The sequence below is a fragment of the Eulemur rufifrons genome, chromosome 2 (assembly GCF_041146395.1).
Source record: "Eulemur rufifrons isolate Redbay chromosome 2, OSU_ERuf_1, whole genome shotgun sequence".
Classification (NCBI taxonomy): domain Eukaryota; kingdom Metazoa; phylum Chordata; class Mammalia; order Primates; family Lemuridae; genus Eulemur; species Eulemur rufifrons.
In genome coordinates, this window is record NC_090984.1 from 87,112,144 (window position 1) to 87,256,322 (window position 144,179).

The 144,179-nt window shown below is 35.3% G+C and overlaps 2 protein-coding genes and 1 non-coding gene across 3 annotated transcripts; 1 reads left to right on the plus strand and 2 right to left on the minus strand.

Annotated features, from left to right (window-relative positions):
• Positions 1 to 12,294: 12,294 nt before the first annotated feature.
• EXOC5 (exocyst complex component 5) lies at positions 12,295 to 70,763 on the minus strand. Its single transcript, XM_069464976.1, has 18 exons — positions 70,531 to 70,763; positions 43,558 to 43,652; positions 42,651 to 42,798; positions 40,766 to 40,960; positions 37,144 to 37,208; positions 34,675 to 34,703; positions 33,379 to 33,488; positions 32,072 to 32,116; positions 31,830 to 31,970; positions 30,344 to 30,426; positions 29,114 to 29,323; positions 27,674 to 27,821; positions 24,358 to 24,466; positions 19,848 to 19,968; positions 18,547 to 18,633; positions 13,788 to 13,896; positions 13,385 to 13,600; positions 12,295 to 12,761 (listed from the first exon to the last, which is right to left on the minus strand). The coding sequence occupies exons 1-18, from the start codon at positions 70,555 to 70,557 to the stop codon at positions 12,573 to 12,575; spliced, it is 2,127 nt and encodes a 708-aa protein (XP_069321077.1). The 5' UTR covers positions 70,558 to 70,763; the 3' UTR covers positions 12,295 to 12,572.
• A 148-nt stretch (positions 70,764 to 70,911) lies between these two features.
• On the plus strand, positions 70,912 to 89,927 carry AP5M1 (adaptor related protein complex 5 subunit mu 1). Its single transcript, XM_069487254.1, has 8 exons — positions 70,912 to 71,295; positions 75,781 to 76,426; positions 80,954 to 81,181; positions 82,543 to 82,682; positions 83,390 to 83,475; positions 83,569 to 83,687; positions 86,522 to 86,618; positions 89,280 to 89,927. Exons 1-8 carry the CDS (start codon positions 71,222 to 71,224, stop codon positions 89,348 to 89,350), a joined length of 1,461 nt encoding a protein of 486 aa, XP_069343355.1. The 5' UTR covers positions 70,912 to 71,221; the 3' UTR covers positions 89,351 to 89,927.
• A 39,191-nt stretch (positions 89,928 to 129,118) lies between these two features.
• On the minus strand, positions 129,119 to 129,221 carry LOC138381052 (U6 spliceosomal RNA). Its single transcript, XR_011233002.1, has one exon. It is a non-coding gene; the product is annotated as a U6 spliceosomal RNA (small nuclear RNA).
• Positions 129,222 to 144,179: the final 14,958 nt, after the last annotated feature.

Sequence of the window (144,179 nt, forward strand, 5' to 3'; positions counted from 1 at the left end):
CAAGCCAAAACATGCATTTGAAAGAATGAGGATGTACCTTCACAAAAAAAAAAAAAGAAGTGTCAAAGTCAAATGTCAGAGATACCAACTGTCAAACTGAGTACTTAAGGAAATCGGACATTCCATACTTAATAACCTGCTTTACATTTACCAACATAAGGAATTGTTAGAGCTTCTTAATTTTTGCCATTCTGGGGTATGCATGATGGTATCTCATTGTGGCTTTAATTTGCAATTCTCTGATGACCAAGGAGGTTGAGCACCTTTTTATACTTCTACTGGGAATTGGATATCCTCTTTTATGGATCATGTTTCAAATTTTTTGCCCATTTGTCTATTGGATTGTCAGTAGAATTCTATTTCTTAAAGCTTAGGTGAGTCCACAAATTGAACTAAGCAGAAGTTTCTAATTTCAATGCAGTTTAATTTAGGGTTTTTTTTTGGTAACCTGTAAAGCTATCTTTGCCTACACTAACATGAAGATACTTCCCTATGTTATCTTCTAGAAGCTTTATTGTTTTATCTTTCACATTCAGGTTCATAATTCACCTAGAATTCATTTTTGTGTATGGTATTAGCTGGGAGGAGTCAAGATTTGTTGATATATATGTGTACTTATACATATACATATATATAGAGAGAGAGAGAGAGAAAGAGAGAGAGAGACCATGTTTTAAAAACTGCCTTTCTCTCACTCCTCTGCAGCACCAATTTTGCCATAATTCATAAATCAAGTATCCACATGTGGGTCTATTTCTGGACTCTCTATTCTGCTCTATTATTTCTCTGTCCTTGCTCAACATTAAACTGTCTTAATTACTGTAACTTTGTAATAAGTGATGGTATCTAGCGGTGAAAATTCTCCAACTTTATTTTCTTCAAGAATATCTTGGCTATTATGGGGACTTTGCATTTCTATATGAATTTTAGAATCAGCTTGTCAATTTCCACAGCAATTTCCACCTGCTGATTTTTATTAAGATTTTATTAAATGTATAGATCACCTTGTGGAGAATCAATTTATAATATTGAATCTTCCCATTCATGAATATGCCCTTTCACTCAATGTTTTTCTAGTCTTATGCATAGATGTCTTACATGTCTTTCATTAGCTTTATTGTTACATATTTAATGTTTTTGATGCTTTTGTAATTGGTATTTTTAAAATTTTTATTTTCAAATTGCTTACTGCTGGTGTAAAGAAATACAGCTAATATCTTGTATATTGATTTTGTATACAGCAAGCTTATTAATTTATTATGATAGTTTATCTTATGTGGACTTTCTATGTACCAACCAGATCTGCAAATAATGAGTTTCATTTCTTGCTTTCTGCTTATTGCACTGGTGAGGATCTCCAGTACAATATTAGGATAGAAGGTATTTTTCCTTCATTACTGATTTCAGGAAGAAAACTTTCAATATTTTCAATATTTCAAAATTATTAAAATGTTTGCTATATATATTTTTGTAGATACTCTGTCAGATTAAGAAAATTCCTTTTGTTTCCTAATTTGCTAAGTTTTTTTTATAGGTATTTAATTTCATTAACTATTTTTTTCCTGCTTCTATTGGTATATTTTTTCCCTACTTCTGAAAATATGGTAAATTTCGTTGATTTTTCAAATACTTAACCTTCCGTTTTTGAAATAAATCTGATACGGTTTTGATGTATTTTCTTTTTTATATATTACTGAGTTTGGGTTGCTAATATTTTGTTTAGGATTTTTGCATGTTTGTTCATGAGAGAGATTGTTTTGTAATTTTCCTTTCTTGCAATGTTGTCTTTGTTTTTCACATCAAGGTTATGTTGGCATCATAAAATGTGTTGGGACTTCTCCCTCCTTTACTATTCTCTGAAAGAGTTTGTACAAAATTGGTATTATGTCTCCCTTTAACGTTCAGAGGAATTTATCAAGAAAGTCATCTGAGCCTAAGTTTTCTTCACAGGAAAGCCTTTAATTATGGATTCACCATTTTCAATAAATACAGGACTGTTAATATTTTCTATTTTACCTTCTATCAGTATTGGTAAGTTTAAAAAATTTTTTTGAAATAAAGTAACCACCTAATCTAATTTTTAAGTGTATTGGCAAGAGTTGACCGTAATAGCCTTTTTTTTTTTTTTTTTTTTCAGGCAGAGTCTCACTCTTGCCCGGGCAGCTACAGTGCTGTGGTGTCAGCTTGGCTCACAGCAACCTCAAACTCCGGGGCTCAAGTGATCCTCTTGCCTCAGCCTCACTAGTAGCTAGGACTACAGGAATGCACCACCATGCCTGGCTAATTTTTTCTATATATTTTTAGTTGTCCAGATAATTTCTTTCTATTTTTAGTAGAGATGGGGGTCTCACTCTTGCTCAGGCTGGTCTCGAACTCCTGACCTCAAGCAATCCTCCCACCTCAGCCTCCCAGAGGCTAGGATTACAGGTGTGAGCCACCACGCCAAGCCCCATAATAGCCTTTTGTTTTCTTTTTAATGTCTGTAGAACTTGTATGGAAGTTTCCCTTGTCATTCCTGGTATCAGTTGATTGTGCTTTCTCTTTTCTTCTTGATCAGTCTCTGCCAGAGTTCATCAGTTTTATTAGTCTTAAAAAAATCAACTTTTGTTTATCCTTTCTCGTTTGTTTGTATTTCATTATTTTCTGCTCCAGTTTTTATTATTTCCTTCTTTCTTTCCTTTCTTGGTGTTTAATTTGAAGCTTCATCTTAACTTTTGGAAATGTATATTTAACTGTTTTCAGCTTTTCTCCCCCAATATATGCATTTAAGGTTTTAAATTTTTTCTATGCATCGCTTTAGCTGTATCCCAAAAGTTTTATTAAGTTGCATTTTTACAATTCAAATATTTTCCATTTCTATTGTAATTTTTCTGACTCCTGGGTTAGAGTTGCATTAATTTCCAAATGTATGGACACTTTTTAGCTATTTTCAGCTTAATTACACTGTAGTCACTGGACATACTCTGAATAATTTCAAATTTTTGAAAATCTTTAGAACACTATGGTCTAGCACATAGTCAATTTTATAAATTTCCATGTACATTTGAAAGTGTATTCTATGGTTGTTTTGGGTGATCTTCATTTTGTTTTATATAATCTCCTATATAGAAAAATTAAAAATTAAAAATTTTTAGACACATTTGTCTTTACTAATGAAAGTTAAATATGCATTACAATCAGGATATTTGCTAAATACAATTTCAGAGTTAATCAAATTCATAGTTATAATTTTATTAAAATATTCAATATTCTGTAAATGCTTTCTTTTGGTCAGTCATTAGTAACCACAATGAAAATTATTTCATTTCACTGTGTTAATATAATTCCTAAAGCAGAATAGAAAGCATCTGCAATGTAAGGATGACAACATGTAGGGTTTTTTACTACCAGATTTGGAAATAAAATTACCTCCACAGGATTTGCTAATCCTTTGGTTATCTAGTAGCCTGCTTTAACTAACCTGGTTATGTCAAACTTCCAAATTATCAAAACAATATGCTTTCAAAACACCTGTCTGAAATCCATCAAAAAAATTAGTTTGTAGTATATGCATAATTTGTAATTACACTTTCCACATATTATTGCCAAGAAGTCATTTTATTGACCTTGCTGAGATAAACATCCAATTTTTGGGATTACTGTTAAAATACAATGGCTAAGAATTACGTTATAGAGCTGCAGTATCTTCCCAGAAGAGACTACTTGATGTCCTAAGTGTTAAGGTGGAAGATTTGGCTTAGGATTGGGAATCAGGGTGTGAAGCACTCCAGCACGTGAACAGTCCAACTAGAGGACGTTGCAGTCAGACCTTCCAATTCACACTTCCTCAAGGACTGACATCAGGGTAACTGGTGTCATTCCCTTTGAGTCTACCCATTACTAAAATGACAGAAAATTATTTTGCTTTAAGTAAAAATTCAAACAACCATTTATCAAATTATATATTAAAATTTCAAAATCATTCCATGTTTCAAAGCCCTAGAAGAATAGATTTTTTTCTCCTGCCATAATTTCTAGCAGATTAAGATGTTTAAATTTTAAACATGACCTGAACTAAGTTCTCCTGGTGAAAGAGTAGATGTCCTTTCAGTACTTGTTGACATTCCTCCTAGACTTCTTTTCCTAATGTATATTAAGTGCATGGTGTTAGTATTCACCCAGACATGTAAGCCAGAAATGCTAGAATCATTTTTGATTCCTTCTCTTGCTCACCCTTCACAACTAATAAAGCAACAACTGATAAGTCCTATAGGTTTAATCTTCCAAATGTTTCCTGAATCCATCACCTCTTCTTCATTTCTGTGCTACTCCCCTAGTTCAGGCCCTCACCATCCAAGGTGATGCACTAGCCTGGCTTCTGCTCTTTTCTCTCTTGTAGCCCACTGCACAGATTCTTACCAGTTATGTTTTTCTAAAACACAGAATTGCTCATGACATTCATTTGCTTAATCTCCAATGGTTTTCTCTTGTCTTTATGATAAAGCCTAAATCAACTGCCATAACATTTAAGACTCGTAATATGCTAACTCCAACCCAACTATTCGTTTTACTTGACTTTTTTGATGAAACACACTCTGAGCTCTACTCGCATAGCACTCTTCCCATTCACGTCTTTGCAAGTGTGAGTTACTTTGTCTAGAATGCACCTTCCCTCGTCTCACTTCATGAAATGCTACTTATCTTTTAAAAATCCAGCTGAAATGTAACCTTCTTTGTGAAATCTTCCTAGAGGTAATAGAACAAAATGGTTAAAACAATGGCTCTGGAAGCCTGAGTTTGAATTGACTCTATTACTTTTTAGATACATAATTTTGGTCAAGTTATTTAACTTCTCCGTGCCACAATTTGACTATTTGATGTGAAGTTTATCTTAACGTGTGTTAGATCCAGCCCAGACAGACTCCTTTTTCACATGAAGTCTATCTTACTCAACATGCATTTTTGTAAAGGCCTACAAAAACAACAATTGTATCCTCCTTTTTCCTTTGAATTTTATTAGAAAAAATATCCTATTGGTATTCAGTGCTTAATGGTCATATGTTCATTCACACAGTTTCTCTAATGTATCGTTATTAAATAGCAATTACAGTAGCAAGGAGATATATTACAGAAAAACATGGTATACATTTCACATTTAATTCCTTCAAAATTTAAGTTGCATGTCTTTGGCATAACACTTTACCCTCTTCAATTTAGCTTTATCAATTTGCTCACTACAATTAAAAAAAAAAAAACAAAAAACTCACCAAAATATAGTTGTTTCTGAGTGATGAAATTATGAGTAATTTTTTAAATTTAGAATTTAAAAATATTTACATGATTCCTGTAATGACCATTCTTATTCTCCCAGTTGGGTCCTACAGCCAAAACTTCAGTAGCTGAACGGTGTGAGGATGCCCTCCTCTTGAGTGGGGTAGGGGGAAATCCAGTATGGGGTACTGAAGCTCAAGTGGGGTGAAGGGAGTGTCACACAGAAGGGAGTGTGTGTGTGTGTGTGTATACATATAAAATGTTTATGTGTGTGTACACACATAAAGCTCCCTAGCACTATCCATTAGGAAGGAGTAGGGGCAGTGATATCTCAATCATAATAAACACATCTCATGTCCAAATCTTGGCTTCTGATTATCAATTTCACTAACAGGTGGAGGAATGGTTGATTCCAGAGCTGGGGCTAGGCAAGTACAAGATGAACTGGGAAAAATCCTGTTGTGCCCAGCAGTAAGAAAGTGCTTTAAAAATGGTGGGAACATGTCAAAAGAGCCAACTCGAAGAGGTTCCTATTGACTACACTTGGGACAATTTGAGATTTGGTAAAATAATAGATTATAATCCATTAAACAGAAAACCATGAATCTGACACTGATTAGGAGCAGGATCTAGATAACTTCAAAGTACCTCCCCACAGAATATTTACATTGGGAAAACTATTATAATAGCTTTGCAGTAGAGAAGCCTGATAGGCAGTACCTTAAGCAAGCGATCAAAATGAACGTCATCAGAAATGAGCAAAGAGAAATTGTACACCACCTGATAGGATGCAATGAGAACACAGAATCTGTAACACTGCCCAAAAAGTACAACTGGAATCTAATCATGAAGAAACAGAAATCTATATGTAAACATTTTACAAAATAACTTGCCTACAATCTACAAAAGTGCCAGGGTTCACAAAAGTCAAGGACAGACTGGGGAACTGTGTCAGAGTCAATGAGACTACAAACGCTACAACCTGAAGCAACACGTGATTTTGAACTGGATCCTAATAAGGCATTATTGGAACAATTGTTAAAACTTGAATGGGGGTCTGAGGATCAGACGGAAGTAATATGTCAATATTAACTTCCTAATTTTGATGTTGTATTGTGGTTATACAGAATTCTTTCTAGAAATACAAAAGTATTAGAGGGCGATACAGCACCATGACAGCAACTTACTCCTAAAGGCAAAAAAATTTATTTGTACAGTATTTACAATCCTTCTGTAAGTTTGAGATTTTAAAAATTTTTCTTTAAAAAAAGCATAATGCAGAAAACTAATCAATAGATTTTTTTACTTAACGAGTTGATAAAGGAATTCAATGTGATATATAACTCTAAAAAACATAATTTTATTGATGTTGAACTTTGTCCAATTCCTGTGTCCATTGTGCACATACATGTTTTTCAAAACTGTTTTGGTTTTGTATTATTAATTCCCCCATAAACTTTTCTCAGGACTTTCAGAATCTTGTTTAAACACAAACACACACTCACACACCCTATTAGGATAGTGAAATGTTCATAGATGCTGTGCAGTAAAGTTATGTGAATTCTTTTTTTGAAATCAAACAAAAATGTAGAGATTATTATAAAAATAACTTCTCCCCCTTGTGGTAAAAATTGAAAATACATTTCACTGGAGAATCCTAATAGAGAGGCACTTAGTATTATTCCTTATAAAGTATTTTTACATAATTCAGTGAATCCCCATGTTATCTTCTAAATGGTACATAGTATTTAAAAAATATATATACTTAAGAGGTAGCTTCACAGTGTTCTTTAGGTCAGCATTGTCCAGATTCTATTTGGATAACATTCTCTGCAGCAAAAATCTGCAAGTTTGATAGAAATGCCACAACAAAAGGCTAGAGTTCAAAGGAACCAAAGTTACTCACAGTATAAAGATTAAAATGATAGACAGGAAAAAAGGGATGGTCTCATTCAAAGGCACCTGCCAATTTAAGATTACAGGGGCATCAGGAAGGCTTCCCACCTCTCAAAACTTAATCTCAAAAATCTGAAAGTACACCACTGGAGATTAATTCCTTTGAGTTAGTTCTATTCAATCTTTACTTAGTTTATTAATATAAAGATATGCTGAAAGGGATAAGACATTTTCTTCACTTAAGATTCCCAATGGTGAAAACAAAGAAACTCACTTATCTGAGCTATAAATGAAACTTAACCCTCCACATTTCTTCCTATTAAGTCACCAGGCACTGATAATTCTATGTTTCACTGACCTTTCACTGATTATAAAGTAATTTAAGTGGTTTTTGAAAGTAAACTTAATTCCAGTTTCAGACTTTTAAATTAAAAGTGGCTCAGTTGGATACTGTCTCTTAAACACAGTAATATAAATATTAGTATCTTGGCTAAAATGAATTATTGACAATTTTAATACATGTTGCACAGTACATATTAATATAGAAAAATACATGTTATCAGCAGCATAATGTTGACCGTGTTCTAATCCATTCCACCTGCTCAAATATTAGTGCAAATAATTATATATTTGTAATGCATCACTGCTGTCTAGCACAAATCTATGCCTTCTGAATAAATGACTTTCCTCTGAAGCTGTTTGCTATTTGAAGTATGATGTGATATATTCTTATTTAAACTGGCTTTTTACAGTGAGGCAGACTACAACCTTCTAAAACCACTTAGAAAATGAGCAAGTATGTTTAATTACTTGTCTTTCCCCTCGAAGTGACATTTAATCACAAAAACTAAAGTTTACCGGCACCTATCAAATAATAGTGATAAAATATATCAGGCCTAGTTTAAAAATATGAATTTTGTTAAGCCCAAGGTTATCAGCCTAGCTGTTTCAATTAACCAATTAAAATCCCTATTCTCTAAGTATCAGGTCTCTCTCCAGTATACACTTCAAAGGTTGTTTCCGCCCTAAATTTGGAAAGAGAAATGATTGATCAGTGGTAGAAATAAAAGGTAAGAGTTATGGCAGTTTTTAAAACCCTTAACATGCAATTTTGATTACATAAAATGACTATTGCTAATATAGTAAATATTTTTTGCCCTATATTCACTACAGCATTAGCCATTTAAAAACTACCAATGCACTAAACGCTTAACAGAATTGGCAAGCTTATGACATTTTAAAACAATTTCCTTTTGAACTTAAAAATACTGATTTCCTCATCTTTCAAAGAAGAGTTGTCATTTACTCCTGTATTACAAAATATGGTACAAAATACCTGGACTCTTTCTATAGTGAAAATTATTAAGCAGAAAAAGTATGATTATATAAACTAATAATAAAAAGAACTCTGTGATGGATAGATTTCTATTTGGTATAATATAAACTTAATATACAATTAAAATTTCATGACTATACTTAATACAATTTTAAAAACCAAACTTTAAAAAAAGCATGACCACACATTGAACACATTAAAAAAAATATAATAGTAAATTATATTGACCCTGTATACCAACTTCATAATCTATTAGTAAATGCTACAGTGAGACCCAAACATTGGATGAAAAGAAAGATTAAGCAAAACTAACGAGCCTATCAAACTAAAGGACCTATTTAATGTTACATAACAAGAATAGTATATAGATGAAAGTAAATGAGAAAGATTTAGATTTCAATCTGAGCCTTTTATCAGCTGTAGACCTTGACTGGTCTACTTACCTTTTTGTGCCTTAGGTTTTTCATCTGTCAAATGGAAATAATAGTACCCAAATCCTAGGGTTGCTCTGGAATCAAATAATATATGCAAAGGACTTAGCACAGGGTGTGCGACTTAATTTTTAAAAATGCAGCTATAATTTATTATGCAGTAAATTTTTTAGATTGCTAACTGTTTTTACTTCATGTAGAACTATTTAGTCTAACAATATGGACTGGTCTTTTCTTCCAAAGTATATAATATATTACAGGATAGATCTTCTCAAGCAGAGAGAGGTAATATAGAAACTGAAAACAGTTAGACTAATTGGATGAAAGCACAGAATGCTTTGTATGTCAAATTCTCCATTAGAAATCAGGAGAATTCAGTATGCCTCTGGAAAACATGTCACACTTCTGAGAAATCAAGAAACAATATGTGGGTAATGTGCAGAATATTTTTGCATCAAAAGAATGTTAATCTCCCAGATGTGAGTTTTTGTAGTCACCAAAAACTATGTACTGAGTGAACTTGCTATCTCTCACAAAGAGTACAAGCATGCCTTAGCCACTACCCTACAAACACGACCAACTTAAGGGGTTTTGTGGCATTTTAGGAACCAAAGTCTCTTTAACCAGATACTTGTAAATATTTACCTGCATAAGTGAGAAAAAAGTATTTTCAGGAAGCAGTAAATTCTCCATTTGGAATCAATCTACTGGTTGATATTTAAATTATTTCACTGTGAACCAGAAGGCTGGTATTTAGAAAGTGAAATATTAAAAAAAAAAAAGCAAGCAAGCAAGAAAAAAAAAAAAAACAGTGAAATATTTAGAAGTGAAAGGGGAAATAGAATGGTCTAAAATATAACATAAATTAACCTACTTTAGCAGCTCTTTTTGAAAAAAGGAAGATCCTAAGGACTTGCAACTATGGCAATCCTCCAAATGAGACCAATAATTATCTTGGAATGGTTAGATAGATGGTCATCTGTCTAAGGATTCATCCAGCTGTTATTTAATAATTCTTCATAAGGGCTCTTCATCTGCTCTGGTTGACTGTCATTTTCAACATCATAATTTACAGAAGTAAACTACCTTCCTTAAGCCTGTGTTCTGTATTTCACATAATACACTCAAGTTTTAGAAAAACAATTTGTATTGTTTTACAGCATATATTCAACTTTGATACATTATCTAAATATTGCATGTTAGCTCATGTGGAACTGTGGAATACTGCAAAGATTCCCGTTATTTAAACGTTAGTTAAAGTTAATATATACAAAGTTCCATTATCTCTACCTAAAATTTTACCATTGTGCATATGAAAAACATTTTACTTATTGATCATCTCTTTCAAGTCATAAATTTTGGGTATAATTTTGTGATAGCTATAAATATGAAAATACTTTAAAAATCAGAATACAAAGAATGCACATTCCTTCACACAACACTTTTTTTTTTTCTTAGAGAAAGACCATCTGTTTAGGCTAAATTTCTTATCTTGGTTATACAGTCAAGTATTTTTCTGCTAAAAAAGGAAGTGAGAAGATCTATGCTATGAGAAATAAAAAACATCTTAAAATTTTAAATAAAAAAATCATTTATAAAATCCAGGATGGATGGTCTTAAAATGTAAAAAGAGTGAAATAAAAAAACAATTGCAGGGAATTTGTTTATTGAACATTGATAGTAACACTTCTAAATTATGTATTCATTTATGAGTTTTCTTTGTCACTGTCTTGTCAACGGACATAATGAAAACTATTGCACAGAACTCAAGCATGGAAATAATAATTAACAGAATATCTAAGCAACAAGTATATGCTTTACATTTTAAAAATTAACCCAAACAAAAAATTTGAAGAGCTTCTCTGATTGGAAGTCTTAAAATGTTATCTCATGTTTTATTTGAGATTATTATTTTTTTATTTTTTTTATTTTTTTTTACAAATTGACACTGTACAAAGAACTCAAATGGCCAGTAAAACTACTGCCTTAAAATTGTTGGCTTTAAGTAACAGAGGTATAATTTGAATTCACATCAGAGCTTTCTAAAATGGCAATAGTACAAGCATGACTTTCTCTAGTATCCAAAACCTGTTCTGGCTCTCCCTTGGCTAAAGAATAGAAAATCAGACAGCCTTCTAAAGCTGCCACAATGTCCTAAAATGCTTTGACAAAGTTGGCATTCTTCATTTCCCTTGCTTACCTTGATAACACTGGGCTAAACATAAAATGGAGTAAATTCGGTAAATAAAACAGTAGTTAGCTCTGGACCTAGAAGGTTTGGTAAAGTTGATTACCATTCAGAATAACGTTATCAGAAGAAAAGCAGTTTTCCAAAATTAAGCCAAAAAGCCTACATTAAAAGAAAAATGCCAAGAATGAACATTAAAGTTTATCTGTTTCTAGAAGACTATGAACCACACAATGGAAGCTGAAACACTACATATAATTTAGAATACATTCTTGCAGAGCAAGTTTATAGGGTTTATAGAATAATGGTCTTTCTAAATTTTCACTTGATGTTTAAAATTTTATAAGTGATTTATTATGTCACCAAATTAAGTTAAGCCAATTAGCTATATCCAAGTAGGAATAACTTCACAAATGCCTTGAAAAAGAATAACAGACCTACAGATACGAAAAGCAACCAGTCTTTGAAAAGCTTATCTCCAGACTTAGAATATACAATGATAGCTATCAATTCTCAATTCCTTTTAAAATAGAAGACTACCTGCATGTTCAGCCATCCCATCTTATTCAAGTTTAGCACGAAAAGAGAAATCTTAAAGGACTGCATTGTTGCCAACCACTGTCAATATTTCTCATATATATCTTTTAGACTATACCTCACTTTTTTTTACTTCCCTTATAATATTAAAATAATGAATAAATACGGTTCTTTAGTTAAGGTCTGCTACCTTATCTAAAAGTGAAATATAAAATAAGGTAGTTTTATTAATTCCTTGCTAGACTTGGCTTAAAATCTATTAACCAAATAAGAAATAGTAAACTTTAAGTCTCACCCAGAAAGCAGACATATTATGAACCACTCCTAATATCTACATAAAACATTTCACCATTTTAATTTAGTTTATGACATTTTTCTTGGAATTGTATCATTGTTATACCTCAGAAAAAATCCAATCAACCAACTGCAGAAGTTATGCTGTTATCTTTTGAAAGAGGCAAAAATTCTTCAGGAAAACTTAAAATAACTTGATTAACAATTACCAGTGCTAAAAAGGACATTAAGAATTGGTGAACAATAAACTTGGTTTTGCTGTATTTCACCTATTATTAATGCAAAACAGAAAGGTAAAATTTCCAAATGGAATATGTTAAAGAATAAGAACCAGAATACTGGTAATATTTCATTTGCCTTCCGATACCAACATTTTCCAGAATGAAAACAGTCACATGTAGTTTTACAGAATTTGAAATTTGTAAGTTCAAGAATGGAATTAAAATTCAACTTAGGGGGGAAAAGCAAAATATAGCTAGTGGTGTCCAAACATCAAATAAAACCTCAAAGGTAACTATGGCTGCTGTTTTCTTCCAGTCATTTTTTCCATAAAATGTTGGCTGTGTCATAAGAAGTCTCCTGTGCTTTCTATCAACCAAGGCCTGCTGAAGTACAACACATTCCCTTTGTAAATTCAACCTCAGCTGAAGTGTCGAGCAAGGCGGGCAGATCTATAGTCAGCACGAAGTTGTACGAAGGAGTGAAGTATGTTCTTGTCCAGATTAGCAAGTTGTTCTCCTGAGCAGACTTGCTTTAAATTGTCTGGGGCAACTACCAGAAGATTGCAAAGTGCATGCAGAGTATCAAAAAGATGTAATACCAATGGAATCTGAATTGAGAGAAGGAAAAAAATAACATTGAAACAAAATAATTTCCAGTTTTACAATAGTTTGTAACTTCTCACATACAGTCAGTCAGGACTTATTGGTACGGGAGGAGTTCTATATATTAGAAATTTTTTAAAGCACCTAAAGGGTTAAAACTCAAAGATTTCAGTAGTTACATAAACTCTATAATCTTTTAAAAAGGTTTTATATCAATTTCCTTCAATAGTAACAATCATTTTATACTTCGGTGGACCAGAACTAGTTATCATTAATATAGGACTTTTCTTAAATAATTTAAACCTTAGGAAAAAATGATTTCAGAGAGACATACATGAAGAAAGAGTATTATTTTTCCTAATGTGTGACATATACAGCACTAGCCATGGATATCAATAATGCCAGGACTGTGGAACTGAAAATAAAACATGAGGCAAAATGTGTTAATATTGAAAACATGATTGGAACAACACTTTTTCAGGTAAAGATGTGTTAGATCTCTCTCATACAATATCAACAAAAGTTACAAACTTTTCACTAGTTATTACATATAAGTAAATATAGATTTTTAACAGGCTGACTTATGTTCCTGAGCCTATTTACAAGTTTGATATTTATGTATACATACCTTGAAGTCTTTGGCACATTTTCTATATTCAGCTACATCACAAATTGCTAACATGCCACCCATACAACTGTAGGAATATTGTTGAAGATGCTCATAAATAAGTCGATGAAAACGTACTCCAAGTTCCATTAAAACTGTGTCTACATTCTTCCCATCCATGGAGTTTTTAATCTTCTCCACTTGTTTTCGTACATAAGCACAGACTTTTACACAGGCCTGTAAGAGTTTTTCTACACTTATTATGTAGAAATGTATATTAGCTTAGCTAAAGAGAAAATAGAGTTTCTCATTAATCTCTAAGTATAAAAAAAAACTTAGGGCGTAGTTAGATACACCAATGAAAATGTTAACAAAGTATTAACAAAACAGATATTCTTTTAGCAAACTGAATCATATTACTCACATTAGTATATTGAATTAAAACATTGTTTTCATCTTCTGGCTTAAAATCTGTTTTCTTTTGTTCTGCAGCCAAGATATGCTTCATTTGTCCAATCATACAATTTAATGTCCTAGAGAATTAAGAACACAATATATTTTATCCATTTAATTTATTATACATTTACTTTTATATTACTTGTGCTAAATTAAACTAAAATTATTTAATTTCATGACACTATAAAACTATTTTGCTATTGGTAAATTCTAAATTTTAGAAAAAGTCAGTCCTAGGTCTTAATATCAAAGAGCTCTTGATTTTATCATCTTCCTGCTCAAAACAGAGGGCAGATTCTTTGAACAATACTTTATTTAAGAAAATCTTAAAAATCTTAGAAGCCTGTTACTAATTCATTTCCTTAACAACTAAGGATCTTCAAAGGCAAAACAATACACAAGTTGAGTACCCCTTATCTGAAATACTTGGAATTAGAAATGTTTTGGATTTTTGGATTTTTCAGATTTTGGAATATTTGCATATACATAATGAGATATCTTGGGGATGGGACCCAAATCTAAATATAAAATTCATTTATATTTCATATATACCTTATACACAAAGCCTGAAGGTAATTTTATGCATTTTTCATAATTTTGTGCATGAAACGGAAGCATCAGAAAGCAAAGGTGTCACTATCTCAGCCACCCATGTGGACAATCTGTGGTTGTTTGGCATCACCATCATGCCTGACTCTGAATTTATATGATACCGGAGAACAATCATTTTTTTACATTTATTCACATGTAAATACTTAACAGTAAAAAATATGACATGCCATTAGTACAGTGAAAAAATAATGTGTTCAGTGTAACTAAGCACAGTGGCAACACCATAATACTTGTATTGGCTATTAAACAGCAGCAACAACAAATGGCAGGCTTTCAGTCTCCACCTATGATGCTGTATTTTGATTAAAAGGTTACTGTGCACTGTATTTTTTTTTTTTCTTTTTTTAGGTGAAAAGAAACATCCAAAGCAATTGAGGGACCAGGAAGTAGGTCCTCTAGGGATGAGGAGGCATTCTGCTGAATGGCTTTTTAAATGTTTCCTCCAGTCATCTGTCACATTAACAAGAGTTTTTATCTTAGAAGTCTCACTTTAATTTTTACAAACTGACATGATTCTTTGTTTTGGTATGAATGCATGCTGCCCTAATCCTTTACTAAGCCTATAGCACGTTTTCTTGTCCATGTCGTCCATAGGCACTTTTCTGGCAGTGCTGGCAACATCATCTTAATCATCGCTATTATCACACAGTCACCTTGATTCAGAACCATTTTGGCTATTTCATTATCAATCAATGAATGAATAACTGGACTCTCAATATTGATGTTAAACCTCTTCAATTTCCACTTTGTTCAGCTTACTGATGGACTCTGAAGGTATATTTTTTGCATATGTAAACAGGTCAGACATTTTTTCCTCACTTCACATACAGAAAGAATCCTTCGAAGTCATTGCTTTGTTCATCATCATCACTGAACATAGTCATAGGCCAGGCATGCACAACTATGTCTTTAGTCATTGTGTTCCAAGCGTTGGCAACAGCACATAAGGCATCCTTCATGCTAAATAAACTCCTTTTGAAAACCTTCCACACCCATACCTCTAATCACTGCTGCTAGCATGCTGCTGCTAGCATGCTGCACAAGAAAGTGTTTTTATAATTATTCTTCATTGATCTAAGAAGATCCTGGTCATGAAGCTGAATTAATGAAGCTACATTTGAGAAAAAGTACAAACATTACTTTTAATGAGAATTTCACCTGGAGGATGAGCAGAACTGCTGTCAAATGACAAATCTTGCAGTTGTCATCCAGTCCATCTTCCCTGCAGTAAAAGCAAGCCACTAGTACAAAATGTTTATGAAACCAATCAGAAAAAATGTTGCTGATAATGCATGCATTTTTGTTAGCATAATAATGGACTGGCAAGAAATTCACTCCTTGAAAATTGTGTGGATGCAAGATTTTGCCTAACACAGCAAGTTTACACTTATGCATGCCTGCTACATTAGTACATCCCAGTATAGTTATGCTGTCCTTGGCATCCTTAATTCCTAAGGGGCTGCCTCATCAGCTGTAGTCTGTCAGGGTCCTTCTGGAGCAATAATGCCAAAACAGTGATGTTTCATCAGCATTATAGACTTGTTCTGGCATCAGATTTTCATCAGTGATGACCTTGGCAAACTTGTCAATGAATTTCTCCACTGCTTCATGATCAACAGATGCTTTTTCACCACAAATATTTAAAATGCAACTAGCCTGTTGAATATCCACAGTTCCCTTCAATTTTCAGTCCATCCAGGATACATCTTTGTTTCATGATCAGCATACCATTAAATGGCATGTGTTCACTGCAATGCTGATGAATCCATTCTTTCGGTACATGATTCAGACCTTCATTTTTAGCCTTATGTAGTATTTTTCTATTTTTCATTAACTTCTGTTTATCACTTTCAGCACAGAACTTCAATAGTTTTTCCTTCTGTTTCTTTAGGTCATATATAGTGGTCATTCTAACACCATACTCTTCTGTAAGATGTTTCACACTTATGATACCATCCAGTTTCTCCAACAGCTTGACTGTGCTATAGAGAAACATAAGGGCTTCCTCTTTTTTGTTTCTTTCTTTTAGCTCTGTTGCCCAGGCAGGTGTACAGTGGTGTGGTCATAGTTCACTGCGGCCTCTAACTCATAGCCTAAAGTAATCCTCCTGCCTCAGCCTCCCAAGTAGCTGGGACTACAGGCACACGCCACCATGCCTGGCTAATTTTTTTTAATTTTTTGTAGAGACAGGGTCCTGCTATGTTGCCCAAGCTATGCTTGGCCTCAAGAAATCCTCCTGCCTCAGCCTCCCAAAAAACTAAAAGACTTACATACTGAAAACTATAAAACATTGCTGAAAGAAATTAAAGAAGACATAAATAAATGGAAACACATCCCATATTTGTAGATTGGAAGAATTAATATTGTTAACATGTCCATGGTACACAAAGTGATCTGCAGATTCAATGCATTCCCTATCAAAAGTCCAATAGCATTTTTCACAGAAATAGAAAAAACAAACCTGAAATTCAAGTGGAACCACAAAAGACCCTAAATAGCCAAAGTAATCTTGAGTAAGAACAACAAAAACAACAAAACATGTGGAAACATCATACTTATTGGTTTCAAAATATATTACAGGGCCATAGTAATTAAAACAGTATGGTACTGGCATAAAAGACAAACAGACCAATGAACAGAATTCAGAACCCAGAAATAAATCCATGCATTTATGGTCAACTCATCTTCAGCAAGGGTACCAAGGACACAATACAGGGAAAGGACAGTCTCTTCAATAAATGGAGCTGGGAAAACTGGACATATTCACACATAAAAATGCAATTTCACCCTTTCACAAAAAAATCAACTCAGATTAGAGATTTTAATATAAGACCTAGAACTGTAAAACTACTAGAAGAAAACATAGGAAAACATTTTTTTTCTTTCTTTTTTTTTTTTTGAGACAAAGTCTCATTCTATCACCCAGGCTAGAGTGTAGCTGTGTCATCATAGCTTACTGCAACCACAAACTCCTGGGCTCAGGTGATCCTTCTGCCTTGGTCTCTCAAGTAGCTGGGACTACAGGCATGTACCACTATGCCAGCTAATTTTTTCATACTTTTGTAGAGATGAAGTCTCACTATGTTGCTTAGGCTGGTCTCCAACTGCTGGCCTCAAGAGATCCTCTGGCCTCAGCCTCCCAAAGTGCTAGGATTACAGGCGTCAGCTACCATGCCCAGCAAAAAAATGCTTCTTGACATTGGTGTTGGCAAAGATTTTTTTGGATATGACCCCAAAAGCACAAGCAATAAAAGCAAAACTATACAAAAGTGAGATTGTATCAAACTAGAGAGTTTCTGCACAGTAATGAAAACAACCAATAAAGTGAAGAGACAATCTATGGAATAGGAGAAAATATTTGCAAACCATACATCCCACAGGGGGTTAATATCCAAAACATATAAGGAACTCAAGCAATTCAATAGCAAAAAAACAGATAACCCAATTTTAAAAAGGGCAAAGGACCTGCATAGATGTTTCTGAAAGGATGACATATTATACAAATGGCCAACAGGTATATGAAAAGGTGTTCAACAGCACTAGTCATCAGGGAAATGAAATAGCACTTCACACCTATTAGGATGGCTATTTTCAAAAAAGGCAAGAGATAACAAGTGTTGGTGAGAATGTGAAGAAAAGAGAGTACTTGTACACTGTTGGTAGGAATGTAAATTGGTACAGTCATTATGGAAAACAGTAGAGATTCCTGAAAAAATTAAAAATATAACTACTATATGATCCAGAACCCCACTTCTGGATATATAGACATATCTGGTTTTACTGTGTTTTTGCTTTATTGTGCTTTGTAGATATCGTGTTTTTTATAAATTGAAGGTCTGTGGCAACCGACCTTCACTGTAAATCAATGATTAAGCTTAGTGAGGAAAGCACGTCAAAAGCTGAGATAGTCTGAAATAAAAAAACTCTCAGGATCCAACAAAAATAACATTCTAATAAGGATGAAGGCAATATGCAAAATTAAAATCAAAAAATCAAATCAAAATGGTGGAATTAAGATAGATTTCTTTTCTTTAAAAATCATTTTCACGCTGCTATGATATAGTGTTTTTCCAATTTAGGAATTGTAAGAGAAAAAAATAAAACCAGCAACTTGCCTATCAATGCCAGTATCCAATTTCATCTCCATTTGTTCAATTATTTCTTTTTTCTTCTGAAGGCATTCAGATAACTTCGGAGAAGAGCTATTATATATTTAAAGGGGGAAAAAAATCACATTAGTAGCCTTATAATTTCTAAAACTTTTCACATGCATATTACATTATGTACCTTTATAAATACATACACACACATATTATTTTAATTTGTTCACAAATCCAAGGAGCACATAAGAAGGAATTATTCAGCATTCACTATGCCTAATGTATTATAATAGTCACACTAGAAACAATTAACCAATTAAAAGGGAAGAAAGAGGACAATTTAAATTTGTTACTGTGATCCTTGAAGAGACATTTCCTAAGAATGTGATTTTGAAATTTTGGAATTATTTGGTTTGCTTTATAAATAAGTATCTAGTATGGTAATAAGAAAAGTCATAGGGTATCACTAGAGCATTAAGAACACGGTAAATCATACTATTACAATTTGGAGGCTAACAGCCAATCCAGTTGTATTTAGCTTTCTTAAGTTTAAAAAACTTGACAATCACATTTGTCTTCTGAATGCTACCAAAAATGTCAAAAATATCAAGGAATGTGTAATCCTAAGAATTGTGTGAATTCTCTGCTATGTGGCCTAACAGTTCTTTAAAAATAAATTCCCTTCCAAAGAATCATAAGTGATCTCTGAGACTGTTTCTGGACTAGTCTTGGCATATCGATATTTGTAACAAAATGCCAAAAATTTTATATGAATATTTTTCCTCTTTAATAATAGTGCTTAAAAGACAATTTTGCAAAGCATGTTCACATATACACTATCTTATTTCTCAAATGCTTTAAAAAGTTCACATAAATTGATACAAAGATATAAGCTGAACCTTACTTAATGCTTCACCAAAATCTGTCCTATTGATCTCATAAATTTTTTTGTAAGTCTTTATATTACAACAACTGAATACAAGTGGACTGTGTCTGTTGGATTTTTTGAAGGATGTCAAATTCCACTAAGCTGGAGGTCTTCTTTCCATCAGATTTCAGTTCTAGGTTTATGACACATTAACTCTTTTCAAATATACCAAAATTAGTAACATAGTAGAAAAAGAAAACAGGAGAGCAGGGATGAAGCAAAGGACTTTTACATTTTATTTCATAAGGACTTTTATGTTTTATTTCATATCATCTATCCTGTTAGACATTTTTATGAACATGTCCTACTTTTAAAATTTAATAAACATATATGTAGAATATTTTAATATTCATTAAAATGTCAATGAAAATCAGAAAATTTGACTAACCTTATTAGTGGCATAAGGTGATCATTAAACTGCTTGTCAAAAAGATGAAAAATAGTATTGGCCTGTTGCACAACATCCAAAAAATAGAGATTTGCATTCCTAGAATCTGAAGAAGGAATTCCTAAAATTGGAAAACATATATATGTTAGAATTACCCTTGAAGAAATTCATCTTGGCTGTAGAAAAAAAGAATGTGGTTCTATATACACATAAATAAAAGTAACTTCTGTTTTAACAAATCAGCAATGATTTTTATGGACAGAAGAGGAAATATATAAACAAGCTTAAGCTTATTATTAATAACACTCACCCTAAGTTATTTTGGTGCTTAAATTTTCACCATCTACTTAGCCTTCATGATTTGCTCAAATAAATCAAAAAACAGATCAACAAATCATCTTGGGCTCTACCTTCTTCCCTTTCCCAACTCTCTGGTGCCCAAGGATTCACATGAGACAGGAATACAGTTCAACATTTTTCTTATAACCAGGCCTCTCATCTCTGATAATACTTAAAATAATTTTCTTTCCTCCCCCCCCCCCCCAGAGATGGAGCCCCACTCTGCTGCCCAGGCGTGTGGTGGCGTGATCATAGCTCACTGCAGCCTGGAACTCCTGGGCTCAAGTGATTCTCCTGCCTCAACCTCCCGAGTAGCTAGGATTACAGGCTCGCACCACTGTGCTAATTTTTTTTTATTTTTTGTAGAGACAATTTCTTGCTATATTGCCCAGACTGGTCTTGAACTTCTAGCCTCAAGTAATACTCCTGCCTCTGCCTCTCAAAGTGAAAATAATTTTCTTATTGGTCTTCCTTGTATTTTATCCTATACACCACTGTCACAGCAATGTGCCTAAACTTACACATTTCATTCACCACTACTAGTGCTCTCCATTATTTCCTCAAAAATTCTCAAAATCTCCTTACCCTCTACAGAACAAATTCCTGATTTTCAGTATGGTAATCAAGACACTCCACATTCTGACCCCAAAATGTCAGGTGAAATCTCTGGATTTCAGTTTCCTTTTTTTTGTAAAGAATAACAGAAGACCTCTAAGGTCTCCTTTAGCTCTAGATGTTTATGTTTCTAGCAAAAATTAAAAGATGTAAGAGACTAAGAAAAATATTGATAGCTAATGAGAAAACACAGGCTTAACATCTAGAGTCCTTTATAGCCGAGGTCCCCAACCCCACTGGTCCGCAGCCTATTAGGGACTGAGCCACAGAGCTCCATGTCCCCCCTCTTCCCATACCTGCAACCCCCACCCCCCCCAACCCCAGCCACCCCGTGTGAAAAACTGTCTTCCCTGAAACTTAGGAAGGGGGAGAGGGTGATGAGCGGCCAGGAAGTGTTTTTATAGCTGCTGCTCCCCACTGCTCACATCACCACCAGCCCCACCCCAGTCCATGGAAAAATTGTCTTCCATGAGACCTGTCCCTGGTGCCAAAAAGGTTGGGGACCACTGTTAGGATGATGATTTTTTTTCAAAGTCTTAAACATGCAAAACAAAGGTAATTTTTTTTCCCACAAAAGACAAAATTACCAATTGATAAGAAAATTAAAGTTACAAGAGAAAAGAATTTATACATGTAAAAAATACTAACCTTTGCTATTAATGAAAAACATGAAAATTAAGGCAATATTGATATATGTTTTTAACCACTAAACTATTAAAGTTTTTGTGGAATACTCAATGATTACAGAAAAACTAGTACACACATACAGGCCAGCAGCAGCATAAACTGGTGGAGAAAGAAAACTTTTAGGAAAATAGTTTATATTGAAATGAAAAAATAAAAAAATTATATATCAACAATTTTAAATTTTATATATAAAAATCTATCTCACACTTTCACTCTGGGATTTTATCCAAAGAAAATTAATCAAAATAAGAAAAATAATTTTAAGCTCTACAATATTCAATGCAGCATTATTTATATTACCAAAAAATTAAAAAGATGTAAGATGTCTAATAACAGAGTGTACTAACTTTATATGTGCATGACAGAATTTTATAAAATCATTAGAAATAACAGCAGTGAATAATAACTAAATAGCTGTTCGGATTGGCAGGGCACGGTGGCTCATGTCTGTAATCCTAGGACTCTGGGAGGCCCAGATGGGTGGATCGTTTGAGCTCAAGGAGTTCAAGACCAGCCTGAGCAAGGGCAAGACCCCGTCTCTACTAAAAATAGAAAGAAATTATATAGACAACTAAAAACATACATAGAAAAATTAGACGGGTATGGCGGCACATGCCTGTAGTCCCAGCTACTTGGGAGGCTGAGGCAGGAGGATTGCTTGAGCCCAGGAATTTGAGGTTGCAGTGAGCGAGGCTGACGCCACGGCACTCTAGCCTGGGCAACAGAGTGAGACTCTGTCTCAAATAAAACAAAAAAATAGCTGCTTGGAAAATACTTATGAATATGAGGAATCTTTCTATCCTACAAGGAAATTTCCTAAATCTTTCCAAATTGAGAATAGTGCCTGGAGATGCTAGATTTCCATACTAGCTAAATTATAAATCCTTCATATCACACAGATATAAATTCATGTACTTTTTTATTATCTTCTTTATCTTCACATCTTTGAGGTATTACCAATACAAATTGCCATATTAAGTCATTTGCAAATGGCAAACATTAAATACTTGATATCAAGGGTTTGCTGTAATTAAGTTTTAAAAAATGCTTGTCTATGTCATAAGAGCAACAGTGTGAAAAAAATGGGTAAGAAAAACTACAGTTAAGCCAAAATGACTGAATTATGGCTAATTTTGGTTCAATATTAGAAACATTATGGAATGTTATATATAGTCCACAAAAATTCTATCTACTATGTACTTTCTAGATGCTAGAGTACAACAATGAATAAAACAGACAAAATTCCTACCCCTAAGAGAGCTTACATGCTATTGTTTCTACACTCTCTCTCCAAACACTCAATTTACTCTTTCACTTCATTCAGCTCTCTGGTTCATGTCTCCTCAGAGAAGCCTTCTCTGACAATCCTTTCAAAAAAAAAAAGCCTTCTGTCCTTGAATCTTCTATCCTAACTCCCCAATACTATTCTCTATCCCTTACCTAGTTTTACTTTTTTTCATTGCACTGCCTAAGCATTTATCTATCTTTTCCATAAGAATGTAAACTCTACTTAATAAGTATGTGTTAAATGAATGATTTCTGGTGAGTGGAGGCAGACATTAATAGATGAAAATGTCATTGTGATAACTGCTATAAAAAAAGTTAATTCAATGATGAGATAGTGAGCAACTGGGCTGCAAGAGGAGGACTACTTTGGTTAGGATAACCAGGAAGGGCCTCTCTGAGAAGGTGACATCTTAGTTGAGATCAGTTAGTTGAAAAGCCAGCCATGAGAAGAGCTAAGGCAAGAGGATTTGAGGGATGGGGAAAATTAATTGCAAATAGCCTAAGTGAGGAAAAAGAACAAAAGTCAGAGTGACTCAAGCAGTGAGGGGAAATGAAATATCAGTCAGGAAGAATATATAAGAGGCTAGATCAAAAACCATGCTTTTCTAAAGAGTTTGTTGTTGGTTTCCCTCTAAGAGTAATAGGAAGCCACTAAAGGTTCTTAAACAGAAAATGATAATTAAACTGGCCATTACACAAAGCCAGTAATACAGGGAAACCAGTTATAAGTAGACAGATAAGATGTTGTTTAAACTAGCATGGCATCTATGGAGATAGAGAAAAGTAGATGAATTTGAGTTATGGTTGGAAGTATTAATATACTGACAGGATTTGTCAATGGGTTGGCTGTTAGGGTTGATGAAAAGGAAGAATTAAGGTAACTCCTGGGTTTGGGTGAAGCTTGTTTGAACAACTAGTAAATAGTAATGTCATTTTTTTTAATTGACATATAATAATTGTACATTTTGATAATGCCTTTTAATGGCATGGGGAAGAATAGAGAGGAACAGGTTTAGAAAGAAGATAAAGAGTTTCATTTTGGATATGTTAAATTTGAGATGCCTACTGATCAAGTGGAGAGATCAAGTGGGCAACTGGATTAATAAGACCAGAACGCAGGTCATTATTACACTACTAATACTATGTAGTAAGCCCAAAGGACCAAAAGCAAAAGAAAAATTTTAATATGAATCTATTCCTTTCCAGACTTATTTTTTAATATTTTCCTTTCTAAACCTTACAATACTCAATTCCCCAACCAATTGTTTTCACCTTCACTTCTGTTCCTTGACATTTTGTAACTCATAGCATTGTAATATGTTGTGCCTATATTGTGGCACATATTGTAGTGACTTATATAGCTTATTACTTTACTATGCTGGATATAAACAATATAAGAGAACCATTTTGTACAGCTTTCAGCATCTGGCAAATCTTTTCATGATAGAAGCTCAAAATTCTTTGCCCAGATCCGAATTTGACATGCAAAGGTGATTATATATAAAATAAACAACATTACGCGTATAGTTTAACCAAGCAGGATGAAAGGAATTTAACACAAGTGTAACACACATATACTTACCAGCAAGTCCTGTTTCCAAAGCATAATCAATATGCTCAATACATAAAAATTCCACAAGAATGGTAAAAATTCTAAAGGCATTCCTTGGTAAATCAGAAGGATCAGAGAGCTTTAAAAACAAGCAAACAAACAATCATTCCTCAAGTCAATGGTCTTTTTAAAAAGCCAACTTTTTTTAGCAATCAGTTTTGTATAAGACATAGTATTTTTCAGGTATCAAAATAACTCATATCCCACTCACTCCCAACACACACACACACACTTGTAATACTCCACATTTTTCTAGAATTCTCCTGACTTGCAACGGTATTTCTCAAACTTCGATTGCAATCCATTAGTGAAATCCAAGTATACTTTCATAAAATACATACACGCACATACACATATAATTTGCACACTGGGCTACTACGTAAAATGCATTTCTTATTGCAAGTCAAAGAGGTTTGACAGCCATTGATTGAACAAGGGCTATTCTATTAAAACTCAGAACGAAAAGAATTTTCTATTTTATTGAGGAGTGAAGATGGGGAAATTAATAACAGATGCACTATAAAATATGACAGGCTCAAATCAATTTCATCATTTCCTGGTTGAATGAACCTTTGAGATGTTATTTAACCCCACCAAATCTCAATTTCTCCATTTGTAAGATGGGAATAATATTAACAGTACTTGATTCTAGCCTTGAGAGTATTTTATTCTCTTGAGGTGAGAATAAAATAAGAAAACAAATATAAAGTTTTTTTAGCACAGTATTTGGCACATGGTGAGCTCACGATGTTCATTTTGGTGCTGCTGCTTCTAAATTATTTAGTATAAGAATTATTAGTTAGTTATGCTAAGAAAATGAAATCCCTCTGAAAAATTTAGAAAACTACTCATGACTTGTTCTAACTGCTTTCTGTATGTATTATTTATAAATTGATTTCTCCCTTTGTCAAAGCTCTATTTGTAGCCTCCATTCATGTACCCTCTCAGGGTTAACACTTGTTAGCTGATGTATAAAGTTGGGAGTTGATGAAGAATTCTATAACCAACTTTAAATCCCCACTGATTATAAATACTGGTTTAGTATCACTCAATTCCATTCTTGGTCTTCTTAATAACTACCCCAACCTTCACCCTTCTTCAGTCTCTCTACCCCAAAAGACAAGCCACAGACTGAAAGAAAACATTTGCAAATCACATATTTGATAAATAAATTGTAACCAGAATATAAAATTCTCAAATAAGAAAACAGACAACCTAACTAAAAAAACGCATGAAAGATCCGAACAAATACCTCACCAAAAAGTATTTATGGATGTCAAATAAGCACTTGGCTCAACATCAATCATCATTTCCTTAGGAAAATGAAAAATAAATCCATAATGAGATAATCACTACATACTCTATTAGTTTGGCAGTTTCTTAAAAAGAAATACTGTAAGTTCTAGTCATATCGCTACTAAGTATTTTTGAAATTTATTCATGTTGATACATGTAACTCTACTCATTTAAATTATTGTAGTTTTCTAGTGTATGAACAATATCAGTTTATCAATTCTCTTTTTGACAGACATTGAGTTTGCTTCTAAATTTTCACTGTAATACTATATGATGTTAGATATTATGTGAACATATGAGCTTCTTTAAGAAACTGCCAAATTACTCTTCAAAGTAACTGTACCAGTGTTCAATTCCATTGGCAGTATGTGAGAATCCCTATTGCTCTACTTCATTACCAGCACTTAGTCTCATCAGACTTCTTAATTTATGCCAATCCAATGAAAATGACATGGTATTTCTAAGTTTCATTTCTCTATTGGTGAGATTTAATATTGCATTGATAATTTACATTTCCTTTTTTATAAATTGCTTATATGCAGTCTTTGTCTTCCATTGATTTATATTTGTATATATAATTTATATTGATATACTGTCCCTCAATATAAACAGATTATATACATCAACATAAATAAAAAATGAAGACTGCTTCAACTCTTACTTCCACTACTTAAAAGCTTAGGATCTCAGTTCTTCATCTGTAAAACAAGAATAACAACCTCACAGGGTTGTTATAATGATTAAATGAGTTGATGTATATACTTAAAGTACTTAGAATAATGCCTGGAACACAGTATGTGCTCTAAAATTATCAGCTCCTATTATCTGTTTCAGATAATCTTTTGCTAGTAGTATTGGTTACAAATACTTTCTCACAGGCTGTAACTTATCTGTATACTTTGTTTAAAGCGTGTTTCAAAAAAAAAAAAAAAAAGGAAAAAAAAGTGTGTAGAAGAAGAGAAATTCTAAATTTTCATTCTTTCCTTGTGACGTCTATGTTCTTAAAACACTGTTCTTTCCCTAAAGCTCCATCTGTTTGTGAGAAAGGTCTAACTTTCCCTTTCATATCTTCATTTAGTCTTACAGAAGAAAATGTGGGCCGGGCGCGGTGGCTCACACCTGTAATCCTAGCACTCTGGGAGGCCGAGGTGGGCGGATCGTTTGAGCTCAGGAGTTCGAGACCAGCCTGAGCAAGAGCGAGACCCCATCTCTACTAAAAATAGAAAGAAATTATATGGACAGCTAAAAATATATATAGAAAAAATTAGCCGGGCATGGTGGTGCATGCCTGTAGTCCCAGCTACCGGGAGGCTGAGACAGGAGGATCGCTTGAGCTCAGGAGTTTGAGGTTGCTGTGAGCTAGGCTGACGCCACGGCACTCACTCTAGCCCGGGCAACAGAGTGAGACTCTGTCTCAAAAAAAAAAAAAAAAAAAAGAAAATGTGATCTGTTCAACTTAAATAATTCTGTTCTCCAACAAAAATCTCACATATAACAGAATATTAAGAATAAATTTTAATCACAAAAATTTTTTATTATAAAAAACATTTGTTCTTAACCAGCTAGATTTATATCTTAATATAAACAAGATAAAACTTAAAATACACAACTATATATAGTCAACTCTCTGTATCTGTTGGTTCTGCATCCATAGATTCAATCAAATGCAGATCAAAAATATTTGAAAATGAAAAGGATAGTTCCATCCGTGCTGAACATGTACAGACTTTTTTTCTTGTCATTATTCCCTACACAATACAGTTATAACTATTTACACAGCATATACATCATGCTAGGTATTATACGTAATCTAGAGATGATTTAAAGTATACAGGAGGATGTGCGTAGATTCTATGCAAACACTACACATTTTATGTAAGAGATTTGAGCATCCGGGAATTTTGGTATCCACAGGTGGGTCCTGGAACCAAATCCCCACAGACACCAAGGGACAACTGTATAAACAGAATAAATTTACAATCACTCTTACCCTATGGCATCTTTCAAAGGCTTGTTTGGTTTCTTGTAAAAGATTAACCACCACTTCTTGGGATAGAAAAGTTTCCCCATGAGTATCAATACTTGGCCCCAGTGGTAAGTTGGTGCGTTGTCTAATTCTCTCTTTCAAATCTTGAATACTAGTACATCATACAGACAAATGAAAAAAGAACACTTTACACAGATTTCAACTTCAAGTACTCTCAAACTTAGTATATATCAACAACAAAATTAAACCAATAGCCAAGAAAACTAAATTCAAATTTCAATAACTACTTTTGTGAAGTGAAGCAAGCCTTGATCTCTAAACAGAAGATTTTCATTTGACAAATGAATAGATTTGGACTTATGATTTCTAAAGTCCCTTTCAGCTTTACAATTCTGACTCAACAGCCAAAAACTCATTGGGTTTCCTCAGGAAGTAAGCTATTCCAAATAAGTAAATATTTCAAATAGCTAAATAGTCCTGTTTAAAACTAAAACTTTAAAATGTTAATTAATATTTAAATGTATTTAATCATATCGCACATTTCTTTTACTATATTAAACAAAATATATTAAACATAATTTAGCTTTTCTTAATGATGGTCACCTGGAACACTTATCGTATGGGGTATCGTCAGAAGGTTAGATTTTTTTTCTGCTAGAATACATAGCTCCTGACTACTGGCAACTCATTTTTTTAAAATTCTCACGATTGCTCTTTTGTTTTTCTCTTCCCTTTCTTGCTACTACCTTTCAGATATTACCTCTTACTCCTAATAATAACTTCTGATCATTATTCAATTCACAACAAACTGGAAAACAAGAAACTGCTTTGGGTGTGTATGTGATGTGTGTAGACTTTGGACTCTGATGGTATGGCTCCACAGAAGTCATTCTACCTCCTCCTTGCATCAACCAGGTTCTAGGGAGTTAAGCTCTGGTAACTGAGATGCCAGCAATTCTTATAGCAAGTCATTTTCTTCCAGTACATGAATAATTGTAGGCTTTAAGGTATTAATTTAATAGTTTTATGCCGAAGTCATTGAAAAGACTCATCAGTTCGAGGTACCTAAAGTGTGAACTACTTGCTATTTTTTTCACACTTGCAATAATAACAAAAAATGATATGCTTCCTAGTCAATAACCTGTAATAATTTACTTCAACTAGGAAAAAAACTATAGAACTCTTTATATTACTGGTATTCTGCTTTACAGTTTTTAAAATTAGTTTATTTTTTAATTGACAAATATCTGCTTTACATTTTAATCATGTTATGTTAGATCATTTTAGCATGTGGTTTAAGAGCAAGATTTGATCAATAACCTGGGTTAAATGAATTCCTCATAGACAATTCTAATGACAGTCAATATTTGGTAAGTTTGCCCAAATATAATAAGGTTCTTAATATTTTCAGTTTTAACTATAATATTTAAGAAAAATACTTACCCTCCTGTGCCAATAGATCTCTTCTGATGGTTTTTTGAATCATAATAGCGCTGAAGGATCATAGCACTTCTGCTTTTCAAATATCCAGTCTCCACCTCAATATAGTTCTCCAAATAGGAAATGAAAATGGATTTGATAAGCTTAGACAAGAAAGTCTGTTTATCAGTACCTAAATTAAACTCCATCAACTTGCTGGAAAGATTGGTGGTTCTTTTCATGGAAAGGGGGGAGAAAAAGATTAATATATATTTTAGGTGTAGTAATAATACTAAGGAATATATATTTTTACAATGTGACTTTAATGACTTATGCTAAACCACCATTTCATAAACCTTGGAAGAGTACTTAGGATGCAAACAGCAGCTATACAGGGTTATATAAAACTAGAGTAGAACATTACAAACAAGATTATGGTTTTGAAAACTGTCACAAACTCATAGGAGAAGAAACTGTGAAGCAATGAACTAGTCCAGAAATGGCAATAGCAGCAGATTGACCTCAAGTATGCTTTAATGCCATTCATCACATGGTACACAAAACAGCGTACTGAGAGGTCTACTCTCTGTTCACCCTCTTTTGTTTTTGCCCATGTGGACTTTCCTCTAATTTTCTATTTCCCATTGTTGAAGACAGTGTCACAATAATGTTGTTGAGATGGACTTCCTCATTATGGAAACTTTAGAAATAACTTCTCCAAAAATGAAGACACTGAAGAATAGCAATGGAGTTGGAAAAAGTCAAGGAAAAAAAAAAAAACCCCGCAGGAAGCTTCTGAGATAATCTCTCTAAGAGTAACACTGCCATTTACAAAAGCACAGGACAATTCTCCTATTAGACATTAGGCTGAAATTGTTATTTATTAAGAATATGTCCCTTTCTTCTACAATTTCTAAAGTTTTAACTGCAGAAAACTGTAATTATGTTAGTACTTAGAGAAAAAAATAAAGAATAAACTAGCTCACAATTAAAATCAGAAACAAAATTCTTTAAACAAGGTCTTAAGTTTCATTGAAGCACATTAAGATACAGAATAACATCTAATTCCTCAGGTTAATGTACTAAGAATGCTATTCTTATACAGTACTAGTCTATACGGCCCAGCATGTAACACTAAAAGATATACTGCTATCTGACAAACTGTTATTCAGAAATACCTGAATATTTCCCCATTTTCTATTTTAAAAAAAAGAAAATTTGATATCTATTATTTTCTAATAATTAAAAATATACCTTGTATACAGATCATAGAGACTTTTGAGATACTGCTCCGCATCGGACTTCCTACATTCTTCTAACTGGTCTTTCACAAAACTCTAAAAAAAAAAAAAAAAAAAAAAAAAGGTCAACATTTTGTTAATTAATATTAAATTCTATTAACTTCCCAAGATATTTTTTCCTTTAAAAGTCACTCCAGCTTTGAACTTTTCTGACTTAAAATCCAATCAAAAAGGCAATGCATAGAAAACAGACCAATTATAAAAAATAAAAAAATAGGTTTTTTAAATTTTACTGTTTCTCATATTTACCTGTAAAAGATCTATATCAGTTCTTAGAAATAAGTATTAAGAATTTAGAGGCTGGGCGCGGTGGCTCACGCCTGTAATCCTAGCACTCTGGGAGGCCGAGGCGGGTGGATTGCTCAAGGTCAGGAGTTCGAGACCAGCCTGAGCGAGACCCCGTCTCTACTAAAAATAGAAAGACATTATATGGACAACTAAAAATCTATATAGAAAAAATTAGCCGGGCATAGTGGCGCATGCCTGTAGTCCCAGCTACTCGGGAGGCTGAGGCAGTAGGATCGCTTAAGCCCAGGAGTTTGAGGTTGCCGTGAGCTAGACTGACGCCACGGCACTCACTCTAGCCCGGGCAACAGAGTGAGACTCTGTCTCAACAAAAAAAAAAAAAAAGAATTTAGAAATACTTCTTTTGAAAGTGGCCTATTCTGCTTCATGAGGTACATCAAAAACAAAAAACAAAACTGAGGCTACAATTATACAGTCAATTACTTAGAGCAGTATTTCCCAAACTGTGGTCTAGGTAACACTAGTGTTCCTTGAGACATTGATAATCATTACTCTAAAATAGGATTTCATGGTCAGTAAATATGGTAAATGCCGTGTATTACAACCCTACTTCTAGAAAATCACAATACATATTAGTACCTTTAAAGACTTCAAAAGTCTTCTGACTTCAAAAGTCCTAAATTGTGTATGAAAAAACACTTATTGAATGTTACTTAATCCAGTGGTAAACGTAGTTTAGCGGTAAACATGTCTGAAAATATAGCACCATGGGAGTCAAGGTTGTAAATTAAATTTCTGTATTTTTAAACTTTTCATGTTTGTACCATACTATAAAAAATTCTACAGCTTGCACTTATAATTCTTGTTCAATTTCACAAATGTCATCTATTGGTGAAGGCAAGGACCAAAAAAAGAAAAATTTGAGGCTACCTTACCATGATATATTACTACTACTAATGCGACACAAATTTCAAGCATGTGCTCTGGTAACATGTTTATTAGCACCTTAGTCTTGGTGAATAACAAAACATTTCTTTTCTTTTAAAGTATGATGATTCCTTTCCCCTTAACTAGATTACTATTCCTAAGGTCACTATATAAATCAACTAAATTTTTAAAAAAAATTTTAAAATACAGGGAAAAAACCACAAATTGCCTTAATAGTTACTTAATTTGTCACTGTTTGAAATTACCTGTAGTTTGATTTCAAATACATTTTGAATAAGTTTAGCCAGTACTGTTTCTGGATTACTAAAGATATCTCCAACTTGTTTGTTCACTCGTTGACAGAGTATTGCAGCATCTTCGAATATATCACTTCTCAAGTAAGCACCCTAAACAGCAGAGGCATTTTACACAGTGAAAAATAATTTTTAAAATGATTTTAAATACAAATTAGCACAAAATGAAATCCAATAAAATATTGTTATGTTACCTCCTGGCACTGCTTTATATAAACATCAACACAATGGGAATAACCCTACAAAGAAGAAACACATTGTTATCACTGTTCTGGTTCAATTATAGTAGTAATAATCATCTCAATAAGTGTTATATATAATAAAGCTATGTCGATGTCCCAGTGAATGGCCAAAAGCAATAGTTGTTAGACTTAAATAAAATTAATTGTAGAGAACCAATAACTTAATTAGTATAGTTGTCTTCTGTCTGTTGCTTTCTATGATGAAATTTATCAGTTGGTTTATATCCTTCTTGGACTTAAGACTGAAAGAGGAAAGCTGAGATATAACCGAGTCCTTTATCGTCATTGTTGCCCTATGATCATCTAGCCATCTCCTTCAACTCTAACACACACACACACATACACACACACATTCAAGGTCTTGAGAAAAGGTTTTACATATATATGTTTCCTTCTTTCCTAGCTTGGATTCAAAGCATTTGCTTTCTCTTGCAAGAATCTAGACAGAACTATGTTTAATTGGCTGTCTGGAAATTTACTTTTAAAACTGAATCTATTTTAATAAAGTGTGTTTAAAACAAACTAATTTATCATACTAAGCTAACTGTGAGATTTTTGCCTATTAACAAATCATACATAAAAACAAGGTGAGCAATATCAAGTGCACCACTGACTCTCAAGAGCCATTCTCAATATTCAGATGTTACCAAAATGAAGTCTAACAAGCGCTTCCCATTCCCTATTGTGATAGAAATATGAAGAAACAGATTGAAGGAAGAACTATTTAGGCATTTTCTTTGCAGAAATATACTCCCACACAGGGATTTTCTTCCCAATTCAAATTCCAAGAAGACAGCTCCATAATACAACATTTCTTTTTATTATCTCCTGAGATGCGCTGAATTTACTTTAAGTCTTTTCCTAGTTACATTCCATCTACTCTCTGGTTCTTATATTCCAGATACAGGATATTTACGGTCAAGTTTTCTTGCTTTTGACCTATTTCATAACATGCTTGACTGAAAAAGATACATTAAAAAGCAAGAAGGCAGACAATATAATTTTATAAAACTATACCAAAATTCACTGCTATATTAATATTATTGAATATAAAATCCTTATTTAGAAATTGAATGCCTACCACTTAACATCATTTACACAGAGATATAAAATGTACATTCTAATTATTCAAAACAATGAAAATTATCACTGTGATAGTTACACAACTAATAGGGAAAATCAGAGACCATAATATATAGAACTTGTAAAATCTCCAGAACTTTGAAAATTAGTCTTCATTTTAAATTTGTACTATTTACCTTAAAATGAAGTAAAACTGCTGCTACTTCTCTCATTCTGGAGATTTCACCTCTTCTTTGAGCACTGGTAAACTCTTGAATCAGTTGGCATTCTAAATCATGATATTTACCTAAAAATAAAGTCATTAAGCTATACTGAGGCATATGAGGTATCCAAGTTATTTAAGAGTATCTAAATTATTTACAAATACAATAGCTATGGATCTAGTTTTCTTTTGAAAGAATTCCAAAAACAATATGAGATCATAGGCAGTGGATCTAGCCCCTATACTATGTTAATACTGTGGTATATAAATCTATATTTTCAAGACACAAAAAACTTCCAAACTGGTAAAATAGGTAAGCTCCTCAAGGTTTGATTACCATTCACCACTACTACTTAAACCAGCAGCTGACTGAAAAAAATCTTCCAGATGCCATTTCTAACAGCAACAGATAGCAAAATCTTAAACATGAAGCTATGGAAAGGGTGAAGAGGACTACAGAATTCTTTACTAGAGTTTAGATGTTTCCACCATGAACAATGGTTGATTGAACACCAAATTTCATCTTAAGATAATATGTGGTATTCACTGTATTCTTGAGGTTACTGTGGATCTTAATGAACACCTGAACTTCAGACTAATCTATAGTGATCAAAAATATTCCCAGGATGTCCAACTATCTGTGTCACCCTTATTCTAACACTTTTGGGAATATAGCCACCTATATTCTTTGAACGTATATATATAATAGATATATATTCTTTGAATCTTCTATGGAATGGTCTATCATACAGGGAACCAAGCTACAAATATGGAAATATGGTGGTCTTTCCAGAAACCAAGAATGATCTAGCCTAAAATATAATTTAAGATTGACAAAAATCAAACTAATCATGTAAGGAATTAAATAGGTACTGAAATACTCACATAATCTTAGCTTTCAAAAAAAAAAAGAAACTCATTCAGAGATACATGTATGGATGCAAAACAATTTCCAAAATAAATTGTTAAATTAAAAGCCCACGGTCTAAAGCTATTTGTATAGTACACTACCAATTACTTTTACGTAAATGAGGACAGTAGAACTACATATGTGTGTGTGTTTATGACTTTATGTCTTATGCATGCATATTCATAGATTATTCTGGAAGAACACCTAGGCAACTGGTAATGGTTGTTTTTAGGGAAGGGAAGGGTAATCACACTCAGGGATTGGGTAGGAGGAAGACATTATTCCCACTTTCTCTCCTGTTGCTGTTTTAGTTTTCTTTTACTTACTCAAAAAAATTTAAATAAATAGAACCCTACTTACTTGCAATTTTGGATTTTACTTCTGAAAATCTGAAAGATAAAAACCAATGTTGAGGTTTATTAGTTGTGACAAAAACACCACGGTAATATAAGATCTGACAAAAAGGAGAACTGGGTGCAAGGGCATATGGAAAAATTCTGTACCATCTTTGTAACTTTTCTGTAAATATAAACTATTATAAAATTAAAAGATTATCAAAAAAGAGAGAGAGAGAAGAAGAAGACAAAGCCAGAGGACCTCTGGCCTCAGGCCTCTGACAGAAAGCACACTAGGTGACAAAATTGAATTTAGGTAATTCAGATAGGGTAGCTGGTTTTCATTTAGGAAATTCACATTCCCTTTTCAAAGAGGGAAGAATTCTGCATGAGGCAGTAACAACCTAGGCAGTCCTAAAACTGAGTTATTGTTCCTATTCATATTCACTGGTATTTTAAATTTACTTATTTGTCTGTCCCTTCTCCCTGTTGGTATTTTTAAAAAGAAAGACAGATTGATTGAATGATTGATTGACAGGGTCTCACTCTGTTGCCTAGGCTGGAGTGCAGTGGCACGATCATAGTTCACTGAAACCTCTAACTCCTGGGCTTAAGCAATCCGCCTGCCTCAGCCTCCTGAATAGCTGGGACTATAGGGACATGTTATTACGCCTGTCTAATTTTTTATTTTTGTGTAGAGATAGGGTCTCACTGTGTTGCCCAGGCTGGTCCTGAATAAGTGATCCTCCCACCTTTGGCCTCCCAAAGTGTTAGGATTACAGGTATGAGCCACCATATCTGGCAAGTTCTGTTTTATTATTTAAAAGAAAAAGATGATAAAATAATATGCTATATGATAATGAAATAGTAATAATAAATGATAAAATGATTTAAAAAATAAAAGTAGTGATAAAACCATAAAATGATTGATGATAAAATAAAATATACAAATAAATAATTTTAAAACTAAAAAAAAAAAAAAAAAGAGGCCATAAAAAGGACCCAGCAACATGCCTACCAGAGTAACCAATCTTTATTTGAAAACCAACATACCACACTAGAATGTCTTCAAATCTCAAATATCTAAGAGGAATGTATAGCATGAAAAATTGGTATTATAAGATCCTTTGCAACCTTTTGAAGAGAGAGGAGAGTGGCTGATAAAAGAGATGCTAAAGACAGATAAAGAAGGAAATAAAAATTCAGAGTGGCATAAAAAATGATATATCAAAGTCACGGTAGATCACAGAATGCATAAAAGGCCCTATTAATCTGTGTGGAAAAAAATTAAATCTAATTAGGATATATATTCAACTCCAAGCTTGGTGGGAAGGCGTTTAAAACAAAACCATAATAGAAGTACGTACATGAGTGGTGGAAAAGAGTATATGCATGTGTGTTCTAGAGGGGAAGAATAGAATGGAGAGAGGGATGAGGAATGTAGCCAATTATTATCATGAACCTATTTTGAGCTAGACATTTTACCCATTTAAGCAAATGGTCCAACTCTTAAATGAGATAAGGTTAAAGAGAGTTTTTGGTGAATGACTTTAAAAATTATTATAGTAAATTAAATCACAGTGCTGGGCAAGTATGAGATTATCAATAATAGCTGAAGAATAATAGATGATCATTACTGTTAATCTTTTATGATAACAGAGTTAAAACAGATACATTTTTGAGGGGAATTTACTACATGTTTGGAAGATAATGGTTAAGCTTTAAGTACAGTAACACATTATATTCTATCTGTTCCTGAAGATCTTCAAGTATCACCAAAAGAATAACAGATATATTATGTTATATAGAAAGTCATATTTCTTTCAGATATTCATATAGATGAAGTACCACTATCACAAGTTTAATAAAGAATCTGACATTCCAGAGACTAGAGGAAATTATTAATATGAAAAAAATTCCTGCTCAGTGGATAGTTTATTTTAGGATGAAATCTAATTTAGTGATGGCCTGGGGCCTTCCATTTAAAACACGAGCTCTTAACCTGAAGTCCTTAGGAAGGGTTCTGAGGAAAGGCTAAAGAATCTAGAACTCCATGAAATTGTATACCACAATCCATGTGTATGTTAATTTTTTAAAGAAACTTTACAGCTTTCAACAGCTTCTCAAAGGTGCCCAAGACCCCAAAAAAGCTTAAGAACCTTCATCTAGAAATAGGAAAAAAATAGCTGAATAGCTCCATACTTAAACTATCCTGGTTCTCAAAGTTCAAAATATGAAAATTCAAAATATTATTTCTTTTATACTAGTTTTTCAGAAGACAAGGAACTGAAATTATTTCAAGGTGTATCATTAAATTTACATATTAAGAGTAGACCATAGTTTTCCAATGAAGTAATTTATACTATATCTTGTACAAAGGAGGTGCTCAATGAATTCTGGTTTAAATTAATGGGCAAAGAAATCTATATAGGAAAAAAATACAATTTTATTCTATAAATTATAACATATATCCAATGTTGAGAAATAAACTTGCCTATCAAAGGGTAACTCCTGGGCGATTAGGTGCAACTTCTGAATGATGTCTGCTGCCTCTTTTATCTATTAAAAAATAAATAAAAGCAATAACTTTTTAAAAATCTCACATGTATCAAAAAATAATTATATATTTGAAAATAATAATATCTCTGATGTATGCCCATAGTCCTTCCCTCCCAAAATTTTCTTTTAAAAATCCACAACAAATAAAACTTTATGAGCAAGAAGAATACATTTAGGATATCACCAATGAGTCATAAATCATAAACACCTGTCTTCTGGCAGTAAAATTTGGTAATTTTTTGATGCCACAATCTCTTCCCAATAAAACCTGTAGTTCAAGTTTATTCTGAAAAAATTCAAATCATTGGTTGCTGAAAGCCATGTATACACCTCTTCTAAGTTTATGAACCCAAAAAGAATAAACAAGATTTATGAAAATAATTTAGGACATACTGCTACATACATACCACCATAAGCTAAGTGAATAAAACAATAAAAATGTTTGCCATTTAATGACCATATAAATTTATAACACTTGTTCTAAAAGCAAAGATAAAGTTTAATATAAAGTCTCCTGAATGAAACATAGCAGAGCAATGTGTATATTTATTCAAGTTGTGGAACTAAAGAACTTAAGCAAGATGTTTAAAATTCTTTAAATGCAGATATCTGTGCTTATTTACATAACAGTGCAGAGGAGTTATAGAATGTTCATTTTTTCTTTAAACTTCAAATTAGTACTCAGTTTTATTTAGGCACAATTTTAATAGCTGATTTTATGGTGACTATTTTACAATCAAAAAGAGAGACTGTTATAAACATTAAGGAAGAGGTAAGAACATTAATATAGATTTTTCTAAGTACTCGAGAACTCTGGCAAGCAACTGTGAATAACAACAGGGATCGTTCTTACTTCTTGCTCCAAATGATAGAAAATATAGCATTTCTGCTTCAGTTATCTCTTCTCTCCTAGTCAACTACCACGTACTCACTCTGTCCTGCTAGACATGGGCATAGGTATCACTCCAGTATCTCCTTACCATGCTATTTAGTTGTACTAGCAAAGTCCATCATGTTCTTCTTACGAATACCCACTTCAGAAAGAATATGTCTGGCTTACAGCCAGTTCTGTTTCCATTAAGAGTTTGTTCTTGTTCTTTTTAGAGATAAAAGTCCTCATTGTGTGCTGTTCGCAAGCTTTGCTTACTGTACTAAGTAGTACAGCAATAAATAATGCTTGTTTTTATTAAATTCCCATAGCTAATTATTTTGCGAAAATTGTTTAAAGCACAAGTAGCTCTTAAGGTTACAACATACTGTAGTTAATCAGTTAAAATATATTACAATAAGTACAAAAGCTGTCAAAACCACAATCTATTAATGCTTACATCTGTTACGGATGTTTGGGTGAGGTGAGAGACTAACCATGCTAACAAACAGTGTTAAAGATAACCAGAGTCATCAAGCACTATCTACATGAGGAATAAGCTGCCACTCTAGGAAGAAAAACAACCAACATATATGTAAGAATGAAAGTAAACATAAAATAGGGTTTTTGGCTTTTTTTTCAGGAAAGAAGACGAGAACATTCTAAAAAGTGAAGATTAAAAAATAAAAAATGACTAGGAAACAAGAAGAAAAAGAAATATGATGTGTTGTAATTTTATTCAATTCTATTTCTTCCCACAATCCCACATCTTTCTAGCTATGTGGGTGCTTTTCCTTTTCTTCCCATTGGGAAGGTGATTGGCACAGATTCCAGAAATTGAGACAGCTGGAAGTTTACCTGATAATTGGAGATCTAATACCATATAAAAGTTAAGTGTGGTTAACTGTGACAAACCAGGCCAAAAATAATGATTCTCAAATAGCAAACCATAACCAAAAACTTGCGGGAGAGATGAGAGAAAAACAAGGCAATTGGGAAAGGAGAAATAAAGTATAAGAAAATAGGCAACATAGGAGATAAAAGAAAAAGGGATACAGAAGAGAGTAAAGCAAAAGAGAAATTAGCTTATATACTGTTAAAAAATCTATACTTGCTTCTCAAAAATTACAGATGGCTAAGTAACCAAGTGAATGAACTAGCAAGAATATAAAATTTTTTTTTCAATTAAAACCTCAAAAATTAAGAGACAACAGTTACACCAAGAACTATATAATTACTTGAGGATAATTAAAACGTTTAAAGAAAAGTGTAAAGAACATAATTTCATGATGCAAAACATCACAAATAATACAAACCAGGTTAAAAATATGTAAAATCAATTTTAAAATATTTATTTTTGCCTAGATTCTAAATGACTACCTTGAGCTGTATTCAAATAAATGGGCCAATTCACAATAGGTAAAATATCTGCATTTTGTTTATAACAGAACATAAACACAATATGCAATTAAACAGGTATAATAATCCAAGGTAACAGTTGAATTATACATAATCTTTTACATATAATTTTTTATAACATGTATGCTACAAATAAGCACTTTCATAATATGGTATAAATGTATGTTTATATTTAGAAAGCTTACAAAAAAGAAATAAAACATTCCATAAGCTATCCTGAAAACCAGTTTGGTGTCTTGTATATCCTCATATATAAAACTCACATAAATATACAAAAGCTAGACATTGCCAGTATTTTACAAGTATTACATGTTTCTTGATGTTAATCTTATCAGTTTTATTTTTTACTACAAATATAATTTCTGAAACTCATTCTTTAAAATATTGCCTTTAGAGGAATTATCATATATATGTAACCATTTTTTAAAGATCTCTAAAACCTATAAATTCTATAATCTAAAATTCACAAAAAAATGTATTGCTTAATTAAAAGTGAACTTGAATAATACTTAGCTTTTATCATTCCACTATTTGAGACAGTCTATGGAACAAATTTGGAATAATTCAGGAAGACTGTATTCAACATATAAGCAGACAATGTTGCTATGTACATATATGATTTATAAGAATGTGTATTTTTTCCATGCATTTTGATTCCCCCCCCCCCCCCGGGGGGGAAGAAAGTGAGCTAAATTACCTTCTCTCAAAACTGTAGAGCAGCCAATACTATGTACCCTTAGACCAGGACTAAGTGACTAGTGCTATGAAAAAGATTAATTTATATAATTAACTCAGATTTTTTTTCAATTCTCCTTGGTCCAAACTGCTTTCATGCTTTATAAGAAATCTTTATTCAAATAATAAAAACTAGAAGTTCTGAATTCCTTTACAGACATCTTAGCTTATCAATAATTTGGGTCAAACCATCCCACCAGCACCCAATGGAATGTAACTATTCAAAGACTGTAGAAATTCTGTGTATATCCAAAGTCATTTAGGATAAAGAAATACTTATGAACATAGTTAAACATTTTTAAGCCATGCATAATTTCATGAACTGCCAAGCAACCCAACTAAAAATTTAAATATTAACACTTCATCAGCAATCTGTAGGAAACTGTATTAATTTACATTTCAGGGTAATAAAAATTTTTAACAAGTCAGCTACTCAGTGATTTGAAGTCTGACTCTGAAAAGTAAATATTGTAGCTCATAATTAGGGCACTGTTATTAATGCTGTGATTTGCTTTTATCCTCTGATAGTGCTTACCTTTTCAGAATTCGTAAAAACATCAGATTTCAATTCTCCATCTAGAAACTCATTAAAGTACTTCATTAGTTTCTGAGCCTCCACTGCCCGTTGCCTGGGTGTGTTTACCCCCTCCAACTGGTCTCCAAGGTGACAGACTTTGGTTGCTACATAGCTTATGTGCTCATCTAGTTCCTGGAAATGTTGAAAGGCAACCTAGGAAAATGTACATAAGCATAAAATACAATTAGAGAACTCAGTCTATAAGTTAATATACATCAAAACTAAACTACCATTCTCATCACTACTCTCTACTACACCTGCCATTTAACAAAGAACCTGCACCATTTCGTCCTAAATAATGATTCTGAAAACAATGAACTAAGCGTATCAAAAGGCCAGACATCTAAAAAACTCCTTCATTATTAAACTGAAAAGAAACAGAAGTACATCAATAGTAAAAGACTGATTAAAAATTGAGTACTTAACATTTATTTTAAATATTTCACAAATTATGCTAATATTCTCGTATATAAAGTAAAATTGTGCTTTCCCAGTTTTAAAACAGAAAAGATTGCCGCAATTATCCTATGGCAAAAGTTTATTACTTCCTAGAATATTCTTTCCCGTCTCCCAGGGTACACTGCTTATCCTGTGGTAGATAAAAATGGTGAGCAATGAATGCCTTATAATTGCCAGTAGCAGAACTGCTGATAATCTAGTATGGTATTTTTGTTTTAACCTTAAATTAAGGGGGAGAGAAAAGCAAATGTAAACATTTATTGAGGATTTTCTCTGTGCTATACACTATTCTAAGCTTATTGAATGCATTTACTTAAATGATCCTCTCAACAACCCATTTTACAGATGAAATAACTCAGGCCCAGAAAAGTCAAATTGCTTGAGATTACACAGTTTACAAATGGTAGAGCTGCAATTCAAACTCAGGCAAACTGGCTCAGAGTTTATTGGTTTAACTATTAATACTACATTACCAAGGGAAAACTGCATTAGAAGTATGTGAAAACTGTCACCTTAACTACTTAAAAACACATTCCCTATCATATTTAAATTATTGACTTCCATAATTAAAAATTTTCTCACAGCCATATATGCTTAAGTGAAGGAATTAAAACTGAAATTTTAGCAGAAATTAGTTTGCTAATCCCTAACACTAAAGAACTAATGGTCCCTAGGAGGCAGCAAAGCTAAACAATACTCCTCAAACTATGCTTAGAAAAGGCAATCAAATTCCAGATCAGGTCCAACCTGTAAAAGGATTCAGATGTTCCAGATTAAGTTGAGGGTCCAAGAGTGACTAAGAAGCTTAGCTTACTTAGCCCCAGGGCCAATCTAGTGGTTTGCTTTTACTTCAAAACAGACAGAGGAAGAAGAGTTCTGTGTCTGCTTTTCTCATAGTTCTACTAGAATTCTCAACTGGGGCACATTCGTCATGACTTCTGTGGAACTTCCCTGACCAGGTTTTCTCTATGGGAAAAACCTGACCCAGGCAATAGCTGGTCTCACATTACTTAGTTTTACAATTAAAGAGAATGCAAATGACTACCTAAATATCCAAACTAATAAAGAGTCCCTAAAAGTCCAGGTCTACTGAAGTGTCATTCTTGAAAGTCTGCATTGTTATAGGGGAAGCAAGGACCACACTGAACTGGATACCAACCCAAACTGAGAAAGGAGTACTGTGATCGCAAACCAATACTCTGCAGAAAGCCAATGCCAAAAGTACCTGATAACAATTCATTAACGTTTTATCCCATGGGACTGGAGTGGTAGAAACCTGCATAGTTACTATCATTTGACTAGATTTTTTTGAAGAACTTAAAACTGGAGGAAATAAAGACATTATAGCCTATACAAATTAATCACTGGTTACGTAAATGTTTACCTGATTGCTTTTCTGGAGCTCTTGTACCTTCTTGGCAAATTCCTTGGCTTCTTTCTGACATTGTTGCTCTAGTTTCTCTACTTTCCTTTGAATCCTTTCATCCATTATCTGGAGTTCTTGAATATGATTTACAAATTCTTCTAATAATCTAATAGTAGAAAATTAAAATATATATCAATCTATTAATCATTAGGAACTGACCACTTATAATCATAAAGAAAGTCTTAAGAGTTCCTTCAGCTTGTAATGATCGTGTTAATTTCTCTATAGCATCTTATTAGGAATTTCTTCAATCAAAAGATCAAATCTTTCTGTAACTTCATGACTTCTTCATAGCTTTGTTCAGGCCACATGGCTTTAAAACAAACATGATGACATTTGAAAATACAGCCAGTCTTTATTCACTTTTCAGCAGATTGTCTCTAAGGTGAATGAAAATCTCACCCAGAATCAAAACAAATTTTATAGTCTATTTAAAACAGTCAAGAAGGTAAACATACTATACAAAAATAACAGTGCATTCAAGAGTTTGGTGACTTTCTGTTCCCCCAATTTACAACTATACTTAAAACAACATATTCAACATGTTTTTGTTTTAGAAGTATAACCAATCCTTTAATTTATTACTACTAACTGGAGGAAATATTAAATTTTTATACTCAATAAAATCCATTCCCTCATACCAGTTAAAGTGTTTCTTTAAAAGAAAAGAAATATAAAAGTAAAAACATAATCTCAAACTTCTAATTCTCTGTTGGATTATTTGTGTCTTTTATTGACCAACTGTTAACTAATATCCCTTTACAGGAATATTAACAGGATTCCCAATAGTCACCTCTCTTCTAACACAAATTTGTACTAGACTGAGTCTAGGAAAAAAAACAAAACAAAACACATTTTACTTCACCTTTTAGGATCAAAAGCCTCAGGTCCTCCTCTAGAGCCTCCTCCCGGGGTTCTCCATACAAGACGTTCAATATACTCATCTGCCACAAAAGGCTCCTAGTTTACAAAACAAGTATGTTTTAACGAAGTTTCATATAAGAGTACTTAGTGTTATTTACAAAAATAAAACAAATGCTACTATGTGAGACCTTAAAATGGAATTAAATTACTAATTATTTAAACATGCTTATATTATTAAAATGTACAAGATTTTTTTCCCATTAAAAAACTCCAATAAACAAAACAAAATGCTTAATAAGATCATGATATTAAAATACTAGACTGGTATTAATGATCAGCTGTAACAACACAACAGAAGAATGAGAAAAGGACAAAACACACAATTTTTAGAAAAAATACAAATTACCAAAAACCATGTAAAAAATGTTCAGCCTTCCTAGTAATCAAATAAGATCAAATTATCACTATTTTTTAACCTCAAAAACCAAGAAAGTTTTTTTTTTTAATTATAATGAGCAATGCAACAAGGGGTAAGCTGAAATTTGTACTCTTATTATTGTTAGAAATGTCAACAGGTAAAATCTTTTTGGAGGACAATTGGTAACATCAACACTGTTAAAAATGCTCATATTCTTAACAGTAATTCTACTTTTAAAATTCTTTTTTTTAATTTCAGAATTTTATGGGGGTACATACATTTTGGTTATATAATTTGCTTTTGTACAGTTTGAGTCAAAGTTGTAAGTGTGTTCTCCAGTCAGTCAGTGTGCATTGTTAGGTGTAAATTTACCCAACCCCTCCACCCCTTCCCACCTACTTGATTTCCCTTAAATTTTACCTCCATATGTGCACACTGTTAATCTACTTTTAATATTCCAAGGGAAAAGCATATAAGAACACAAAGATTTTTGCAGAAAGTTCACTGAGCATTATGTGCAATACTGAAAAATTGTTTACATAAATATTCAACAAAAACACAATTGACAAATTATGGCAAACTTACAGGATGAAAAGCTATGTTCCTACTAAAATAATGTAAAAATTTAGAAATCAGAAAAAATGCTAATGTAATATCTGATGAAAAAAGCAGAATATAAAATTTTCAAAACTTTCTCCAAAAAGCATTATTTTTTTAAAAAAAAAGAATATTGGAGTAGAAGGCCCAATCAAAAAAATAAACATTCAAACGTTCACCATCAACAGATAACATTTACACACTAATTTACATACTTTCCATACTGCCCTCTTTCATGAAAATGAATACCATATATTATCTCCTACTTAGCATATAACTTAAATTGGTAGTATTTGCTGGTGATTCCGAATGAATTGTTATATTCCTAAAATTCTTTCTTAAATTTTTACAGATTTAAAGTGCTGATGTGTTTGACAATTAAGTCCTAAGTATGAATTAAATATCCTTGCAAAGCAAAAATGTGGTCACCCTGAAATATATACAATGAACTCATTTAGCAACATAGCATCATTTGAAAATATCACTTTTGTTAACACAGAAGAGTTGATGCATATCTAACAATTCTTAATTTATATATATAAATCGAGAAATATTGACTAAACACAAAGGAATTTATGTTTAGGGCTACTTAGAACTTTAGAAACTAAGCTACTGAAAAATTTTAGAAAACCTGACCATCACATGAAATACCCCTAAAGAATGATGAGATGGTGACGTTAGCTAAATTTGTTTAAGTGCTTACTAGGTGGCAGGCATGTGCCTAGTGCTTTACATACTTTATCACATTCACTATGTACTATGGTAAGTATCATAGTAAGTCTATGGGGTAGGTTCTATTAATAATGATTCGTTTTATACCTGTGAAGTTATATGATAAAAAGAAGTTATTTAATCCAAGATCTCATAGACTTATCTGATTCCAAAGGCCCAAGTCTTAACTACTGGTAAAATCAAGAGCTTTTTTTTTAAAAGAGGCTAAATTACTTTAGGAAGTAGTCAGCCCTTCCAAAAGTCCACAGTACTTCCATTAAGTAACTTCATATAGCAATCATAACTTCCTATAGTAATCATATTCCTTCTCTATATCATTTTGGTTTTTGTATACACATTTGTCTAAATACTTAATAATCTTAGTTCTTATGTGTTACTAATTTCATTTGCTATCAAATAGTTACAGTTCTTAATGCAACATTACATTATTGATCAATTTCAATGTAGTTTTATTAAATGATATACATCCAAAAACTTACAAATCAACAGGTAAATATTACTGACATAGTGCAAAATAATGAAGCATTTCTTCATATGAAATATTTTCAATTCTCTCATCAAGTATTCCCTCGTTCAACAAATATTAGTTGAGAGCCAACCACATACTAGAAACTATTCTAAATACCCAGGAAATAGTAAACAAGAAGGGAAAAATCTGAGCTCCTCTGGATCTAGTGGAGGAGAGGGACAAATGAGCAGAAAAATGACAAGAGTGGGATTATTTTTGATAGAAGTGATCAGGCAAGGACTTTCTAAGAAAATAAAGTTTAGGCCAGGCATGGTGGCTCACACCTACAATCCTAGCACTCTGGGAGGCCGAGGCAGGAGAATTGCTTGATCAGGAGTTCAAGACCAGCCTGAGCAACAGCAAGACCCTATCTCTACTACAAACAGAAAAAATCAGCCAGGCATGGTGGTGTGTGTCTGTAGTCCCAGCTACTTGGGAGGCTGAGGCAGGAGGATCACTTGAGCCCAGGAGTTTGAGGTTGTTGTAGGCCAGGCTGATGCCATGGCATTCTAGCCCAGGTGACAGAGTGACACGCTGTCTCAAAGAAAAAGAAAAATTTTAAACAAAGACCTGTATGCAGCCAAGTAATAAGCCATCTGGAGAAGGAAAGTTTCAAGCACAGGGAACAGTCTTAGTAAGCAAGCAACCACAAGTGGCCAGTATACCTAAAGTAGAGTGGGTAAAGGGGAGAACAATAGAGGATAAAGTCAAGAGAGGTAGTGAGAATCCAGAGTTTGGACCAAAGTCTTACACGCTGTACTATGAAATATCACCTGTTACTAATAGCAGAAAAGGCCAGGTTCTCAAGAGGAAGGACCCTGCAATAAGCTGGCAAATACACACAGTAATAATTCTCCTATTCCTTCTCTCAAAAGGAGCTATAACCATTTACTTTAGTACACTAGGGGAAGATACACTCAGAACATTTTGAAGTCTATTGGATACAGGGTCCTAATTAACATTGGTACTTGACTGTCCCAAAGCATCACAGACTCTGAGTGAGAAAATATGGTGGCCAAGTAATAAATAGATTCCTGGCCAAGGTCTACCACAGCATACTCCAATGGGTTCATGAGCCCACCTAGTGGCCGTTTCCCCAGTCCTCAAACACAGTACAGGAATAGACATTCTTGGTGGCTGAAGCAAGTCCAACACTGGGTCCTTGAACTGCTATAGGGTGAGGAAGCCCAAGTACCAGTCTCTAAAATTGTCCCTGTCTACTCAAGGTAGTTAATGATGTGGGATGGCAAAAATTAATACCACCCTTAAGAATTTAAAGCAGAGATCTGCAGTTTTTTTCTCAAAGGACCAGACAGCAAGTAATTCAGGATTACAGACCAGATAGTCTCCATTATAACCATTCTACTTTGCCACTGGACAAATACAACCACAGACAATTAAAAATAGGCATGGGTATCCATAAAACTTTAAAAACAAAATTCTGGGAAGATGGTGGAGTAGATAATAACAGAAATTTGTCTCCCCACCGAGATAATAATTGCACTGGCTGACACTGTCTAATGTAACTATTTTGGAACTCTGTAGTCTATTGAAGGCTTACACAATAAAATGTGGTTAATTTCAGTAAATTTCAGCTCTTAGCACAGTAGTAGCTACCTAGGCCCTACCCCAGCCCTGTGGCAGACAGCGGTACACATAATCCTGGAATAATGTGCACACAGTTTGTGAAAGCTAGGGTGGGCAAAAAGGACACTGTCCTCCAAATATTGGGGATCTGTGCTCTGATCGCTAATTGCTGCTTCTGCTCAGAGAAGTATAAAGAGTCTGGTGGCCTTTGTTTTTGTGTCTCCCTCCATTTTTGCAAGACCCTCTCCCTCAGCATGAAATGACTACCAGAAGATTTAAAGGGCCAGCACCCATTTTTTTAATCCCCCCTTCATTTTTTTTTTTTTTTTGCTCTTTTGGAAGTCAGATAGTAAAGACTAGAACATTTAAAATCAACTGCACATATGGGGAAAAGTAAAAAGTGATACACATGCCCAGGGATAGGTGCAGGCTCAGAGAAGAGCTAAGATCTTAAGTTTAATGATCCTTGGCATGGAGACAGCCTATAATAATAAAACACACACACACAAAATAACAAAAACAAGCAAACCCTGGGAAAGAGGAAGAATCTTATTTTCAGAATTACTACATTATTATTAATAGATTCAAATGTCTAATTTTCAACAAAAAAATCACAAGGCATACAAAGATACAGGAAAACATGGCCTACTCATAGAAAATAAATAACTTTCCCTAAAAAAAAAAACCCTGGTGGCAGATCTATTCGTCAAACTTAAGACAACTATCTTAAAGATGCTCAAAGAAACAAAATAAGAAGTATAAACAAAGAAAACAATGTACAAACAAAATGGAACTACCAGTAAAGAGACAGAAAATTTAAAAAGAAACCAAAAAGAAATTCTAGAGCTAAAATGTATAGTAACTGAAACAAGAAATTCACTAGGAGGATTCAAAGGCAGATTTGAGCAAGCAAAAGAAAGAATCAGCAAACTTGAAGATAGGACAATGGAAATTACTGAATCTGAGAAAAAGAAAGAAAAGTGAACAGAGAAGCAGACCAACATACACACTGTGGAAGTCTCAGGAAAAGAGAGCAAAAAAGGAGCTGAAAGAAAGTTTGAAAAATATTAGCTGAAAACTTCACAAATTTGAAAAAAGATATAACTATAAACATCCAAGAAACTCAACAAAATCCAAGTGAAATGAACTCAAAGATACCCACACCAAGACACAGTATAAGCAAACTTTCCAAAGACAAAGAGAACCGTAAAAGCAGCATGAAAGAGTTTACTTATCACATATAAGGGATTCTCTTTAAGATTATTAGCAGGCTTCTCATTAGAAACTTTGGAGGCCAGAAGTCAGAGGGCCAATAAATTCAAGTGCTAAAAGGGGGTGAAAGGGGTACTGTCAACCAAGAATCCTACATTCAGCAAAACTGTCCCTCAAAAGTTAGGGGAAATTAAGATATTCCTAGATAAACAAAAAGGGAAAGAGTTCATTACTACTAGACCTGACCTGCAAGAAATGCTCAGGGGAGTCCTGTAGAGTGAAATGAAAGGATATCAGACAGTAACTCAAAGACATATAAAAAAACAAAGCTCTTAATAAAGGTAAATAGCTGGGAATTATAAAAGCTAGTTTTATTAACATTATAACAATGGTTTCTAACTGCACTTTTTATCCTACATGATTTAAAAGACTAATTAAAAAGAATTATTAGTCAAAAAGCTAGTATTGTAACTTTAACTTGTGTTTTGTACATAATTTAGGAGACTAATGCATTTCAAAGAATTATTAGTTTGTTTTTGGATACATAAGTTATAAAGATGTAATTCTGTGACATCAACAAGCAAAAGGGGGGACAAAGCTGTTAAAAGAGCAGAATTTTTGTATGTTACTAAAGTTAAGCTGGTATAAATTCAAGTTAGAGTGTTATAATGTAAGATCTTAAATGTAATCCCTGTGGTAACCACACATAAAAAGCTACAGTATACATAAAAGGAAATGAAAAAAGAATTTAAATGTTTCACTATCAAAAATAAACCAAATACAAAAGAAGACAATAATGCAGGAAATGAAAGACAAAAAGGCTATATATAATGCATGTAAAAAACAAATAACAAAATAACAGAAATAATTCTCTCTTCATCAGTAATTATTTTAAATGTAGATAAACACTCCAATCAAAAGACAGAGATTGGCAAAATGGATCAAAACACATGATCCAATTATATGCTGCCCACAAGAGACTCACTTTAGATCTAAAGACTAAAAGTGAGTAGACTAAAAGTGAAAAGAAGGAAAAAAAATGTTCCATGCAAATAGCAAACAAAAGAGAGCAGAGAGCTATACTAATATCACACAAAATAAACTTTAAATCAAGAAAGGTTATAAGAGACAAAGAAGGACATTATAGATCAATAAAAGGTTCAATACAGTAAGGAGATATAATAATTATAAACATTTACACAACTGAGAGACCATCAAAATATATGGGCAAAATTTAACAGAACTGAAGGGAGAAATAGTTCTTCAATAATAGTTGGAGAATTCAAGGTCACATGGGACATTTTCCAGGTTAGATCATATATTAGGCCACAAATTAAGTCTCAATAGATTTATGGTATCTTCTTCAACCACAACAGGATGAAGTTAGAAATCAATAACAGAAGTAAAACTGGAAAATTCACAAAATTGTGGAAATTAAAAAACACACTCTAGGCCGGGCGCGGTGGCTCACGCCTGTAATCCTAGCACTCTGGGAGGCCGAGGCGGGTGGATTGCTCAAGGTCAGGAGTTCGAGACCAGCCTGAGCGAGACCCCGTCTCTACTAAAAATGGAAAGACATTATATGGACAACTAAAAATCTATATAGAAAAAATTAGCCGGGCATAGTGGCGCATGCCTGTAGTCCCAGCTACTCGGGAGGCTGAGGCAGTAGGATCGCTTAAGCCGAGGAGTCTGAGGTTGCTGTGAGCTAAGCTGACGCCACGGCACTCACTCTAGCCTGGGCAACAAAGTGAGACTCTGTCTCAACAAAAAAAAAAAAAAAAAACACACTCTAAACCAACAGATCAAAGAAGAAATCACAAAGGAAATTAGAAAATAGAGATGGATGAAAATAAAACACAACATACCGACATGTATAAGACACAGAGAAAACAGTGGTAAGGAAGAAATTTACAACTATAAACACATTAAAACACAAGAAAGATCTCAAATCAACAACATAACTTTACAACTTAAGAAACTAGAAAAAGAAGAATAAACTTAAGTAACTAGGGGGGAAAAAAACTAAACCTGAAGATAACAGAAGGAAGGAAATAAAGATTGAAGAAGAGGGATTAACTAAATAGAGAAAAGAAGAACAAAAGAAAAAAAACAGAACCAAAAGTTGTTTCTTTGAAAAGATCAACAAAATTGACAAACCTTTAGTTAGATGGACTAAGAAAAAAAGACTCAAATTACTAAAATCAATAATGAAAGTAAGGACACTACTACCCATTTTACAGAAATAAAAAGGATTATAAGAGTACTATGAACAATTGTACACCAACAAATTGAATAACCTAGGTGAAACAAACTCCCAGAAACATAAAAACTACCAAGACCAAATCACAAAGAAATAGAGAATAAACCTATAACTAGTAAGGAGACTGAATTAATAATGAAAAATCTCTCAGCAAAGAAAAGCCCCGGACCTGATGGCTTAACTATTGAATTCCACTAAACATTTAAAGAACTAACACTACTTCTTCTCAAACTTTTCCAAAAAAATTGAGGAGGAGAAAACATTTCCTAATTCATTCCATGAGGCCAGCATTACCCTGATACCAAAGTAAGACAAAGACACTATAAGAAAACTAAAGACCAGTATCCCTTTATGAACATTGATGTAGAAATCCTCAACAAAATACTAGCAAACCAAATTCAGCTGCACATTAAAAGGATTATACATGAACTAGAGAATGGGAGAAAATATTTGCAAACTATACATCTGATAAGCAGTTAATATCTAAAATATATAAGGAACTCAAACAACTCAATAGGAAGAAAACAAATAACTCAATTAAAAAATGGACAAAGGGACTAAACAGACATGTCTCAAAAGAAGACATGCAAATGTACAATAAGCATATGAAAAAAAATCTCAACATCACTAATCAGGGAAATGCAAATTAAAACCACAATAAGGTATCACCTCACACCTGTTTGAATAGTTATTACCCAAAAACCAAAAGATAACAAGTGTTAGTGAGGATGTGGAGAAAAGAAAACCACTGCACACTGTTGGAGCAAATGTAAATTAGCATAGCATTATGAAAAACGATATGGAGGTGCCTCAAAAAATTAAAAATAGAACTACCATATGATCCAGCAATCCCATTACTGAGTATATATCCAAAGGAAATGAAATCAGTATATCAAAGTGACCTGATATGTTTATTGCAACATTATTCACAATTGTCGACACATGGAATCAACCTAAGTGTCCACTAATGTGTGAATGGATAAAGAAAATGTGGTATATATTCACAACGGAATGCTATTCAGTCATAAAAAAGAATGAAATTCTGTCATTTGCAACAACATGAGTGAACCTCTAAGACATAATGTTAAGGTGGAATAAGCCAGGCACAGAAAGACAAATATCACATGATCTCACTCATATGTAGAGAATAGAATGGTAGTTATCAGAAGCTGGGTGGTTGGGAGTGGGGCAGAGGTTGAGGAGATGTTGATCAAAGGATACAAAACATTAGTCAGGAGGAATAAGTTCAAGAGATCTATTGTACAACATGGTGATTACAGTTAATGACAATGTGCTGTATTATTGAAAATCTTTAAGAGTAGATAGATTTTAAGTGGTCCCGTCACAAAATGATGTGAGGTAATGCATATGTTAATTGGCTAGATTTAGTTATTCCACAATGTATACATTCTTCAAAACATCATGTTGTACACAATACATATAATTTTATCTGCCAATTTAAAATAAATAAATAAAAATAAAATACTTTTATAAAAAGATCATACAACATGACCAAGTAGGATTTATTCCTGGGATGCAAGGATGGTTCAACATATAAAAAACAATGAATATAATACTCCACATTAACAGAATGGAAGAGGAAAAAAATCTCAATTGATGCAAAAAAAAAGTTGACAAAATTCAGCACTCTCGAGTGATAAAAACCCTTAACAAATTAAGAAAAGATAGAAATTATCGCAATATAATAAAAGCCATATATGCAAAAGCCAGAAAGAACATCATACTCAGTGGGTAAAAGACTAAAAGCTTGTCCTTTAAGATCAGGAACAAGGCAAGAATATCTGCTTTTGCCACTTCTATTCAACATAGTACTGAAAGTCCTAGCCAGAGCAATTAGGCAAGAGAAATAAATGAATTCAGTAAAGTAGCAATACATGACACACAAAAATCAGTTGCATTTCTAGACACTAGCAAAGAACAATCCTAAAAGGAAATTATGAAAACAATTCCATTTACAATAGCATCAAAAAGAATAAAATACTTAAAAATTAACTAAGGAGGTGAAAGACACAATGAAAACTACAAAACGTTGCTAAAAGAAATGAATGACACAAATGCAAACACATCCTATGTTCATGGACTAGAAGACAATATTGTTAAGATATCAATAGTACCCAAAGTGATCTACAGATTCAATGCAATCCCTGTCAATATCCCAATGACTTTTCTTTTTGTAGAAATAGAAAAACCCTTCCTAAAATTCATATGGAATCTCAAGGAACCCCAAATAACCAAAAAAAAAAAAAAAAAAAAAAAAAGAAAGAAAGAAAGAAAATTGTGAAAAAGAAGAACAAAGCTGGAGGACTGACACTTCTTGATTTCAAAATCTTACTTAACTACAAAGTTACAGTGATCAAAACAGTATGGTACTGGCATAAAAAATAGACATACAGACCAATGGAATAGAAGATAGCCCAGAAATAAACTCTCACATATATGGTCAAATGATTTTTGGCAAGGGTGCCAAGACCATTCAAGGGAGAAAAGACAATCTTTCAAATGGTGCTAGGAAAACTGGATATCTACACACAAAAGAGTGAGATTATATCCTTACCTAACACCATATACAAAAATTAACTCAAAATGGATCAAATACCTTCGTTATACCTAAAACTATAAAACCTTTAGAAGAAAATGTAGGGAAAAGCTTCATGACATTGACAATGACTTCCTCAGTATGGCACCAAAGGCACAGGTAACAAAAGAAAAAATAGACAAATTAGACTTCATGGAAATTTTAAAATGTTGCATCAAAACATTATCAACAGAGTAAAAAGGCAACCCAAATGGGAGAAAATATTTGCAAATCATATATCTGATAAGGGATTAATATCCAGAATACACAGAACTAAAATTCAACATCAACAACAAAAAACAACCCAATTCAAAAATGGGCAAAAGACTTCAATAGATCTTTCTCCAAAGATATATAAATGGCCAATAAGCACAAGAAAAGATGTCCAACATCACTAATTATTAGAGAAATGCAAATCAAAACTACAATGAGATACCATCTCATACCTGTCAGGATGGTTGTTATAAAAAAAGAAAAAACAAACAGTAAATAACAAGCATTGGTGAGAATGTGGAGATATTGGAACCCTTGTACACTGTTGGTGGGAATGTAAAATGGTATAGTCACTATGGAAAACAGTATGGCAAGTCCTAAAAAAAACAGAAATAAAAGTAAAAATAAAATTACCATATGATCCAACAATTCCATTTCTGGATATATATCCAAAAGAATTGAAGACAAGGTCTCAAAGAGATATTTGTACATCAATGTTCATAGCAGTATTATTCATAATAGCTAAAACGTGGAAGCAACCCAAGTGTCCTACAACAGATGAATGGATAAACAAAAGGTGGAATACATACACAATGGAATTATTTAGCTTTAAAAGTAAGGAAATTCTGACACATGCTGCAATATGCATAAACCTTGAAGACATTATGCTAAGTGAAATAAGCTCACAAAAATATAAATATTGTATAATTCCACTTATATGAGGTACTTAGAGTAGTTAAAATCATACAGAAAGTAGAGTAGTTGCAGAGGGCCAGGCTGAGGGGGGAAATGGAGAGGTATTGTTTAATGCAGCGGTCCCCAACCTTTTTGGCACCAAGGACTGGTTTCATGGAAGACAAGTTTTCTATGGACTGCAGGAGGGATGGTTTCAGGATGACTCAAGCGCACTACATTTATTGTGGACTTTATTTCTATTATTACATTGTAATATATAATGAAATAATAATACAACTCACCATAATGCAGAATCAGTGGGAGCCCTGAACTTGTTTTCATGCAACTAGACGGACCCATCTGGGGGTGATGGGAGACAGTGACACCCAAAGTGTGTTGCTTATGTCCAGTCTACTGTGCAATCTAGTTTTGGCTGCTGTCACTGAAGAAAACCCTGCTTCACAAAGATAGGATGTTGGAAATGGAAGCAGGCTTTTCAGAGCTTTTGTAGCAATCTCAGGATATTCCGCCTTGACTTTAATCCAATTCAATGTATGGAGATTTGAAGTTGTCTTAACCATACTTTTAAGGCCACCATCATTTGCGATCGCAAGCAGTTGATACTCTTCTAGCACAAAGTTAATTCACCTGGCTTATTCACAAATGGGTCACGTATCCATTCCTTCCTGGTTCAGGGATCTTTTGTGGTTGGGAAGTAATGCTCAAACTCTTTTGAAAGCTGAGATAGGTGATCATGCACCAGCTGGGAAAAAGAAGGCCCTGGTTCAGACTCTTTTAAAATCTCCACTAATGTTTGAAACATGTCAAAAATCCTAATGTTCACTCATCACCCTCATAATTCCAGTTTGGCTTTGAATGCAGCCACTTTATCTGCCGACTTCAACAGTCGTCGTTCTCCTCTGAAGTGACAGACTGAGTTCATTGAGCAGGTTGAATATGACACACAAGCAAGTTTTGAGACCCATTCTGTGTCACTGAATGAGCTACCAGTGGTGACTGTTTTTCTAAAATAAATCTCTGGAGCGATTCTCATAACTTAAAAACTCTGGCCAGTGCTCTACCTTTAGAAAGCCATCTCACTTCTGCATATGAGAGAAGATGTTTGTGCTCTGCATCCATCTCTTCACAGAGCTGCGTGAACAGATGTGAGTTAAGGGCATGTACTTTAATGTGGCTGATAATTTTAATCACATCCTGCGAGATATTTAGCTCAGGTGACATTTTTCAGCTAGTCAGCTCTTCTCTATGGATGATACAGTGTGTACACTCACATTCAGAAACGACCTCCTTGACCCAAGTAGTGAAACCAGAAAGCCATCCAGTCATGGCAGCCACTCCATCCATGTATATACCGACACAGAATGACCCATTCAGTTTTCCTGATGGGTAATCATTCAAAGACTTCAATAGTTCTATAGCTGTGGTATTGGTTGGCAACAAAAGTGCACATAACATAGCCTCATGTACATCCTCCTAAAAATATATCACATAGAAAAAAGCATTATTGTCTTCTTGTCAACAGTGGTAGACCTGTCAACCTGGACTGTGTATCAAGGTGACCCATTAATCCTCTCTAACAATTGTGCCTTAATATCTTCTGCTATTTCATCAATTCATCTAGTTACGGTGCTAGCCTAAAGAGGAACATGTGCCATTTTTCGAACTGCAGCCTCCACTAAAAGTTCATAGCAAATGTCCTTAGCAGCAGGCAGGATCAACTGGTCACCAATAGGAAAGGGCTTCTTAGCTTTAGCAATGTGGTTAGCCACTAAGAATGATGTTCTCAGTGCAGACACATTTGATGAAGTGGTGGCCTTCAATAATTGCTTTTTTTCTTCATGTTCTTGTTTTTTTGCTTTTGAAAAACTCCAAAGGCTTCTCTTTTAATGCAGGGTGCTTGGTCTCCATGCAGCGGAGCAGTTTTGAAGGTTTCATGGCTTCGTTGGATAGCCAGTCACCACATATTATACAAAGCAGGCTTGGACAATGTGACTGTTGCAATGAACCTGTAATTTAAGTAGGACTCCTGGTGTTTTCTTTTAAATGAAGCTTTCATTTTGTTCAGTCTTAGAGTCTTCTGCCGTCTCATCATTGTCTTTCCCACTTTTCAGAGAAACTCTCCAGCGACATTTGTTTTTTACTCATTTTTGCTAGGGTTAGCTCGTGGGCTTACCAAAACTGCAACTGAGACAAGTGTGCAGTGTGGGAAAGAGGTATGGATAGAAGCGGTAAATGATGGGCAGGCCACGCATGGACTAAAATAAGTGTCGGATTTTGACTTAAAGCCTGCCACCAGATGCAGCTGTACAGTTGAAGTATGTCAATTCACTTGCTGCTATAAAGCCTGCCACCAGATGCAGCCAAATTGTCACTTGCCACTCACTAGTAAGCTTTTGATACATCTGCAAGCAATTGATTTATTATGGTCTCTGTGCAGTCAAACCTCTCTGTTAATGATAATCTACATTTGTAGTTGCTCCCCAGCACTAGCATCACTGCCTCAGCTCCACCTCAGATCATCAGGCATTAGATCTCATAAGGAGCTCACAGCCAAGATCCCTCGCATGCGCAGTTTACAATACGGTTTGTGCTCCCATGAGAATCTAATCCCACCACAGATCTGACAGAAGGCAGAGTGCAGGCAGTGATGATAGCCATGGGGAACAGCTGGGGGAGCAGCTGTAAATACAAATGATGCTGCTCACTTCCTTCTGTGCGGCCCAGTTCCTAACAGGCCACGAACCAGTACTGGTCCACAATCCAGGGGTTGGGGACTGCAGGTTTAATGGGTACAGAGTTCTAGTTTTACAAGATGAAAAGAGTTATAGAGATGGATGATGGTGATGGTTGCACACTACTAATGTATATAATATAATACCACTTAACTGTACACTTTAAAATGGTTAAGATGGTAAGTTTTATATGTATGCTACAATTTAAAAAAATTGGGAAAAAAATCAGGCAACTATCCCATGGGCCATAGTTTGCCAACCCCCAATCTAAAAGATACAGGGGCAATGTTACCTATCACATTCCCATTTAATTCAGCAGTCTGGATTTTACAGAAATCAGATGAATCCCAGAGGATAACTACCTAAAATCAACCCAAAAGGTAGTCCCGATGACATCTGTCATGCCAGATGTAGCATCTTCCAGCCTCATGGTACATGGCCAATGATTTGGCCAATACATTTCTCTATCTCTATCAACAAAGAGGATCAAACACAGTTCACAGTCACACAGAACTGACAACAGTATAGTTTCAGTCTTGCTTCAAGGCTGTGTGAACTCTCCCACTTTCTATTATACCATGATCTGGATATCCTACAGAACATCTTATTGACCTTGATCCATCCTATAAATTGACATCATCCTAATTGTGCCCAATGAGCAAGAAGCAGCTAGCACATTCAAGGCCTTCCCTGGTTAAGACACACATGCTCCAGAGAATGGGACATATTGTATACAAAGATTCAATAGCACATTAAATCAATAAAAATTTTAAGGTGGTTAGGGGCATGGAGGAACATCTCAACCAGAGTAAAAAACTAATTATTGTACCTTCCACCACGAAGGAGGATGTATTAATACCTGGTAGGCCTCTTCAGGTTCTGATATACCTCCTCTAGTACACATATCAAATGAGACAAAACCAGAAATGGGTTCTGCAGAAGTGGGGCCCATACAACTAAACCTGCTGCATGGGTGGGCCATACAATTTGGCAGACATGATAATATTAAAGGAATCAGTGTTTACTGAAGCAGTAAAGGTATCAGTGCTGGGAAACAATAGTTTATTTATATAAAACAGGCTGCAGGAGAATCACAACACGGATTCCTGGATGGTGAAGCAAGATCATATCATTTGCAGCAGAGAATTATACATCTTTTGAAAAACACCCTTCCAATATGCAAACCTTTAGGAAAGACATCTTGGGTGGACAGAGAATTGGCCTGAGGTTAAACCATACATGGGCTCAACAGGCAATGACAAAGGGCCTGGCTATCAGAAGAGAAAGACTGGAAGACTGAGAACAAGGAAGTCTGGGGTAGGAGAATGTGGATAGTACTATGGACAGAACTGTGTCCTCCCCAAATTCATATGTTGAAGCTTTAAAGACCAATGTGATGGTATTTGGAGATGAGATCTTTAGGAGGTAATCAGTGTTAGATGAAGTCATGAGGCTGAGGCCTTCATTACAGGGTTAGTGCCCCTAAAAGAAGAGAAAGAGATCACTCCTGCTCATGCATGCTCTCTCTCTGTATGCACACATGAAGCAGAGATCATGTAAGCGCATGGTGAGATGGCAGTGCCTACAAACCAAGAGAGTCTTAGAATGAAATGTACCTTGTTGGCACCTTGATCTTGGACTTCTCAGCCTCCAGAACAGTGAGAAATAAATTTCTGTTGTTTAAGCTACCCAGTCTATGGTATTTTGTTACAGCAGCCTGAGCTAAGACTGATGGATAGATGAGACTGGATACAAAGTGTGAAGATTTTTGTAAAACATGTCCAGAGAATATGCACCATGGAAAAAGAACTAAACAACCAAGTAGACAAAATGACTCTGCCTGGCATTAGTACATTGGGCACATCAATAAAGCAGACATAGAACAGAGACAAGACCCCAAATGCATGAGGTCCAACTACCAGGGCTGATCTAGCTACTATCAACACCAAATATCTAGTCTAACAGTGACAAAGATCAACTCTGAGTCTCTAAAACAGTCCCATTCTTCAGGACTAACCAGCCACATGGTAGTTGACTATGTTGGACTCTTTCCACTCTAAAAGAAAGAATAATTCATTCTGACATGAATAGAAACATTGAGATGGATTTGCCTTTCCTCAGAGGGAGTGTTTGTTTCCCTGGCATGGGATTCCACATATCATATCAAATCAAGAGACCTACATTACAGCAAAGGTAGTGACCATGAGACCCACTGGTCATATCATAAACCACACCAACCAGGGGTTGCCAGTCTGACAGAGCACTGGAACAGTCTGCCGAAGGGATGGCTGAAGCATCAGTTCAGAGGTGGTACTCTATAAAGATGGAGCACTATCCTCCAAAATGCTGCATACATTCTGAACTTAAAACCTTTATATGATATTGTGTCCCCAGCTGGAAAAACACATGAGTCTGGGAACAAGGGGTAAAAGCGGTAGTGGCCCTATTTATCATAACTCCCAATTTGTGTTTGCTATCTCTGCAACTCCGGGTTCTGCAGAGTTAGAACTCTTGGACTCCAAAGGAAGAACACTTTTGCCTAGAAACAAAGTATCAGTCTCATTAAACTATCACTACAAATGCTGCCTGGTCACATTGGCTGCTTATATCCAGGTAATAAAAAACAAGAAGAGCAATGACTATCTTTGGTAGGGACAATCAACCCTGAACATCAGGAGAGGCAGGGCTGCTATTACACAATCGGGGCAGGGAATAGTATGTTTAGCACCCAGATAATCCCCTTGGGGATCTCTTAATACTCCCTCAATCTATTCTGAAACTACATGGACAAGTGCTGCAACCCTGGCCTAAAAAGGGTATGGCAACCAAGAATAGCAGAGGTACTAGTTGAAGGTAAGGCAGAGTTAGAATGGGCAGTAGTGGAGGGAGACAGAGATGTCAGTTGGAACCCTGAGACCAGCAATAGCAGTGGGAGCCATAGTTAACCCCACTAATCTTCTTCTAATTTTCCTCTAGGATGAGACCCAACTAGAATGCTAGAGGAAATGCTCCACAAATGTATATGAAAAAGTGAAGTCTAGTGGCACAAAGGTGATTTGTGGAAAACACAGTGATGCACCATCCAGATCTCCCTTCAAGAAAGGACTTACCCTAGCTGCTAGTAGTGCTATCAGCAGAGCCTTCACCTAGCAGTATTTTCAGGGACCCCTTCAAATGCAGAGAGCTACTTCACTCAATGCCATGCCTTTCTCAATGTGGTCCACATCCAATCACTGATTAAGATGGGAGTATAAAGGCCTGACCAGTTTGGTCCAAAGCAGGACCACTCTGCAGGTCATTTTAGTTCTAGAACCCTCCACAGGAACCATCAACACTATCATTGGGCCAGCACTGTAATCTATTTTTCCCTATGTATGCACAATCTTGCTTCCTCACTTATGAATATTCATCTCAAGGGTACTTCCTAACATTCTGCACACTAAACTCTGTCTCAAAGTCTGCTTCCCCAGAGGACCCAACCCGCAACACCTTAGTAGTCCAGTCAAGAGATGACAGTGACTCAGATGAAAGTGGCAGTGGACAAGGTGCTGAATATTGGTCAGGTTCATGACATTTTAAGGAATGTATTTATATAAATTGCTGATGGATTGGATGTGGTGAAAAAGAAAAATAGGAATCATGGATTACTTACAGAGGTAGAGGTGTGTAGCCTGAATAACTTCGTGAATCGTGGTACCATTTACTGAGATGGGGAAGACCAGGGAAGGAGATGGATGAGGGAATAAGGAAACAATTTTGTTCTGCATATGTTATATTGTAGATGCCTATAAGATATACAAGTAAAAAGAACGTAGTTTGTACTACAGGGAAGAAACTCTATAATTTTAGAGTCAACAATACATAGATGGTTATTTAAAACCTCAGCACTAGATGAGATCATCTAGGAGGGAGAAGGGCATGCCAACATTTGGAGATCAGAGAAGGAAAAGGATCTAACAAAAGAGACAAAACAGGAGACACCAGTGAAGGAGGAGGAAAATTAGGAGAGAACAATGTCCTGGAAGCAACGTGCAACTTTTATCTTCAGAGGCAATCATATTATCACAAGGGTTTAAGATAAATCAGCTATTGATCCCTATGAGATGAGATGAAAGTTCTAAAAAAGCAAAAAATAAAAAACAAATCTTTCTGCTTATAAAACCAAATAAATCCTAATGCCTTGCTTTTTAATACTTAACCTTGCTGCAGAGGCATTTATAATGAGAAAATGATAGCCAAATAAACAATCCTACAACCTCCAAATGATCAAGTCTTCCCAAGAGACTTCTTAAACAATGCCTTATAATACAAACACCTGTGAATAATTTTTTTTAAAAACCCTTTAGAATTTCATAAACCTGATAAATGTATATCTTAACTTCCTGTTTTGACAGTAGTAATTAAGAGCATTACGGCCGGGCGCGGTGGCTCACGCCTGTAATCCTAGCTCTCTGGGAGGCCGAGGTGGGCGGATCGTTTGAGCTCAGGAGTTCGAGACCAGCCTGAGCAAGAGCGAGACCCCATCTCTACTAAAAATAGAAAGAATTATATGGACAGCTAAAAATATATATAGAAAAAATTAGCCGGGCATGGTGGTGCATGCCTGTAGTCCCAGCTACTAGGGAGGCTGAGACAGGAGGATCGCTTGAGCCCAGGAGTTTGAGGTTGCTGTGAGCTAGGCTGACGCCACGGCACTCACTCTAGCCCGGGCAACAGAGTGAGACTCTGTCTCAAAAAAAAAAAAAAAAAAAAAAGAGCATTACTTACCAAAACCAAAATCTAAGAACTATGTGACTAAGATATTATTAATATCACAGTAAATTCAACTTTAAATAATTGGTTACTGAGTTGCGCTGTTAAGATGATTTCCAACTCTTTACAAATGCTATCAATTGTAAGATAAAATATGGTGTTTGTGGTCATGTCTATTGGAAATCCCTCAGACATCAATCCCTTGGGCAGGAACATAAATTCCTAATTTAACATTGTTTCCTTGAGAAAATCCAACTGAACTTTTACATTTTCTTTTATCTCTATTCCTCAAAATAGATTCAATACAATGTGTTAGAACCACCTACAAACTCAAAGAAATTAGAATATTTTCCCCCAGCCTAGGTAAAAAAGTAAGTCTCAGACGATTTCAGAGAGAGGTATTTCTGTATCCTGTTAAACCAACTAACCCATGGGTTGTTCAAGGACCGCCTATAATGTATTTTCCTGAAATTTATTATGCATACCACTGCCAAACAAATCATTAAAACACTATTTCCTTTTAGTCAGAAACTTCCCTGAGCAATTCCTACACTATCAAGTTCGTCCTCTTATGTCTACCCTTTAAGCTTCTTATCTTATGCCGCCCTCCCCAAATTTCTCTGTACCCCAAAACGAACAGCCACACTTTCACCAGTCTATTCCAGTCTTCTTTTCAAACTCATGCTTCTCCTGATTCCTAACCTGTGACCAGGAAACTCACCCCACAAGGATGCCATTTCTCCTCCAACAATTCAAACACTGCTACACCATCACTCAAAGCCTGACTCAATTCCCATTTCTTCCTTGAAGGGTTCCTTCCCTACATAATCTCCATTGATTTTTCTACTCTTACACCCCCATGAGGGATAAAAATTCAAATCCCAGCTCAGAATAATATAGTACTAATTGTCATTTATTATTTTATAATCATTTTTATAAGTTTCACTCTTTTCTCCACACCTAAATGGAAAGCATGGGCAGGCTCTGTCACACATTTCTCTTGCTTTCCAGCTGTAGTCAACAGAACAATGCTGAGCACACCAAGACACTAGCTAGGTGGAGTCATGACTGAAACCCCTGCAGAAGATCTTGAAAATCATGTCATGCCAAAACCAAAAAGGCAGGACCACTACCCTACAATCCAAAAATAAAGAATAGGCATTACATGGTGCTGTCAGTCCAAGATTCTAATAGAAACCAAATATGAATCTAATGCAATTCTGGCACTGGAAATAATGAATTTTACATTTGGCCTCTCCTTTCTAACCCCATTTGAATTGATTTTCAGTGAGATTCTTTGTGTTTCCTGTAGATTAATAAGTTATATTTATTGACTCTTGATTTTTTTTGAAAAGCACTACAAAATGTTTTCTCTCAGCTTTGCAAAATGAGTTTCAAAGGAAGTATGGAAAGGTAGAAAGATAAATCACATTAAGACACAAATACAACTAAGGTAAACTTTGAAAAAGTACGTTTGAAAACTGCAACACTACAAGATAAATAATTTTACCTTTTAAAATTAAAGTCGATTGTAACATTCAATCTTAAAAGGGATGTCAGCTCTTTAAACTCAGATAATTAGCCAATTAATCATATTATCAGAATTGATGGTACTTTACAATTTTACAAAATATTTTAGATTCTCTTAAGCAAAATTTCCTCCCAGGATAGAATGTATCTTACTTCTGACAGTAAAGTAATATCTGATTTCTATGTCCAAAAGAGAAAGGTAACAAAATGTTACAATACCTTTTATATCAGTCTCAGCAGAATCACAGAATTAGATTTAAAATTTTTAATGTAAGAATGATCTTTAAATATCATCTTAGCCCAGCTCTTTCATCTCATTTTTATGTATAAGGAAACTGCGGCAATGAAATTTAAGTCTATCAAAGTACTAAACCAGTTTTTTAACCCAGAGGATTTTCCAATTATGGTGACTTTTAAAATTATATAGAGACCATGACAATTATCACTTAATATAGCTAATAAAATCTGCCTTAGCATTTCACATCAAAGTAAGTGTATCTATAGATTTACACATTAAATATATTTACAGGCACTTAATATACACCTCAGGAATGAAATTAAACAAGTGAATGCAAGGAATCATTTGTTTGGTTTATTATATCCTGAATAAACAAAGATATATAAATAACTATATTCTCTTATTATTTTAATATTTCAACTCCCAGGAAAGAAAACAGCATCAGAAAAGTTAGCTCAAGTTTTTAAAATATCTTATTTATATAAACTTTTAATAATCAAAACTTTTAAATTATATACCACTCAACTAACTAGAACTTTAACTCAGAGGTTTTTTGTTCATTTGCAGGGTGTTCTATGAAACTGCAATCCACTTTTAAGAAAACAAATTAATCTTTAAAATCTCTCTAACACATCTTCCCAACTATTCAATTTCTTAAACCCACCAGGAATTCAGTATTTTAGACTAATTATGCACATGTGCAGTCTATAAAACTGTCCTCAATGTAAGACTTGCTCATTCCAAAAGTTCACTTCCAAGTTGGTTTGACTAGAGACCTCAGAATATAAAATACTTAAATGGAAACCTATTACTCTTAAGCATCTGCCTCTGCCTCTATTACATTCTCTATACTAAGAGCAAGAGAAGCCTTTTAAATCTTGGTATAGATACAAAATTGATCAGCTTCTATTCCAGTTATCTATTGCTGCCGAACAGCCACCTCAATACTTAGTGGCCTGAAATAACAATAACCATATATTGGTCAAAAATCTGCAATTTGGGGAGGGCTCAGCAGGGAAATCAGGTTTCTGCTCCATGTAACATCAGTTGGGGCTGCTCAACCTGGGACCAGAAGATCCACTTCCAAGATGGCAAGCTGGTGTTTACTGTTAGCTGGGAGTTCAGCCAGAGCTGAAGGACAAGGGACTTGGTTCTTTCAAAGGGCTGCTTGGGCTTTCTCTTTGTATAGTTGCTAGATTACAAAAGGGATTATTAAAAGAGGGCCAGACATATCATCTTTTATGACCTAACCTTGGAAATCACTATATAGTATCACTTCTACTGTGGTGATAGGCCTGTCCAGATTCAAAAAGTGAGCATAGATCCTACTTTTCTATGGAAGGGGTGTCAGCGTCACATTGTAGCACGGTAGATCTCATTGTGGCCATCCTGGAAAACAACCTTGCACAGCTCCTTTTTGTAATTCTCTCTCACTGTAATGAAATGAACCTTTTGGATCATTTCTTCTCACTCTACCGAGACTAAGAAGACTGAAGGCTTTTCCTCCCTGATAGATCCACAATCTAGGCCTATTATTCTCAACCCACTTAAATTGAAAGTGGCTAGCACTTAAGTTTTTAAAATGGCTACTACTCTTTCAATAGTATTCTCTTAAACAGTTTAAATTTATCAACTCGTTGAATGAATCACCAACCACCTACTTTCCAAAGTTCACAAATTTGGAATTAACCATTCAGTAAACAAATTCTTTTGATTCTTCCTCCAAAACATCTTCTCAAATTTCCTGTCTTCTCTGTCCCCATTGCCTATAATCAATCAGTCGACAGACAATTCTGGAACACTTACCAAATGACAACTATGACAGATTCCCCATGATCCCTATTTTCCTGGCTAACAATCTTTTCCCATTGAAGGCTATTCTTCACATTAACATTAAGATTGTTGGCCTTCCCCATCGCCACAAAAAAGTCAGGTCAGCCTCCGTAAGCATGGTCCACAAAAAGGCTTTTCAAAACTTTCCCTAAACTCCCATCATCTCAATGCCCTTGCCACCACTCTCTATTCCTAAAAAATGCATACATACATCCTATCTCTTCTTAATTACTCCTAAACATACCACACCTTACAAACTGGAGTCATCTTTCTCTGCCTGGGAATGCTCTTCTCCTGTTTGAAAAGTTTCTACTCATCCATCAACACTAATTATCCCAGGAAGAGATTCTGTACTCCCACTGAACTGAATTATCAGTTAACACATGTGTTTTCTCGACCAGATTTTTAACTCACCATCTTTTAATTCTGGTACCTAGAATGATGTCTGGCCTAGGGTAGTAAGGTACTCAATAAACATTTGCTGAATGAATACCTATTCTCATATACATGATACTATAATTGGTAGCCACGTTCTATACACATTTATTTAACAATTAATATGGTTAAAACAAAAAGCATTTTAGCACCTTGAAAGTAAAGGGGTACTCCTTACTTGTGTATCTCAGGTTGACTAATATTTAAGTAGCTAATTGAATGAACAAGAGATACCATTTTCAACATCTGTTTAAATAGCTTTTTTAACTTACTTTGAAAAATTTAAGAATACATAATTGTGTTTGTGTGGGGAAATGTGTTTTTGAATATTCACATTCTAATTTGCAAGTCAAATAGCCACTTCTATCACAGACAAATTACCTGACCTCAGGCACTATTATCAAGGAAACTAGGCCGGGTGCAGTGGCTCACACCTGTAATCCTAGCACTCTGGGAGGCCGAGGCAGGAGGATCGCTCGAGGTCAGGAGTTCGAGACCAGCCTGAGCAAGAGCAAGAGCAAGACCCTGTCTCTACTAAAAATAGAAAGAAATTATCTGGACAACTAAACATATATATAGAAAAAAAAATTAGCCGGGCATGGTGGCACATGCCTGTAGTGCCAGCTACTCGGGAAGCTGAGACAGAAGGATTGCTTGAGCCTAGGAGTTTGAGGTTGCTGTGAGCTAGGCTGATGCCACGGCACTCTAGCCCGGGCAACAGAGTGAGACTCTGTCTCAATAAAAAAAAAAACAAAAAAAAAAAAAACCTACATTTACAGGAAGAAAAGAAAATTGAACCTACAATCTTGGCATTTAGGACCTCCACAATTAAACCCCAATTTACCTTATATGCCACTCTTACTCTTCATGTGTGCTACACTCCAACCAAAATGAACACTCTCTTTATCTGTAGGGCCTACAACCCTTCCTTACGTCTTGGTCTTTACTGTCTTCTTTACTGGAAAGTCCCTCTACCCAGTTCCACAAACTCAAATCTTATGTATCCTTTGTAGATAACTCAAATGCCACCTCCTAATCCTTTCCTTATTCTACAGGTAATCTTCCCATCCTCTCAACACCTATGGCTCTTTATCTATAGACCTCTTTGACACTACTTATAACTATATTTCTAGATTATGTTGTTATATATATCTACCTGCTCTCACTCTATTTGAAATAAGGACAATTCTATGTCTAATTCAACATTTTCAAAGTATGTACCTTATAATGCACAAAATTAACAAGCAGTAGAAAGTAAAACAGTCTTGTGGTCAAAAAAAGCGTGGAAAATGAACTTCTAAAATCTTTAACATATTAAGGTATGCTATAAATCTCCAATGATTGTACCCATTTCCATAACTTATTTGGCCTCTGAACCCTTTTGGGGTATTTTTGCAGCACACTTTGTAGGACTAATATTTCTAGGGCATGCCCTTTCAGACATATAGCCTCATTAACTTTGACACCTTATCTTGAGCTTAATAGGTACTCAACAAATATTTGTTGAATAAATGAATTAACCCTAATTATCTCCCATAAACGTAGCCTACCCAGAGCAAAGGGAAGACTCTTAAAGAATGATAGGAGAGAAAAGTAGCAAATGAGAAGGCAGCATCCTCAGTGGTACAGCAAGAGAAGAATATTTACAACATATAAAGAATTTCTCACCTCAGCCACTTTGTATATATAGAAGATATAATTAATCCACACCTCAGAGGAATCCCTAGTCAGAATGTCCACCCTGAGGGGATCATTTAACACATTAACTGCCACATGAGTTGTATTTAACTCATGCTAGTTTTGAGCCCAGGGCCTCGTGAAGCATATGTAACTCACACATCTCTTTACCTTGGGAGCCACATGAACTAATTTTCAAGTTGCATATAACTTACGTACAGAAAAAAATAAAAATAACAAATTTTTCATTAAATTAGAAACGATCATTTTGTTTTCGATGTTTTGATTCTATTTTCATAATAAAACACCATGGCCCCAGGGAAAAAAATTTTTTGCCAGTGTGGCAGTCAATGTGTTAAAAACACTGCAGATGAATCCTTTCAGAAAGCTGTCAACAAGGGTTGAAACTGAGAAAGTACTCTGGGCAATTTCCAGGATAAGCACTATCACAGTAAGTGAATCATATATTACTAAATCATTTCCATGTGCTGAGGATATACACTGCAGTTTGATTTTGTTGTATGAAGTTGTTTACATTAAAAAAGGAAGAGTCATGGGACCAACAAAAAGATTTTAAAAGAGGTAGAGTTAACACAATGAAATTTCATGGGTTCAAAGCTTAATTTTGTTTTCATTTAACTTCTCTTCTTCAATGTGAAAAATGAAAGCACAATTCTACTTAATAGTGCATGAAAATCAGGATGCATAAAAACACAATATCCTTGACTACATCCTGCCTTCTGTTTCCCACAGTTCTTCGGCTGAGACTAAGAAAGGGAAGCAGGCAAAAGACACTCCCTGACTTGTCCTACAACCTAGATCCCATGGCAGAGCTACAGGAAATTGCAGCAGTGATTGAGGGGTTTTTTTTTTTTTTTTTTTTTGTTCCTCTCTCTCCTCCATCTAAAGCAAAATGGTCAACTTTTCACTTGGGAATGAAAACTTATTCAAGAGCAGAGTTCACTGTAGGGCTGGACGCATAACTATACCAGAAAAGATAAATACAGTTCATAACTATAACCATTAACACTTAATCGTAACTATTAATATGCTTTTAATTTTAATGAAGTAACAAGCTACATAAAGTCAAGAAAAAAGTCACATGAGTTAAGATCTATAAATATATTTAAATTTGTTCTAAGAACACTCTGGCGACAGGACTCAGTCTCTGTCCTCAATCTTACTGGCTGGCTATCACGTAACTGGAGTCACTAAGTTAAACCCCAGTTTGGTTCAACTACGTTATTAAATGGCAAGACCCTAGAAAATAAAATATGTATTTCTCCACCACCTCCCGTTCCCCCCTGGGGGTAAGCAGGAATCAAATATATTTTCAAATAAGTTACTGGATTCATGTGGTTAAACATTTAAAGAAAAATATACATAATATGGTCTAAGACACAAGTGCAACTGTCAAGCAGGATTAGCTCAAAAGATGGTGCCTTATGAACTGGATGACAGTATGACAGTTTTCTGTTAATAACTAGCTTGTCACGAAATGCATTTAGTAATTAAAGATTTCAAACAACTTTACAGTTTTCTAGCCTTATAAGATGTGAAAAATAAAACAAGGAACTACAGCACTACTTAGTATCGTGCCCAGAGACACAGTAAAAGTTCTTAACAAAAAGAATGTCTCTCTGCTCTCGTGTCAATAAACAAACAAATGGGACAATTTTGGAATTACAGAAATTAATGTAGTATATCTCCCAACACTTAAATCTGAGAAAATACAACTAATATTTCTTAAGTCTTTCTTGTGATTATAATCGTTCACAAATACTACCTTATTACAACTTATAACAATGGCATATGTTTTTCTCTCAACAAAAGCATTATCTATCCAAAAAGCTGGCTGAAACCCAAAATGTGGTAACAATAACAAATGTAAAGTTCCATTTGTTTTAAAAACTGTGGCATTCAAATTTTAAGCCACAAAAACTGCTGAATTTTAGGCCGAAAAAGATACAATTTTCACTTACAAAGAAATTCTCTATTGTCAATTGCAGTCTTCTCAATTACTACACTTTCGTTACTCAATGTGAAACACAAGCACACACAAAAAAAGGGTCTTTCCTTCTTTTTTCTTCACATCTGTTTTCATTTCTCTCACAGACGGAGATGCTTTATATATTTCATTGTTTTGTGGTCCAATTAGAGTTTCTATTCTTTTATTTCAAATACAACAGCTTCTTATAATGGACTTCACTAAGTTAAATTTTAAGGTTTAGATTCTGAAAACGCTCAAGGAAATACATTAGAATGCTCACTGTCTATATCACGCGTTAAGGATTCTCCAGCTTGCAGTTATGTGTTATTTTACAATACACTTAAATTCCTTAAGATCCGAACACATATTCATTTTAGTTTTGCCTCCCTTCAGTCGCAAGGGCTAAGTAGGCCTTTATTGTCCTAAAAACTAGTCCAAGCCTTTTCAAATGTAAGGGTAAAGTGACAAGCAAATGAGTGCCACTTCTAACATTTACTAATGGAATAATTACTCAACAACGAGAGTCCCAATCCCCAGGTGGCCCCCTTAGAATACTGCCGCACGGATCCAAAAGACAAGACAAGGCTCGCCCAAGCCGGGGCTCCTGGCTCCTCTTTTACCGTTCTGAATCAGCCCTTCCCACTATTCATCCGGAGTAGACATCTTCCAACGCCCGCACCTCAGAGAATCTCCCTCTCGCCCTCGCAGACAAAACTAATCCTCCGGCTTTCGGACATTCGGCTTCCCCTCCCCGCCGACCTGCCCACCTCTGCCCCAAAGCCACCCCTCCCCCATTTCACGCTCCGCCCGCGCGGACACCGGAGTCACCACCCCACCCCTTTGGTCTCGCACCTTTCTTCCGAGGGCTTCTCCAGGGCAGCGGGCAAACGCCCGCTTCGCTACCAGCCCACCTCGCTGCCTGCAACCCCCGGGCCTGCCACTCCCTGAAGAGCCGCCGGACCCACCTCGAAGAGCTCGGCCGTCGTAGCCATCCCGGCCGGCTGAGAAGCTCGCCCCGCACTGTATGCCGTCTCCGCTTCACATGCTGCGCCTCAAAGGCGCCGCGCACAGGTCCCCGCTCGGCTCGCCAGCTCCGGCTCCAGGCCGCCACGGGCTCCCCTACTCCCCACAGAGCCCAGGCGGGGCGGGAGAGCGGCCATGAAGCGAAGCTGCAGACGCCTGTCAGCTGCCTCCCGACGCCGCCCGCGCCGCTCCCATTGTCACCGCCTCATACGCCGGAAGTGGAGCTGCGCGCGCCCGGGAGGCTGTCGGGAGGGGCCGGCGAGGGAAGCCGGCAGCGGGCGAACCGAAGAGAGGCTCGTCGCTCGATTATATGAGAAACTTTGATCCTTGCGGGCCACCATCCCGGAAGTAGACTTTAGAGGAGGAAAGTCCGGGGGTTGCTGGGGATGAGTAAATTCCTCAAGGCTCAGGGTGGGGATTCTTAGAACTTTCTGTGGTATGTGTCGACGAGGGGGTGACTGAAAGGGTTTAGTCACCTCGCCTAAAGGAGCTAGCTTCTCTGCTGAGCTTGACTAGTACGTGGCGCAGGATGAGGCTCGGGGCTTCTGGTAAGAGTTCATCTGAGAAAGCCGGTCTTCGCTGTTCCTTGGTGGCGACGTTAGTTGAGATGAGCTGATGCTTTAGTGGTTTACCATGGCCCAGCGGGCAGTGTGGCTCATAAGTCACGAACCAAGAACTGCGCTTTGTGGCACCGTGAGATTCTCCAGGTAAATACAAATCCGAATTCTCAGGGAGGATGGATCAGAGGGTCGATGATGTAGCATGGTTTTGTGATGCACTGTGTCCCAGGTACGCCATGAATAGCTTCGTGACTTGGGCAAGTTACTTAACTTCTGTTTCGTCTGTTAGTAGTCCTATCTCATAATGCTGTGAGAATTTAGTAAATTGATGCCTGGCACATATTAAGCACCACAGTGTATGTTTTCTAGTATTAGTATTATTGTATCTTAAAATGAACTCCACTTGCTTAGAATTTATATGGAGATGGCAAAGAGGAAGAAAACTTATTGAGCACTAAACATTTTAGATTTTTGTACTTTCATTGATAAAATCATTGAAGGACATTTTAATCCATTCTATTGAAAAATCCTTCTTGAGCTGTGTGACTGTTACTTTCATCTTATCAATATGTGTCATTGCTAGAAATCATCAGATAGTAATTGTATTCCCTTTTTCATTGATGTAAGTTGATCTGGTCCTACTTTTAGAACTTGCCCTATTTTATTAAAATAACTCTGTGAGGAGAACTATACAATAACTCGTTGTGAAATGTGAGTGGCAATCGAGTAATCTATTTCAACCTTTATTCTCAGTAGCCACTGATAATCCTTTTTTGCCAACAATTTATTCTTCCCGAAGGAAAGCTTATGGTGAAGTAGTGTAATAGAATTGAGATTGAGGCAGGTAAAGACGGATGTTTAAATAAAAAGTTGGCTATGTGGATATGAAAAACTCATTCTTTGCAACCTAGACAGTTTTGTTACTGAGGCATCAGAGTTGGAGTTTGCCATTTTCCCCCAAGATTCCTGGCTTACATTTGTTGTAGTTTTCTGACCTCAAGTACAGGAGGTTAGTATTATAATATTCTTTAGTCCATGGTTCATCAGCCCCATTAGCCTGTTCAAGGTACCCCTCATTTTATTTATATATTCCCTTTTATCTATTTCTAACTGCTGTTCTCCTCCTCCCCCACAGGTAACTCTTATATGTTTGGTGTTATCCTTTTATTTGCATGTATTTGTGCATTTTTCAAATTACATATAATTAAGTGTGCTTTAGACTTCATTTCCTTTTGTTACCTTTATCATATTTCTCAGCACTGTGTTCAGGAAGCATCCATGTTACTTTGTGTTCATCTAGAGCAGCACTGTCCAATAGAATTTTCTACAATGATGGAAAGGGGAAATGTTCTAAATCTGTGCTGGCTAGTATTATAGCCACTAGCCACATGTGACTATTAAGCTTTTGGACTCTAGGTAGTGTAACTGAGGAACTCAATTGTTAATTTTGTTTAATGTTAATTAATTTTAATTTAAGTTTGAATAGCCACATGTGGCTAATATCTACCACATTGGGCAGTGCAGATCTAAGCTATTGCTTCTACATGCTCTGTAGTACTCCATGGTTGTTTACATCCTCCACATTTTACCTATCCCCTTCCCCAGGGATGGCCTTCCAAGTTGCCTCCAGTTCTCAGCCATCAGAAACTGCTGAAGTAGACATCCTCAGGCAGGTCCATGGGGACAAATCTATGCTGATTTTGACTACATAGTGCCAAATAATTAGTTCCTCAAAATGCTGTCACTCATCTACACACTCACTAGCAATGAGTGAGAGTTCCTGTGTCTCCATTCTCCTAACACTTAGATTCTAATTTTTGCCAATAAAGGATATCTTTTTATTTGCATTTTTCTATGTAGCAATGATTGTTAGTCCTTTGAGTTTCTTCTTCTGTGAATTGCCTGTACATATCTTCTGTTCTTTTTTTCTTTGAAAGTTGCTGTTTTTTTCCTGTTTATTTGTGTATGCTTAATATTAGTCCTATATCATTTTTAGATATTATAGATATTTTATTTTAATTTATCATTGTCGGTTAACTTTATTTTGCCCTTGATTAAACAGAAATCACTGTTTTTGATGCAATGAAAGTAGTTAGCACTTTTGGAAATTTGTTGAAGTCTTTTCTGCCATTATTTCCCAAACATATCTTTTGACAGTATCTTAACTTTACAATTTTATCTGTTATATTTAAGTCTTTAATCCATCTGTAGTCCATCTTTGAATATGGTACTAAGTAGGAATCCTGTTTTGTTCTCTATACTGTGAGCCAGTTTTCCTAACATCATCTTTCAAGCAGTATATCATTTCTTCATTAATTTATGGGCTGTTGATAAAAATTTATTATGTCCCCCATGTAAACATTGGTCTGTCTCAGTTCTATTACTTTGTCTTTCTTATGCCAATAGTATACTGTTTTTATATCTGTTGCCTTGTAGATTATCTTAATATCTCATAGAGGTTGAGATTTTTATTGCTTAAAAAAATAATTTGCTTGAAAAATTCATTCTAGGTTTCAGAATGTTTTCCCACTGTGCTCAGGATAATATTTCAGAAAAATTCAGATATGTTTGGGTGGGCTTTTCAGCATCTCTATGGAGGCAGCAAGTTGGGTTCAGGTAATTCACTTTAATTCTGTATCATTGAATGAATTAGTTAAGTTTTATTATTTTCACTTGTCTTACCTCTTAGAGCTGGTATTAGGGCTAAACTGATATGCACTGACATATTACCCATATATATGCCAAAGGCTAATGGCTGGTATTTAAGATTTAAAAAGGCAAATGATCTCACCTCTATCTAACTACTTATTTCCCACAATAAAGCTTGGTTTAGATCCTGGTTTAAAGGTTTGTTGACTAGATAGTAATAGCATCAGCTTAAGTCTGGCTTAGGTTGGTATTGTACCTCATAGTTGTAGGGCCATTTAAAATTTGAGTTCTATTTTAGAAAAGCCTAGAATAAATTTGAAATGACAGATTGAGTCCTCCAACAAAATATTGAGCACATATTGAGGCATTGTATAAGGTCCCAGATTAACTTCTTATCTTTACAATCAGTCATGAAATTTTTATACTTAAGAACTTTAGTTATCCTTTAGTTAACTAGAGAATAAGACACTGAACTAGAGTTAGTCCAAAGTTCTCTCCTATTCTTATCCAGAGACTTAGAGAAAGAAATGGCATTTACCTGCTTGGCTGTAACTGGTATGCTAGCTAATTTTTCCCCATTCTTTAACAAGAAAATGCAGCAGAATATAAATGAGTGAGGTTTACTTATACTTGAATAACTTTGAATACATTCTTATTTTTATTTTGAAAAGTCATTAATAAACATTAATATTTTATTAGTTAAAAAAACTGTTCTAGTTAGGTGTGTTTTTAACCCTTGACAAGAACTACCACCCCTTTATTTTATTTTACAAATAAGAAAATAGGCTTAGGGAAGTTAGGTGACTTACTCAAAAGTTATAAGCTAATAGATGACTTTGTTCTGGACTGTAGAATGGAAAGAGAAGGAATAGGGAAAAGCACACTTTTTGGAACTAAGAAAGTACAGTCTAACAGATTTCAGTAAATGAGTAAAAAGAGAGAAAAACGATGAATTAGTGACTTACTATTCAACCCAGAACATGCAAATCATAAAGGATTATTCAGATTTTATTCTTTTTTATTACCTAATAGTATTTTCCAAGGCCATAGAGATAAACCATTGTTACTAAAATGATCTTCCGTATTTTTGTAGGGGTTGGCCAGAAGACTCAGGGTGTCTGTTATTCACTGTAGGTTAAGTAGAATGGAACATTCCTTTTAAAATTGTAGCATCTCAACTACTGAATCTAAAATTGTAGAGGGTTAAATTGAACTACTTCTTTGGTCATACTCTACTAAGATGGAATCAGAAAAAAAAAATTTTTAAAGATGCCTAAAATGGTCCAGTTATCCACGTCTTGCTGACCAAGATGGGATCTCAGTGGCTGAGAGACAAGGATTTTTGAATTAGAATCATGTACTCTACCTACGTAAAAAATTAAATAACTAGGCCGGGCGCGGTGGCTCACGCCTGTAATCCTAGCACTCTGGGAGGCCGAGGCGGGTGGATTGCTCAAGGTCAGGAGTTCGAGACCAGCCTGAGCGAGACCCCGTCTCTACTAAAAATGGAAAGACATTATATGGACAACTAAAAATCTATATAGAAAAAATTAGCCGGGCATAGTGGCGCATGCCTGTAGTCCCAGCTACTCGGGAGGCTGAGGCAGTAGGATCGCTTAAGCCGAGGAGTCTGAGGTTGCTGTGAGCTAAGCTGACGCCACGGCACTCACTCTAGCCTGGGCAATAAAGTGAGACTCTGTCTCAACAAAAAAAAAAAAAAAAAAAAAAAAATTAAATAACTAAATTGAATTAAACATTTTCAATAATAGCTAACATACCAAGTATGAAACAGGTACGCCAGTAGGAACTTAACATGTAATATAATACTTTTTGGTTGTTGGCTTTTGTGGGTGTGTGTAAGTATTTATTTGTGTTTGTTTTATTGTTACTGTTTCCCTTGTGTCCTGGCCTTTTTTAAAATTCTTTCATTTTTGTTTTGTTTGGAAGAATCATTAATAATCTTTCTGTTTCCATAAAATGCAGACGTTATCCAACTGTTGAAAAACGAGCCAGAGTCTTCAATGGAGCAAGTTATGTGTCTATTCCTGAAGATGGTCCATTTCTGAAAGCACTACTCTTTGAACTTAGATTATTGGATGATGATAAGGACTTCGTGGAGAGTCGTGATAGCTGTTCACGCATCAATAAAACATCCATCTACGGACTCCCCATAGGAGGTGAAGAACTCTGGCCAGTTGTTGCTTTTCTGAAGAATGGCATGATATACGCTTGTGTTCCACTAGTTGAACAGACTCTGTCCCCTCGTCCACCATTAATTAGCATCAGTGGAATTTCACAAGGCTTTGAACTTCTTTTTGGGATACAGGATTTTCTTTACTCTGGTCAAAAAAATGACACTGAGCTGAGTATAAAATTGAGCCAATTGCCTGACCTGCTTCTACAGGCTTGTCCATTTGGTACCATATTAGATGCCAACTTACAGAATTCACTGGATAATATCCATTTTGCTTCTGTGACTCAGCCACAGAAACAGCCAGCCTGGAAAGCTGGAACATACAAAGGAAAACCACAAGTTTCTATTTCTATTACTGAAAAGGTAAAATCCATGCAATATGATAAACAGGATATAGCAGATACGTGGCAAGTTGTTGGAACAGTGACTTGCAAGGTGAGGTTTTCTCTGCTGTTTGCTTTATATACCATTTAACGTATATGGAGAAAAGTAAAATTTGCCAGCTGTATTTTAAATAACATTCTTGATTTTTGTCTTAAACATCAGTCTTTGGATGTTACAGTCGTATGAAATTTTAGTTATCTTTTTGCATTTCCTACCAATGATATTAGTTATCTGTTGCCATGTAATGAATTGTCTCATTACCCTCAAATAAACATTTATTATTCTCATAGTTCTTGTGGGTCAGAACTTCAGGAACAGCTTAGCTGGGAACTTCCAGTGTAGAGTCTCTCATGAGACCACAGTCAAGATTTCAGTTAGTCATCTGAAGATTTGACTGTGGCTGGAAGATCTACTTGCAAGGTAACTAACTCAGTCACATGACTGGCAAGTTGGTGGTTATTGGAGGGTGGCCCCAGTTCTTTTCCACATGGCCTCCTCAACGGGCTACTTAAATGACCTTATAACTTGGTGACTGGCTTCCCTCAAATCGAATGATCTGAGAGAAAGAAAGGGAGAGACAGGCAGAAGCTATTCTTTTTTATTACATAGACTGGAGGTCACATAGTATCACCTCCACTATTTTCTGTTCATTAGAAGCAAGTCATTAAGAGTGGTCCATATTCAAGGGGCATGGAATTAGGTTCTACCTTTTGAAAAGAGTAGTGTCAAAGAATTTGTGAACATATTTTTAAATTGTCACACCTGTTTTCCATTTTTTTTTTTTTTTTTAGAAGGAGTGAAATTGACAAATCTCTGACATGATATCTAGAATCATTTTGAAGGGCTCTTGTTTCGTTGTTGTAGTTGTTTTCCAGACAGAGTCTTGCTCTGTCTGCTGGGCTAGAGTGCCATGGCGTCAGCCTAGCTCACAGCAACCTCAAACTCCTGGGCTCAAGTGATCCTCCTGCCTCAGCCTCCTCCTGCCTTAGTCCCCCAAGTAGCTGGGACTACAGGCGCACACCACCATGCCCAGCTAATTTTTTCTATTTTTAATAGAGACATGGTCTTGCTCTTGCTTAGGGCTCAGGCTGGTCTCTAACTCCTGAGCTCAAGAGATCCTCCTGCCTCAGCCTCCCAGAGTGCTAGGATTACAGGCCTGAGACACCGTGCCTGACCTAGGGCTTTTGTTTTGTTTAAAAAAGTCAGTAGGTTGATTTAGGGTTCTCTGGTTTAAGGTTAGAAAATAGGAAAGACAATGGACATAACAGTACAGTTAGCAGTGAGTAATACCATGTCGAATAATGATCAAAAATCCTCCAGGTAAGCTTTCTACAAGTGTGTATTAATAGTATTCTCAGATGTCTTTTTTTTCCTATCTTCCTTTATTCTCTACACTTACAAATGTATACTTTTTATATATCAAACTTAATGTTGCATGGCTATGTATAAATCTTATAGGTAAAAGTAGATTTCAGAGAATTAGAATAGTCCTGACAGACAAATTTATTTTCCTTTTTAACCTTAAATTGAACTGAAGGTTTTTGTTTCTATTTTAAACTCACTTCTGTCATGGTCAAAAATATATTCCAGTTAATCATTTTATTAATTAACTACTGTAAATAGCTCCAAAATTGAGGCGTTCATGGATTATGTCATTCTTAAGTCTTAAAGTAGTTGACTCTTTTCTCTCATAAGTTCAGTGAAATAAAAATAGGAAAACTCACCATTTCTGTGGCAATAAACAGAGAATATGTTAATATCATGATATTTAAATGTCTCTGCTCATTGATAGGCTGACTCTATTTTATTGTTTATGGGAATTTCAGATTGATACCTCCTCTTAGTCCTGATACAGATTATTGTGAGGGACAACTTTCTTCTTTAGAAAACTTTCTTAAGAAAGAAAAAGGATGGAGGTATACCTTAACCTACACACTAAATGTTTCTTTAAGGTTGTATGTAAATAGTATAACTGTTAGCCAAATATTTTTTAAGTACTTCAGGAACTTAATATTTAAAGGAGTTTTATTGTGAGGCCCATTGTAAATGGAAATGATTATCTTTATTTTATCTTACTCTAGTAGAAAACCTGGTGAACCAAAAGCTAGTGGACTAAAGTTTTAGACCTCTACCACTCATTTTCTGTGTGTCTTTGCAAAAGTCATACAACTTCATGACTCTTTTCTCATTTTTGAATGAGATAAGCTCTTAGGTGCCTTCTTTTTTAATAATTCCTAGATTTTTTTAACATTCCTAGTTCTAATGTCTGGAATTTCATATACCAGATTGGTTTAAAGGGTAGTACACAGATTCCTTTTAGAATGGATATCCTCATCCTTTAGTAAATGGCTCATGATCTGGTGTCCAGATAGTGAATAATTCATTGGCAGTTTCCATAATGATTTCTGTTTTTCTGACTCCTTTAAAAATGGTAGATTGTTAGAGGATAATTTAATAAGTATAAGTAAATAATACTTTAAAATTTTAATAGTATTTGCTATTAATATTCACTTATCTCTATAAATATCTATTAAAAAAACCTACTTTTTATTCCTACTAGTTCACATATAGAAAGCGGCAGATGGTTTAAAAGTTGAAACACTAAAATATTTTTGTAAGTTTTAGTAAGGTTATTTGGCATATTTATCTTCAAATGTGATTGACATTATTGTAATTGCCACCAAAAGACCTTATAAAGGCACTAATTGTACATGATACTGTTCACAATGCCTGTCTGCTCTGTAAGTGCTTACATTGTATAGCAGATACATTCATGAATTCACACATGTCAAGCAGTAGATAAGATATGAAAAAGTGAAACATTTCATACTAGAAATAAAAAAAAACAAAAGTAGGGTCCATAATTAGAAAAAGACACCCACTGAGCAAACATTTTTTATTGTTTCCCATGCATAGAAATATGCTAGGCACTAGAGATACGAAGAAAAATATAACAGACAAGCACTTGTAGGTGGCAGACAGTTAATGTACGGTGCAGACTCTATATATGATAGTGCATTTGGAGCTAAGCGTTATACCTCCTGAGTTCCACTAACTCTTAAAATATCATGCAGGTCTAGTGAAACAAAACATATCAATAATCTTTATATGGCTCAATTAGCCAGTTTGATCCAGTGCTTTAATAGAGGTAAATGTCAAGTTAGAGTTGTGCAAAGGAAGACCCTGACTACCCACATACATGTAAATTGTTGATATGTATAAGTTATATCAAGTCTGGTTGGGTAAGAAAAAGCCACTACAAAGCTGGCTATAGTGGTATAGTCCAGCTACTTTGGAAGGTTGGGAAGGCTGAGGTGGGAGGATTGCTTAAGGCCAGAAGTTCAAGGCTGTAGTACGCTATGATGATTGCACCTGTGAATAGCCACTGCACTCCAGCCTGGACAACAAAGCAAGACCCTGTCTCTAAAAATAAATAAATTTATGGTAGTAAAGGCATTTAATATAGTAATTAGGGCTTCCTCAAGAGCTGCTGAAGGAATAAGTCTCTGATCCTCTAACTGTAGCCTTCCAGAAACAATAACTAATTACTTCAATCTGGAAATCTGGAGTCTGGAGTAGATGAGAAACCAGAGTTCACAGAGAAGTCTGAGAAGCTGCCATGTCTGTCTGTTAAAACCTCAAAGTGGGAATTCAAGGAAAGGTTTGTGAAAGTGCTGCATGTTGCCACCACAGCCTTAAAGTAGAAGCTCAAGGACAGGTCTGCGAAGCTGTGATATCTGGCTTCCATGACCTCCCAAGAATAAGGGCTTCCCCTTACCTTCTCCCCTCTGAATCTGTCATGAGTACCTATCATTGGCAAAATAACTCAAACCACATAGGAAAGCAGATGCTGAGTTTCTCTGTCTGGCAAAGGAATGTGGAGGTGATAATACAAAATGTAAGGCTTCACACAAAACATCAAATAAGCTAAGACACAAAGAATGAAAGAGTTTATAGGAGAAAAGAACAATGTAGCTGGAGGGAATAGCACATGCAGAGGTGTATATGGAAGTATAAGACTATGATTTATTCAAAGAAATGCAAGAATCCAATATGTCTACACTGTAAGTTACAGGGTAAAAAATGATTAAGGAAGTAGATGAGAGCCAAACAATGAAAGGCTTAAAAAGTAATACACAACCAAAGGAGAACTATTGAAAGGATTTGAGCATGGATACAATATAACAAAAATTATGTTTCATTTAGATAGTTACAGCATTGGTAGAAGGTGGACTGATTAGAGGAATGCAAGTCTAGATATGCTTAGAGGGCTGTGACAGAAATTGTAAGGGCATGTACCAGTATGGTTGCAACAGAAATAAAGAGAAGTCAGTGGATTTAAAATATCTTTTTAAGAGTTTTAGAGGTAAACATAGGGGTCTCCGAAGGTTCTTCTGGTCTCTAGGTGTCTGAAATATGATAAAAAACCATTAATCAGAACATAGAAAGCAAGGAGAACAGTACCTAGAGAGGAAAGTGAATTAGGTTGAGGAAAATGACTTTGATAAATTCAGAAAAGCCCCAATCAGATATTTGCTTCTAAGATGTTGGTAATATCCATTTCTGTTTATATTGCAGTGTGATTTGGAAGGAATCATGCCAAATGTTACCATCAGCTTGAGTCTCCCCACCAATGGATCTCCACTTCAAGATGTTTTAGTTCATCCTTGTGTGACTTCTCTTGACTCTGCCATTCTGACCTCTAGTAGCATTGATGCAATGGATGATTCTGCATTTAGTGGGCCTTACAAATTTCCATTTACTCCACCTTTAGAGTCATTCAACTTATGCTACTACACTTCCCAGGTAAACACCTTTGGGAAAGTTGAGACTTTGTTAATCTTTAAATACTGTTGATAAACAAATCATTTGTACTGTTGGTCCAAATGAGAACTTTTCCTGAGTTATATACCAGACAATAATTGATGAATGAAAATGAAGATTTAGTTCTTTGAAAAGGATACCTCTTGTCTCTAATGTCTGTAACTATTTGTAAATAGTTTTCAAAGTCATTGAATTTATTTTTTTAATGTTCTCTAATAAGGAGTCCATGGCCATAGGATAGATCCTGGCATGACTTTTAGTCGTGGTTTTAACCATGAACATAAAATACCTGTAATCTCAGGCAACCTGAGTTACAAATAGATAATGTTACTATTAGCTATTGATTGCTTATTGAATAACTGCTGTGTGTCAGACATTGTCGTAGGCACTTAACATGTATTTTCTCCAGTACCTTTAGCAATTCTCAAGGAAGCTATTATTATCCCCATTTTACTATGAGGAGAGTCTCAGAGAAGTTAAGTGACTTGCAATAAATCATATTAACTGTTAAGTGGCACAGCCTGAATTTGAACCCAAATTTTCTAGACTCCTAAACCTTTTTGTACTATACCATTTGTCTTTTGTCCTAGTTGTGAATTAGTAGGTTGGAAAAACCTACTCAAGGTAACTTATGTAGAGGGAATTTATTTTGAGAATGCAACAGGCAATCTCATTGTCACTCAAGGATAAGAAAAGAAGTACACCCAGGTCGGACTGGGACTAGAAAAAGAAAAAATCAGTCTATACTGAGGATCCACATTGTCTGTCTCTTCTCTGCTTCTCAGTCTCCTCTTTCAGCCTGCTTTCTCTGCTTGCACACGACCTTACAGCTCTAGGATCTATACTGTATAAGTAGAGTCTCTCTGTGTCTTATTTCAACTATATCAGAAAGAATGATTGGCTCACCTCAGCCTACAGATTGTTTTCCCTTCAGTCAGTTATTGATGACCAGTGGAGCAAACTGCTGCTGAGCTAGGGGCTTGGGGGAGTCACAGGTACAAATGGAGCAGCGGGAACTGCGGGCAGGGTGACAATGATCAGTATGTCTAGTGAACGTCAGAGAACCTGGAGAAGGGGAGCCTGGACAAGCAAGAGTAGAGACAAGAATATATTGTATACCTTTGTAAAGCCCTTTTCTCGTCTCTGAGAACAGAATATAGATCCCATAGAATGAACATAAATTCATCAGTGCTATTACCAAAACAACTTGGAGTAACCCATGAGTCATTAAAGGCATATCTATATATGATGACTATATTACTGCAAGACTCTTTTCTCACTATTGCTATTTTAGACCCACTAACTTGAGAATTATATAAAAATTTATTTATCTTTGTTTTCAGGTCCCTGTCCCACCAATTTTGGGTTTTTATCAAGTGAAAGAGGAAGAAATACAGCTAAGAATAACAGTTAATTTAAAACTTCATGAAAGTGTGAAAAATAATTTTGAATTCTGTGAAGCTCATATACCTTTTTATAATAGGTAGGAATAAAATAACATGATGCCATGATTTCTGTCTTAGTACATTCCCAGTGCCCCACAATAAATTATTTGTTTTTGTTTTTTACCTTATTTTTAAGTTCAAACTAATTTTGTGTTATTTAAGTGAATGCTGATTCTGAACCAAAACGTAGTCATAAGGATAATCTCTTTGCTGATATATATGTCTTCATTTTTCTGCTTAAACTTGCCAGTTAATTATAAACTTAAGCCAATGTAGCTTCCTTAGGGGTTATTTTACTCCTGGCTTTATTTCTAGCAATTTCTCTTTATTCTGCATACAAGCCAAGCCCAACTATCAACAACCTGGTGAATTGTAAGATTACTTCCTCATCACTTTTACTTTTACTCTCCAGCATAGTTCTTTTCAAAGTATGTTTCAAACTAAATGTATAATAAAATTATAGTTTAAATGTTATGTCAACCCATGTGACTATATTAATCATGCTATATGATTTTTAAGTTGTCTTTAGAATTAATAATGAAATGTATATCATCCCCAAAGATGTTTATGTGGTTTGTGGTGTTTTTGAAGATGTAATATTCATTATCTGTTCTAGTATGCAAACTTAAATATAGCTCTGCTGTCCTTGAATTAAGTAACAGTAACAAGATTTAACTTAAATCTCTTAACACTATTATATCTGTGATTATTTTTTCTTTCTATTTTGTCCTTTCCTTTTTTAAAGAGGTCCAATCACACATTTGGAATACAAAGTTAGTTTTGGCCAACTTGAAGTATTTAGAGAGAAAAGCTTACTGGTCTGGATTATTGGTAAGCAAGGGTTTGTATATTGATTTTTTTTTTTTAATTTGCTGTAGAATCTACTTAATTTAGAATAGTTGATTGGTATATTTGTGTTTTTAGGCCAGAAGTTCCCAAAATCAATGGAAATTAGTCTTTCTGGAACTGTAACTTTTGGAGCCAGGAGCCATGAGAAGCAACCATTTGACCCAATTTGTATTGGAGGTACAGCATATTTAAAGGTAAACTTATTTATATGGCTCACTATGATAGAATCCCTTCCTTTGTTTCTAAATTGCGTACATCTAGTTGATTTTTAATGTTTTCCACCAATTTGGGGGGGATTCTGTTCTTTTTGTCTGGGCTAAGTCCTTTTTTAGGTTGTTCGGTACTAGTCACTTTTCTGTTTCACTTAATAATTAAAAAAATTTAAGGGCGCCAGGCACAGGGTACATGCCTGTAGTCCCAGCTACTCAGGAGGCTGAGGTGGGAGGATTGTTTGAGCCCAGGAGTTCAATGCTATAATACACTGTGATTGTGCCTGTGGATAGCCACTACATCACCCTGGGCAACATAGTGAGACCCAGTTTCTTAAAAAAAAAAATTTAAGGGAAACAGGTAAGTATAACCTAAATAGCCCAACTAGCCTAATTCTACCTAGTTCTTGGTTATCAAATTCAAGATTTGTATACAAAAAATATGAGATTTAGTCTTTGCCCTCTAGGGATTTTTCAATGACACACCTCAGTAATTTATCAATGCTAACTGCTTTTGGTGTTTCAAGGAATGAGTAAGCAGTTCTGGCCCAAGCGGTCAAGGTAAGCTTTGCAGTGGAGATGAGTTTAAGCAAAACTCCAAGGCCTAGATAAGCATGAGTTGAAGAGTGACCAACATTTGTTTAGGTAAAGAAATGATTTAAAAGACTGAAGGAGTATAAACAAAGCATGCTTAGGAACCAGTACTAGAAACAGTAGTACTATATGAAGCTGGATAGGTAATTTTGGTTTGGATTATAGAAGATTTGAATTTGACTTTTATTCCTTTGGTTGATAATATAGTTTTTTTGGGGGGGGTAGTCTTCCACAAAGTGGTACATTGTGAATATCAATCTGGAATGAGTATGAGGAAGGTGAGTGAATAAACTAGAGACAAAGCATTTTATGGCTCTGTATTAATATTCCAGATGAATGGTAATAATAAGTTAACGATGCCAAGCTAGTGTAGTGTCAGCAGAAAGAGAAAGGAAGGGAGAAAAAGTAAGGGACTGCTGCAAGAGCCATGATAAAAGTAAAGCCTTGACCACTAATTAAATGAAGAGATAAAAATAATTATAAGTCAAAGATGGTGTTGTTTAAAAAAGTATGTAATTTAAACCAAACTTGTTGCTCTAAGAGGGTAGAGACATGTGAATTTCATTCATTCATTGTTTTGTCCAAAACATCTAGTCCAGTACTTAGCACACAAGTATTTGCTGAGTAGATGAATATGCTTAAAGGAAAATTCTGATATGGAGAAAGTTGGGAGGGAATGAGTTTCGTATCATATTTGTTGCTGGTAATAGCAACATATCCCGATGTAAGTATCCAGTGGGTAGCTAAAAAACCTAAAGCTTGATTCTCAAGAGAGAGCTCAGCTATATATAAGGAATTAGGATTTAGCCACAGAAAGAAAACAATTGAGGCAGTAGAAATGAATAATATCAGAAAAAGATAAGAGAAAATATGGGGAAGATTCAGAAAAAGCAATGAGAGAATTGAAGGAGTGATCAGAAAGGTAGTAGGAAAACCTAAATAGAATGGTATTAAAAAAACAAAGAAGTAAGTTTGGAATCTATACACAGAGACAATTTGGGGGAAGTGGTAGTGAAGTCAGAAGAATACTGGTGATAATTCATTTTTTCTACCTTGGCTTCACCTGTGTCCACAAGCTTTGTTTTAAGGATTATGATAAAAATTCCTACTTCCGATATCTTTTAGAAAAAATGTGAGGTGTTAACACATTGTATGTCCTTCAAAGGTAGGAGTTATGATTTTTCTATTCATTTCCATCACCTAACTAGTTACAGTCTCATTGAAGGCATGCATTACCTATTTATATTCATTCATTGACTAAATGAGTTTTATAATATCTCAGTCAAGTGGAAATCAACCTTGTCATAACTTCCAGCATTCAGAATTATACCAAACATGCAAGCAAAAACCCTTTACTATCAGAGATAATTTGAGTTGCAATAGGGAAAAACATTGCTGAGATCTGAAAGTTACATCACATTCTAAATCACATCCTATGCATGTGATCAGTTAGTTTCACAGTTAAAGGAAAAAGTTAGGAAATGGGAAAAAATTGCAGGGAAGGGAGAGATAGGAGGAAAAAAGTACAGAAAAGATATCAGGATGTTGCTAAATCAGGAGCATTTAGCAGCAGAGGTGAGGAGAACCACAGCAAAAGGAGACTGGAGCTCCATAAAACAGACCTTTTTATAGTTCATGTGAATGCATGGTAACACAAGGTAAACTGATATTTCTGTTTTAGTAATTACATTTTCATGTTTTGCTAGAAGGTGATTACGTTCTGTTCCTGCCTGTAAAAGAATTATGATCTGAAGTATATCATAACCACATAGCTGTAGGGATAGAAGAGAATATGCAGTATACTAGACAGCACAGGGGAAGGAGCACCAGCCTTTGGAGTCAGGTCTGAGTTCAAATGCCAGCTCTGCAACGTACATGCTGGGATGCTGTTTGCCTCTATCTCTGAACCTCAGTTTCCTCATTTGTAAAAAGGGGTACCTTGCAGTATGGATTAGTATTCATGTTAGTGAAGTGCCTGGTATGTGTTAAGCACTTCAAAGTTACAAACTTAAAAGAAATGACCCTAATGCAAAGAGGATAAAAGTGTGTGTACACATAATATATGTATGTGATTGCACACACACACACAATTCATGTTTAATACTTGTGATTTTTATTTTGTGAACTGTGTGAGATAAATTCCCTAAAATTGTGTCAAGAGAAAAAATGTAACCATCCTTTTTACATAATCTCCTCAACTTGATATATCTCTCTCCTTTTTCTAGCTTCATTTTAGGATCTTAGATTATACACTCACTGGGTGTTACGCAGATCAACATTCAGTTCAAGTGTTTGCATCAGGAAAACCAAAAATAAGTGCACGTAAGTTATACGGATTCAGAATAAATTAAGGGAATTAAGATGGTGTTACATAGTTATTACCTAAAGTAAAAATTATAACGTAATTGAACTTAGAAATTGGAGAGTAATTTCGATTTATAAAATTCTGGCCTGATTCCACCGTGCATAACAGTTTGTATACTTTACACTGCCTTCTGCCTTCTCCTATTTATAAAATGGTCTGGGTGAGCAAGGATTGAGATAGAGGTGACCTTTAGTGTAAAGTTGGATTTGTTTTTCTCTGGGTATAATAAACTCTTTTATTTAGAGTTGGGTCACAGGGATTTTGGTGTTGGACAGACAGGGGTTTGAGTCTGACTCAGACATTTTACTAGCTGTGTAACTTTGGGCAAGTTAGTAAACTTCTTGAAGTTATAGTTTCCTCATCTATAAAATGGAAATAATAGTGTTCCTTTCCTTAGAATTGTTATGAGATTTAAAAAAGATTATATTGCATGCACTTAACATGATGTTTTAGCATATAGTATGGATTCAGGAGATGTTAGATATGGTGATTATTTAAAATTTAAAGTATTTTTAGCAAATGTAATCAATAAGCATAATTTAGTGCCTTCTCTATTCTACCAATCGGAGAGCAATAGAAAGATATTCCTGCCTTCAGTGTGTTTATTGGTTGGTTTAAGAATATATATATATATGTACATATATATGAGAAACAAATGAAAATATAGGGAAACAAAAAGTAACTTATAAATGCATTCAAAATTATTTAAATCAGATCAAATACATGTATATGACATAGAACAGAGAAGTAGCTAGCATGAGATAAAGTTAGCTAAATTTTAGCAGAAACTTTTTGCCTCATATATTAAGGAGAATAAATCTATTATATATTTAGATAAGAATAATCCCAATTTATAAAAACTGTTATATTTAGATAAGTATTTCTTAAAGTAAGGATTAGGATCTGTAAAATAGGAAGAATCAGACAGGACTCTGTACCTGAATGTTTCAAGAGAATTACTGAACTTAGAACTGTGGAATTCTAAGCAATTAATTGTGAATGGCAATAATAAGTTCTATGTAATGTAACCAGAATAAGCCAATATTGTTTACTTCCCTAGGCTTTCTCAGTTTTGTTTTATATCACTTTTTGTTGTTTTTTTTAAAAGCATAAATGTAAAAGAGTACTACTAATGCATTTGCTTTTTTATGAAGGCTATAATAGACAAGCCAGTGGTTTTGTCTAAGGCAAATAGACCAATATTTTGGATTGTGTCTATGAGATACTGAATGCAAACAGACCAATGTTTTAGATTGTCTGTGGGAAATATGTTGTCTCTTTAGGTGTACCTAAAATATTTTAAGTATTTTATTAATATTAACTAAACATATTGCAGTAATTTTCAGAAAGCATAATATAGGATGGAAAGTCTTAGTAATATACTTGCTTCTTAATACAAAATGTATTGAATGAAAGAGCTCATTTTAAATAAATCATTATGACCAGTCTTTTCTTTCTTTTGTCTATCAGTTTCCAGAACGTGGCTGCCAGTTTGTGCAACTGTGTAAAACCTTTATTTATGCCCTCATCTTGACAATAAAAATCTATATTCATAATATACAACTTAGTTCTGAAAATAGTTTAGTGACAATAATGCTAATTTAAATAATAATGGCTTATGTTTATTGCTTGCTATGTGCCAGGCAGTATTCTAAGTGTTTTATGTATATTAACTCATTAATCCTCACAGCACCCTATGTAAGTGTTGTTATCTTCATTTTACAGATGAGGGCACTAATGGAACAGAGAGATTAGGGTCATAGCTAGTAAATGGCAGAACTGGAAATCAAACTCATGCAGTCTGGCACTAGAGCCTCTCCACTTAACAGTACGGCCTGTTGCCTCTCAATGTTACTTGGTTCTCAAACTTAAAAAAAAAAAAAAAAAAAAAAAGACAAGATAATATATCCTACATTCTTTCAATTATGAGGAAGGGCATGAAGAAAAAAGGAAGAAAAGGCTGAATTAGATTTTTAGTGATATATGTATAATACTAAGAATTTACATGAGTCTAACTCCAAATGAACATTATTATCTCAATTTTACAAATCAGAAAACTTTATTCAAAGAGGTTGCCATTTGTCCAAAGTTACAAAGCTATTTTTAAAAAGGCTTAAATTCAGTCAGAACTATTAATAAGAAATCAGTGAAGCAACCTATATAGAATGTTGGTAGAAAGTTGGCTATTGATTTCTCTCTCTGATACTTCCAATGAGTAAAGAATAGCAAGACCAGAATCAGGACCCTGGTGAAGAGGTTACAGAAGGGAAACCAATAAAGAATTTTTTAATGTTTTTGAAGTTAAAGTAATGGTTTACAAGAAACAGAATTTGGGGAAAATGTGAGGATAAAATTGGCAGATTTGGCATGGCATAAATGAGGGATATTTTATACAAGCTCGAAGATAGATTGGTCAAATGTTTACTGTTGTAAAGCAGTAAAAGTTATAATAAAGCCTTGATAAAGTAGAATTAAAATGAATATTTCAAAGCATTGCCTTGAAATGATTACATTCCGCAATTTCAAAAAATCATGACTTTTGCTCTCTTGTTGAATTTTTAATGCTAAGGTAAAATAATCTTATAATTAATTTCTTTTTCTTTTTCTTTTTTTTTAAGACCGGAAACTAATTTCTTCTGATTATTACATCTGGAATTCTAAAGCCCCTGCTCCAGTAACATATGGATGATTATTACTGTATTTTCTCATGTTTAAATGGAATTTATACAATAGTAACATAGCTTAAATGAAACCATGATTTTACTTGATTTAATGTGTTCAGTTTATATAATTTGAAAGAACATTTTAAAGGCTAATGTCTCCAATTTTTTCACCCTTTGATTTTATGCCAGTATAAGTAGAACACAAAAAAGTAGTGAGTCAATTTGGCTTATTTTAGACTAGTCCTGGGTCATCCTGCCACCATGTTCATTTCTGCCTCTGTGGCAGACATTGCTAATCAATCACAATCCTTTTTCTATATAAACCTTCCTGGATAAGGGTCAGGCTCCTTCTCAGTGGAGAGATTTGGGCAGCTGCTCCCAACGGAATGCAGATGACATGCAATATAAAAATTATTTGCTCTTCCAAACCTCAGTACTAAGGTCCTACTACCATGTGTTGTCACTATGTTAAGAAACAACTATAAAGTTCCTGAAGAAACAGCCAATGGAGACAAAGGAAAATTATTTAAATAGTAACCTGTTCTTAACCAGAACTATCCTATTGACTAATAAAGATCTGCATAATTCTATTCAAGGTGTTTATCTCTGTTCTAGAGTTACTTTCTAAGTAAGCTTGTTAATCTACTACAATAACATTTTGCTTAGGATGTCAGTAGGCATATTAAGGTGGATGGGATACCTTCCGAAGATGAGCATAGTGTTTTGTGATCATTTAATGTCTGCAGCTAAATTTTAAAGATAATTTAGTATATTGCTTTTTGTGTTTTATTAAATTAAAATTCATTAATGAATGAATTCAGGTAAAAATTCAAAAGCCATTCTGTGTGTAAAGAGTATCATTTAATCTTATTTTAGTCTCACATAGCATATCTCTTTAAATTTGTCACTGTCTTTTTCTTATTACCATTCTATTGATTTCTTCAAAAACAGACTAGTTATACTCTACCTGTCTCTACAATTACATGTCATATTGTTTTCAGAGCAGTTCATTGTCAAGTTGGACTTTAAGTGACCGTTCAAGAAAAGATGAAATCTCAAGATCCTCAAAATTTAATTCATGTCAAGATTCTTTTTACAGAACAGAATTTAGAAGTGTTATAAAAAATATGCATTACAGATTAATATTCAATTCAAGTATATCTTAGGTTCTATTTTTTAATGAGTCTCCTAAGGAAGAGCTTAGAAAAAGCTGCTAACTCCTTGAAAGAGAGCTATGATAGTTTGAAGGGATTGTGCATATAAATTTAGGATTTGAAATATGATTTTTTAATTAAGGTCAATCCTTCTCATTATAAACTCTTATTTTCTGCAAAGCATTATCACGGCATAAGGTTCTATGTTCAAAATTATCTCAAGTAACAAAGAAAAGAGAATAACTGCCTGACCAAGACTTTAACTTGTTATTCTAGCTTAATCATAGATAATCAGTAGTAAAAACTTTCCTTTTGAAAGAAGAAAGTATCATTGCCCATGAGTTATTTGATCTCTCTTAAACTCAGAAAAAGCGTAATGTTTCACTAAAGTTAATATGTTACATTCATGTTAATGCAGCTGTTTGGAAATCTTGATTGTATAAATGTTTACCAAATACACAGAGGTAAGCAGGAACCATTTATCTAGTAAGTAGACAGAGATTTAATATAATAATCCCCTAGGCAAAACTTTCTTTATAAACAATTAGAAAAACCAGTGAATCTTTGATTTGACATTTCTAGAAACCTGAGGAAAATCTAGGGGGTCCTGGAGAAGTGATGAGATGATGGGGAACCTGATGCCATCTGTTGCCATTTCATTCTAACATAACACCACAGAACTAAACCAATTCAGGTTTTCATCCCAATGAGATCAGCTGGGCACACTGTGATGCCTTTGATTTTGTCTAGAAACCTGTCACTTCAGGATAATTTCTGAAGACAAAGTCTGTTTCCCGTTTGGTAGGTGACCTGTTTAATGTTTTCCCTATGTCTGGGAACTCCTTAGTGTAATTAGCGACCTTTGAACCCCACAACTAATCCTGAGCTATTTTGTATTCCTTACTCATCTTTAAGGCTGGACCTTTCTTTTCTTCAGAGTCCACTGCCACAATTAAAGAAGAAACAGCTGCATTTCAAAGGGATTCCGATTCCAGAAGCTTAATCATGATTGACATGTTCTTATTCTAAGCTATAAGACACTCTAAGAGTCCTTTCTTGGGTTAAAACTTCAATCATTTTCTAAAAAATTATCTCACTATGCATTTTATTCATTTTCTTTGATAACTATTCTTTGCATTTTTTAACTTGAAAGATGCTTTGCGTTTGCAGCGAAAATGAGCAACTACTTCCAGTGAAAGATTTGGATGGTGTCAGACCTACTCTAGATGCAAAATTGCTAAATTCCCTTTTAGTGCCAAAATATGATTATGAAATCTGATGTCTATCATATGGGTAATTATTCTTCAGCAAACCCAAAATGTTAAAAAACAAAGTGTTAAATTCCTGAGAATGAACTCCAGAAAAGATGGTTCATGATTTTGGTGAAACCTTCTTTTCTCCATTTTTTACCAAACAATATATTTTAAAACTTTTTAAAAGCCAGCAATGTAGTAGTGAGGCAATACCCTTACAGTAGTGGCGTTTCTTACTTTTTAAATAGTCGATTCAAGTGTCACGTTTGAAGTAAATAGCCTCATGAAGAATTCTTATGAGAATTTGTTAAAAAAAATTTTACTAAACGTTAGTCTGTCCTATAAAATAATTTAATTTTTTCACACCAACTCAGTATTTCTACTGGGTTAAAATTATGGTTTTATGCATTGAATGATTTAAGATGTTTCAAGGTAGACATTTTATACATAGTAACAACTGCTAATATTTTTCTTCTAACTTTTGTTACAGTATTTCAAATACTTCATAGCATTCATAGATTCAGACTCCTACACTACCCCTGGGAGCTAGGTAGGTGGAATTATCATCCAGAACCTCTGCAGGGACTGCTGCCACAGCAAGATGGTTGTTCCTAAGACAAAGGTCAAAAAAGGGATGTTAATAAACAGTCCTCAGGTTTAAGGGACTTTTTTAGGATTACATCTTAAATTCCAACAAATCAGATTTAGGAGTTACTGAAAGTGAAATTGATCCATCCCTCATCCAAACTTTGCAATACTTTCCTGTTCTGACATCATTTAGATAGTTAGCTGTATTATCAGATTAGAAACCATTGTACCAGGCTGCTGAAAGGAAAAGGAGGCAAAAAGCTAAACATGGGATGAATTCTGAACCTTTTAACCTGGCTGAAGTACGTTGGTCCCTGTTATGCAAATACCTTCAATCCTCTGCTAAGTTCAGTGGAAATAATTTTCTTGAATGACAGGTTTATTCAGCAAGGATTCAGTTGGTGATTAATCCCCCTTTGATCTAGGGTATTTCACTTAACTACCAGTTACCTCGTTCTGACAAAGTGCAACTGAGATTAGGGAGATCACTAGAACACTACCAGGGTGTGCGTTTATTCTTTATAACCTTTTAAAGCAAGGGCCAAGAATGCAATTTATTTTCAGTATTTGAAGATGTAAAGTCCTGTCTGCTAAGTTAGAAAGTCAATTGAATACCAAATGAAGTTTGTTTCTTACGTAATAGAACAAACATTTCTTTTTGCTTTTCCTAACAATGATATTAGGAAACACAGGCTTTGAAGAAAGAAGAAACAAAGACTACATTCTAAGTATAGCTTCTAGTTTTGTTTCATGCAGTGGAGTGGCCCTGAGATAACCCAAAAATCAAAGCAGTGGCTACAACTTAGGCTGAGAAAATGCTTCTGTTTCATTAAATTGCACAGTTCTTCTCGCCGCCTCCCTTCCACCACCACCACCACCATTAGAAAATGCTATGTGGTAAAGAAATTCAGCTGGGGAAAACATGTTGTAATACACAATTATCCATATTGAGACTTCTGATTTCAAAGCTTTGTTAACTTTTTCCTTTCTTGAGGAAAAGGAGCTTTTGTTCTCATTATAAGAATAATTGCATTCATTTTTGGAATGACTTTTAAAAAGGAAAGTAAATGATACTATTACCAAAGTGCCTCAGTAATAATTTTAATTTTTTTCTGTCCTTTTCTCAATTATCTGAATACCTTCTGTCTCATTTTAAACTTTGAAATATTCTATGGAATTTTGCACAATATTTTGAGAGAAAAATTTCAAAATATGTTTCATGCTAGGTTTCTCAAGGAATTTGCTTTTTTAAACTATTATCAATATCAGTGTAGTATTTATCTTTCAAGATGTCAAATTAGAGGATTTACTCCTCAAGTATTAATATATTTTAAGTCCTTTAAAAACATAATTTGTAACAAGTTTTTAAAGATTAAATATTAATGATTAATTTTATTATAGGTAAGGCATTTTTAGTGCTTAATGTTCATTATTCTAGTAGTAGTTTGAAATACAGGTATTCAGATCTTTTTTAAATACTTTTTTGGCTCATACTTTTTGTGATCTAATTTATAAGTTGAAACAACTCAAAGAAATGCATATCTAACTTATGTTGGGGCCAAACCAGCCTCCTCTAGTTTTAATTTATAGCCAGTTTCTAGATATATTTTGTTAGCAAGTTCCTTAACCATAGCAAAATTGAGGATCAGAAAAAATATAAGGTATGGGCAGGATCTATAAGACAGAGGGCACATTCCTATAGCTATGTTGCTAAGAAACTAGTGTTTTTAATAATTAACCACTACTGCAGTAGATATTTAGTCAATAAAATGTTAGTTTATTTTGAAATGTGCCATCATAGACTATATTTATATACAACATAAATGTATGAGTGTATATTTTTATGTAATGTATACAATGCTAGTGTGTCTGACTGGGTAGATTTCCCTGTGAAAATCAGTATCATGTCAGGGGAAGAATATTTTAAAGTCAAATAGTCAAATATCTTCCCTCCAAACACAGTGTTAGTTAATAGTAATGAAGAGATTCATTAAAATGAAAATTGCCAAGGAACTCATGAGATTAGTGTTTTAAAATAATTAAAACTCTTATGAGCTGAAGGCTTTTTATGGATATAACATTATTGTCCATATATACCCTGCACCAGTACAATGCTGTATCTGTATCACTAGTTTCTTGCCCTATTAGTAGGTTACTCTGAGGTCTAGTTGATTTCTCTAAGGCCCTGGCTCATCTGCATAATTGACGTCAGTGTGGTGTTATAATGCCTAATGCACAAGCATTTACAGATGGATGAATGTCCCACAATAGAAACCACCTACTGAATTGGTTTTTTTCCAATAGGATGTGAAAATTTACATATCTAATAATCTATTAAACATTTAAAGTCACACTGCATGTTTCCTTTAAATGTCCTCTTTTAAGTGATAGTTTCTGTTTAAAAAAACTTATTTAGTAAACACTAATAATAATGAAAAATAAAAAATTAGTTATCCCTCTTAAAATTTTTACTTTTTCCTTCAAGGGACTTGGGTGCCCTCTGCTGGTAATAAAGAGATAACTAATTAATGACTATATCTGTAAACCCTGTGATTTTTTTCCCTTTTAAAATCATAGCCTACCTACACCCAATCACAAAGAAAGTGTGATCCAATTTATTTATATTAACTCTTAGTTTGCCAATGATTGAAGTAGAAGTTTCTTTTCTCTGCTGGTTTTATAGTTGTGTTATTGTGAAGAATGTTATATCATTGAACTTTCCTGATAACTTAGCTGGGGCTCTTTAAATGTTGGAACTACAGTAACACATATTTGCTCACAGAAAGGAGATTGGGAAAACAGCTATTTTGAAATTTATTGAAGAAGTAGAGAATAACTTGTTTATTGCCCATTATATTTTTAGAAAATTATATGTTTGAAATAAACCTTGCTTTTCAACATGCATCATGTAAAAATACATGAATGAAAAAAACTTAAAAATTACACAAGACTTCTATTTCTTGACCTTATTGATGAATGATGATTGCGTTCTGGCTCAAAAAAACAAGTCTTCTTAGAATTTATTAAAAAAAAAAAAAAAAAAAAAAAGGATTGACCAGATAATGTTTTAAGTATTGTTGAATGCATGGGTCTACTAACTAGAAAGAGTGAAGAGCAAAAGGCAAAAGTTTCCTCACCCTACTATGGAAACATACATGAGTCGTTCGTTTCAGTGTACCCATACTTTCTGAGTGGGTATAGCAGATTTGTTTCTAAAGGATATAGGAGTTCATTTTGTATCTGAAACTAGAACTGCAGTGCTAGTGGCGCTTCTGATTCAATTAACTGAACTTGGTGAAGCTACCAGGGAAACTAAATATGATGAGAACAAGAGGAATGACTGGATCAAATTAATAGAAATAGATCTTTTTGCAAGCAACATAATGATTCTGATCATCAACCTTGAAAAGTAAATTAGAACAAGCAAATTGCTGTTGAAAAATTCTTTCAGCACTCTGCTGTTGCTACTCAGCTAGTCATGGCTCAGCCAGAAGCAAGGAAAAAAGTGCACTCAGTTTTGCATTAACAAAGGAAACATTATTAAAGTGAATGTTTACATTGTGTTTATTGAAGTGTTCAAAGAATATTTGTTGCATCTTCAAGCAACCTGCTGCTCTCCAGACTATTATAGTGCTTGAGTGATAATGAAAATGAGTCAGTTGTACATTTTAGAAAAATAAATGACTTTTAACTTAGTGTTTCTCAACTATATTAATTTAAAATATACAAGAATCAGATTTAATAATACTTTATCTTTTAAAGATTTTTGTCCCTAGGAGATGTATCCCATTATTAAAAAAAAAAAAAAAAAGCCCTTATTTACTTTACATATACTTTCCAGTTACTTTCAGACACTTTGTGTCGCTTTCCCCCCAGAAACTATTTCGCATAAGAAACAGTAAGCTGAAAATAATCAAAAACTGAAAACAACTGTAAAATTACTGAAGGGAGTGTGCAATTGAGTATGTAATATGTGCATTGGAAAAATATCTGTTGATTTTTGTGATCACTTTTGAGAGCTATCGTTATTTTGAACTACCCCATAAAGACTAAATTGAGAATGGAAAAGACAGCTATTGAACAGGTATGTCAATCTGACATTTAAAAGTTTAGTAAATAAATGCACATACTAGTAAAATAGGAAAGTTAATAATTAAAAATTCAGAAAGAATTTTAGTTTTCACCTTTCTAAAATGAACAATTTAAATCATTTGTATACTTTAGAAATAGAAGTATAGTGTTTAACAGGGATTAAAATACCATATTTTACTTAGTTTCTTAGCAAGTGTTATTGAATACAAGTTCAGTATTCTGTAATCCCTTATGGACTGACTAATTTTTGAAGAACTGTTTTCTTAGATTTACCAACAGGACAGATTGTCAGTCTTTTCCCACATTTCAGCCTACAAATCATATCTGTCACAGTTATCAAAGATTAGCCCACGCTATAGGCTTGTAAGAGCCTTTTAGCCAGTTACTTTATTTACCATTTCTCTAATGCATACATTTACAAAGCATCATGTATTTATTATTTTAAAGTCTAGAACTAATAAAAAATTATTTCTTTGACCATAATCAAAAATGTTTTGAATCTAGAAGCATGCAGTGGCTCATGCCTGTAATCCCAGCACTTTGGGAGGCCAAGGCAGGAAGATTGCTTGAAGCCAAGAATTCAAGACCAGCCTGGGCCACAAAAAATTTAAAAATTAGCCAGGTGCAGGGGCATGCACCTGTTGCCCTAGCTACTCGGGAGGCTGAGGCAGGGGGATCACTTGAGACTGGGAGTTTGGTTTTTGAGACTGCAGTGATCTATGATCACACCACTGCACTTCAGCTTGGGCAACAGAGCAAGACTCTGTCTCAAGAAAAATGAAAAAAAAATTTTTTTTTGATCTAAAAGTAGATGCCAAGTCTCTAATTCTGCTTTTGGTAAGGCAATAGCAAGTAGAAGTGGTTAGTAATATTTGCAGCTTGTTAACTAATAGAGTAAGAGGACTTTTTAACTAATGTGAATATCAGTGGTGGCATACCCATAATGCATATTTTCCTCATACATATTGAAATAGCATATGCCGTTTTATTTAACATTGAAGGCCTAAACACAATTGAACATAAAGTATACTTGGAATTAAAAACTGCTGAGCAATCTGGAAATGGAGCCCTTAATTTGGTCAATAAAAATTCATAATTAACATTAATTTTGTATTGTATTCCTATTATATGCCACTCCAGGACTAGACACAAAGACAAAAAATAGTCCCAGGTTTTGAATGATTCTTTGTAACTCCTGCAATGTGTTAGCATTGTAATACAGAATACTACTTCTGTACATTGTTAATACAGGAACTGCCCAAAAAGGTGATGAATGAAGTTTACTAGGCAGCTAAAGGAAGGAAGAGCATGCCGTGGAGCAACATCATATCTCTATAAGTCTATCTTCGGCAAACAGAATTCCAGAAACCTGAATGTCTGGTATAGCAGAAGGAAAAAAAGGAAATTATAGTAAGTATATTCATGTAAGAGATTTTTTTTGCCTCCAAATATTTGGGGTTTGGATATGTAGGATAAATATACATATGTAAGAACAACAGTTATTACATTTGATTTAATATTTAATTCATTATATTTAACACTAAATTAAATACAAAAACTCCTACATACTAAATACACATTTCTCCCACTGACTCCCCAGTCTGCCTCCCTCACTAATTTTGAATGTGTGTTCACATTGCGAGTATAAGATTTACCTCTGCATTATCAATGAAGAAAATATGATGTACAGCTAGGATGATAAGGAAAATATTTAAGTGAAGAAATGTTATATAATCCATTGGTATGCTAATATGTATTATATTTAATCAATTGGTAAGCTAAATGTTTATTTAGTTTATATCTAGAATTTCTACCTTGAAACATAGGCCTTGTTTACTTTGAATATATATACACATATATACAAACAGAAATACATACACATGTGTATGTGTGTATATAAGAAAACAAGAAAAATTCAAGCTCTGGAGCACTGGCCTCACACTGATTCATACTAGTATGTAAATCTTTCTCCTACCTACCACCCCAATATTTCAAACTTCTGGTGGACAATGACATTCATCTTCACATCTTTGTGTTTCTGGTGCCACTAGAACACAAAAGAAGCTTAGTGTTGCTTTAATGAAGTAGAAAAATGTTAAATACATAATAAAGTAGATTGTCCTTTCACCCAGAACAAATAAATGATGTTTGAGTGATTATGGTTTTACATGTGTGTATAAAAAGGCCATTGTGCAAACAGTGGTTCAATCCATGCTCCGCACAGGTGAAATCTACCCTGTGATTGCCATCTCTAACACTATTCAGAGAATTTGTTGCCATTTATGACACTGCTCTTAAGTGTACAAAGCCTTAGCTCAGACTGTTAGACTGGCAACAGCTGAGGCTGCCCGTCATAGGACACATTACTTGCAGTTATGCTTCGTGAACCTTAAAGCATTTGGCAGTCCCATCTTAGAAATTTCCTCCTGGAACTCACTCTGCAACAGCTTTGTGGGCTCCCCACTATTTACCAGAATCAGTCTTGATTTTGTTTGATACAATATGACCTGATATGCTATGACTCCCCCCTATAAAGCTACAGCTTTCAATGAGCCCCATATACTGGTGAAATGGAGTTGCACCAGCATCCAAGAATTCCAAGTGATTATTTTGAACATTTCCATTAGCCATAAAGGCAGAGTTGTATAGATGTACAGTCATTGAAGTCACACAGGCCTAATTGCAAATCCTGGTTCTGCCATTTACAAGCTGGGTGTTCCTGGTTAACATTCTTAATCTCTGTGGTCTTCAGTTTCCTCCCAACTTGATAGGGTTATTGTGAGCATTGAATGATACCAAGTTCTAAGTGCATAGGAATTCAATCAATGTTCATTCCTTTCTATATCAAAGATTTATAATGGTCTTTTCACAGAACTGTCTTTACCTATAATTATGTGACTATGCCTTCACATTATCAAAATTATATGAATTGTCCATGTGCCCTTGGTTTTGAATGTTCAACTATATATTGCAGGAATGCCTGCTCAGTTGTTTCAGTGGGTCCTTGGAGTTAATAAAATGGCTGTAGAACTGAGTGGGGTAAATGTTTTACAAAGTTTGCTAAAGTTTAACAATTCATCATTATTCATGGAAAGACATTTACTCTAAATTCACACGTATTATAAGAAAATGGTTATACTCTGTCAAAATGAGATTGAGTAAAAATAAAATTCATACACAAAAACATTGAACAAATATGGTAATAACCCACAAACTATTAATAGAGCTCAATTAACTTCTGGAGGTCTTTTGCATTGTCCAAGATACAGCCTGTGCCATTCATAACAAATTGCTATGAGTGGAAGTCATATCTTTCTAAAATGAACCATGATTAAACCTAAGTTGGATGTTTGGTAAAGAGATGAGTACATTCAGAATGTTCTGACACATTTATTATGTAATAGACTATACTATGCCCTAGGAAAAATGAAAAGGTGAGATTAAGTGCCTGCTTTCCCAGAATTTCTAATCTGAAAGATAAAGAAATGCCTTTGAGTACCAGCTGTTATCTCTTGGATTTTCTGGAAATATTTTTCCTAAAAATGTTAGAAAAATATTGATTTCATTGACAACATAAAATATTTTTAATTATCAGATTCCTTGATTTAACGTTTGAATGAAACTTTTCTCCTCGTTCTTTTTTTGTTTTTGAGATGAGGGTGTTGCCATATGCCATGTTGCCCAGGTTGGTCTCAAACTCCTGGCTCAAGCAGTCCTCCCACCTCAGGCTCCAAGAGTAGCTGGCACTACAGGTGTTAATGAAACACTGAGTTATCAAATTTAGCTTCCTGAAAATCTGATTTCAGAACAAGGACACTTAAATCTCTGTAGTACTAGAAAGAGTAGAAAATAATTAGTTCTCTTCTCACAGAAAAGGCACATTTTGTTTTATTCTACCAGCACTGTTGCCCAAATTAGCTCTAATGAATAAGGTATCCTAAACTGCAGCTACAGATTTCTCATGTCAATGAGCATATTTTATCTTCCCTAAGCCCATGTCTCTGCCACAATGCCAGGTTTCTCTGATGTAAATGATATAACATTGAGGCCTGGATGTCATCCTTAGGAACTCCTGCTGAAGACTGCTCCCCAACATCTAAGGAGCTCCTAACTTCCCTGCATAGGAGGGACCCCCACCCCAGGAGGCACAGTTGGTGGTGCCTGAGAGCTTCCCAGGAGCTGCATGTACTCAACATCTTTTAATAGCTATTTCTCTTATGTCTTCTATTTCTGGCAAACACATTGGTTTTACATTTTTAGTAGTGATAGCATTTTCTGTTTAAATTAAAAATGAATTCATATAAAGAAAACTATTGAGTAAATAATAGTTCAGTTGGTATTATATATGGCCAACACGAAGGTTAAACCTCAAATGAGTGCTCAGAGTAATCTTGGGCCTTTGGGAAAACCAAAGATTGATGCTTAGGGAATCTAAAGATAACTCTTCATTATGCTACCTAACAGAGTTTTTCAGTAAAACACTTGGAGGATTTAGTAAGCAATGTAGTCAGTGGAGAATGTACTCTGGCTCTGGGGTTAGGCAGACCACAGTTCAAATGCCATCTCTACTTAAGGAGGAGATCTTGGGTCCAGGGTCTATGTCATTTGTAAAATAGAAAGTTTACCTCTTCAGAATGGTGTATGAATTAAATGATATGGCACAGATGAAGTGAATGGCACATAGGCGATGCTTATTCACTCCCTTTTGACTACCCTCTAATATCAGCATTGGCTGTTTCTGTTTTCTTAATGACTTATGAAATGGAAGTAGGTTACAATTATTTACATTCCAGTTATTTTTTTGTACTGTTCTGGCAAAATAGGGAAAAGCCAGGTATTATTAAATCCCTGTATTTACAGCAACACAGAGAAGTTAAAAGTTTGTGTCAAAGGCAAAGTCAGGTTTTGATTTTCATCTAGTTAAGTTAATGCCACTGCTGCGACATTCTCTCTCTCTCTCTCTCTCTCTCTCTCTCGCACACACACACACATCCTTGTAACAGATCTTTTTTTTTTTTTTTTCTGCTTTGGTAACTAGGAAGCTGAGAGCTGAAATGCTGACTTTTATTAAAGGTGTTCAGAGCCTTTTCATGTACATGTCTGGTTAATAGCTTTGTATTGTCTGCATTTTAATTCTATCCTTATTTTCCCTTTGCCTCAATCTATTTCTTATTCTATTGCATTCTATTGCACTACCCTATCCTGTGGTACTGATCTTTATTAATATTGAACTATGACATTTTTAGTATTTCCTCAAATCATTTTTGGAATAAGGCTGAGAATAATTATATATGCGAAATCATTAATCCATTGCTGAGTAATGTTCTAGGTAAAATTTAAAAGAGAGATTGGAGAAAATGTAATATCCTGAAACTGATTGTGTCAGACAGTTCCCTGGTGACTTCTAACTTTAAGCATTTCGTTCTTGCCCAAACACAGCTGTTATGCTGCCTCTCATCACTTTACATCAAAAGCCATTAGAATCTATTTGACTATTTCAAACGAAAAGGAGGACTCACATCATTAACAACGCTTCCATTTCATGTATTCAAATACATGTTGTCTTTCAAATTAGTCTCCTCTGGAGATGATTCCAGTGAAGCTATCATAACTAGAAAAATATTTAGGGACTTCTCTTTGCAAAACCCTTCAAAGCTAATTTAGAAGCTACGGAAGAAAAATGAATCTTATAATTTCCTCTTCTTTTTCAATAAAACCACCTTATCTAGCATAATCAAACACCTTATATTCATAAGGCTCAAGAAATCAAGTATTTGGAAGAATATGCCATATGGTTTGATGGCCATTCACAAGGAAAAAGGCATTCCCATAAGGATTGGCACAATGGCAGAATCACTGGAAAACATGTGTAGTTAACCAATGAGACTACTTTGAACTTGGTTGCAAGTTCTGGTGTGTTTGTTTTTAAAAGAATCTCAATAGTAAGCACACCCCATACAGCATAATCCTACATGTTTCTAGGAAGCCAAAATATTTTCAGTATCAGGATTTATTTGAATTCTGTTTGTTCAAAGCATAAAGATAAGTTGTAAAAAATAAAAATAATTTGGGAGTCTTTTATAGAAGATATCTATTTTGACAGGAAAATTACAGCAATTGTACCTGAGGTGTATAGTGTAGGACTGGGACTCCTTAAAATGAAAGGAAAATGAAAGCGTATTTGTGTATGTGTTTTCATATTCTAATTTGAAATATTCTATCAAGAGAAACTAAAAATTATGTTTTATTGGTCATTGTCATTCTCATGACAATCTTGTGATTATTTGTATTTAATGTTAAATATTTCCCAGCATTTTTACTCCAATTATTTTTAGCTATTCACCCACAAATGCTGTAAGGCTGACATAATTATCTACTTTTAATTCACAAAAGCCATGTATTTACCTATTTGCTATAATGCTTTTTATGCCGGCATGCTGTTACTATGACAAGACTACTTTGAACACACAGTAGGTAAAATAATATCATATATTGCACAGCAACCCCAATAAGTGAATGTTAATTTAACCAGTAAAGACAAAGGAATTACAATAATAAGAATTCTTCTCTTTTAACTAAGTTAAAAATGGAACTCACGTTGGTCTTAGACAGCTCATTGGTTTGGTAATCACTAGAGAAATCAGCCAGTCAAGGTGCAAAGCATATTTGCAAAGCTGCAACTAGTTAATAGAGATCCTAGTAGATCTCATTGTTATACCAGTGTTGTAGGTATCAGGGACATACCCAGAGTCTTTGACACCCAGACTGGATTTTTTTTTAACATCATCACTTCCACAGGATAAAATTATTTTCAGTAATAATCATGAAAGGAACAAGAATGATGGCCAAAAAAGAAGTACAGATAATGCAAATTGTCTTTTATTGAATATGTATGTGTGTATGTATGTGTGTATTTGTAATAATCATGCCAGTACAAAAAGAAAAAAGGAAATATTACAGAATTTTTAAAATACCAATACTTTTAAATAACATTAATGTATCTTTAAAAGGGGAGAGGGATTTATACCTACATGGTGATGTGTTTCAGTAATGCATAACAATATTACAATAACCAAGAAGTGAATTTCAATAAACCAAAACATCTGCCAAAGATACAGTTCAGATAGCTAAATCATATGACTGGTGTAACATTCTATTTTCCTGAGTTACTCCTTAGTTTAAAACAAATGGTTAACAATTTTAAAAAAGTATTATCCAAATTTTGTAAAAGACTTGATATTTGAAATATTAATAAAATTTGCACTTCTTGGCCAGGTGCAGAGTAGCTGACATCTATAATCCCAGCACTTTGGGAGGCTGAAGCAGGAGGATTGCTTGAGGCCAGGAGTTTCAGACCAGCCTGGGCAACATAGGGAGACCACTGTCTCTACAAAAAAATCTTAAAAATTAGCCTGGTGTGGTGGTATGCACCAGTAGTCCTACCCACTTGGGAGGCTTAGATGGGAGGACTGCTTGAGCCTGTGAGTTCAAGGTTGCATTGAGCTGTGATGGTGCCACTGTACTCCAGCCTGCATAAGATAGATAAGACCCTGTATAAAAAAAAAAAAAAAAGCACTTTCCAAACAAAAACATTGCACCTCAGAGCTGGCATTGGCATGTTTTGCTATCATAATAAAAATTACACAGAATGACCTAATCAAAGTAACTCAGGTTCTTCTTCTTCATCCTTAAAATCACTGTGCTAAATTGTTCACTTTAAATATACTGTTTAAACACAGTGTTATGTAATATCACAAAGTTTAGTGATAGAAATTGCCTTAAAACCAAGCTCCAACACTTCTCAATTGTTACTCTTGAAAAGAATAGGTGTAGCAGAGTCCATGAGCGGGGTATTAACTATATAACTGGAAATTCTCTAACTTATGTGTAGGATCCGATATTTATTAAAGGATAAGTTACCAAAATGTGCTAATTTGAAACTTTCATATGTTTTATTTCAACTCAATAATAACCACAGCAATTTTTAAGAATTTAGACCAAGAAATCATTTTGGGGGGATTTTATCACTTGCACTGTTTAGAATTATTAGCACACAGCGATAATAAAAAGACCAGTTTTTGGTCAGTTCTTTTACTGTGTTTAACTTCTCTAAAGAGAATGCATCCCCTTGCTGCCTACATCAGGAGGGGACCATCCTACCCTCCACACCTTACTACATTCCTCATTTCATCTCTGCCTACAAAATGTGTTTTATTTTGTGTTGTTTTGTGCCAGATACATCAAATGCAGAAAACATTCAAAAACGTGCTGCATCAATCATGAGCTTTATATGTTCATCAATATTCACTTAATGAGAAGGAGATCCCAGGGTGCTATCTATTAGTAAATTAACTATTGTCAAATAACTGTGTGTCAACCATGTGCTTCCCAGAGCCTTTATACAATATGATTAGTTCTGCATCATATCCCACCATTAACACTAGAAAGGCTTGTTTGACCCATTTAACTGGGGAAGAAATTCAAGCTGGCCATAAGTGGGCAGTTGACACTCAGCACTTTTGCTTTCTCTTTGGGTACATTCCTAGTGTCCACTCTGCCCCTTCTCCAATCCTAAAAACTCAGTGCTTGTATGCACCTAGATTTTTGGGATTACTTCAAAATCTCTGTGTCCTAAAATACTAGGAACTTTGTGTGTTCTAACATTAGAGGATTTGCCTTTCAAGTAGAATTGCAGATTAATGGGTGCAAAAAAATATGGTTAGATAGAATGAACAATATTTGCTAGAACAACAAAGCCACTATAATTAACTATAAGTTAGGGTGCACTTTAAAATAACTAAAAGTGTAGAATTGGAATGTTCCTAACACAAACAAATGATAAATTCCTGATGTGATGTATACTCCAATCCATCTGACCACTTAGTTCACATCATATGCCTGCATCAAAACATCACATGTACCCTATAAAGATATGCAGCTATGATGTGCACATAACAATTAAACATTTTTTAAAAATTTAAAAAACAACCAATAGAATTGGAGAGTGAGTAAAGCTTAGCACAAAAGCCAATGGCGCAATTTCTGAGATTGAGAGTGTTCTATGTTTTGGGTTGTAGGGCCTCCTTATTACCTCTCAAATTACACTGTATCAGTGACTCCCTATTCATACTACTCATGTGGTCCACCTTTGATAAAGTGACTTAGCCAAAATCATTCTTGATTGCAAACAGGGAATTAGGGCTCATGAACTTATCCTGATGAGGACAGGTTATCAAATCTTGTTATAAAGTCACAGGGCTTTTATATCTTAAAACTAAAATGAAATCTCTCAAGATTCAGACAGTGTAGGTAGCTGTGCAATCATGACTACATCGTCTATTGTCAGTTTCCAAGTCTGAAAAATGTAGGAGCAGGACAAGATGACTAGATGATTTTTTTATGTCTCTTTTAAAAAAATTTTTTATCACTCTCTTTTTTAAAATCGACTCTCTTTTTTATCAGTGTATCAGATTTTATCATTTTTACCATGTAATTTTGGGTGACGAGACTAATTATTAATAAGAAAAAAGTGATGGTGATGACAATGATGATAGGGCCCATGGCTAGGAAAGGAAGTTGTAGAGTTATGAAAATCTTTCCCTTCTATAATTTTCTGGATTGAGTCACAATAAAAACAAATTGATAAATTCTACCTACAGTTAACAGCTATTTGTTGGGTATTTACTATGTGCCAGACATTATTCTAGGCACTGGGGATTCAGCAACAAATAAAACAAGTCCCCTGTTCTCATGGAGCTTAACTATAGTAAGAGGGGCTAGAAAATAAAGACATAAAGAAGTAAAATATGTAGTATCTTAGGTGGTGATAAGTTCTTTGGAGTTAAAAAGGGGAAGGAAGAAGGATGAAGAGTTCTGGGAATAGAAGTGGGGTACAATTTTTACAACATAATACATAATGGTCACATAAATGGTAGTGGGGAGATGGGTGGCAGGGGGGCAAAAGTGAACCTTCTAGTAGTTGGAAAGAGAGCAGCGAGTGCTGTGAAAGGTAACATCCACACACACACACACACACAAACCATTCAGGGAAAAGAAGTGACCCAGGGCTTGATTGTCACCAGGACAGCAGGTGCCATGGGACAGGTGAAGATATCACTAAGACATACTTCTACTTCTCGAACTCAGTATTGTGATACAAACTAAAAGACTTTTTAAAACAACCATTGTAATTTTACAAAACACCTAAAGCTTAATTGCAGTTGCAAACTACCTTCTGAAACACCATTAAAGTCCACAAACATGAAGGGTAGTAATACTTGAAATATTATATCCTAGGCAATACTGTTTCTCAATAAGACAATATCTGCTATTTGATTTACCTTTTTCTTCTTTTTTAGCTTTCTATCAGTAACTATAATTGGAAGTCAGAGGTTGGAAATTTGCAATCCAGGAAATCCTTTGAGGGTGTTTTGAGGGAAATTGTAGGGAGAGAAGGTTCTGGGTTCAAGAGGAAGCTGACATTTGAACCAGCCCTGATCCAGAGTTACTGGGGCCATCTGATACCCTGGAGGATGTGGGGTATAAAACAGAAAGAGGTGTACATTAGAGCTGCACCTTTGGTCAAATGTGCCCCAAGGAAGAGAAGTTGGGCTTCATCTAAGAACTGTTTTTGTTCTGCCCAGAGAGGTGGGCAACAGAGCACCCACTTTTCAACAGCGACTCTGTGTGGCAATAAGAAGCAACAGAAGTAGTGGACTGGTGTGATTGACATCAATATTTCCGTTGATTGGTTGGAGAAGTTGGACCAAACAAAAACTCTTTGTGTTTTGGATAATTTTCCCATATTTACCCATGTATTTATGGACAGTTTGTAGGACAGTTCAGATATATTACATCTCCAAATTACACAAATATCCTTTACTTTTCCTTAAATTGAGAGGAATCCAAGTAGACTGTTTACTCACTACCACCCAAGTAAAGTTTGAATCATGGTCTCCAGAAGGAAAATTAGAGAATATTCATTATCACACAAATATTTATCTAAGCCATAAAAATGCATAGTGTTCTAATCTACTTTTGAACATAAATAATGATACCTAACACTTGTTAAGCATTTACTATTGATTAATATCTATGCATTTTCTCTTTGAATCCTCCCAATAACCCATGGAAGTTTGTTCTATTGGTACTTCTTGCAGAAGAGAACAATTGGGCCTTGGCAAGGATAAATGGTGGACCCAGAATCTGAGCACAGGGATACTGCTTTCTTCTCCCTCTAATACAGTGCCTTCCAGGAGGCAAACCTGATTCTTTGGCAGCTGCAATGTGAAGCCTCACATCTATTTTCATTCCTCAGCAATCTTCTCCCTGAGACAGATAACACGGAAGCTAAAGTACTCACATTGATTTAGTTCATCTTTTCCCTAATTAGGTTGGTGTGAACATTTCTCTGCAGATCTTTCATCTTCCTTAACCTTCCCTTTTACTAATAGTGGCATTCAGTTGATGTGTTCTTTCCGGCAAGCCTGCCAATGAAGCTTGTACTTATCTGTGAAATAAACTTTTTACCCTGACTCCTCCATTTCCACAAGCAAATGACACTCAAATTTTGTAGGCAAGAGGTGAGAAAAATGTAAATGTGATTCTTTGAAATATCTCCTTTGAGTTCAGGGACCGTACATTGTAGGGGCTAATTGTCAGAAAGTTTAATTGTTACCCTGCAACTCAAGCTTCCCTCGTGTGCTGGGGCACACCATAGGTGCTAATAGTGAGAAAATTTGACTGTGGCTCTGCCATGCTCTCTTCATTAAGCTAATGGAACATTTTCCTCTCATTTTCTCCCTAGGGTGGCTGTAGGAGTACAACCTTATAATTGTTGCTCTTATGGCAATTGGAGGTAGTAGGAGTATATATAATCTTATTGTCTTTTCTATGTGGTGGTGGTTTATTTATGACCTATTGATAACTCCCAGCCAGCAGCAGAAAACTCAGTGAGTATTACATTAGCATTCCCTCCTAGGAGACTACCAAACAAAGGCTATTATTAACCAGAAAGAACACATACCAGGGATGGCCCATCATCCCAAATATAAACTTAATTATTGTAAAGATTGATCCCTCTGGGAATCCTGGGGTTTTTTTTTTTTTTTCACTAGAATTCATAAAGCCTTAATCTTTATCTTTCTTTAGATGTATGAAATAGGCTTCATGAATCATTTTGGGAGACTTTCAAAGGCCACTGTGCACCTTCTTTAAAGTGATAGGGTGTTCTGTTTGGCCATCGAAGTTATTGGAGTGTAATAGGCCAGGAGAAAAGCATCAAAACTCAGCATTCATCTTCCAATTTGGAGCCACTGGGCTGTGCTGAGTCTAGTCTTGGGTCAGCAGGATCCTCCCCAAAAGAAGGACCCTGTGATGTCCATGGAACCTGTTAACCCAAGCACAATGGGGAGATGTGCTAAGGTGCAAATACCCGTATTGCCAAATCTTAACCTCCAGATTTGATACTTCGATGAAATAACTCTTTTACTATTTATACTATCTACAACATATAACATTCTTTAGGACATTGATTATTCTCTGAAAATTCTCCACAATCCATGTGTCACATTTGGTCTTCATTAAAGAGTAACTGAAAAGAACTTCCATGTTTATTATTTAGCTGCTTAAAATAGTTCCATCCAAGGACTGCACTTTACTTTTGGACAAAACATCTCTTCTAAGGTAAGCACAAAGAGCTCATAAGTGTTAAAAATTAGGTTGCTATTCACGAGAATATACTGTTATGTATTCTGTCCCTACTAGGATATTCAACATCTAAAAATTTAATGCTGGACAGGATGCATGTTCAGACATCTGAATGGTTAAAACTGAATTGTTAAAAACAATTGAAGTTGATGAAGTATCTATTGTGTGGCAAGAACAGTGCTAATAACCTTTACAAATGTTACTTCATTTTATACCCATGGTAGACAGAATAATGGACTCCCAAAGATGTCCAGGTTCTAATCGCCAAAACCTGTCAATATGTTACCTTACATGGCAAAACAGACCTTGCAGATGTTATTAAGTTAAGGATCTTCTTATAGAAAGATTATCTTGGATTATCTGGGTGAGCTAATGAAATCACAAGGGTCATTATAAGAGAGAGACAGGAGGGTCAGAGTCAAAAAAAGATATGAAGCTGGGAGTATAGTGGCACACTCCTGTAGCCACAGCTACTTGAGAGGCTGAGAAGAGAGGATGGCTTGAGCCCAGGAGTTGGACCCCAGCCTGGGCAACATAGCAAGACACTGGCTCTTAAAAAAAAAAAAAGAAAGAAAAGAAAAGAAGATATGACTGTAGAAGCAGAAGTCAGGGTGATATGGCCATGAGCCAAGGAATGTAGGCAGCCTATAGAAGCTAGAAAGGGCAAGGAAATGGATTCTCCCCCTAGTAACTGCAGAAAGAACACAGCTCTGCCAACGTATTTTGGACTTCTGACCTCCAGAACTGTAGATAATAAATTTGTATTGTTCGAAGTTACTATGTTTGTGGTAATTTGTTACAGCAGCAGTAGGATACTGTCTTAGTCTATTTGGGCTGCTATAACAAAATACTATAGACTGGGTAGCTGATAAACTACAGAAATTTATTTCTCACAGTTCTGGAGACTGGAAGTCCAAAATCAAGGTGCCAGGAGATTTGGTGTCTGGTGAGGGCCCGTTTCTTGGTTCATAGACAGCCATCTTTTCACTGTAACATCACATGGCAGAAGGGGAAAGGAGCTCTCTGGAGTCCCTTTTATAAGGGCACTAATCCCCGTCATGAGGGCTCTGCCCTCATTACCTAACCACCACTTAAAGGCCCCAACTCCCAACACCCTCACAGTGGGGTTAGGATTTCAATGTATCAATTTGGCGAAGGGGAATATAAACATTGAGTCTATAGCAGACATTAACACAACTCCCCCAAATTTTGCAAAACAAAACTGTCATCTCAATTTACCAGATGGGGAAACCGATATTTCAAGGGATTCAAGTGACTTGATTCACCCTGCTTCCTCTCACAATGCATAGGGTGTGGCCACTTTTGAGTGCACCTGCATTCTCTCTTGAAGCAAATGGGTTCTCCTCATGTCCTGAAAAAGCTACATGACACATCAGCCAGCTGACTCACTAACTAGACACCCATATGTTTGTCTTCAGTCACCAGATTAGATAACTTTTTAATGAACTTAGCCGAGTTTCTTATTTTCCAAAAATTTGTCAAGTTTGGGAAGATTAATTCAGTATTTCTGAAATCAGAGCCTCCTGTATTGGTCCTTCTTTTGGCAAAGATTTTCTTTTGTCTCAGGGGCTCTAAAACTACTTATACCTGGACAGAACAAACAGTCTGTTTGGGGAAGGGGCTTAATGTATTTCCTGGTTTGTAAAATAGCAACTTTAATCAGGTAGGGTCTTGGAAAAATGTCAACTTCTAGTTTCAACTTCCCAGCTTACATATGGAGGGCATACTTTTGGATAGTATTTTCCATCTCCCCGGCATCCTGCAATTCACTGAGTTCTGCAGCAGGTCTATATATAAAGGTCTGACCCACAGAGATTTACAAGGTTCGTTCTAGTTTTGAGCACATTTGGCTCTGCAATAGATATGTATTCATTGCCCATCACCCCTAGCTTGAGGTAATATCCATCCCTTCCTATATGGTACATGTCAGGACAACCTCAATATCACCATGTGACCTAGGTCTAGCCAATCAGAGCTACCAACTGACCACAGTGATTGATTCAGGGATCAAGGATGGGTATATGACCCAAGATGATCTAGAGTTCTTGAGACTTCACTGCCAGAGAAGAAGAGATCTTTTCTCTTCCTCTTTGGCAAGCTACAAGAATAATGTAAGCCTGTGACTCATGCATCTTACAGCCATTTTTTCCCAGAACCTTGGAGGGCAGCCATCTGCTGCAAGAGAAAATGTAGTCAACACCCTACAGCTGAGAGTTGAGAGTTAGAGAGGAATAGAGAACAAAAATGAGAAAGTCCTAATTTATCCAGCCATGCCTTATTGAGCTCGTCCTAACCCTGGACTCTTTAGGTACTTAAGCCAATACAAAACCCTTTTCAAACTTAAGTTAATTTGATAAAGATTTTTGATTAAAATAAAATAATTTTTAATTTAATTTTTCAAGAAAGTAATATCATAACTTGAGAAAAATATGTATAGTGAAAGCCTCCTCTCCAGATTGTCACCATCTGTCCAGTTACTATCCCATAAGTTGTTCTTAATTTTTTAAATGTAACCTTATAGATTTTCTTTATGCATATACAAGCAAATATACAAATATGTCTATATTTTCCTGTATTTTAACACAAAAATTAGCATATTAGACATATTGCTCTTCACATTGGTTTTTTTACCTAACAATGTATCTTGGCAATCTTTTCCTATCAATGGACAAAGAGCTTCTTCATTCATTTATACAGCTATATAGTATTACAGAATCAATTCTGATTAGAAGGAATGTGGAAAAGCAGGTTGGTTTTAAGGAATTGAATCAATTCTATATGAAAAAATAGTGTAGCTTTATGGCAAAGAGCATATAGGATTTCTAGGCCCATCTGCTAGTAGATCCACATCTCCTTTTTTTTTTTTTTTTGCATCTTACTAAGCTTAATATTTCTCAGAGATGAACATCAACCTTTGGAGCTACATTTGCCAGGACAATTATGGATGACTATATAATTGAAAAATGAACCCAAGGCAAATAGAAGACTACGGCATAGGTTGTAAACTGGAGACCTGCAACTCAATCTGGTTCACAAATATGTTGTCCTTGGTCTGTACAGTATTTTTTTTTAAAAATCTAACTCCGTGTCAATGTTTAAAATTTTTAAATTGGGCTATTTCATATCAATATTTTAATATTTCATTTTATAATTTCATATTAAAATATAGATTTCTGGTTTCCCTTGGCAACTTGGATTGCTCATTTCCACAAGGCTGAAGTTCAATAGCAAGAACCCACTTTAAATAGGGCATTCCCTTTCCAGTTCTCCACAATTCCTACTGCTTTCTATGGTCCCTAGTCCAACTCTAGGTCAAGGACCTTTTGTCATATACTAGATTTCATGTTCTATTGTTTCTCTTTCACTATACCCATGTATCCTATGTGGCTCTTATGGACATTTGACTGTGTGACCTTCAGTTTATTATGTTTGAATCCTGGGGGATTTTAAGACCCCTTCAAAGAAGATTTATTTTCCCAAGACTATCTTAAATATGCTCAGAAAAAAAAAAAGTTTTTTTCTTTTTTTCAGCTTCATTAATTTTCTTTGGACTAATAGTGAAAGAAAAGAATTATTACAGCATATAGAAATCTGAATACATAAAGTACTTAGAGGAAGGTTCCTTTACTCATTCTAACTAGCACAATTATTACATCAATCAACTTTCTTTCTATATTTATTTATTTTTGAGACAGAGTCTCACTCTGTCACCCTGGCTAGAATACGGTGGTGTCATCATAGCTTGCTGCAACCTCAAACTCCTGGGCTCCAGCAATCCTCCTGCCTCAGCCTCCTGAGTAGCTGGGACTACAGGCACATGCCATCACGCCCGGCTAATTTTTCTATTTTTGATAGAGACAGGGTCTCATTCTGGCTCAGGCTGGTCTCCAACTCCTGACCTTAAGCTATCCTCCTGCCGTGGCCTTCCAGAGTGCTAGGATTACAGGTACGAGCCACCATGCCGCTGCGCTCTTTGCACCTTTCTTTCACTCATTGCTCAACGGTGGGAAAGTTAGCATCTTGAATTACTCATCCTTCCTAAGGCCAATTCTAGATTTCAGGTTAAAACTGAGACCTGACAATGATTCAATTGCATGACCCAAGAAAACATTCTTGTGTTTTCCATTGTTCCCAGCACAGTCCAGTTCATGGTGGGTACACAATAAAGACTTCCATCTAAAAATGACGGGTTAAATATACACATGTCTTCTGACATACTTACCAAAACACACAAAAACAACAGAAAAAGTTTCGTTTTTTTAAAGTGGCATACAGATTCAAGTGCAAAGACAACGGGAAAGAGATGATAGCAACAAACTGTTGGAAGCTAGAAAAGAGGACAGCTGATACTAGTAAATCAGAGAAAGCTGAGTCCTGAGGTGATGGTGGGCGGGGGGAATAAAACAAACAAAGCATGATTTTCAGAACTGAATCCCTAAAGCCCTGGGGATTGATGGCTCCAGATATTTGTGAAAATGTATATGAAGATGAAGCTTAAAACAGGAGGAACGGTGGAAAGTCTATTGAGGGTATAATTGGAGTTATGGGAGGAAGGAAGATGTTGGAAGTGAATGGTACGGACACTATATTGAAAAGAAGGATTAAGTGAAGTATGTATACCTGTTAAATGCTGGTATCACCACCAGCACTCTTCCTCCACTTGTCTCCCACAAAGCAGACAGTGAGGTTTATACTACCCATGAGTGATAAAGTTTCTTCTTTGGAAATCTGACCCAACCAAGAGAAAAGATCTAGAAATAATGATGTGGGGTGGGAATTCCCATAAGCAGACCAGTCCAACCAGTCTGTAGTGAGACAGTAATCAAGCCTCCCATGCTAAGCATAGACTTTTCACTGAGTTTTTAGGTGATCCACTCTTAATTGTTATCAACAGATAAGAATTCCCAGAAATCAGAGGAAAAGCTCTGACATAAAAAACATAGACGAAACTAAAATAAGGAAAAAACAAGTAAGTTGCAACTTGGAGAAAATAAAGACTATAGAGGGAGACAGAAGCATTAAAAACATATCATCAAAATCATCAGAGAAATAACAGGAGATACTGTATCCATGAAAGAGGAGATGCTATTAAAAATGGACATTCAGGCCGGGCGCGGTGGCTCACGCCTGTAATCCTAGCACTCTGGGAGGCCGAGGCGGGTGGATTGCTCAAGGTCAGGAGTTCGAGACCAGCCTGAGCGAGACCCCGTCTCTACTAAAAATAGAAAGACATTATATGGACAACTAAAAATCTATATAGAAAAAATTAGCCGGGCATGGTGGCGTGTGCCTGTAGTCCCAGCTACTCGGGAGGCTGAGGCAGTAGGATCGCTTAAGCCCAGGAGTCTGAGGTTGCTGTGAGCTAAGCTGACGCCATGGCACTCACTCTAGCCTGGGCAACAAAGTGAGACTCTGTCTCAACAAAAAAAAAAAAAAAAAAAAAAAAAATGGACATTCAAAAAATGTATGAAAAGAATTCTTGGAAATTAAAAGTATGATAACAGAAATAAAGAAATTCAATAAATGAATTAGAAGAGAAATTGAGAAGCTCAACCAAAATTAGATCGAAAGACAAATAGAAAATATAAGAGTATTTAGTTATAAGTTAGAAATACAGGAGGTCCAACATCTGAATAATGGGATGACAGGGAAAATGGAGGGGTAGAAGTCACCAACAAAAAATCCTTAAGATTTTTCCAAAATCGAATGAAGAACATAACTCCCCACATTGACAGGGCCCAGTATGTGTTCAGTTCAACAAATGAAAATAGCCTTATAACAGGCTCATAATTTTGAGATTTCAGAACTCAGAGGACAATGAAAAGATCCACAAAGTTTCTAAAGGGAAAAAACAGATATAAACAATCAAGATTCAGAATTGGATTGGATTTCTTCAGAGAATACAAGAAGCTAGAAGAAAGTGGAGTAATGCTACAAAATTCTTAGGGAAAATAATTTACATCCTAGAATTCAAGGCCCAATCAAAATATCCCTTAAGGGAGATATTTAGACAGTGAAGTTCCCCAAAATATTTGCTTCTCTTATGTATTCCTTTTTATGAAACTACTAGAGGAGGTCCGTCACCAAAAAAAAGAAAGAAAAAAAAAAAGAGAGAGAGAGAAAGCCAATTAGGAGAAAACTTAGACTTCAATAGACTGAAAATCCTTCACTTTAGAGAAGCAGAGAGAGTCCCCAGGACAATAATTATTAAAGACACCAGTCTAGGTTATGTAAGAATCAGTTTCAGTCCGTGCTTGATATGGTCAGGCACATCCATCACATTAACCACTAGCTTATGGCAAAACATGGACTTCTTCAAACCCAATTTACATTGCGATCTCTATTATCCAGAAGAGTGAAAGCTTTGAGTGTGGATGTGGGAGGGAAGCATTTTTCACAAATCATTTGAGCTTTTAGAGAAAGAATTAGTTCTTGTGACACATTTTGCTATTCCCCATCTCAAATTTCCCTCCAAGCCTATCTTGGCCTATGAAACAGAAATGAAATCTTAAATACTCTTCCATTTTTAAATAAACTTTTAAAATTTAGAATAGACTTACAGAAAAGTTGCTAAAATATTACAGTTTCCTTATATTCCTCACCCAGTTTCTCCTGGTACATTTGTCCCAACTAGGGAACCAACATCGGTACATTACTATTAACTAAACTCCACTGTTTATTCCGTTTCACTAATTTTTTCCTATTCCAGGTTCATACTCCAGGATATCACATTACATTTAGTCAGCATGTCTCCTTCTCAGGTTCTCCTTGTTTTTGGTAACTTTGATCATTCTGAAGAATGCTGGTCAGATATTTTACAGAATGTCCCTCAATTTGGGTTTGTCTGATTTTTTTTATCATGGTTAGACTGGGGTTATGAGTATTTGGGAGGAAGATAATGAAGATCAAATATTATTCTCCCCACATGCTAGCAACATAACTTTTCACTGTTGAGGATAACTCTGATCACTCTGCCCACACAGTGTTGGCAACATTTCTGCACTGTAGAGTTGCTTATTTCCTCTTCCCACATTCTACTTTTCGAAAGCATGTCACTAAGCAGAGCAAAAATTCAAGGGGTGGAGAGTTAAGCTCTACCTCCTTGAGGATCAGTGGTGAGTACCTACATAAATAATTTGGAATTCTTCCATATGGAAGATTTATCTTTTCTCCCCTATTCATTCAATCATGGACTTATGAATATTTATTTTATACTTTGGGTTATAATTTAATAATACCTTATTTATTTGGTTGCCCAAATTGTTCCAGGTTTGTGCACTAGCAGCTTTTAGTTTGCCTCTTATGCACCTTTGACCCACCTCTTTTTCTTTTTTTTTTTTTTGGTTTTTTTTTGTGTTTTGTGCACTTCCTTACTCTCTGGCACTACAAGATGCCCTAGATTCATCTTGTATATTCCCTGCATCAGCCCTATAATCAGTCATTTTTCTAAGGAGCCCGGTTCCCTTTACTGGAGAATATCACATGCCCCTTCTTTATTACTGTAATTGTTTTTTTTTTTTTTTTTAAGGCTCTACACCCCCTCCACCAAGTTAAGAGCTATTTGGAATATGAGAAAAAGAGAAAGATATTGATAACTTTCCTCACGATTAATGTATAATTTATTATATGTTAACACTTTAACCTAGCTTCCTACAAGACAGAGTAAATTAGTTGTCCCTTATCCTAGAAAGATATTACTAGAATTTGGCATTTTCAGCCTGAACGTTATTCTCTTAGAATTATTATTTAACTAACATTTTATGATCTTACCTGAAAGATGCTAAATAGGTATTCCAAGGATTAGATTCAGTGATACTAAGTATATTAAGACCAGGAGCCCTATAAATATATAGAATAATTAATATTCTTATTTTTTGCATTTTTAATTAAGACTATCTAACAGATTTGACAAATCCCATACTCTGAGTCATCCAGTGTGTACATAGCTAGTGTCATTTTTTTTACTTAAGAAAAAAAGTCGGCCGGGCGCGGTGGCTCACGCCTGTAATCCTAGCACTCTGGGAGGCCGAGGCGGGTGGATTGCTCAAGGTCAGGAGTTCGAGACCAGCCTGAGCGAGACCCCGTCTCTACTAAAAATAGAAAGACATTATATGGACACCTAAAAATCTATATAGAAAAAATTAGCCGGGCATAGTGGCGCATGCCTGTAGTCCCAGCTACTCGGGAGGCTGAGGCAGTAGGATCGCTTAAGCCCAGGAGTTTGAGGTTGCTGTGAGCTAAGCTGACGCCACGGCACTCACTCTAGCCTGGGCAACAAAGTGAGACTCTGTCTCAACAAAAAAAAAAAAAAAAAAAAAAAAAAAAAAAAAAAAAAAAGAAAAAAGTCTTTACATATAAAATGAACATCCAACACTAGAACTAAAAAATTACTTCATAAAAAAGCAGTTAAGTTAATCTGAAATCTATACTATATAAATGTGAATTCAAAGTTAATTGTATTTTTTTCCCCAAAAGCTACATTTGCACTTACAGATACAGGGCTCAACTCAACTGTCTGTGTCAAATGACTTAATCTGGTTATTAGACTTATGACAGGATTTAAACATTTTTAGTGAAGAGGGAAAAAATAAACTATTCTTTCATTTAAATTAAGTTTGCAATTCAAAGGATTTGTTCATTTGAGTCTCCAAGTTCTACTTTTCAACATGAGAGAGTCTTGAAGGTAGTATCTTTGCTTCAAAGCTTTTTCTTTCAAATTTACCTTTTACTTTGAAACTAACTAAAAAGAAACTAAGTGTATCAGAACCATACCTAATCCCCTAGGAGTCAGCATTGCATCAAGTTTATTAAAATTAAACACTTCTCTTTTTTCCTCTCCTTCCCAAATAGGCATCTGGTAATAGAAAGCAAATCAGCTGGGCCAGGATAAAACAGGCAATGTTTTTCCTTCACTAGTTCATTTGGAAAAGTCGCTTTGCTAATTGAGAAAAATCTAATGAATTTTACTTGTATTAAAATAAAAGTGATTGCTTCATAGCAACAATGTACTCATTTGAGAAAGTCATTACATTTATGTATTGTGTTGTCATGTAAATACTTTGCCAAAATGTATTAACAAGAAATATAATATTATGGTTCATGGTTCATGTAGTATCTGAAAAGAATAATTGTATAACTAATCAGTGAAAACAAAGCAAATGTTCCTCTTGGGTTTGTACAATAAAAATCGAATTAAAATTATTCAGGCTCAAAAATGCAAATATAACACATCTTCACCAGCAGAAAAATAAAACTATAAAGGCAAAACTTGTATATTCTATTCCTCCAAAAGTTTTAATTTGATTCCCAACCTACCTCATCAAAATTCGCTTCATGCATTTTTACAAAGTAATCAAATATTTCATTGTTTTTAAAACAAAATTATTATTCATTTTCCTATACAAGCTCACCAATATTCAGAAAACATTCTGGGGGAAATTAGTGCTAATCAGTGCAGTGGCAGCAACCAAAATGGCACTTTAATGTATTAAAACAGTAACATAAGATTAAATTCACAGTAAACTTAAGAGTAAATAACCAATATCAATTTAAACAGATTAAATGTTGGGAAAGGGCAAAGGTTAGAAATGATCTGAAGCAATAATCAAATTCTGCTGAGAACAATAGGCCTTGCATTAGACAACAGCACCCCCTACCGGAAGCTTGAGGCTGCAGGAACGGATGGGCTCGGGGAACGGAACCTGTGAGGTGCTCAGACCTCCACCTGGCAGGGGGAGTCACCGTGAAATTCAAGTTCATGATCAGTCTCAGAATCATTTCTTTTCTTTTGTGTAATCGCAAACTTCAGGTTCATCACCTAGAATTTTTATTATTCCTAAACTGTAAATGAGCAAGAAATTGATTCAGAAGGTTTTACTAGTAAATATTTGGTGTGTCTTTTTATTTTAGCAAGCTAAAATTCTGTGATAAATACCTGAGATAAAAAAGAGAGGTCATGCAATGATCTTGATTAAACTTCCTTGAAATTGCCCCACAGTGCTGTCTTTAGTACTGAGAATATGTTTCTGAGGGTGCTTTGATCTGATACCCCAACAAACATGCATGGTGGCTATACTTAATATATTTATATACAAATACATGCACACACACACACACCCCATATATAGACATAGCGTGCAATCTGCGGTTCAGAGTGGAACGTAGTAGCCTCTAAGCCTCAGTAAAACGGAAGGTCCTCACTATCAGTTTGCCCTCCAGTGTTCAGATTTATGGCTTTTTTCTATGTTACTTTTTGGAGGAGTAAACATCATTAATAATCCCTTATAAGAAGAAATATGAAAACTTTTGAGAGATGATAAAAGGCAAAAATTTGACAGACTGGTCATCTAGTCAACAGGTACCCTTGTTAGGTCCGGAGCCAAGAGGGAGACACACGAAGCCTCAGGTGTAGCAAAATGCTGTTTTATTTTGAGCATCTGGGTGCAGATGGGTGGAGGCCAAATAGCGTCCACCCTGAGGGAGGGGAAAGCCTCGAGTTTTATAGAAGGTTTTTCCAGGGGGAGTAACACCTGCAGAGATAGGGGAGGTGGGGTAGCTTCATCCTTAATAGGGAGGATAGGAATGCCAGCATGGCTGCAGCTGTCTGTGGTCAAAGTTAGATTTTTACAATCTTAGACTCTCCAGACTCCTGCGGCTTTTGTTTCACAGGATTTATGATATTTTGCAGGTTCCCACTCTACCTAAACCTAACACCCTCTTTTAAAAATTAATGTAAAATGCCCAACAGTGTTTTGAAGCCAGCAATTCAAATAAATCAAATATCTAAACTAGGTTATGTCCTATAACTAAAGGAAACCTCAGTCAAGCTGATTTGCTAAACATGTGTAAATGCCACAAGCACTAAGTACAATGATCAGGGAAATAGGCTGAAAAAAAAACCAGGAGGGATCATTTTAACAGATGGGGGCAGATACATAGAACAGAAGAAAGGGGGAAATAGAAGCAAACATCAAATCCAGGTTGCACTTGAAAAGAAGTCCATATTACCATAATAAAAAGATGAGAACAGCTCTGAGCTTTGCAATTTACTTTATGAACACCCACCTCACCACCTCCAGCATCAGATGCTTTAGTTTCGTGACTTACATGTGAACCATTTTTATAAAAATCCACCAGGGAAGTACGTTACTCAACCAAGTTGATCCTGTCTCAGAGGCCACGTTCACTCTTCTAGCCAAGTGAGAGAAGAAGCTGACTTTCTTTTCCTCCCTCAGAATTTCTGAAGTACATGGAGCCCAGGAGCAGCCAATTTGGAAAGCACTCTCTTTAACCCTGTGCATGAAATACAGAGCAAAATCATTTCAGAAAAAATGTTAAACATCTACTGGGAGTTGTCCGCAGGTGGACGTGTTCATTTCCTGAGGCTAGAAGCACATAATGCATTCCTGAAAGAAACAAGATCAAAAGAATTTGCAATTACAGGTGCTTGGGGGAGGCAGCATGGTCGCTGGGAAAAGCACGGAGTCAGGACACAGGAGCCCAGGATCCTATCCCAGCTCTGCCCAGCTGTGTATTATTTAACACTCTGTGCCTTAGTTTCTTCATCTGTAAAAATGAAGACACTTGACTATTTTTCCAGCTCAGTCTTTGATGGCAAAGAATTTTTAATGAGGATTTAATGTTCTGACAAGACACGATTTAACAGTGTTTCATAGAACCATCATTGTCCAAGAAGGCAAGGGGTTCACAAAATCAAAGAACTATGGTGGTGGATCTTCCCTGGATTCACTCATTCAATTATTTATCCTTCATTGGGTGTTTATTAAGAGTCTACTATGTATTAGACTCCAAACCAGGCAATGAAATACAGATTTGACTAAGACTCAAATCTCTTCCCTCAAAGAACTTGTGGCTTAAGGGGGAAGAAAGACAAATAAATCTGCATTCACAATATAGGGCAGAGAATCCTCCACCGGCACAACCTGTGGGAACGTGTTTGGAGGATCTCAGCCGGGGAGGTAAGGGTGAAAGCTGTCACCAGGGAAAGCTTAGAGGAAGCAACATCAAGTCTGATCTTAAAGCATGAAACAGGAGTTAGCCAGGAAGAAAAAAGAAAGGAGAGGTGTTTCAGGAAAAGGGAGCAGTCTTTGAACTAAAGCTTGGGACAAGGAGAGACTATGGAAGATTCCAGCAAATGCAAGCTATTCAGTGTGGTTGGAGGGCAGGGTGTGTCCAATGAAGCCAATGAAGAGGGAACAGGAGTGGAGGCTAAAGTGTTGAAGGAAAAAGCTCGTTCAACACAGGGTGAGGCTGGGAACAGTGCAGGGTAGACTGGAAGTTTTTAAGACAAGAAGACCATCAGTGATAGGGTTTGCAATAAAGAGCTGTACCAAGGCCACAGCAGTGAAAATAGAGAGGAGGGAAGAAATTTGGAAATGTTTATAAAGTAAAATGAGCAGGGTTCAGTAATTGACTGTGTTTGGGAGAGCATGAAGGAGATGTTGAGGATGACTGACTTCCAGATTTCTGGACTGGGTGGATGATGCTGCTGACAGCAATGTGGGATGGATGGAGATCAGGTTGGCGGGGACAGATGAAGAATTCTGTCTAGGCCAGGGATTAATGGAATATTCAAATACAGGTGTCTTTAGGACTTCTGGAGGATAAAGGAGAGTTTAGAGTTGAAAATACAGACCTCTACCCACCATCCATTCTATTCTGAGTAAGAATGCATTCTCATGACCACATCCTGAAAGTGTTTTAATCTGGAACTCCTCCACTGTTCTTGCAGATCTAAACACAGCCTTCTCTCATCTCACACCTGTCTCCACCACTCCTAATCTCATACTTAACCTAATCTTCACCTGCATCCCCAAACTCCAGTTTGCAGACCCCTGCACATTTTCCCAGTGCACCAGCCTCTTCCCAGCTTTACTTTCTTCTTTATCCAGTCTGGATCACATGGGAAATCATATTTGGTCTGATTGTGGGACATCTAGAATCACAAGAAACTCATAGAAGGCACTGACCAGCCTGAGAGTGGGCCATGACCAAACTGCATAATCTCCTTAGACCCAGACCTTAATATTCACACAGTCCCAAACATGTCCTCCCAAACAACCCCAGTTCAGACTATGCTTCACTGACTTCCACACAACTATGTCTACATAGTGCCAATCCACAGGTGTTTTAAAGTAAGCCAAGATTGAGTTCCTGGCCCAAATTCTCGCCCCTTAGAAAATTCAGAAGATACCACTGAAGGTCACCACAATTTTAAAATTGCAGCCTCTCTGAGCCATGAGAGAAATCTCACAGTTCTTAGACTTGATGAGTTACTCCACTTATTTTTTCAGGATGTACTCAATAAATATTTATTAAGCAAATGATATTTTCAGGTCATATCTGTAGCCTTTACATTTTTATTCTATAAGCACTTTTATAAATAGACTGAAACCTTTTAATTCTCTCTGCCAAAATGCTCAACCCAACGGGGACCACTGATGAATATAGTGACAAAGAGAAATAAGGTTATCCAGTTATCCCGAGTTAAACTATCCATATCCACATGTAATGAACATGAACAGCCATCTCAGGAAGTAGACCAAGACTTTGTAAGTATGTGACTTAAACCCCCACAGTTAGGAACCCCTACAATTCTCATTAAGGTGATCTGGGAAATATGTTTAGAAAGGAAAAACTTAAATAGTTGATTATATGGTACCGAGACTGGAGAAAGACTGTATGAACTGTCCAGGAAAGAGAGTGACCTATCTGAATGACAAGGCTACAAACACTTTTACATCCTATCTGATTCTGTTAGTAACCTTCTGATCCTTTCTGGTAGTTGTTGTCTGATTATATAAGAGGATATGCTGGTTGTACAGATAGAAATGTACTATCTTCCTGGCAGTTATATTCCATACTGCCAATTAATAAATTTGTATTAAATCAGCCATCTCTACTGGGTTTAGTTATGTGAGTTGGCATCTCCAAATCCTGACTACATAGGTGCATGTACGTTCTGCAAACCCTAAGGTTTGAAAATCATAGAAAAGTAAATGCCGCCTTGTAAGACCCTCTGGCAGAAGGCTTGCTAAGCTCTCCAGCCTTATACCTGAACGAGACTCCTGCAGGGCACCTTCTATAATATTTGAATAACAACCCAAATTGCTAAGTCAACAAATAGTTATTGACCTTGCTACACATATGTGTGGGTGCCAGTAATCATGATGGTTCCTATTTGTTGAATGGCTACATTATATCAAGAACAGCTCTAGGTTTATGAAGGTACAACAAAAACTATGTAAATGTTTTGCTTTGAAATCTTATTTATAACAATGAAAAACTGGAATCAGCCTAAACATACAACATACAATTATAAAGTCCAATCTCAACTGGCATACATATATAAATGAAAAGACTGAAGAGCTACGCATCCGAACGTTAACTAGATTAGATGTCTTTTTTATCATCTTCTTTGTTCCTTTATGTATTTAAATTTTTTCTATACTGAATGTGTGTTTTCAGTATAGTTTTCATTCACTGCCAATTCACAAAAAGAAATTTCAAAAGGATTGTATAAGTCTTCAGAGTCTTCTTTGGGTATTACTTCAATGGAATGTGAGAGTTCTTACAAAGATTATATTGAATTTTTAGATGAAGTACAGTCAGATTGTCCCTTTGGTTTGCTAAAGAGTTAATTTGTCATTCTGCTTGCACATATTTAGCCCCTCATTCAAAGCAAACCCATAGAGCAAGCAGTATCAGCCCAATTTTGCTTCATTACCATAGCAACATAACACTGACAAAAGCACACAGCTCCTGCCCTTCCTTGCACACACATGCCCTGTTATTGTTTCTCTTTCACCTACTCTCATTCATTGCCATTTTCCTCCATTTTCCCCCCTTTTCTTTATGCTGGGTTCCTTCCTCCCAAAAACGTTTGTGAGGCCAAAAAAAGTGTATGTGACTAATCAAAATATGCTAAATTCTAAATGCCAGTTTGCTTTTTCTATTCTATACCCTTTACGACTCTTCCTAGTCAATCATAGATAAGAAACAGTTATATTTTTTTCCTAGGAAACTCAGCTATTCAATAGTTCTGAATACAAATATTAATAATTTCAGTATTGAGAACTTAATTCAAATGAGCTCTCAGGTGGCAGGAGAGAATGCATAACGGGGCAGCCACTAGCAATGACTGGGTTTTATTGGGTTTTGCTCCACTACCCTTCCCTCGTCCTCCCACACATATACACTTAGTTCACTACTGATTTGGGCCGTGTGGAGAGAGATGGAACTGTAACAGGAGCCATCACAGATAAACATTTCAACTACACCTAATGAAATCAGGGACCCGAATGCTGTTGTACTCCACACATGGAGTGTGCCAGTGACTATCCTACCGAGGCCTACTAAGCCCTGCTTTTCCTACACTCCTTTCTCCTTCCATCCCTTCCTCCTTCCTAAGATTTCTGACTTCACTCAGGTGTCTTCCCTTTTACTGGAAGCCACATCCTTCAGGATGGTCCCAACTCCAAGCTCAGATGGTGAGTCCTGATTGACGTAAGCTAAGTACAATGGTACCATCCTTTGCCAGGATTGGCCTAGGTATGGGCATGCAGTGCTTTTCTGGCCAATGAGGCATAAAGGGAGATCTGTGGGTGGCTTCTGGGACAAGAATGTGGCAGTGACTGCTTGTTGTTCCCACCGTGCATGTTCCACTTATTCCACAGTAGAAGAAAGTTGAGCTGGGCACATCAACATCCAGAATAAAGGGCACATTTCTCAGCCTCCTTTGTAGCCCATTGTGGCCTGATAAGTTCTGGCCATTAGGATGAAAGCAGAAGTGCAGTGTGGCAGCTCTTGAGAATCTTCCTTATTGGACAGCTGACAAGTGCTCTTTTCCTACTCCATTTTCTTTTTTCCTTTCTTTTTTTTTTTTTTTTTTTTTCTTATTCTACTATGTGGAATGTGGATGTGATAGCTGGAGGTGGAACAACCACCATAGACTGTGGATGACCTTGGGAATGGAGACTATGTATAGCAGAACAACAGCAACAACAACAAAAAAGCCACACTGAAGTCACTATTATTTTAGGTTTTCTATCATTTATAATCAAACCTAATATTAACAAATAAAAAGAAAAAGGTGGCCCATTTTCAGTCTCTTAATATTGTTGTATCTAAAAATTATGTCTGGAGCTGTTGCAGCCATTGTGCAACCATGAGGAGAACCAGCCTGAGGCCAAAGCCAAACACAGATGGCAGGTGATGAATAGAGTTAGAGTCAACCAACCCTGCAATTACCTTCCTGAGGATTTTTTTATTATGTGAGAAAATATACTTCAGTATGTTTAAGCCACTGAGTTGATGATTTCTATTTCTTGAAGCTAAAAGCATTCTAGCTGGTACAGTACTGGATGGTTTATAATGTTTATAAACTATAAACTCCTTCAGAAAAGACTCAGCTGACCAAAGATTTGGAAGAAGCAGGATTAAATATGAAGAGTTGAGGAAGATGTGTTATAAAACATTTAGAAAATAGAATAGAAAACAAGGGGGAATAATAATCCCACCACTCCAAATAACCATGATAATAATTTTGGCCTTCTCTTTTTTTTTTTTTTAAAGTATCATATATAGTAACTACATATATTTATACATGCAGGTAATCACACTATACGTTTAACTTTATCTCTCACACTGAATACAAATAAAAACTCTGTACAAAATCTAAGAAGTAACTACCCAGGAACTCTGGAAAGTAAACTATAACAAGGCAGTTAGAGGAGAAAAGTCAAAGCTTGAAGAAAATCACAACGATGATGGTGGTGATCATTTTTCTGGTATTTTTTGTCAATTTTTGATTTTGGCTTTTTTTTTTTTTGTTTGCTTCTTTATTTCCCAGCTTTTAATGGAGGGTAGGCCAAATATGGGAACTGCTCAGCAGATGCAAACAACAAAAACCTTTCTTGATATAGGACTGGGAAGAAAACACTACTGGGAGCTGAAAAGTGTGGGAGGAGTCCCTGTTTTTCTCCTTTCTCTTTTTCCTCTCTCTACCCTGACCTGAAGATAGTCATGGGTTTGCATGTCCTGGTAGGAAAAAAGGTTCCTGTTGTGGAAAGTATTAATATATGGAGTGGTCCCCATTATTTTCCTCTCTCATTTTTTCCTTACTGTTTCATCCTGAGGGTGGGCTGAGAGCTTCTTTGTCACAGAAGGCTAGAAGTTACAGGACCCCATCTTTCCGGCCAGAGGAACCAGGAAAAGAGATCCCTAGGAATTGGAGAGTGTGGAGGAAATCTCAAGAGAGGAGAGACTTTTGAGAATGAACCTAATTTGGTGAGTGAACTTGACACAAGTGTCAGGTTCACCTCCATGGTGTACATGGAAGAATACACACACACACACACACACACACACACAGAGCAAAGTCTTCGAGAATTGAACTGATGTTGGAACCACCGCCTAAAGACAGAGTTTGTAGTCTAAACCTACGCAGGTCTTTGTCTGCTGAAACAAAAAAAATCAACACTCTCAGGAAGATCTTAACAGGACTCAAGAGACTCACAACATATTACTTTAAATGTCCAGGAAACAATCCAAAATTACTTGACATATAAAGAACCTCAAAAATCTGATCAATATGAAGAGAAAAAACAATCCACTAATACCAAACCCAAGATTATCCAGATGTTGGAATTATAATACAAATATTTTAAAGCAGCTTTTATAACCAATCTCCATGAGATAAAGGTAGACTCTCGAAATGAATGGAGGGATAGATGCTCTCAGCAGGGAAATAGAACCAAATGGAAATTTTAGAACTGAAAATGTAATAACTGAAATAAAAAAATTTGCTGGATGAGCTCAGTAGCAGAATGGAGCTCACAGAGGCAAAAGTCAATAAACTTGAAGATAGACCAATATAAATTATCCAATTGAAAGAAAGAGAAAAAACAAAACAGAATAGAGAGCTTCAGGGACCAGAGGGCCAATATCAAATGGTCTAACGCTCATGTTACTGGAGTCCCTACAGGAGAGGAGAAAATGATGGATGCAGAAAAAATATTTGAAAATGTAATGGCTCAAGAGTTCCCAAGTTTGGAAAAAGATACACATTTACAGATTCTAGAAGCTCAGTAAATGCTAAACAGTCCAAATTCAAAAGAAAACTATGTCTCGATATAATCAAACTGCTGAAAATCAAAAAGTGAAGATGACTGGAGAGGCCACGTGGGGAAGGGGCTTTAATATCTGATGACTGGTGGCTGCACAGAGAGATGGCAAACAGGCATTCACAGGCAGGTGTTAAAGAGAATCCATGATCTGTGCTATGTAGCCCCATTCTCCAGAGTGTATAAAATTCAGTGCAAACTGTGAAGCTCATTAATGCTTTGTAGCACATGTCTACTCTGGAAAATAGGGCAAAACAGTCCTACTTCAGCCTTGAGGAGGGTGAAACAGGGGCTATCCTTATGTCCTGACACTTCTGGTCACACTTTCCTTCTCTTGATCTGCTGCTGCTGTTCACTTTCTCTCTGACCTTTCTCTAGTTCAAGACTGAGCAAAATTTTCTATAGGAGGGCCATTTCAGAAAAACTTGAAAGCCATATTAAGACATTATGTTTTATATCAAGAAACATAAAAATCTAAAACCAAGCTTAGGTATTTACAAATTTTTTTCCTCTCACTAAAACTTTTCTCTTTCTTTGTTTCTTTGTTTTTTTCTTTCTTTTTTGTTTGTTTGGGAAAAAAACACCCTACGTATTGTAGTTACATAATGTGCACTGAAATCCCTGATTATAATGCTTTTTTTGAACAGATTTTATTGTTACATTTTTTTGAGCATCTTTTTCGCTTTATACCTTTCCTTGATTTATCTTTTAATCTACTTAATTACAAATATTAGATGCCTCAATAAGCCTCATAAAATTGTGGGTTTTATGATTTTTTATTTATTTATTTATTTTTTAGACTAGTCAAGGGCAGTAGTGAGGAGGGGGGAAAGTAGTAGAACGAGGAGTTCAGTCTGTGACTGTGAACAATCAAGTGAGATGACTCACTACCTTCGGACCAGCCAAAATTGTGTTTTTTAAAACAAGATATTTTCTTCTCCATTTTAAACAAGACAAAATGACAATGTCTGTAACACCCAAGAATTATCCCTTAATTAACTTGTTTGAAACCATAGATATTATCAGTCATTTTTTCTGTGTTGATAGCATCCACAGCATGGATTAACATTTTAGTTATATCCAACAGCCAGCCAATTTGGCCTCACAACCAGCAAAAAAAAAAAGAACCAATGTTTTCCTCTGTCTACCAAGAGAGCACAGCAATACTTGGTTGTGCAATGTAAGAGGCAAGCCTGGCTGAGTTTGGCCATCCCTGGGCTGTTTTCTCCCATCTATAAATCTAAGGGTTCCTGAGATCAATGCCAGGTCACAACTTGAAGCTAACCATGCTGACCTTCCTCTTGCTGCAAATGGGTGAAGGATGTGAAGAGGAATAAAAATGGGGAAAATAACATCGGATAAGGGGAAAGAAGGCTCGTGTCATCTTTGCAGCAAAGTGCTCATTGATCTCAGAGAGGTGCTCTAAGAAAGTGAGGAGCCCAGGATACTCTTTGGGGTACTTATCTTTTTCCTAGCAGATTTTATTTTCAAGTCACAGCCTTTGGGTGCTTCTCTGTAATGAATTCTAAGTGATACTTACTTTAATTGCACACACTAAGACTGAAAATAAAATTTAAAACATTTTCTATGTTTTAAAATGTACACTATTGTTTTTTGTATGTTTGCTGTTTATGTTGCTTTTAAAATAATAATTTTATCTATAATACAATAATTTGGAAAATTCCAATATTTAAATAATTCATGGTTCTTTGTATTTTGTCAGTTATAAAGTATATATTCTGTTTAAAATACAAAACATTTGTGTAGTCATCAAGTACAATTTTTTAAAAATATAGTTGTCTCAAAAGATATTTGTCCAAACAATTCTTTTTTTAAAAAAAATGGAACATTTCATTTGCGTGTCATCCTTGCTCAGGGGCCACGCTAATCTTCTCTGTATCAATCCGATTTTAGTACATGTGCTGCAGAAGTGGGCACTAAACAATTCTTAAACTGGATATCCATAATATAAAAATACATATGCAGATATTTGAACTATTTCTAAACTTTAAACATAGCAAACTGAAGATGATCAAAGTTTTTTTAAAAAAAATTATCTTCAGCCTGACACAGTTTGCAAGGTTATAGCTTTGTGTCTAGCATAAATATGTCTCCTAGTTTTCTGGAACAGGCAGCCTAGAGAACATTCACAAACAAATAAAAATAAAGAATTTCAGCAGGAAAAAAAAATTGAAAAATAATGGATGTTGTTAAACTGTTAAAAGCCTTTACCGATGCATTCATGCTGACACCACCATGACAAAGTGGTTGAAATGTTTGTCGTGAACAAGAAACTGTGAATAAATGAAAAGCCAGGCAGGTGAATAGAGATAGTTTAGCTGAGCTACGATAAGAAGAGGAAGCTTACGATCCCGTGCAAAGAGGCAGCATGCAGGGCAGAAGGGCAGGAAGCCCAAGGGAGCCTACACTCAGGAACACTGAGTTGTCACCTCAGAGAAACATCCATCTCCCTCATTACCCCACGGTGCTTTTCTGCCACACATCAAACAGCAGATGGACAGCCAGCTGTCAGAAAACACTGTCTGCTTGCCTCATAAATGGGAGTATAGTGTGTGGAAGGTACCATTTTAGAGTCTTGTGTTTTCATGTAGAAGCGCTTGTAAGGCAGCAGGAGCTCGGGTTAGGGGTTACGTGTTGCATAAATGTCCAGAAACATCAAACACTGCGCTCTCTGCAGAAAGGTAGGCTCCGGCTTTAGCTGCTGATTCTTTTGGCTCAAGCTGAGTCAAACAGTACACAAAGAATAGACAAAAGCCTGAAAACGACTGGCAGTCACCATGGGGTACGCCAAACCAGTGCTGGCTCACTCCGGACATTGTTCTTTCCCTGTGGAAGAGCAGCTGCACCTGCGTCCACATCTCCTCCTCCGGACTTCTGGAAAACTCTCCACTGTGAGAAGACGGCACTCTGTGCTCATCGAAGGCTTCTGTTTCTGTTTGAATACTTATTCAGTATGGAGATTTTCATTCTTGTCTTCACGGGTTTTAAGCTTGAGCTTTTTTTAAATGAACTATAAAATGAGATATGATGCAACTGTTAAAAATAATTTCTTCTTTGATGACCAAACCACAGCATGGTTTCCTTTTTCTGGATGCAGATGGAATTAGCCACTTGCCTCTAATATTAGCACTTATATCATCCACTCAGCCCTCTGACAACCCAAACTAATCATGCTTTTTAATTATCCATTTTCTGTTTAACATTGATTCTCACAGACCACTTTTTTTGAGTGTCCTCTGCCCACTGTCATGGTCTATCAACTTTTTCAAAAAATATCTTTTTCTTCAAGAAGAGATGAAGAGAAAAAGCATTTTCTTTCATTTAATATTATGGGTGTCAAGGATAAGAAGATATTTATGGGTCTTAAGAACTGTCTGCTCACAGGGTTCATTTCTTAAATGAACATTTCTTAAATGTGTATAAAACATCCTATTACATAAAAATGAGCCTCCCATCACTCTTTTCATTTTATAGAAAAGGAAATTAAGGCCATTTGCATGATTTCTGCAGAGCCCTACCCTGCAGTGGAGACGTGAGAAATTTCAGGAATCACTCAATAAAATGATTCAGCCGCTATTATATTGTTTATCAGTGCATGAACAGCAACAAGAAATTTGTCCATTTCAATCCTTTATGAGATGCAATGTTGAGGAAAGGAAAAATCACTCCTCTCAACATTTCCCCTTTTGGATTTTCTCATGTGTCAAATGTAGGATAGAATTGCTGATGAGTATTCACAGCTCCAGTGTGATCCTGGGCATCTCTAAGACAGGGCCTCCCTGAGCAGGAGATGTCTAGGTGTGGGTGAAGCCCTGGGCACACTGCAAAAGCAGACACAGAGAGAACTGGTCTCTCATGTTAGGCTTTCTTTCTATTTGTAGCTAGGTGGTTGAAAGATCCTTCTATCTGTTTACTTCCACACAAGTACACGGCTGTTTCTATGTTCACAAAACACTCTCTTCAAAAGTTGACCTCCAAATATCCTTGAAGGCGGAAAAGCAAACAAATGTGGCATTGTTCACTTAGATGACACAGGGCACCTCCCAATGTTTGCTCTAATCTGCTAATACCCTGTGGCAGGTGGAATCAGTCAAAAGAATTCCCACGAGAGCCATTTTCTCAGTTGAACAAGATGGAAATTGCACTGGATTAAGTTCAAATATCATCTGTGACTGTAGCACATAAAGACATTAAAGACGTTCGTAACACTATGACAACTACCCTTCAACCATTACTTTCTTTTAAAATCCATCCCCATACCCTATTCCCACAACTTGGTAAGAAAATACAGTGTGGAAAGGGTCAACAATATAGCTCTTCCACAGTAGATCTAGCAATCCGCATATGTTGTAGTAATTCATTTACAGCCCAACTTTTTAAAAATAAAGCAGGTAAAACGACACTGTAACTGTTTCACTCATGGTCAGTCACACAATCCCTCAGTACGGGCCATGACAGCCATGATGAGACATGCAAGGGTCACTGATGACCACGGTGGAAGCAAAAGTCTCTGGAAGATACAAGCCAATCACTTGCCACAAAGAATTTCCCTGAAAATTCCCAACTGGGTAATTGCTATGCAAGATGACTTCAGGAATAAAGTAGTAGCTAATCTGATTTCTGAGTATGACTAAACAACTGATCATATAAATGGAAAATGTGTAAATCTTGAACGAAAGGAGTCATAATGCTGATGAGATTATAAATTCTTATAACTTGTGTAACCAGACAGGCCAACAGACTCAACACAGATGTTCTAAGATTTTATGAAATCAGTAATTTTGAAGAAGTAATTGATTCTACTGTTTCAGTAATCATCACAAAAATAAGCCAGACTTTTAGTTTGGCAGAAGAGCAAAGGAAAAAGTTAAATGAAGAAGCACAAAAGTAAGACATGTTATAATCTTGGTAAGTCTCTGGTTTCATTGCAGAGTAGTAACTCATTTTATTAATAATGACAATTCAGAAGATAGTATCTTCAGGATCCTTCTATATGAGCAACAGATAATTATTGATAACTGCATCCTGTTATGTATTTATACCTGTTTCAACCAAAGCAGTTGTAATAAAAAATAAAAGTATGAAATATAGTATTTCTGGTATCTTAAAAGAAATTAAAATGAAAAGATAAAGCTTTTATTATGTAGCAGGCATCACTGATTTTAAACTTACTTCCTTATTAAATCTTTATTATCTCTGCTCTATGTTATATTCTGAATGAAAAGTATAAATTAGAGAAACATGGAAAACATCCTGAGTATTATGTCTTGCAGCAGAACAGTGTGATTGGTGTTATAATACACATACATAGCTAAAGCCATTTATTTCAGTTTGTAATTCTAGTTTTAAAAATGCAATGAAGTAATTCATACTTCTTTGAAAATATAAAAGTATATTAATATTATATGCATTTGTCAAAAATCAATAATAGAACTTGGCTCTGTTACAAAATTCAAGAGTTACCATACATTTTTTTAAAAAATCTACTTTTAAAAATAAATTCCAGTTCTTGAGTCTATTTCAAACAAAGAAGTTAATATTGATGAAAGGCACAATAAATTAGAATACATTTAAAACCTCAAAGGTAAAAAAAAATGTAGAAATAAAGAGAACAAGAAAGAAAGAAAATATATAAATATATTAGAAAGCCTGGCACTCTGGGAGGCCAGGGCAAAAGGATCACTTGAGCTCAGCAATTTGAGACCAGCCTGAGTAAGAGGGAGATTCTGTCTCTACAAAAAAAAAAAAAAAAAATAGAAAAATTAGCTGGGTGCAGTGGTATGTGCCTGTAGTCCCAGCTGCTCTGGAGGTTGAGGCAGGAGGATCCCTTGAGCCCAGGAGCTTGAGGTTGCAGTGAGCTATGATGACACCATTACACTCTAGCCAGGGCGACAGAGCAAGACTGTCTCAAAATAAATAAATTAAATAAATAAATATATACATATTGGAATTGTCATTTCCAATGACAAGTGGACAAAAGGGTGACAATTCTTGTGTTAGTGTTCCAGTGCTATAGCAAACTACTACAAACTTAATGGTTAAAACAATATGCATTTATGGTCTCACAGTTTCTATGGGTCAGGAGTCTGGGCACTGCTTTTCTGTGTCCTCAGATCAGGGTTTCACAAGGCTTCGATGAAGGTGTCAGCCAAGCTACATTCCCATCTGGAGAGTCAACTTGGGAAGAATCAACTTGCAAGCTGATTCAGGTTGTTGGCAGAATCCATTTTCTTTCAGCTGTGTGGCGCAAGGCCCCAGCTTCTTACTGGCTGTCAGCTAGAGGCCACCCACCTATCCTTGCCACAAGCCCTCTCACGACACGGCTGCTTCTTTTATTCAAGATCACTGGGAGGATCTCTCTCACCAGCCTGCTAAGACGGAGTCTTACTTAACTAAGCATAATAGATGCAGCGGTGTCTTGTGACCTCTGCCATATAACATAACCTAATCAAAGGAGCGACGCCCACATTCTACAGGTTAGAAGCAAGTCCCTTGAGTGTGTGATTTCTGCACACACTCAAGAGGAGGGAATTATACACGGGTGTATCACTTCTTGGCATTTTGGCTAAGATCAAATGTAGTACAAGGGTGTGACTCACTAATGGTCACAGGAGTGTATGTCTGCCACAAGTCCCTAGCATTTTTCATGAATGCCTCCTTCCTGCAGGGTGCATTGCCACTAGATGGTGATCTCTCTACCCTCCCCTGGAACAAATGTAAACTTTAAAAGGTGGTCTCATATCTACTTCTGAAGGAAGGAAGTGTAGGCTTAATTGATCAGCAATTATTTTCCATTTTAATGTTGCTAAGTGTGGCTGTGTTTTAATAATTAGTAGTTAGAACCTAGAACATGTGAGAGACATACTTCATTTCTCACTTACCCATGTTAAAAGGTGGAAGTGAAAAAAGGACATATTTCAATGGGGGGAAATCTATGAAGAGAATGTTGTGAAGAAGATGCAAGAATGGAAAATAAACCTCAAAGAAATAAGAATGAAATCTCTGAAAGAAATGCTCAGAGGAAGTTTGATCATGTAAAATTGACTATGAAGGCTTTCAAAGAGCTATTTAAAAGATAGTTTAAGAAAAGTTGAGACACAGTGGGAATGCTAGTATCCACAAACTTTTAAAAATAGCAGTTAGAGATGGTGTATAATGTATCTAAAAAAGAAAGTTAATTGAAACCAACATAAATTTCCAGGTTTGGAGAGAAGGTACTGTACCAAGAAAGAAGAGTATAAAAAACTTTAGAAAGGATTTTTAGAATCTGGTAGTCAAGAATTTATCCCCCAAAGAAGAATATGCCATAGTTACCAAAGAAGATTTTAAGTGACCCTATTCAATTGGAGAAGGGAAGAAAAGCAAAAGAATCCTGATCATGAGGACAAAGATTGTCCTGAGATAGCAGAAGTATTCCAGAGAATCAAATATGTGAAACTAGAGACAGTGAAATAGGAAAGAGTAAAACAAACGACATTTGCCAATCAACTTAGGTTATAAAAAACTGGTAGATGATAATCGTAGATGATATCTGGTTGGATTTTTGTCAGCTGAAAGAGAGTTTTAATTGTGTGATCATATGGAAGGTATAAAATAATTTATTATTTAAAAATTGAGAATAAAATAAAATGATAAATATGAGAACACTTTGATAAACATAAAGAACTGTACAACTTCAAAGTGTATTTCCATAATGTTTTGCATTCATTAAGATGTTTATATTGCTATTATTTGTTATTGTCAATAATGATGTGATGATGTGGGTTATTGACAATAATAAGATATGCAGATTTAAATATGTCAATATAAATTTAACTGTTCTATTAGAATTCTTGAACAAGATATTCTTTATATATGTTTAATTATGCATTTATTTGCAGTTTTTTCTCAAATGGTACATTAATTTCAATCAGTCATTTTTTAAAACTGTTTTTGTCTGTTCCATAAAAATGAAACTCTATGACCATAATCCGGGCAATTTTCACATAATTGGGGGAGGTTATCTAGCATAATTTATTATATCTCCTTTTTATCTTAGGAAAATGAATAGGGAGTAATTATTCACTATAAGGAATCTACACCTATGAACAAGTACCTCTGAAGCAAAGGAACTAATTGATGGAGGTGGTCATTTGAAAATTCAGTATTTAAAGATTCAGCTAACCAATTAAGTAAACCTCACTGCTTTGGTTTACCTGATAGAGACACAGGTACCTTTTTACTTTTGAGATCAGTCTTACTAACATTACATATTTTACCTCTTTGAGACTATATAATTTCTTCATCTTGCTATTTCTCCAAGAAATAAAAGTAAAGAAGGATATTATATATTAATGTATCTTAAATTTCTTATTAGTATGACTCCATACTAAGCCCCCAGCTTATAATTTTTTTAATTTATGAAAATATAGAAACTGTATCACCAAAATATACAATTTTAACACATTTACACATGCTTTTACTTCCAGGTGAGAAATGAAACAGTATTGCTGAGAAAATTATTAGAAATATGAACTACATCTCAGCTGTGATCGCCTTAAAATCAATACCCTTTTATTTGAACAAGCAGCAGCAAAAATCATTAAGACAGGACCCTAGCAATTCAGGTTAAATTACAGCTCAATCATGAATTTGTTAGATCATTTGGGCAAATTGTTTCAACAATTTCCATTTCTGCCTCTTGTAAGTATAATAAGCATAATCATCCTTGCTGGATGCTATGATTTGGAAAAACATGTTTTTGGAAAAACTTTCAAGATTCTTAGGTATCTAATATAAGAGAAGAAGGATATTATTTATAAAAATAGTATCTGTCAAGAGGTTAAGTTTTTTAAATCACATATATTCTTATGTGTCCCTATGTGGGTAGTATGTAAATTCACATACAACTTCAGAATAATACAGCATTTCATGAAATAACATCCAGAACAGGCTTTTAAAAATAATAAAGATCCAGAAGGGGTTGGGGGGATGAAAAAAAGAGAAAAAAAAAATAAAGAGCCTGAGGAATAAAGCAGGTGAATTGATTTAAATGCCTGAATCCTGAGGACTCTTTTATTCATCCCACATGCATCCAAAACACGTCAATGCTGTAGGTCTTTTGTTAATCTTTTTTTGAATTTCCCAAGTGAAAAACATACCAAAGAAGCAAAATTCAATTTAGAACTAGCTGCGGAGAGAGCCATGGACGTGACTGGTTATAAAACCCCAGCTGCCCCGCGTAGCGCCCAGTTGTCCCAGCGACGGTGTTTCCATGGCTATCACCTACCACTCCTCTGCTCCTGCAGCCTATTAGACAAACACCCTCTGCTGATTCTGAGTAATAGAGTGCTTGCAGAGCCACATAATTATCTTCTGTAGCTCCAATTTCCAAGGATTTGACCACTAGCTAAAACAGCCATTTACCTGTTTCTGTAAATCTTTTTTTACAATTTTATTATTTCTAATGGTTTGTCATATTATTACAGCCGCCACCCCTTTCTCCACAATGCACATCCTATTCCCATTAGCTTTTATCTAAGTCTCCCTTAAATCTCAGCTAACAAGATCTCCTGTACTTAATTAGCCCGTCCTTCTCTTTGTATGTTTTTTAAGACAGACAAACCCCTACAAAGACACACAGTTAGCTAAAAGTACATCATCAGGTGATCATACCACAGGCAGCAACTGCTAAGAAACAGCAGAGGTTAAAAGAAAATCCTGCTTTTCAGACCCAGTAAGGTAAGAACTATCTTATGGTAGCAAAGAATTAGCAGATGTTAAGCCTCTGGTCGTTGCTAGAGGATGTATTCCAAATTGGTGACCTTGGAGAACTCTTCAAATTTCCCAGAATATTTTGGTCTTTCCATTCTGCCTGGTGTATCCTTAAGAGAAGAAGTTAACTAGAGTTTAGGTTCGGAACTAAAAGAAATTCGTATATTCACAATGCTTTCCCTGCATTTAATAGCTTTAAGAGGTAGGTTTCCTTTAGTTTCAAACATTACTATTGTGAGTGCTCAACAAGGCTAAATATGTCTTTAAAAAAAAAAATCACGTCTTTTAAAAAGTGCAACATGAAGTTTGTTGATTAGCAGAGTACTTTTAAAATTAAAATATTTCTTCTTTTTCTGTTTTCAGTATTAAAAAAGCTAATGATGTTTAATTTGTGCCTTCAGCTATTCCTCTTGCATTAATTTAAACTGCATGAATAAGTCATTTCTACTTTCCAGGTATTATAAACTGCCATGCCCCTAACAAGCGGTTTTATATCACAGAAAACGAAATTTCCAATTTGCAATAAGTGGCTTCTTTTCTCACACCCAGAGTCAAATACTGTTATAAAGATGTGTAAGCAAGACTTCTCTCCTTATGTTGGATTATGCATTGACATAAATAATGTTAGAGGGTGAGTAATGAATTTTCCTGATTTATGCAATATTCTCTTAATATTTCTGGAGGATAAAACTAGTTATATGGGGAAGGTAATGAGACAGCTTACTTTAAGTTTCCATTATTAATAAAAATATTGATTATGAGATATCAATTGAAATATCAATCATGACAACACTATCCCTGCAACCATTTCTAAAAGACAAACAATATCCGTGTCTTTAACCCACCTGGATGTCCTGAGTTGCCGACCATATCTCCGTTTACAATACACTGACGATATGCACCTTTCCACTAGGGGTCTGAATCACTGAACTCAGAATATCATTCCAGAAAATGCATCGACAAGGGACTCAGATTCACAAAGTTAGCAATATTTTAGCTTATGGGGGCCTTTTTTACCCTTCCAAACCTAAATACTCTCCCACATATTCAAATTCCCCTTTTTTCGGCGAAGACAGATGGAATTCCAGCATTCACATGCCTTAAATCACTTGGCTCCAAAATCTGATAGTATTTAGGAGGCAAGTGACTAACCTCATAATTTACCACATCCAGATATTTCACAGGGGTCTGCTAGTACGGTTAATTCTTCCTTTCTTCAAGCTTCCTAAAGAGGCTAGGGTGGGAACTCAGACTTACTGATGCATTTGTGGAACTCTGGTGGATACTTTATAAATTCATTCATCTATTTATTGAGTGCCTATTATGTACCAGGCACTGTATTAAGCTCTAAGGGTATAGTAGTGAACTAAATATTCATTTATGACTGGGCGTGGTGGCTCACACCTGTAATCCTAGCACGCTGGTAGGCCAAGGTGAGAGGATAGCTCGAGGACAGGAGTTCAAGACCAGCCTGAGCAAGAGTAAGACCCCGTCTCTACTAAAAATAGAAAGAAACTAGCTGGACAACTAAAATATGTAGGAAAAATTAGCTGGGCATGGTGGCACATACCTGTAGTCCCAGCTACTTGGGAGGCTGAGGCAGAAGGATTGCTTGAGGCCAGGAGTTTGAGGTTGCTATGAGCTAGACTGACCCCAGGGCATTGCAGCCCAGGCAACAGAGTGAGATTCTGCCTCAAAAAAATAAAATAAATAAATAAATATTCGTTGAATTCTTACAATGACCCTGTAATGTAGGTATTATTAATTCACATATTATAAATAAAATGGTGCTATCCAAATCTTTTTAAACCCACATAAAAATGTTAAAAATTTAGTCCTTTTACTGTGTGTTTATAAAAGGGAAGTCTAGTAAGTATACTTTTTTCTATGATGGAAGAAAAGAAAATTTGGATTTTTTTCCTTATTAAAAATCTGATAGTAATTTTCCTTTATTCTTAAATATTAATGATATGTGGGTCTGGATACTGACAAACACATACACACACAAATCAGAACAACAACAAAAAAAGACAATTCAAGTAAAAAATGGGCAAAGAATTTAGATGGAGATTTCTCCAAAGAAGATATACAAATGGCCAATACATCATTAGTCATTAGGGAAATCAAAATCAAAATCACAAAGAGCTGCTACTTGACACATACTAGGATAACTCTAATAAAAAAGACAGATAATGATAAGTGTTGGTGAGGATAGAGAGAACTTGGAACCCTCATACATTGCTAGTATGAAAGTAAAAGGTGCAGCCTCTGTGAGTGTAGCAATTTCCCAAAAAGGTAAACATCGAACTACCCTATGACCAGCAATTCCACTTGTAGGTATGTACCCAAAAGAATTGAGCACAGATACTCAGATAAATACTTTTACATGAATATTCATAGCAGCACTATTCAAAATAGCTAAGAGGTGTAAATAACTCAACCATCAATGGATGAATGGATAAACAAAATGTGGTATATCCACACCATGAAATATTATTTAGCCATGAAAAGGAAAGAAGTACTGATACCTGCTGCAACATGGATGACCCTTGAAAACATTATGCTTAGTGAAAGAAGCCAGCCACCAAAGGCCACATATTGTATGAGTCTACCTATATGAAATGTCCAGAATAGGCAGGTCTACAGGGACAGAAAGCAGATTAGTGGTTGCCAAGGACTAGAGAGGGTGGAGAATGACTGCTGAAGGGCATGGGATTTCTTTTTGCAGTGATGAAAATGTTTTAGCACCTTGTACTACCCACAAATACCTTGCCTCTGTGTCCTAGAATTCTCTGAGTCATTTCCAACTTTCAGTTTCTGACTTGGACCAGTTCAAATGAGAGTACAGAAATTATATGGGCAAGTCTTGTCCTTTATTGATCCAGCTCAACCTAAAATAGTCCTAGGATTTGTATTTTATTAAGAAATTTGAAACTGAAATACCTCCCCAAGGAGATACATGTGGTTTGAAACAAACAATCAAAATAATCATTTGTAGTTCTGAACCCAAGGTGACATGCTCTATTCTTTCCTTCTCATATATTCAAAACGAAAAGTAATGCTTGAATTATTGTATTTTATTTTCTTCTTTGTAAACCTGTGCTCCTCTTTGAAGCTCAATGGTTACATACTAAGAAAAATGTTAAATACAGAAAGAACCCAGACTGTGGTTAGCAGTGTAACCCCTGGTCCCTTCTCTCACGAATGTTCCAAAGCCACTCAGAGACACTAAATAGAGTAGTGACGCAAATTACTATTTTCCTCAGGACAAAACAGCTTCATGTGTTTGTTTTGCCAGCTTTCAAAAACTTCTTTTATCTTTTTTTAGAATATTAGGCAGGTACAAACACTTTGGTTACATATATTGCCTTTGCACCGCCCGAGTCAGAGCTACAAGCCTTCCTGTCCCCCCGACAGTGTGCACTGCACCCATTAGGTGTGAATTTACCCATCCCATCCTCCCCCCTCCCACCTGCCCGACACCCAGTGAATGTTACTTCCATATGTGCACATAAGTGTTGATCTCAAAAACTTCTTGATGTTCTGGGACCTTAACCCTGGAGAAAAACTGCAGAACTCTTTGTACCTTGGGGGATGATATCCATCATGATATTCGTGATCTAATTGATCATGACACTATGTCCCAGATTTGTCCTTGGAGTCCTTTTTACCATAATACTGCATGCAGCCACTAATTTTCAGTTAGCTTTGCCTCAAGAGAAGAAGTCCATTCAGTTCGGTCTATTCAAATGGGGCTGGAGGAGGGACCCATTACGGAGAGGGGCTAAGTGCAGAAAAGGAAGGAGTCCTAGAGGCATAAAGAGCAAACAAAATTTTATGACTTTACATATTGAATTTGCTTATTCACAGGCTATGTCAAAACACTGAAATGCAAACGAGACTATTTAGAGCAGCTGCATTATCAAAATATTAAGTAGATGATCAATATCTGATGATTTTTGTATAATAAAAAGTTTTTAAATTAGAGAACAAAAAAAAAAAAAAGAAGAAGAAGAAGAAGTCAAGCCAGGCGCAGTGGCTCGTGCCTGTAATCCCAGCCCTTTGGGAGGCTGAGGTGGGAGGATCTCTTGAGGCCAGGAGTTTGAAACCAGCCTACATAGCGAGATCCTGTCTCTAAAAAAATTTTTAAAAACTAAACAAAAAAAAAATCAACAAAGAGTTTACCAAATCTAATGGCCTTCCCCCTCTCACAGATACATACATCAATACCATATGTGGCTTGCTCAAGAATATGTGTTTTTATAAGAAAACAAATTATAGACATAATAGAAGTCAGGAGATCAAATGCTATTACTGTTTTACCTCAACCAACCACTCTAGTTTGCTTGGCACTTCCATTTGAATTTTTTTAATTTGTTTATTATACTGTATATTTAAATATATGTGTGTGTTTATGTGTGTGTGTTCCCCTGTTAACAAAATAAATTTATTCTTATTTTGAAAATTCAACTATTAGTAAAATACATAATGGAGAAAATAAGTAAAGATCCCCTGTAATACCTCTTCTAGACAAATAACCACTTGGTGATTTGGTGTCCTTTCCTTCATGTTTTTATCATGGATATTTAGTTTAGTCTTTTTAACAACTATATAATATTCTACTATCTGAATGCACCATATCTTATGTAATCAGTCCCCTACTGATGGACTTTTGATTTGGGGACAATACTATTCCAGTATAAATAGTGCTGCAATCCTGTTATGTATATATATGTTTTTGTGCACTAATACAAGCATTTCTATAGAAGAAAATCCCTAGAAGTGAAATTGCAGAATTGGAGGGTATATGCACATTTAAAAGTTTTATTGAAAGTTGTTAAGGTGACCTCCAAATATGTCATATCAATATAGAGTCTCACCAGCAGTGTGTTAGACTGCATATTTCTGGTTTGTTAAGCAACACAAAAACAATGAGAGAAAACTTTTTTAAGATTAGGTTTATATAGCCTTAGGCCACAGTATACTTAATAAGCAAAAAATAATTATGTGTTCAAGGGGAGCAATATCACAGCTGCTGGTTGTCAGGACATCACAACCAGCAACAAATATCACAAATGTACCTTCTTGTACATTTAATTGATTTCTGAGACTCCTTAGCATTATTGGAATGGAAGAATAAGACAGCATTTACATGGATTTACATAAAGGACGTTGAGATAGAAGGAGAAAGTTAAAACTTATTTTTTTTATTACTTGCTTCATCTTCATTCCCAATACTTTGTCTCAAGATCAGGACAGCACATTATCAAGAATAATGTAATATAAAAAATTGGGTTCCTAAAAGTGACAACCTGTTTTTTTCACAAATACTGGTATTGGGAAAACCAATTAAATAACAAATTTGGGAAGAAAAATACATGTCATAAAAAAATTATTTCTTGTTTAAACACAACACTACTTAGCTTTATGTGATTTTCATATTAAATAGTGACCAAGTGTAGCCTAGTGGACAATACATTAATTAATAGCTAATACTAATACTACTAGCATTTTTGAGTACTAGCACAGGCACTATGTTAAGTGCTTTACAAGCATTACCTCATTTAATCTTCATTATAACCCTATGACATAAACCCTATTATTACCCCATTTAGAGATCCAACATATAATTTTTTTCCAGATAAAACACTTTAAGCCAATTATAAATCTAGATGTTTTAGACAGTGGCTTATGATGCTGGAAAGCATCTTAAAGTTCATTTTCCTCTTATGACTCATTTCTCCCTTGGAAGGGGATACTGACTGATTACATCTTTACTTTTCCTACTTGGGTATCGTGAGGATTAAGCATTAGCACATGAACAGGACGTGCAGTTTGTTCTGGATTTACTTGACAAGGAAGGAGAGAATTTTTAACATGGTGTGGGATCCTCTCAGCTGGGGTTTAGCAGGGCTCTGACTGCTGCGGAAGCTGGACTCCTACCCATAGGGCGGCCCTGCTTTGCTTCCTTGCTAATGCCGAGGTGGGCAGATCACGGCCTGGCTCTTCCAAAGTTTTCCCAACACAGGAGAAGATCTCAAAACAACCCTAAACAAGCAGCAGGAATAGATCTTTTATGCTCATGGATAAACCATCACGAGGACAATTTACTTCATTGATGAATTACTGTTAGACAATTTATGTGTTGCATTATAATGTGAGAGCAAGGGAGAAGAAAGCCTCAATGTACAGTAAAATCAAAATTACATTTGGCAGGGAAGGGATCCACGAAGAAAAAGAAGCTTGCAAATCTTAGGAGGTACATGCTGGGCACAGCATGGGCAATAACTTCTGAGGTTTGTAAAAGAAAAAATGGCATACTGAGACAAAGGAAGAGAAGAGAGAAATTGATGTGAATGCACAAAGGCGGATTTGTATCGTTCCACTTCAATACAAAAGTATATTGTGTTTGTATTGAAATATCAATTTTGAATAATACTTCATCCACACCCCAGTCTATTTGTAATAAAGATGTCCTCCTTGGAGCATATTAAGAAATCCCAGAGAGTTAGTAATTAGAGAGAAGATGATAATGAATCAGACTTGATGCAATTTAATCAAAAGTAATAAAAGAGATGGACAGTTGGTGAGTGTTCTGTGCAGCAAAGCCTTAAGGAAAGAACATCAGCTATTACTGATGGAACCTTCTGTATTTAATGTATTTACGAATTAGAATTCCACTTATGTCTGCCGTTCTCCCTTTATTTAAATATTCATAGTTTATTCAACTCAGTTCCTGAACAAAATATTGAGCGTCCAGTCATGCTTTTATGTGAGAAAAAAATTCCCCAAAAAAGAAATATTTTAAAAATGGATTTCTGGGCTTTAGGTTTCAAACTATCATCTTTTCCAGGGCCCTTAATTGCTTTCTGTCAAACTGGGATGTTAATCTGGAATGTTTTCAGGATGCTCAAGTTCTTGCAAGCTTTATACCTAAAGCAGATTCATAGCTGTGCAGAGACAACCTTTGAAGTTACCATGCTTTGCTAGTATCTCAAATGTTTTGCTTTGATCTGCAGGTACCGTTTTTCCTGGGAAACTTTCTCATGATTGTTGTATTTCCTGCCACTAAGCATTTTTATTCTATAATGTCCATATTTCTTACGAACCAAGGTTGACATA

Coding starts and splice junctions, on each gene's coding strand:
- EXOC5 (XM_069464976.1), bottom strand. CDS start 70,557: ATGGCTACGACGGCCGAGCTCTTCGAG. Junction 43,653..70,530: donor CGACGGCCGAGCTCTTCGAG/GTGGGTCCGGCG, acceptor TTTGTAAACTAG/GAGCCTTTTGTGGCAGATGA. Junction 13,601..13,787: donor TTTTAATTCAATATACTAAT/GTGAGTAATATG, acceptor AAACTCTTACAG/GCCTGTGTAAAAGTCTGTGC.
- AP5M1 (XM_069487254.1), top strand. CDS start 71,222: ATGGCCCAGCGGGCAGTGTGGCTCATAAGTCACGAACCAAGAACTGCG. Junction 83,476..83,568: donor CTTACTGGTCTGGATTATTG/GTAAGCAAGGGT, acceptor TTGTGTTTTTAG/GCCAGAAGTTCCCAAAATCA. Junction 86,619..89,279: donor AAAACCAAAAATAAGTGCAC/GTAAGTTATACG, acceptor TTTTTTTTTAAG/ACCGGAAACTAATTTCTTCT.